General features: G+C 43.1%; 4 protein-coding genes and 1 pseudogene across 14 annotated transcripts; 1 reads left to right on the top strand and 4 right to left on the bottom strand.

Annotated features, from left to right (window-relative positions):
- Positions 1–13,783: 13,783 nt before the first annotated feature.
- LOC115170709 (beta-galactoside-binding lectin-like) lies at positions 13,784–14,687 on the bottom strand (the record flags this gene model as incomplete). Its single annotated transcript, XM_029726943.1, has 3 exons — positions 13,784–13,945; positions 14,162–14,333; positions 14,599–14,687. Coding segments are annotated over 3 exons (408 nt in total), but the record flags the coding sequence as incomplete, so codon positions are not given.
- Positions 14,688–41,684: 26,997 nt separating this feature from the next.
- LOC115171627 (beta-galactoside-binding lectin) lies at positions 41,685–46,355 on the bottom strand. Its single transcript, XM_029728616.1, has 4 exons — positions 46,234–46,355; positions 42,885–42,964; positions 42,448–42,619; positions 41,685–42,236 (listed from the first exon to the last, which is right to left on the bottom strand). Exons 1-4 carry the CDS (start codon positions 46,237–46,239, stop codon positions 42,090–42,092), a joined length of 405 nt encoding a protein of 134 aa, XP_029584476.1. The 5' UTR covers positions 46,240–46,355; the 3' UTR covers positions 41,685–42,089.
- Positions 46,356–55,873: 9,518 nt separating this feature from the next.
- Positions 55,874–66,021, top strand: LOC115171626 (GTP-binding protein 1). 5 transcript variants are annotated; one of them, XM_029728611.1, is made up of 15 exons: positions 55,874–56,381; positions 58,779–58,890; positions 59,043–59,223; positions 59,540–59,723; positions 59,937–60,101; positions 60,315–60,438; positions 60,672–60,786; positions 60,898–61,042; positions 61,153–61,335; positions 61,721–61,856; positions 61,959–62,137; positions 62,413–62,577; positions 63,095–63,145; positions 64,610–64,715; positions 65,808–66,021. In XM_029728611.1, exons 1-15 carry the CDS (start codon positions 56,184–56,186, stop codon positions 65,849–65,851), a joined length of 2,088 nt encoding a protein of 695 aa, XP_029584471.1. In that variant the 5' UTR covers positions 55,874–56,183; the 3' UTR covers positions 65,852–66,021. The 5 variants fall into 5 exon arrangements, with proteins under 5 accessions (XP_029584471.1, XP_029584475.1, XP_029584474.1 ...); XM_029728614.1 differs by lacking the exon at positions 63,095–63,145 and having other exon boundaries at positions 55,876–56,381; positions 64,610–64,658; XM_029728612.1 differs by lacking the exon at positions 63,095–63,145 and having other exon boundaries at positions 55,876–56,381.
- A 363-nt stretch (positions 66,022–66,384) lies between these two features.
- LOC115171625 (small G protein signaling modulator 3) lies at positions 66,385–101,009 on the bottom strand. Of its 7 annotated transcripts, none has more exons than XM_029728604.1 (22): positions 100,875–101,009; positions 95,806–95,885; positions 81,096–81,188; positions 80,629–80,714; positions 80,268–80,331; positions 75,589–75,782; positions 75,287–75,409; positions 74,786–74,929; positions 73,942–74,137; positions 73,434–73,579; positions 72,918–73,181; positions 72,671–72,853; positions 71,582–71,737; positions 71,163–71,217; positions 70,185–70,234; positions 69,844–69,996; positions 69,695–69,765; positions 69,530–69,578; positions 68,655–68,740; positions 68,444–68,566; positions 68,056–68,116; positions 66,385–67,601 (listed from the first exon to the last, which is right to left on the bottom strand). In XM_029728604.1, the coding sequence occupies exons 3-22, from the start codon at positions 81,100–81,102 to the stop codon at positions 67,518–67,520; spliced, it is 2,295 nt and encodes a 764-aa protein (XP_029584464.1). In that variant the 5' UTR covers positions 81,103–81,188; positions 95,806–95,885; positions 100,875–101,009; the 3' UTR covers positions 66,385–67,517. The 7 variants fall into 7 exon arrangements, with proteins under 7 accessions (XP_029584464.1, XP_029584465.1, XP_029584463.1 ...); XM_029728605.1 differs by lacking the exon at positions 100,875–101,009 and adding an exon at positions 96,388–96,404; XM_029728603.1 differs by lacking the exon at positions 95,806–95,885.
- An 18,842-nt stretch (positions 101,010–119,851) lies between these two features.
- Positions 119,852–121,529, bottom strand: LOC115170708 (polyadenylate-binding protein 1-like; annotated as a pseudogene).
- Positions 121,530–144,179: the final 22,650 nt, after the last annotated feature.

The following is a 144,179-nucleotide window of genomic DNA, read 5'->3' as shown; positions in this document are numbered from 1 at the left end:
GATGTTTTCAGCGGCAGGGACTTGGAGACTAGTCAGGATCGAGGGAAAGATGAACGGCGCAAAGTAAGGAGAGATCCTTGATGAAAACCTGCTCCACAGTACTCAGGGCCTCAGACTGGGGAAAGGTTCACCTTCCAACAGGACAATGACCCTAAGCACAACGACCCTAAGCACAATGCAGGAGTGCTTCGGGACAAGTCTCTGAATGTCCTTCAGTGGCCCAGCCAGAGCCCGGACTTGAACCCGATCTAATATCTCTGGAGAGACCTGAAAAAAAGCTGTGCAGCAACACTCCCCATCCAACCTGACAAGACTTGAGAGGATCTGCACAGAAGAATGGTAGAAACTCCCCAAATACAGGTGTTCCAAGCTTGTAGCGTGATACCCAAGAAGACTTGAGGCTGTAGTCACTGCCAAAGGTGCATCAACAAAGTACTGAATAAAAGGTCTGAATAATTAGGTAAATGTGATACTTCCGTTTTTCTCTTAAAAACCAGTTTTTTTCTCTCCTAAACTGTTTTCTTTCCGTAACGTAACATAACACAATGTGGAAAAAGTGAAGGGGTCTGAATACTTTCCGAAGGCACTGTCCATCAAACACATGGTATCCACATGGTATCCAAAGTATGTGGCCACATGCTCGTCGAACATCTCATTCCAAAATCATGGGCCTTGGTATGGATTTGATGTCGGGCATTGATGTTGGGCGATTAAGCCTGGCTTGCAGTCGGCGTTCAAATTCATCCCAAAGGTGTTCGATGGGATTGAGGTCAGAGCTCTGTGCTAGCCAGGCAAGTTCTTCCGCAACAACCTCGACAAACCATTTCTGTATGAACCTTGCTTTGTGCACAGCGGCATTTTCATGCTGAAACAAGAAAGGGCCTTTCCCAAACTGTTGCCACAAAGTTGGAAGCACAGAATAATATAGAATGTCATTGCATGCTGTAGCGTTAAGATTTCCCTTCACTGTACCTAAGGGGTCTAGTACGAACCATGAAAAACAGCCCCATACCATTATTTCTCCTCCACCAAACTTTACAGTTGGCACTATGCATTCGAGCAGGTAGCATTTTCCTGGTGATTCATTACTCCAGAGAACGCATTTCCCCTTCTCCAGAGTCCAATGGCGGTGAGCTTTACACCACTCCAGCCGACGCTTGGCATTGCGCCTAGTGATCTTAGGTTTGTATGCGGCTACTCGGCCATGGAAACCCATTTCATGAAGCTCCTGACGAACAGTTCTTGTGCTGACGTTGCTTCCAGAGGCAGTTTGGATCTCGGTAGTGAGCTTGTGTGGCCTACTACTTTGCGGCTGACCCGTTGTTGCTTATATAAGTTTCCACTTCACAATAACAGCACTTGCAGTTGAACGGGGCAGCACGAGCAGGGGAGAAATTTGACGAACTCACTTGTTGGAAAGGTGGCATCATATGGCGGTGCCACATTGAAAGTCACTGAGCGCTTCAGCACGGGCCATTCTACTGCCAATGTTTGTCTATGGAGATTGCATGGCGGTGTGCTCGATTTTATACACCTGTCAGCAACGGGTGGTGCTGAAATAGCCATATCCACTAATTTGAAGGGGTGTCCACATACCTTTGGCCATGTAGTATATCTTGAATCATGCATTCCTGCTTAGATAGATGAAACAACATTTATTGAATACCTCAGTAGTCCATTCATAACACTTCTTAATAAAGTACTATGAATGACATAAGATGATGACTCATGATTTGGTGGGGGGCGGGGGTGAGTTGGCAGCATGTGCAGTGATGTCGGCTAGTGTGGATAAAATGCCAGGGCCAAATCCTTGTCCCAGTCTGCCCCTACACACACACACACACACACACACACACACACACACACACACACATAAAAACACACTCACCAGTAATTGCCAATTAAAGCCAATTTAACAGCAGTTCCATCACCACTCTCCCAGAGACCTGGCAGCCCCCATCTTGTGGTTAAAGCCCCATTAAAAGGGCCCATTCAGATTCACTAGACTTGTTACCAGCGCAGGTCTCGTAAGTCACCAGCTATTCAAATGTTTCGTTTTTACATTAGTTACACTTACTGTGGCTTCGGCTACGTTACGTTCTCTCTGCACAATTCTAGTTGCATATATCTCACAGCAGACAGTTTGGAAGGATGCTATGAGAGCAGCTTCTCATCTTAACCATGACACACTTCAACAATACAACTAGATACTGATACACCAATTCACAAGAGTGTGCAGAGATTTTAAGATGGTTTATTCCATCAAGAAACTCCATGACAAGAAAGTCCTAACCCAACCAAGTTCCGCACGATAAAATACATTAAGAGAAAAAACACAATTCATCTTAAATGGTTGAACAATTGTCCATTCTCCCATTTGAAAGTGCAACCTGTGTCTGTGACTCACTGTAAGTCTCTAGGAAGAGAATGGACGTTTAACCTTTTTGGGGTGTCTTGTAAAGTGGAAAAGGCTACATCCATTTCTGTTGGTGAGACACTGGTATTAGTGTCTGATAATAACTATAGTGTGGCATTCACAGGCTGTTCTCTCAGAAACACACTGATCTAACACAGAGACCCAGTGTCTTCCCTCCCTCCCTCCCTCCCTCCCTCCCTCCCTCCCTCCCTCCCTCTCTGCAATCAGCTCAAAAGCAACTGAATCATTGATCAAAACACAGATAGCGTATCAGTAGAATAATGCTAAGCTTACACTAATTCTAGTACCCTTCTTGGATAAGGATGCCAGATGACGCTAAACTAAAGCTAATTTCTAGCTAAGGGAAAGCATTGGGATGATGAATGACTTAAGCTAAGCTAATGAATGCTAATGCTAGTGTCTCTACGTCACGTGTCAAACTAATTCCACAGAGGGCCGTGTGTCTGTGGGTTTTCGCTCCTCCCTTGTATTTGATTGATGAATTAAGGTCAGCTGATTAGTAAGGAACTCCCCTCACCTGGTTGTCTAGGTCTTAACTGAAAGGAGAAAATGAAACCAGCAGACACTAGGCCCTCCATGGAAAGAGTTTGACACCCCTGCTCTACATGATGTAAAGTGGGAGGATGATGCTAAGCTAACGTTAGCCTCTAGCTAAGGTATGGTGTGGGGAAGATGCTGGTTTAAGATAAACTAATGCTAGTGTCTCCAGCTGAGGTAAGCTAAGGGGATGGTGCAGTGTGTTAAGCCAGTGAGCCAGGAGAGCAGTCAGCTGTGTGGGGCCCACGCACATATCAATGTAGCCGATAGCCTTGGTGCAGAAATCTGGAGTCATGCATGCTGCCTGCTGCTATATTTAGAGATCAGCTTTATGTAAGGCTAGGTGAATCACACATTCCTCCTCTCTCACTCACACATACAGCATATTGTATACTGTATAGTGTACACACACACACACACACACACACACACACACACACACACACACACACACACACACACACACACACACACACTGAATGATGACATATGTGAGCATGCCAAAATAGCAACACTATGGGGAATCACATAACGGTATGAGCAAACACTCACATGATGAGATGAATTATTCATGTATTTCCACCAACAATGTATCACAGTTTGACTTCGAAATTTGACATTTGTCCGCATTTTTCCAAAAGTCTATCGGTGATGTCAAGGTAAACGTTGGTTTTTGATGTTTAAGTTTAGACACTCACCTAACCAAAAACACTTCTCATTAAGTTAAGGGTTAATGTTTGGGATAGGATTAAAATAGGGTTAAGTTTAGGAATTAATTCAGAGTGATTAAGTTAAGGGTTAAAGTTTAGGAAAGGCTTAAAACAGAAAAACCCAAAATTATATCCTAGCTCTGGGATTGAACACGCAACCCTTGGTGCCGGAGAGTGGCTTTTACACCTATCCACCATCCCCATCTACAACCCCCTTACAATCAGCCAGCCTACTTGAAAGTAATAACACTCACCGTTGCCCCTAGTGTCCGGTTTTGAAGGCAATTCTAGACATTCATGGGACCTGGATGGACATCTAACTTGGACTTCAATCTAGAGTAAACTCCCTGTATACACACCAGGCAGGACACAGACACGCACATATACACACACCTTATTCTCTGTTTTTTACTCAACTAAAATCACCAAAAGTTCCCACAAGGATAGTAAAGCAAGGAAAAAAACAAAGGCTATTTTAAACTTAGTGGTTAGGTTTAGGGTTAGGGTTACAATTAGGGTTAGAATTAGGGTTAGGGTAAGCATTAGGGAAAATAGGATTTTTTATGGAAATGACATATTAGGTCCCCACGAGGATAGAAGAACATAACAAGTGTGTGTTCGTGCGCATGTGTGTGTATTCCTCAGAGACCACTCTAATGAGGGTAATTCGAGGGTGTTAATCAAAGCCCTAACAAAATAGATTAGACAGGTGTGTGTGAGTGTGTGTGTGCTTTGCATGCTTAAACATCCTCACCACACACACTCCCACCCCCCAACACTCACTATGATTGTGTGAACTGCAATGGACTCAGACATCAGCCTCATCAGTCCATTTAAGGGGTGGTTTGTCTCTGAGAACCTATCATCCATTTCCCAGAGAGGGACCACTCACTGCGGTGGTCATCCCTCCCTCCCTCCCTCACTCAGTCTGTGTGTGGATAGCATCTATCTTCAGGTCATTTACAGCGCTCTTCCTCTAACTTGAGGGGGATGGTCAAGTGTCTTGCATTCTCTCTCTCTCTCTCACACTATTGCTTCTCCTCTCTAATCTTTGTTTCACCATCAAAGTGCATAGTGCATGGAAGCTAATTGAAGGAGAGAAACCAACTGAATAAGAGGGATATAGAGAGGGATCAATGAAGCTGAGGGGAGGGCATGTCTCCAGCCATGCTAAAAATATCCACATGGGTGCCGAACCATCAGACGCATTCACAAGACACAGACGCATAAAAACACATGTAAGCAAACATGCACACACAACACACACAAACATGGGCAGAAACATATAGAAAAACACACGCACACGCCAATTCCAATTAAAGATAAGAAGAGGAAGAGCAGAGAGAAATCAGAGAGAGAGAGAGAGAGAGATTGAGGGGGGAGAGACGGAGGGAGAGCCGAGACTGAGTCTGACATGAAACTGGTCGTCATGGTATCCAAATCTTTGCTCTCTCCTCTCCAGGGAAACAACCTCTGACAGCGCTGGTGCCGACTGAGAGCTGATTACCACACACACTCTCACACACAGACACACACCTGGGACTCTAGAGTAGAGGCGTAAACAACAGGTCGGGCAGAGCTTGTGTCCACCACAGAAATCTCTCACACACATACACTACAATCATATGCACATGCATGCATGAGCACACTCCCAAACAATACTGCCAATCAGCTAGAGAAGTAAATACACTCACGTACACCAGCCCTAAAATCCCAAACAATATATAATATATACCATTAATCAACTTCAGAAAACTCCCTCTCTGTCTCTTTCTTGCTCACACACACACACACACACACACACACACACACACACACACACACACACACACACACACACACACACACACACACACACACACACACACACAGGGCATGGAGGGTCTTCATATATCAACTACTGAGAACTCGCTCTTACACACACTATAAAACACACACGTACACACACTCTCAAACAATACGTCAATCAACTAGAGAAAACACACACAGACACACAGGATTTCTGTCAGGAAAGTGGCAGGTCACCTTAAATGATCCCATAGCCTGCTACAGTCTTGCCAAAGATGACATCTGAGAGACTAGGTTGCTTTTCCACTCCTCTCCTCATCTCTCCTCAGAACTCTTTCAGACCAATCACTTTATATTTGATCAGATCAAATGTGAATAACACACAACGCCATTCCATGTGACATTCCTGGGTGGTTAACCATATCCTATGTGTGTGTGTGTGTGTGTGTGTGTGTGTGTGTGTGTGTGTGTGAGTACACAGGAGGAGAGAGGGAAGAAGAAAGAGGGGACAAAGAGAGAGGGGAAGAAAATAAGTGAGAGATGCGCACACACACACACACGCACGCACGCACGCACGCACACACACACACACACACACACACACACACACACACACACACACGCTTGTCACAGTCTCTCCCTTCCTCTTACTGGAGTGGCAAAGAGAGGATTAGTGATCAGCACTACGGACAGCATACAGGAATGTGACGGTATGTGATAAGACCAAAACAGCCCTTTGCTACATGTTGACTTGTCTGTCGTACTGACAAAGCCACGAATCACATAGTGTAGTTACAGTACATAAAACAGTCACAATATAGATAGTATTAGTGTTGGGAAAAACATTTCTGAATTAGGCCTATAATAATATCCATTCCCAACCAGCCAGTCTGTATAATGTGTGGTCAGATGTGTTGATAACTCAAAGAAAAGCAAAAATATTAAGTAAATATTTTGTCCAAAATATTGGGTCACTGAAACTAAAACGGTTCATTTCCTGAATGAGGTAGCAAACAATGACCTAGCTGTGATTTACAACCTAATAGCAATATTTATTTGACTACCTTGATATTTAGACCGATATGATTATCTGTTCGTTTCATTTCTAGAAAGTAGTTCAAACATCCATTTTAAGAAATAGCTGATGGCACTGAACTATGAGAAAAACTATTTTTGGTGTATTTTTTTTTCATTATTGGTCGCTTGGCTCCTCCTAGTGGTTTTATCGACAATAGATGCATCACCAATACATCCATCATTTCAAATTCGGTGTTGAATGATTGCTCTAACCAATAGTGCAAAAAAGGTGTTAGGTGAACAATAGGTAAGTAAAGAAATAAAACAACAGTAAAAAGACAGGCTATGTACAGTAGCGAGGCTATAAAAGTAGCGAGGCTACATACAGACACCGGTTAGTCAGGCTGATTGAGGTAGTATGTACATGTAGATATGGTTAAAGTGACTATGCATATATGATAAACAGAGAGTAGCAGTAGCGTAAAAGAGGGGTTGGCGGGTGGTGGGACACAATGCAGATAGCCCGGTTAGCCAATGTGCGGGAGCACTGGTTGGTCGGCCCAATTGAGGTAATATGTAGGTAGTATGTACATGAATGCATAGTTAAAGTGACTATGCATATAAGATAAACAGAGAGTAGTGGGGGGGGGGGCACAATGCAGATAGCCCGGTTAGCCAATGTGCGGGAGCACTGGTTGGTCGGCCCAATTGAGGTAATATGTAGGTAGTATGTACATGAATGCATAGTTAAAGTGACTATGCATATATGATGAACAGAGAGTAGCAGCAGCGTAAAAGAGGGTTGTGAGGGGGGGGCACACAATGCTAATAGTCCGGGTAGCCATTTGATTACCTGTTCAGGAGTCTTATGGCTTGGGTGTAAAACTGTTGAGAAGCCTTTTTGTCCTAGACTTGGCACTCCGGTACCGCTTGCCATGCGGTAGTAGAGAGAACAGTCTATGACAGGGGTGGCTGTGGTCTTTTGATAATTTTTAGTGCCTTCCTCTGACACCGCCTGGTGTAGAGGTCCTGGATGGCAGGCAGCTTAGCCCCAGTGATGTACTGGACCGTACACACTACCCTCTGTAGTGCCTTGCGGTCGGAGGCTGAGCAGTTGCCGTACCAGGCAGTGATGCAACCAGTCAGGATGCTCTCGATGTTGCAGCTGTAGAGCCTTTTGAGGATCTCAGGACCCATTTTAAAACCTCTAATATAATCTATAAGATCAAATGGATACAACACTATTTAAGAAATAAGGGTTGAATTTGGAATATAATCCTAATTTAAATTTACAATAGATTGGTGGTCTAGAATTCTTACTCAAATGCAACTTTGATGTGGGTAAGATCCCTATTAAGCTTGCAAACTTTCATAAACAAGTTCTAACTTTGAACCTCATGTACAAACATAGTCTTTCCCCACATAGATATACAATCTGGAAAAATAAAGATATAAATAAGGTCTTTGTTTTTCCAGAACTGGTTTGAGAACAGCATTATCTGGGTAAAAATATTGATGATGGACAACTATGATTGTCCAGAATTTATGACAACACACAATGTTACATTCACTCCTGAGGAGTTTCTAATAGTTGTTAGAGCTGTCCCTAAAGGTGCTATTCTTCTTTTAGGAGAAAATAACATTACTCCAAGTGCAACTGCTGAGGATTTTGTAGCCTCAATACAGCTAGAAGGAATTGACATTTTCAACTATGAATGTAATGACATGTATGAAAACTATGTGAAGATGTTACTATTCCCTCTGCTATGCAGCCCTAAGACAAGTGAACTGGAACAGTCTCGTTGTTGTCTGGCAAATATTGTATCATACAAACTCATTCATAGACTCTACCTGGCGGCAGGTTGCTTAGCGGTTAGAGCGTTGGGCCAGTGACCGAAAGGTTGCTGGATCAAATCCATGAGCTGACATGGTACAAAAAAAATCTGTTGTTCTGCCACTGAATAATTCAGTTATCAAATACTGTATATCTAATAAGGTGAAAGAAGTATCATTCATAGAATCTACCCCATATTTTGTGGTTGTAACCCAGAGACTCTTGACCATTCGTTTTCACAATTTTTTTACATCCATATTTCTCCTCCTGCAGGCTGCTGATGAGCTGGTTGCTGACTGGCTGGTGCTGGGGCTGGCTGCTGATGGGCTGGTCCTGGGGCTGACTGCTGACGGGCTGGTCCTGGGGCTGACTGCTGACGGGCTGGTCCTGGGGCTGACTGCTGACGGGCTGGTCCTGGGGCTGACTGCTGACGGGCTGGTCCTGGGGCTGACTGCTGACGGGCTGGTCCTGGGGCTGACTGCTGACGGGCTGGTCCTGGGGCTGACTGCTGACGGGCTGGTCCTGGGGCTGACTGCTGACGGGCTGGTCCTGGGGCTGACTGCTGACGGGCTGGTCCTGGGGCTGGCTGAGGGTCAATCTCATCCTCTTATTCCAACTCGCTGTCAGATTACGAATTGACAGAGTGTGGATCCTCCTATTCAGAAAATTCTTAATTCTTAATTCTTAATTCTTAATCTTCCAAAGTAGAAGACGCTCCTTCCACACTAGCTTCTCTCTCTGCAAAAAGTATTTCTAAGGCCCTCTGAGCAGAGATTCTTTTTGCCTTACTGATTGATTGTGTTAAGGAGCAACACGCAAAGCTATTTATTTGTTGTGTCCCTCCCCCAATTTGCACCTGGCTGGAGTAGAGTGTGGGAAAATACGTTTTTTTTTTTTTACAATGTAATAAAATAATGTATTGTAATAGCAACGTGCAGGTTCCCACAAGACATTGTCTAGTTCCACACACTGCAAAGTGTAAAGAGTGTTAGAAAAGCGGGAGACAGGCAGAGAGACAGACAGGTTATTGATGCTATGTTGAAACAGCAGGCCCAGCAGGGGGTGCACAGTGTGCATGTTAAGCGGTGCGACACAGGGGAACCCAAGAGCAGACTCAGATGAGAAAACAGGGATGAATGAACCAAAATATTTGTTACACAGGGAGATATGGAGTGCAGATCCGGGGAAGCTCAGATGAGTTGCAGAAAAAACAGATGTGGAGACTGAGGTTGGAATTAGCTGAGTAGAACAGGGTAAACAGGTCCTGAGGGGAATCCAAGGTAGTGGTGGTGAGTGAAGTCCAGAGCAAGGTGGTTGGGTGGTGAGATGTGGAACAGGAGACAGGAGCCAGAGACAGAGCGGTAACTGCAATGAGAGGACAAAACAGAGTAAGGCAGGGAAACAAGCACAGCAGAGCAATAGGATCTTGAATAATCATAAATGGCTATAATCATGAACTGACTGAGCAGAAATTACGATCTGGCAGAGTGGAAGTGGCAGGACTGAGTATTTGTCGAGGTCTTGATTATGGAACGAGTTGCATCTGATAGGGATCTGCTCTGACTCCAGCACACCTGTCTCCAACCACACAGAGAAGGAGAGAGAGAGAGAGAGAGGGAGAGAGAGCGAGAGAGAGAGAGAGAGAGAGAGAGAGAGAGAGAGAGAGAGAGAGAGAGAGAGTGTACAAGGGGAGAAACTGCAGGTCAAGACACCTGGTGAACAACAGAGGGCGTAGCAGGAGCAGATGTGACAGTGCACTCAATAAAAATGTGTTACATGTCCTACGCAGAAAATGAATGAGTCTAAGGTTGAAAAAAGGGTTAAACAAAAATAAGGGTGACACTGCCATGGCTATCTGATTCATCATGTTGTGGAAATGCGCTGTAAGACAAAAAAACGGTGTCCTGATGCCCCATTCAAATGTATTTATATAGCCCTTCTTACATCAGCTGATATCTCAAAGTGCTGTACAGAAACCCAGCCTAAAACCCCAAATGCCCCATTCAAATGTATTTATATAGCCCTTCTTACATCAGCTGATATCTCAAAGTGCTGTACAGAAACCCAGCCTAAAACCCCAAACAGCAAGCAATGCGGGTGTAGAAGCACGGTGGCTAGGAAAAACTCCCTAGAAAGGCCAAAACCTAGAAAGAAACCTAGAGAGGAACCAGGCTATGAGGGGTGGCCAGTCCTCTTCTGGCTGTGCCGGGTGGAGATTATAACAGCACATGGCCAAGATGTTCAAATGTTCATAAATGACCAGCATGGTCAAATAATAATAATCATAGTAGTTGTCGAGGGTGCAACAAGTCAGAAACATAAGAGTAAGTGTCTATTGGCTTTTTCATAGCCGATCTTTGAGAGTATCTCTACCGCTCCTGCTGTCTCTAGAGAGTTGAAAACAGCAGGTCTGGGACAGGTAGCACGTCCGGTGAACAGGTCAGGGTTCCAGCAGGTCTGGGACAGCAGGTCTGGGACAGGTAGCACGTCCGGTGAACAGGTCAGGGTTCCATAGCTGCAGGCAGAACAGTTGGAACTGGAGCAGCAGCACGGCCAGGTGAACTGGGGACAGCAAGGAGTCATCAAGCCAGGTAGTCCTGAGGCATGATCCTAGGGCTCAGGTCCTCCGAGAGAGAGAAAGAAAGAAAGAGAGAAAGAGAGAATTAGAGAGCGCATATTTAAATTCACACAGGACACCGGAAAAGACAAGAGAAATACTCCAGATGTGACAGACTGACCCTAGCCCCCCGACACATAAACTACTGCAGCATAAATACTGGAGGCTGAGAAAGGAGGGGTCAGGAGACACTGTGGCCCCATCCGATGAAACCCCCGGACAGGGCCAAACAGGTAAGATATAACCCCACCCACTCTGCCAAAGCACAGCCTCCACACCACTGGAGGGATATCTCCAACCACCAACATACCATCCCGGGACAAGGAGTATAGCCCACAAAGATCTCTGCCACGGCACAACCCAAGGGGGGGGGGGCCAACCCAGACAGGAAGACCACGTCGGTGACTCAACCCACTCAAGTGACGCACCCCTCCCAGGGACGGCATGGAAGAACACCAGTAAGCCAGTAACTCAGCCCCCGTAATAGGGGTAGAGGCAGAGAATCCCAGTGGAAAGAGGGGAAACCGGCCAGGCAGAGACAGCAAGGGCGGTTCGTTGCTCCAGCCTTTCTGTTCACCTTCACACCCCTGGGCCAGACTGCACTTAATCATAGGACTTACTGAAGAGATGAGTCTTCAGTAAAGACTTAAAGGTTGAGACTGAGTCTACGTCTCTCACATGGGTAGGCAGACTATTCCATAAAAATGGAGCTCTATAGGAGAAAGCCCTGCCTCCAGCTGTTTGCTTAGAAATTCTAGGAACAATTAGGAGGCCCGCGTCTTGTGACCGTAGCGTACGTGTAGGTATGTACGGCAGGACCAAATCGGAAAGATAGGTAGGAGCAAGCCCATGTAATGCTTTGTAGGTTAGCAGTAAAACCTTGAAATCAGCCCTTGCCTTAACAGGAAGCCAGTGTAGGGAGGCTAGCACTGGAGTAATATGATAAATTTTTTTGGTTCTAGTCAGGATTCTAGCAGCCGTATTTAGCACTAACTGAAGTTTATTTAGTCAGATTCAACAGAAGATCTCTTTGTTTCTTGGGATCTAGAACAAGCATCTCTGTTTTGTCCTTATGTCTGAGACACAGGCTTCTAGCGAGGGCAATTTTGGGGCTTCACCATGTTTCATTGAAATGTACAGCTGCGTGTCATCCGCATAGCAGTGAAATTTAACATTATGTTTTCGAATGACATCCCCAAGAGGTAAAATATATAGTGAAAACAATGGTGGTCCTAAAACGGAACCTTGAGGAACACCAACATTTACAGTTGATTTGTCAGAGGACAAACCATTCACAGAGACAAACTGATATCTTTCCGACAGATAAGACCTAAACCAGGCCAGAACTTGTCCATGTAGACCAATTTGGGTTTCCAATCTCTCCAAAAGAATGTGGTGATCAATGGTATCAAAAGCAGCACTAAGATCTAGGAGCACGAGGACAGACGCAGAGCCTCGGTCTGACGTCATTAAAAGGTCATTTACCACCTTCACAAGTGCAGTCTCAGTGCTATGATGGGGTCTAAAACCAGACTGAAGCGTTTCGTATACATTGTTTGTCTTCAGGAAGGAACATTGTAGTTCCTATGTTAGCCATATGTGTGGAAAAGTGTATATAGTCCTGTATGCTGGCTATATCTTGTGCCTAAAACCAAAGTTAGTCTTTAGGAAAAAACGATGTGCTGGTGTGGTCAAATGGGTTAAAACCATAAGGCCAATAGGCCATGGGGTATAGTGCTCTTTGGAAAAGGGTAGTCTACAGACTGGCAGAAAAACTAAGGGGATAATGGCCACCACTTAGTAAACAAAAAAGCAACATTGATCTTTGGGCTTATTTTTCCCATCTAGGCACTCTGAGAACGGAAGGATGAATGTCTTGTTACTAAAGCTTTTATTTACTAGGCATTTCAGTAGAAATCTTTCAAAACTGCAGGTCAAACAAACAGCTTGGTACAGGCAGTGTTTTCACTCTGTAAGTGTTGCGATTTTCAAACTTTATTGACACAAACCGTGCTCGACCAATCAAATACAAGGGAACAAATTCGATGAATGTATATTCTAATGAACAGTGTAATTTGCGGTGGATTTCTTTCACGTATCTCACTGTATTTACATGCATTAAATGTGTGACATGTCTCAACTCCTCTTAAGCTAGGCATATGCTCATTGTCATAGGCTGAAGAGTGGTTGTGGTTTAATGTGGTTCAATTAACTGGCATAGAAAGGTAATGCTGCATTACTAACACATGGTTATTCTATAAGTATCATAATCAAATACAGCTGGGTGTTCAACCAGTAAATGTGTAGTGAGGACCAGGATGGGTTTGATAATTAGTTACAAATGACTATATAACCGCACAGGAGTTGAATCGCTGATTTAATGCATTTATAATGAGGCTACATTCATTAATCTGTAGCCTAACATCTTGTTATGCATGTAATAAAGTCACTGAAGAATACTAGCCTATCCAAAGCGCTATTATGCAGAAACGATATCTAACTACACAGACATTTACAAAAAGAAAACATGCTTATTAGAATCACACATTTACAGAAAGGAAGATACAATCTGAAATGGTTAAAAAATATATAATTTTAATTAGCAAATATTTTGCACTTTTCTTAAACCACTTCTGGAATGATCTGGAATGATTGTTCCACATTAATGAAAGACACATTTATCTTCAATAAAACAATTGATATTCATTTAACTACCAGGGAACTTTTCACATTTCAACACCTCCAAGCTTGTAATGTGCTGCTATGGTAAAATATATTTTTTACTTGTAGATTTCACTGTTAGTGGCTCCATCCATTGGTTAGGAATGGCAGCATTAAAACTAACTTAAAACTCATCTCTAAATGATCTCGATGCTCTGGATCCTGACTTCGCCCTCGAAGTCGATGCATTTATACTTTTCGTCTCTTTGGCGATTGGGGAAGTGGATCACCAAGCCGTCGGGAAGAGCTACCAGGAACTGCTCCTTGGTGAAGGTGATATTTATCTGAGAGAGAGAAGTAATTACACATTTTTATCTAAAGAGGTGCTTAGGTATTTGGGATGCAGTGATTGCAAGTTATTACCACCAGAGGTCCCAGGTAGAACTCCATTACACACATGGGGAGAGAGGAGGACATTCACATCAGCATGGGTTAAATTGAAAGCAAACACACACATCCACCTTTGTGCACACACACACACACACAGTGTAATTTCTCACCTTAAACTCCTCTCCCTGGTTGAAGGGGAATCCTCCCGCTCTGTGCTCCTCACACCACTTGCCTCCATGGTAGGAGTTACACACCACGGCCCGGGTGTCTCCGTGGGCGTCGAAGCGAGGGTTCATGTGCAAGGCGAGGTCATCCTCGCTGTTGCCCACATTGATGACAAAACTACAGTAAGGGAAGAGGAGCACACAGACACAGATAAGGGATAAGGAACATCCTTTAACCTACAGGGAAAGAGTCTGGATTGATAATTACACAGAAACAGTTTATAGCTATAATCTACTTTTCCGTTGTAGTTTGATAATGTATGTTGTGAATATGAACGGATCATTCTCGTGATACAGTGACTAGTTTCTCTATGATGTCTTTAGGCTGCTGACTGAGAAGTGGAGTGACAATGAATTGTGTCTGAAGGGGGTTAGCTACTCACTGTGTTGCTTCAGAGTTAGGGATCCCTGTGATGGTCAGGGTCTGGCCCAACTTGAAGGACATGTTCTTTACCACAACACCCTGCAGAGAGAGAAGGGAGAGACAGAGAGAGGGAGAGAAAGAATAGAGAGAGAGGGATAGAAAGAGAAGGGATAGAGAGAGAGGGATAGAAAAATGGAGAGAGAGAGAGAGAAGGGGGAGAGAGAGAGAGAGAGAGAAGGGGGAGAGAGAGAGAGAAATGCATCAACTGAAAAACATCAAATGTGCAATTAGCTGAGAGTTAGCTGATAGGAATTGACCCATAACTTCTGAAACAAAGATGGTTCTATCAAACCATTGTTATAGTAAGTACCCACAATGCACAGATGTCAATTCAATGTATATTCCACATTAAAATGATGTGGAACAACATTGATTCAACCAGTGTGTGTTCAGTGGGTATAGTGTTGACGTGAAGTCTTTACATGGCTCTGGTGACGAGAGCTATAGAGTATGGCTACACCTTGCTAAACCCTTTCCTGTACTTTTACCCTAGCCTCATCAGTCTAACAAATACAACATCTGTCTCCAATTAAAGTTTTTCCATCTATGGAATGGCCCAAAGATTGCTATAAATCCCAGTCCTGGACAGCGTTACTATTTTCCCTTCAGTGATTTGGAATTTGGAAGGGGAGGCTAAATCTGTCCATAAATGATGGGGGAAGGAAGGCTGGGTTACACTCAGTAAGGCTGAAGTGAAGTCACATTTTCCACAGGGCCCATATTATGGTGGGCAGCCAACATGGGACCAATGGAGGTTGGGCACGGCCCAGGATCAAAGTAATGAGTGATATTTATATGTGTCAGGGGAAATATTGTTTAGATGATTGCACATATACAGTTCTCTTAATTGAAATTACAGATAGCCTCTTATCCGCTTGTTGTTCCTTTATGCCATAGTTTGTACATCTCAATTGTCATTAGAAACCACATTTGTTTAAGCAAGTCAGCCAGTTCAGTTATGTTTTTTTTAAAGGCAGTAAATGAGGCTGAATGAATTGTTACGCTGCCAGACAAGGCTATGCTGATAGCCAGGTGTAGCAGTAGTAAGATGTTGGGACTGCTGTTTGGACAGCTTTATGTCGGCCCTTACAGTTTGTGGGCACAGATTGTCACCGTTATGGTGCAATTAATGTATTGGCTTTGCTGGCATGCATCCCATTTTATTTTATTTTTTGCCCCAACAAGATTTACCTGCTAAAATCGCCACTGGACCCCACACAATAAATCAAACACAGTATTAAAACCACTAATAAATATTCATAACAAGTGGGTTGTAGGTATGTGTGCTGGTAAAGCGTAGGGCAAAAACAAACAAAAATGGCCAGGCCTTATTTAATTTGGAAGCTCCCTTAAAATACATACTGTAGTGGACTTCCATCAGTCCTGGAAGAAAGAATCCTACGTAAGACACATCAGATAATACAGTGTCCCATTAAGTGGAATAGACACCTTCTATTCCACTTATTTGAAGTCATAGCTCATTTAATAATAGGAGATTAGGATTGTGTTGGATACATATCTTAGATTTTTATGTTAATAACTTTGTATGTGCTTAGTGCTGTGTTAAACAAACATGCTGCTATTGCTCATTTTGCTGTTGTCTACCCTTGGTTTTTACAATGTTGGCTATACTTTTAGAGCCCATTGCTCTGTGAATGAGGAAATAGATGACAGCTTCTCCCTCGTGTTTTGGGAGAAACCACACGCTTGCTCTGTAAATGCACACGAGAACTACGCACATTTTTCCCAAACAACATGGGAGTAATCAGACTCTTGCGCTTGCATGTCAGGACTATTCTCTTGGTACCTAACCATGTCTCTGGGCATTACACATCTCCTGAAATATGTGGCATTAAGGCTCTGGTGACTGTGGATTATCATTCAAGTGCTGTCTGTAAATCCAAATGTTGAAACCCTCGATCTAGCCTTTATCTTGCTGCTTCTACTGTCTGGAAATGTGCAATCTAACCCAGGTCCTGACATTTTTACCTCTGCCCAATTAAGTAGTCAGAGTGGCATGAAGTTTCTGCATATGAATGTAAGAAGTCTTCTGCCGAAGCTAGATTTTGTGAATATATGGATAAAAACTGTTGACCCTGACGTATTTATGCTTTCTTAAACCTGGCTCAAAAAATCTATTACAGACAAAAGTATTGGCATAAATGGTTACAATGTTTTTTGTGCAAACATGTTGCAAAATTTTTTTTTCATTGCTTTGTTTTCACTACTCTTCTGTAAAGCCCAGCTCTGTGGAGTGTATGGCTTAAAGTGGTTCTATGGATAGATACTCCAATCTCCAGAGTGGAGCTTTACAGCTCCTTCAAAGTTATCTTTGGTCTCTTTGTTTCCTCTCTAATTAATGCCCTCCTTGCCTGGTCCGTGAGTTTTGGTGGGCGCCCCTCTCTTTGCAGGTTTGTTGTGGTGCCATATTCTTTCAATTTCTTAAAAATGGATTTAATGGTGCTCCGTGGGATATTCAATGTTTCTGATAATATTTTATAACCCAACCCTGATCTGTACTTCTCCACAACTTTATCCCGGACCTGTTTGGAGAGCTCCTTGATCTTCATGGTGCCACTTGCTTGGTGGTGCCCCTTGCTTAGTGGTGTTGCAGTCTCTTGGGGCCTTTCAGAACAGGTGTATATATACTGAGATCATGTGACAGATCATGTGACACTTAGATTGCACACCGGTGTACTTTATTTAACTAATTATGTGACTTCATAAGGTAATTGGTTGCACCAGATCTTATTTAGGGGCTTCATAGCAAAGGGGGTGAAGACATATGCACGCACCACATTTCCGTTTTTAATTTTTTAGCATTTTTTGAAACAAGTTTATTTATTTATTTTTTCACTTCACCAATTTGGGCTATTTTGTCTATGTCCATTACATTAAATCTAAATAAAAATCCATTCAAATTACAGGTTGTAATGCAACAAAATAGGAAAAACGCCAAGGGGGATAAATACTTTTGCAAGGCACTGTATCAGCAAGAAAATGGAGTTAGTCACCCATAAACCTCGTCGCCAAATATTGTCATGGAATATTTCTGACTCAAAGGAGAGAGACTTTTAGATTTCTTCAAAACAATCAAACTTTATTATTAATTATTGCAATAATGGAGCTGGTCAACGACCCTCATAAGTGATCAGGGTTAAAGCTCTTTATAGCAAAGTACATCCTCCTGAATGTTCATGACAAAAACAGATGTTTAGAATTATACAAAGGTACATTGTGCTATCAAGCAACAGACCGCAAGATGTACAAGATTTCTGTCTCTAGGTCATTTAATGCTTGTTCATACAGGGTTATCGTCTCCATTTCGCACTCATTAAAACACAGATACTAATGCAACATGGGACAATGTGTCCTTATCAACATTTCTGAAGTCCAGTGTGCATATGCATGTGGGAGAGAAACTGGAGAGAGGGTTCACATGGCCCTGGAAGACAGGCCAGCATTTCACAGAGAATAATCATTCAATGGAATGCAGGCTGTAGGTTTTATCACCAAGCCATCAAAAATGAATTACCAGCGCCAAGCCCGAGAGGCCCAACTCAGTCCCACAGACACAGATGAGACAGTACTGAGAAACCTTATTCGATGCTTAAACAGTATTATAACAAAATCTTCTAATTTTCCACCATATTACAAAAACATATCTTCCATTCCATTGGAGGCTCCTCATAGGAGGAAGGGAGGACCATACTCCTCAGTGATAAAAGAAAAATTAATATATACAGGGAAACATTGAAAAAGTTATCCTTTTTAGATCAAACTATACAAAATATATTCATGTCACCAAATAATTGATTAAAATACACTGTTTTGCAATGAAGGTCTTCAGTAACTTCAACAGCACTGTCTGGCGTAGCACCATGGTGTAGCCGGAGGACTGCTAGCTTCCGTTCTCTTCTGGCTATATTGACTTCAATACAAAACCAAGGAGGTTCGAAAGAATCACCCCCATCCATAGACATACGTGGTAAGTATGACCACTTCCGGAGAATGTCCTCAAACCTATCAAAGCTTTTGTATGAACTGACATGTTGTCCATCCAATCATAGAATTAGGTCAGAGAATGAATCTAGTGTGTTGTATTGGGATTGTGCCAAAGAGCATTATGGTGGTTCTGTGTGTTGAGAAACTATGTGTTGAGAAACTTGGTGACATTGTTGGAGAGAGATTAAGACTGAAGAGTGATAGTTCAGCATTTTTTGGATATAAATAAATTCAAATTAGTTATTTCAAATTACGGGAGACAGAGGAGGTACAGTTAAAGTTGGAAGTTTACTTACACTTAGGTTGGAGTCATTAAAACTTGTTTTTCAATCACTCCACAAATGTCTTGTTAACAAACTATAGTTTTGGCAAGTCGGTTAGGACATCTACTTTGTGCATGACACAAGTAATTTTTCCAACAATTGTTTACAGATTATTTAACTTATAATTCACTGTATCACAATTCCAATGGGTCAGAAGTGTGCATACACTAAGTTGACTGCACCTTTAAACAGCTTGGAAATTTCCAGAAAATGATGTCATGGCTTTAGAAGCTTCTGATGGGCTAATTGACATCATTTGAGTCAATTGGAGGTGTACCTGTGGATGTATTTCAAGGCCTACCTTCATGGGAAAATCAAAAGAAATCAGCCAAGACCTCAGAAAAAATTGTAGACCTCCACAAGTCTAGTTCATCCATGGAAGCAGTTGTCATACCGCTCAGGAAGGAGACGTGTTCTGTCTCCAAGAGATGAATGTACTTTGGCTTCCATTGGCTGTCAAAGAATGCCCATCAGCATTCTCCTGTCACTGGGCAGAGTATAGTAGCTCAATCACTGAGTGGACTGCCTGGGGACAAAGGGATTGGATATGCGTGATCCCACGAGCGCGCCGTTCCTTCTTTTCTTCTTGAATGAATATGCTATTGTCCGGTTAGAATATTATCGCATTTTTACGTTAAAAATACCATAAAGATTGATTTTAAACAGTGTTTGACATGCTTCTAAGAACGGTAATGGAACATTTTGACTTTTCATCTCTGGTACCGCGCTCGCGCGTTATGCCTTTGGATAGTGCTCTGTACGCACGAACAAAACGGAGGTATTTGGACATAAATATGGATTATTTCGAACAAAAACAACATTTCTTGTGGAAGTAGCAGTCCTGGGAGTGCATTCTGACGAAGATCAGCAAAGGTAAGAGAATATTTATACGAATTCTGAGTTTAGGTTGCCCCGAACTTGGCGGGTGTCTGTATAGCTTGCTGTGATGGCGAGCTATGTACTCAGAATATTGATAAATGTGCTTTCTCTGTAAAGCTACTTTAAAATCTGACACAGCGATTGCATAAAGGAGTACTGTATCTATAATTCTTAAAATAATTGTTATGTATTTTGTCAATGTTTTTGATGAGTATTTTTGTAAATTTACCGGATGTTTTCACCAATACATTTTCTGAACATCACGCGCCAAAGTAAAATGCTGTTTTTGGATATAAATATGAACTTTATAGAGCAAAACATACATGTATTGTGTAACATGATGTCCTAGGAGTGCCATCTGATGAAGATCGTCAAAGGTTCCGCTAGCGGAACGCCTGTCCTCAACAGGTTTTAAGGGCTTGTAAGTAAGCATTTCACGGTAAAGTCTACACTTGTTGTATTCGGCGCATGTGACAAATAAAGTTTGATTTGATTTAACATAGGCTTGGGGCCTGCCCTTAGGGCTACAGGTCTTGTAATTACTCTGAAACTACACCCTTCAAAGCAGCTAAGAAGCCAGGCACCAAATACCAACCACAGAATTCAAAATGAAACCTGAATTAAAATAGCAACACATTGAAACATGGTAATCCAAGTAATTTTAGATTAAAGTATTAGATGATCAACGATCTAATTTATTGTAATAAACACTCCATAGAACACCATGAAGAAGTCCATCCATACCTTCATGATCCCATTCCAGTTGTCCCCAGTGGAGACCTAGAACAGAGTGAGGAACGCCATGCCAAAGTTCTTAAAGGTAGCATGGCGGCTCATCCCCTCACATGGGTAGTCCTCGTTACACACTGGGAGAGGAGAGTAGGGAGGGAGGGAGGAATGGGGGAGGGAGACATGGGGGAGGGAGGGATGGGGAGGTAAGAGAGAGTGAGAGATAAGGGGAGAGAGAAACAAATAGAGAAAGATAGATACAGAGAGGGGGGAGCAGGGGGAAAGACGAAGGGATAGAGGGAGAGATAAAGATGCACGAAGAGAAACCAGTTTATATAGAGAACATTTATCTGTTCAGTCCTCTTAGAAACCAGCAACCAACAACAGCAGACGTGGTTGTTTGCTCCTGGTCTTAAAGCTGTCTTGGCTGATTGTTTACACATCTCTCTCCTTACTACAGTTGCATTTGGCTCTAAGCCTTTGCTCAAGACTGATGGGATGAGAGATAACCTCCAGCAGACATGACTAGAGTCCATAGAGAGAGTGTGACAGTTTGAAGACAGGCCTAGCTGCTTGGTTATTGTTTCTCCTTTCTAGTCTCCATGATACTTCTTGGCTCTGGCTGCATCAAGATACTTTACTGCAATTCCCTTTCTATTTCTGTCTTGGCTCTGTAATCTAACAGGATTGGATATGTACAACTCTGAATGTGGTGCGCCATTGGGTATGCAGGGTTTTGTTCCAGCCCATCACTACCAACGCACCCAGTTCTCCAAACAGCTCAACCCCCAGTGCTGCATAGATGAAGAACAGGAGCATGAAGAGCAGACCCAGGTTCCCCACCTGAAACACACATAGGAACAGTATTAGGAACTGTTTCTGCTCTATATTCTCTTCGTATGGAACCGTTATTTTGACAGGGAGTCATGCTGAGTCCAAGGTCTCTTTTACAGATGAGCCCTGTAATGACAGAAATATACACATCAAACGCACTACAAAAGCAAAACAAAGATACAAAACACAATCATAGAAAACAAACACAAACGTCCTTAGTCAGCCATCTGAATTGATGGGAGAGCATTATGTACAAGGAAATTCTCAAAGCTGCTAATGAGAACCTTAACGACCTTGTACCTAGCCGGTGGGGATTCCACTGGGGTGTCCCCACCCAGGCAGTGGCAGTGGTGGCAACACTAGCTGCAGTAACCCATGGGGAGGAGGTCACACTCAGAGAATCAGAGAGGGGGCAAATTATTGTGGCCCTGGTGCCACAAAATAATCAAAAGTCTGACTGCACAGAGATGTTTGGGAAAATGGTCACAACGGGGGACCAGCGTTTGTGTGTTTCAGGGGAACAGGGTGGATCTGATCTCCATCACCTAGGACATGACAATGCATAATCAAATCTCACATTTTTGCCAATTTTTTCTCAATCTTGCATGCTTTCTCAAACAGCTGTAACTGTATATGCATTCATAAAGCAGGTCCTTTCTTAAGTTGGGCTCTGGGATGTAACAACCTTTGAGCATCTGAGCTCATGGTTGAGTGTGGGGGAAAGCGGTTGAGTGTGTAAGTGTGTGTGTGTGTGTGTGTGTGTGTGTGTGTGTGTGTGTGTGTGTGTGTGTGTGTGTGTGTGTGTGTGTGTGTGTATCCCACATCTGTTGCAAGGGGGTAAGGATGTTAGGGACAATATAGGAGGAATCACAATAATTGTTTTATAAAATAATAATTACTTGACAAAAATGTAATGTAATGCAATGGCAATCGTGGTTATAGGTAACAATCCTTTGCACAAACTGACAACATTATTACACATATTAATTGTAAATTATGTAAATTAAGATAAGTAGGATATTTGAATATGTATATATATACACTGCTCAAAAAAATAAAGGGAACACTTAAACAACACAATGTAACTCCAAGTCAATCACACTTCTGTGAAGTCAAACTGTCCACTTAGGAAGCAACACTGATTGACAATACATTTCACATGCTGTTGTGCAAATGGAATAGACAACAGGTGGAAATTATAGGCAATTAGCAAGACACCCCCAATAAAGGAGTGGTTCTGCAGGTGGGGACCACAGACCACTTCTCAGTTCCTATACTTCCTGGCTGATGTTTTGGTCACTTTTGAATGCTGGCGGTGCTTTCACTCTAGTGGTAGCATGAGACGGAGTCTACAACCCACACAAGTGGCTCAGGTAGTGCAGCTCATCCAGGATGGCACATCAATGCGAGCTGTGGCAAGAAGATTTGCTGTGTCTGTCAGCGTAGTGTCCAGAGCATGGAGGCGCTACCAGGAGACAGGCCAGTACATCAGGAAACGTAGAGGAGGCCGTAGGAGGGCAACAACCCAGCAGCAGGACCGCTACCTCCGCCTTTGTGCAAGGAGGAGCAGGAGGAGCACTGCCAGAGCCCTGCAAAATGACCTCCAGCAGGCCACAAATGTGCATGTGTCTGCTCAAACGGTCAGAAACAGACTCCATGAGGGTGGTATGAGGGCCCGACGTCCACAGGTGGGGGTTGTGCTTACAGCCCAACACCGTGCAGGACATTTGGCATTTGCCAGAGAACACCAAGATTGGCAAATTCGCCACTGGCGCCCTGTGCTCTTCACAGATGAAAGCCGGTTCACACTGAGCACGTGACAGACGTGACAGAGTCTGGAGACGCCGTGGAGAACGTTCTGCTGCCTGCAACATCCTCCAGCATGACCTGTTTGGCGGTGGGTCAGTCATGGTGTGGGGTGGCATTTCTTTGGGGGGCCGCACAGCCCTCCATGTGCTCGCCAGAGGTAGCCTGACTGCCATTAGGTACCGAGATGAGATCCTCAGACCCCTTGAGAGACCATATGCTGGTGCGGTTAGCCCTGGGTTCCTCCTAATGCAAGACAATGCATGACCTCATGTGGCTGGAGTGTGTCAGCAGTTCCTGCAAGAGGAAGGCATTGATGCTATGGACTGGCCCGCCCGTTCCCCAGACCTGAATCCAATTGAGCACATCTGAGACATCATGTCTCGCTCCATCCACCAACGCCACGTTGCACCACAGACTGTCCAGGAGTTGGCGGATGCTTTAGTCCAGGTCTGGGAGGAGATCCCTCAGGAGACCATCCGCCACCTTATCAGGAGCATGCCCAGGCGTTGTAGGGAGGTCATACAGGCACGTGGAGGCCACACACACTACTGAGCCTCATTTTGACTTGTTTTAAGGACATTACATAAAAGTTGGATCAGCCTGTAGTGTGGTTTTCCACTTTAATTTTGAGTGTGACTCCAAATCCAGACCTCCATGGGTTGATAAATTGGATTTCCATTGATTATTTTTGTGTGATTTTGTTGTCAGCACATTCAACTATGTAAAGAAAAAAGTATTTAATAAGATTATTTATTTCATTCTGATCTAGGATGTGTTGTTTAAGTGTTCCCTTTATTTTTTTGAGCAGTATATTTTAACAGCAATATATAAAGCAAATTGAGGTGAAAGCATTGGAAATACTTTTAGTGGTTGATCTGCTTCTGTTCTGTGGGTGGCACACAGCTCTTTTCGAAGGATGGGTCCTGGCCTTTCGGGGGCCCGGGGCTCCGGGGGGACGTTGGTGGTCTGCCAGTCACTGGGATGACAACCCAACTTGGGAGGGGCTTTGGCGGATGGAGTAGTGGAGAACAATTTGAGGGTCACTTAGTAGCAATGCAAATATCATGGTACAGCTATATGGACACTCAATCACCATGATACTTTTTAATGGTAAATTTACAAACATATATTATCATGAATAGATTTGAAACTTGTATCTCATTATGGTAAATGATTAAATAAATATAGCCAGTTATAATTGTAAGGGCTTAGCAGATAATAATACAAATATTTTCCTGGCTTAAAGAGAAGGAATATTATATATTTTGTTTACAGGAAACTCATTCAACAATTTTAGATGAAGTTGAGTGGAAAATGGACTGGGGGGCTGAAATATACTTCTCCCATGGGCAAAGAAACTCAAAAGGGGTGATGATATCAATTAACAGTAACTTTGATCAGTGCAAATTGTCCAAACAGATCTGCAAGGTAAATGGATGATTTTAAATATGTTATTGGACCATAAACAGATATGGCTTATTGACCTTTACGGACCAAATAATGATGATCCACGCTTCTTTGAAAATATATATAATAAATGATCAACCCTGCAAGCAATACAAGACTCTATTATTATGGTGGGAGATTATAGCACTGTTTTAAATACCTTAATAGACCGTAAAGGAAATCACTCTACAAACTATCCCTCTCATGCTCTTAAGGAAATCATGAATGTCATGGATATACTGGAACTAGTGGATATATGGAGGCTTAAATACCCTGACCTAGTGAGATATACATGGAGGAGGATTAATACCCTGACCTAGTGAGATATACATGGAGGAGGTTTAATATCCTGACCTAGTGAGATATACATGGAGGAGGTTTAATACCCTGACCTAGTGAGATATACATGGAGGAGGTTTAATATCCTGACCTAGTGAGATATACATGGAGGAGGTTTAATACTGTCACGTCCTGGCCAGTAGAAGGGTTAATTGTTATTGTAGTTTGGTCAGGACGTGGCAGAGGGTATTCGTTTTATGGTATTCGGGGTGGTGTGTTTGTTGTAGGGGATTTGATTTGTGTATTCCGGGGTTTTTGGGCACTGTTCCTTGTTAGGTATGTCTATGATTGATCTAGCTGTTGTATGTCTATGTGTGGTCAATTGGGGTTGGGACTCTCAATTGAAGGCAGGTGTTGTCCATTTGCCTTTGATTGAGAGTCCCATATATTAGGGTGTGTTTGTATGTGTCTTTTGTGGGAGATTGTTTGTGTGCACTGCGTTTGTTTGAGCCTGCCACACTGGTGCAGTTGTGAGTATTGTTTATTGTTTTGTTTCAAGTGGATACCTTACATGTTTTATCAGTAATAAACATGAGTGTCCACAATCCCGCTGCATTTTGGTCCTCCTTTCCTCAACACGACGAAATCCGTGACAAATACCCTGACCTAGTGAGATATACATGGAGGAGGTTTAATACCCTGACCTAGTGAGATATACATGGAGGAGGCTTAATATCCTGACCTAGTGAGATATACATGGAGGAGGTTTAATACCCTGACCTAGTGAGATATACATGGAGGAGGTTTAATACCCTGACATAGTGAGATATACATGGAGGAGGTTTAATATCCTGACCTAGTGAGATATACATGGAGGAGGTTTAATATCCTGACCTAGTGAGATATACATGGAGGTTTAATATCCTGACCTAGTGAGATATACATGGAAGTTTAATATCCTGACCTAGTGAGATATACATGGAGGAGGTTTAATACCCTGACCTAGTGAGATATACATGGCGAAGTCTCAATCAAGCTAGTCATCTTGACTTCTTTCTTATGTCATTCTCATTGACACCAAAAGTGGAAAGTGTTGATAGAGGATATAACGTGGTCAGACCATCATATAATTGGCATATACATTACTCTTACTGAATTTCCACATGGGCCAGGATATTGGAAATTTAATCAAAGCCTATTGGAGGATAACTTGTTTTTAACTAGGACAGAGGAATTTATAACTGAATTTTTCTGACATAACATAGCAATGTTATCAAGTGTAATATATTATAATAATAAAGCAAACTGGATGGAAAATGGGGGAAAATGCACCAAATTATTTTTTAATCTTCAACATAGAAATGCTACCAAAAAGAATGTACTGAAACTTGTTACAAATGACAGAGTGACCTATGATTCACCAAATAATATTTTGAAAGAGGAAGCAAAGTACTTTAAGCATATGTTTTTGTTTCAGTCTCCTCCATCTCCTCTAACCGAAGCTAATTGTATGGATATTTTTTCTATTAATAATGTAAAATTAACAGCCAAACAAAGACTCATGTGAAGGTGAAATTATAGAGGAGGAACTTCTTGATGCAATTAAAGCCTTTAAGTCCAGAAAAACTCCAGGGCTAGATGCCATACCAGTTTTTTGATATACTCAGAGGACCGTTATTAGCCTGTTTTAACCACTACTATGAAAGTGGTAGATTATCAGACACTCAACAAGAAGGTCTGATTTCATTATTACTGAAACAGGATACAAGTGGGAAATATAAAGATCCAGTCCATTTTTAAAATGGAGGCTGCTTACACTTGTGTTGTGTTATGATGCAAAATTCTAGCAAAATGTATAGCGCATAGAAATTAAAAAGGTATTGTCGGACATTATTCAATCTAATCAGACAGGTTTTTTTACATGGACAATACATTGGAAATAATATAAGGCAAGTATTGGAAACAATAGAACACTATGAAAAATCTGGGAAACCAGGCCTGCTATTCATAACGGACTTTGAAAAGGCTATTAATAAAGTACAGCTGGAGTTTATATATAAATGCCTGGAACATTTCAATTTTGAAGAATTTCTCATAAAATGGGTACAAATAATGTAAAGTAACCCTAGGTGTGAAATGGTAAATGTCAAGAGGAGTAGAACAAGGTTGTCCACTATCGGCATATCTATTTATTATGGCCATCGAAATGTTAGCTATTAAAATCAGATCCAACAATAATATTAAGGGATTAGAAATACAGGGCTTAAAAACAAAGGTGTCATTGTACACTGATGATTCATGTTTTCTTTTAAATCCACAACTTGGATCCCTCCACAGCCTCATAGAGGATCTAGATCATTTTTATAACCTCTCTGGATTACAACCAAATTGTAATACATTATGTATTGGATCACTAAAAAAATACTACTTTTACTTTACCATGCAGTTGTAATGTGTACGCTGGGAGTCAGGAGTAGACATTACAGTACCCCCTCACTGATGCGAGGCTCCAGCCACAGGACGCCAACCAGAGGGATGTCTCAAGGACCAGAAATGGGCCGGTCGCTCTGCTGAGGCGCTGGAACCTGTCGTGCCGGCTGAGGCACGGGAGCCTGACCAGCCGTCTGAAGCGCTGGAGCCTGACGAGCCGTCTGAATCACGGGAGCCTGACGAGTCATCTGAAGCGTGGGAGCCTGACAAGCCAGCTGAGGCACAGGAGCCTGACGAGCCGGCTGAGGCACGGGGAGCCTGCCGAGTCAACCAAGTCTTGAAAACCTGACGAGCCAGCGGAGGCATGAATGCCTGACGAGCCAGCGGAGGCATCCCCGGTTGCTTCGACAGCGGCATTTGGACCCGGCATTTGGACTCCCAGATGCTCCCATTTGGTGAGGTGTTATTCTGGAACGTGTACGCTGGGAGTCTGGAGTAGACGTGACAGTAGTTTACCAATAAAGTGGTCTGATGGTGATGTGGATATAGTACTCGGTATACATATCCCGAATTAAATAAATGATCTCACTCCAATACATTTTTATAGAAAATTAGCAAAAATAGATAAGATCTTGCTACCATGGAAAGGTAAATACCTTTCCATTTGTGGAAAAATCACCCTGATTGACTCTTTCGTCATATCCCAGTTTACCTATTTGCTTATTGTCTTGCCTACACCTAGCGAACAGTTTTTTTATTATATAAGAAAAAAATATTCAATTTTATTTGGAACGGCATTCCAGACAGAATTATATAATGAATATGAATTCGGAGGGCAGAAATTATTAAATATTATTGCATTAGACCTTTCACTAAAGGCTTCAGTCATACAAAAGTTATACTTAAATTCGAACTGGTTCTCTAGCAAATGAGTAAGAATGCCTCACACTATGTTCAAGAAAGGTCTTCTTCCCTTTATTCAGATTACAACCTCTCACTTTCAGTTATTGAAAAGGAAATAATCTCCCAAACATCGCTATTTATAAAACAAGCCATACAAAGTTGGTTGCAATTTCAATTTAATCCACCAGAAAAGACAGAACAAATAATACAACAAATATTGTTGTTAAACTCAAATAAATTAATTGATAAAAAAATCTTTATTTTTTGTATAAAAAATGTAAATGGTATAATCTTCGTAAATGATATCATAAATATAACTGATAGAGTTATGTCATACATACAGCTACCTAAAAGATATGGAAATGTCTGTATTTTCTGAAAAAACTTGTAATTTTTTTTTTTAAATCACAGGGATTAACAAAAATGTGCTAACTGCAGTAGCTTATAGAATCGTATAAGATGTCTCTGTGAGCACTCGTAATGAGCTTTTTGAAAGCAGAAATGGTGATATTCAAGCGGCGTTGCCTCCTGCCATAGGCTATATCTGAAGTTTATAACCCAGCCCCTGGTGGAGATAAAACAACTGGCTTTAGTGGTGATGTGATGTGACTGAACGACACCACTACCACCTAGTGAACAGCAGATGGAAGCCATTTTAGCTCAGTAGGGGAGAAATGGGATAATGGTCGATTGTAGTTGTGTCATGTGACTTTATTTTAGGCAGATTCTGTGATAAGAGATAGCGTCGGTCATAATGTGTTTGAGTGTTAGCTTCAGCTAGCTAGCTAACATCTGTCTGGGGCTTCTCCATGTAACACCATTACTCTCAGTCTTAACAGTGTGTAACACCACCCTGGCAGGGGATTTTTCACATCCTTCTCAAGAGTGTTTATTATGGCAGACTGATTGCCTCCTCTCATCCCACACACATGCACACACACACACTTAAGGATACAAACACACACACTCAAACTGACACACACCTCTTTAATCACCTTGGTGTTAATTACTGTATTAATGAGAGAGGGATCGATAGCAGTGGAGGAGAGGAGACCTGTTCTGCCTTACCTCCATCTTCCCTACACTCCTTCCTCCTCATCGCCTACACTCCTTCCTCCTCATCGCCTACACTCCTCTCTCTCTCTCTGGGAATGATGTGGTCTGGTCCAAACCTTATTAGGAAAAGGAGTCATGTAATTCCAGCCCAACCAGATCTAATAACCACACTTAATTTCTTAATGTAGTAGAGGTATTAATATCAGTGTACCCCAGCCAGAAACAACCCCTAGCCACTTGTAGAGATCAGAAAGGATATGAGAGGTGTATGCAATATGGTCAAACTCCATCCAAGCATATTAGAGTGAAAGGTTTAGCTACTTCCATATTGCATGATGTCAAATCCTTTCACATCTACATGAGGTGCCTAGGCAGTAGTTGTTATGGCCTAGGGGCTGTTTCTAGACCAGGGCGGTTTTAATAAAGTGTCTCAGAATATGAGTACTGATCTTGGATCAGTTTATCCTTTTAGATCCTAATGAATAAAACAGAGGGACATGATCCAAGATCAGCACTCTTTATGAATACAGTCTTTTCCCAGAGCACTCTCCGTGGTCCTGAAAGCCCACACTGTCCACATTATGTACAGAGATATAGCTACTGTTTGAAGATCATCATCTCGTTTGATTGTTTGCAGCTGCCATCATCTAGATAATAACCCTTGGTAGAACAGCTTGTTGAAAAACAGATAAAAATGCTTGTTCATTTTCTGTTCAGTTTCTCCCACTGAACATGTAAACAGTGCCTCTAATCCTAGCCATAATCATTCAATCAGCCCCTCTGCACTCATCATACATAGGAGCTATATATGTGTGTGTGTGTGTGTGTGTGTGTGTGTGTGTGTGTGTGTGTGTGTGTGTGTGTGTGTGTGTGTGTGTGTGTGTGTGTGTGTGTGTGTGTGTGTGTGTGTGTGTGTGGCAGTGTGGCCAGTCTTAGTCACAAATTAGCACTGCCCAGAAAGATAGAGAGAGGCCACACATTCCTGGTCATTGATCTGCCTGGCTTGGCTGCAGTTTGGGTCTCCCTTTTCTACTGCACCTCTCTCCATCAGGCCTCAAATATAGGATGGATTCCCATGGCAGTGTGTGGGGGAGGAGGGCTGCTTTGGATTGTGTTGACTAAGAACCGCTGGCAGTGTCAGAATAGGCTCATCTAACATTTGTTTGTGCGTGCATGAGTGTCTGTCTGTCTGTCTGTCTGTCTGTCTGTCTGTCTGTCTGTCTGTCTGTCTGTCTGTCTGTGTGTGTGTGTCGGTCTGTGTGTTCCAGAGTGCGACTAAACACGCACCTCTCTCCCTCTTTCTCCCTCCTCTTTCTCCCTCCTTCTCCCTCCTCTTTCTCCCTCCTCTTTCTCCCTCCCTCCCTCCCTCCCTCCCTCCTTCTCCCTCCTCTTTCTCCCTCCCTCCCTCCCTCCCCCTCCTCTTTCTCCCTCCCTCCCTCCTCTTTCTCCCTCCCTCCCTCCCTCCTTCTCCCTCCCTCCCTCCCTCCCTCCCTCCCTCCCTCCCTCCCTCCCTCCCTCCCTCCCTCCCTCCTCTTTCTCTCTCCTCTTTCTCTCTCCCTCCTCTTTCTCTCTCCTCTTTCTCCCTCCCTCCCTCCCTCCCCCCCTCCCTCCCTGCCTCCCTCCTTCTCCCTCCTCTTTCTCCCTCATCTTTCTCCCTCCCTCCCTCCCTCCCCGCATCAGCCACAATAAAACATCAGCCACAATCTATCTGCTTCATCACTAACCCATTATGTTGAATGGGAAAACAATTAGAGAAAGAGAATGAGTAGGAACGGCTCTAGTGATGCTCCATGTATCTGTGAGTGGGTTGATCAGGGTCCTGTTAACAGTAATGTGGGTGTAATTGAATTAATAACAGTAATAATAGAATGGGAGAAATCACTGCTCCACCATATTGCTCACAGTGTGGGTGAGATATTGGACTGTAGAAACTAGAGAAAACACACACAGACACACAGGATTTCTGTCAGGAAACTGTCAGGTCGCCTTAAATGATCCCATAGCCTGCTACAGTCTTGCCAAAGATGACATCTGCGAGACCGGGTTGCTTCGCTGTGTGTGTGTGTGTGTGTGTGTGTGTGTGTGTGTGTGTGTGTGTGTGTGAGTACACAGGAGGAGAGAGGGAAGAAGAAAGAGGGGACAAAGAGAGAAGGGAAGAAAATAAGTGAGAGATGCGCACACACACACACACACACACACGCACACGCACACGCACACACACACACACACACACACACACACACACACACACACACACACACACACACACACACACACACACCCGCTTGTCACAGTCTCTCCCTTCCTCTTACTGGAGTGGCAAAGAGAGGATTAGTGATCAGCACTACGGACAGCATACAGGAATGTGACGGTATGTGATAAGACCAAAACAGCCCTTTGCTACATGTTGACTTGTCTGTCGTACTGACAAAGCCACGAATCACATAGTGTAGTTACAGTACATAAAACAGTCACAATATAGATAGTATTAGTGTTGGGAAAAACATTTCTGAATTAGGCCTATAATAATATCCATTCCCAACCAGCCAGTCTGTATAATGTGTGGTCAGATGTGTTGATAACTCAAAGAAAAGCAAAAAGGTTGAGTAAATATTTTGTCCAAAATATTGGGTCACTGAAACTAAAACGGTTCATTTCCTGAATGAGGTAACAAACAATGACCTAGCTGTGATTTACAACCTAATAGCAATATTTATTTGACTACCTTGATATTTAGACCGATATGATTATCTGTTCTTCATTTCTAGAAAGTAGTTCAAACATCCATTTAAAAAAATAGCTGATGGCATCGAACTATGAGCAAAACTATTTTTGGTGTATTTTAAAAAAAAATATTATTGGTTGCTTGGCTCCTCCTAGTGGTTGTATCGACAATAGTTGATGAGTGACCAATAAATCCATCATTTCAAATTCGGTGTTGAGTGATGGCTCACCTGAGACACCTCGCCATCTTCTTACTACTTCACTATTTAATGTCGATGTGGACCTCCAGTTCCCACATTGTCCTGCATGAATTCCATTTTATGAGGCTCACGCTTTCCACAAAAGTAGCAAGTATGACCTGGGAGGTAGGCCTAACAAGTATGACCTGGGAGGTAGATACTGTAGGCCTAACAGTACATTACCACATGACATGATGGGGGCGATGAGACAACGGAGCCCCATTTATTTTCATCTGACATAAGCGAAGTGGGCGGGGAACCATTGGGCTATGCCAGCACGGGCCAGGGAATGTGAACATGGCTGGAACAAAGTTGGGGAAAGTTGAACTTTATGTAAATACTCTGCGACATCGCTGTGCTATTGACCAATCAAAGATCACTATAGTTTCCAGCCCCTACTGGATTGTAGATACCTAGCACTACTTAGCCTGCTAGCACCAACATGAGGGTGACGCTGGGCACGCGCAAGATGGCGGCCAGTGCAGATGCGCTTTTTTGATTGCTGAAGGTATTGTTGGATTTCCTGACCCCAAAATGACCATTTGGTCATTTCTAAGGTCATAAAACCCCATTGTTTGTTTACCAAAGTAATTGATTACCTTCTGCAAGTTATTCACCTCTTAAACTATTAAGTTAGCGACAACACTAGCTAGCTCAAAAACTAGCTTGTCTACATGGAAACGTCCACGACCAGAACTAAAAGAAATTGAGAAATCATCAGATTAACAGCAAAAGATGATATGGTTTTGGGTACTCCTCTTCAGAATGTATCTGTGGGGGGAAATACTGCTGTGGGTGATGAAAATTTGGTGAGCACGGGCAACAATGCTGACAATTTTCACCCATCCAGTCCCCAGCTCAGACCATTACCTTACGACCCCGACACTCCAGTCCAACCCCAGGGGAAGGAAAAATATGAGAGGACAAGAGGGTGTGTCACTTCTTGAGATGCAAAACAATATTGTGATGCTTTTGACAGCAAAGATAGATGAAAGGGAAAATGGCTTGGAGGTCATGGTGAGGGAGAATACGATGAGGCCATAAAAAATCTGTTGACTTTATCTCTGAAGTGAAAACCTTCAAAAGTGACATGAAGAAAATGGAAGTTATCTGACAGAAAAATGAAAAGAATGTGGCTGAAATCGAGCAAAAGGTGAATGAGGCGGAGATATACCAGGCCTGGTGGAACCTGAGGCTCCATGGAATTCCAGAACAGGTGGGTGAGGACATCAAATGCAGAGTTGTTGACATCTGTGAAGCTGTCATTCCCAAATCAAAAGCCAAACTTCAGGAAAATGTGGACATCGTTCATCATTTGGGAAGACCCAAGGATCAAGACAAGAGACCGAGGACAACCATCATCAGGTTCACCAACAGATCTACACGGGATCTTCTCTGGAGACGAGCGAAGAACTGTGAGTTCCTCATCAAGCAAAAAATGGAGGTTCACAGAGGATCTGACCTCAGTGGTGAAAGTGACATGGGAGGAACTGTGGTCGATGGCGGCTGCAGCTCGAAAGGCAGGGAAAACGTCATTTTTTGTCAGTGCAAGAGTGATCATCGATGGGAAAGAAATGTGGCCAAATCAGAACATTTGAGAGAGAGTCTAACTCAGACAGAACTGGTTGGCCTAAACACTGCCTAATTGCAGGTGAAAAACAGCCTTTTATTGTATAGAATTTACACAAACACTTGAATGAGAAAAGGCTGACCTGAGAACTGGTAAACCAAACACTAACTATGGGTGAATAACTGCTTATTGTAAGGTCTACACAATGTCTCCCTCTTGTGGGAGTAAGAATAATTTGGTAACTTTATGACCAGTATTTCTTAGTTTTTTGTTGGAGAGGTTAATAATGGGATGGAAATCCTTTTTAGTTACATATCCTTTGAAAAAGCTTACATTAGCATAACAAGGATGTTGGTTGAAGTTCATGTCTATCTCTTTGTTCAATTAATGTCAGGGGTATTCATAATTTACACAAACGTAAGGCTATTTTCATATATTGCAAATAGTTTAATTCTAACTTGCAACCTCATGTACAAACATATTTTTTCCCATCATAGGTATACAATCTGGAATAATAAAGACATAAAATACAACAAACCAGAACTGGTTTGAGAACAGCATTATTTGGGTTAAAAATGATTGATGATGGACAACAATATGATTATCCAGAATTTATGACAACACACAATGTTACATTCACTCCTGAGGAGTTTCTAATAGTTGTTAGAGCTGTCCCTAAAGGTGCTATTCTTCTTTTAGGAGAAAATAATCTTACTCCAAGTGCAACTGCTGAGGATTTTGTAGCCTCAATACAGCTAGAAGGAATTGACATTTTAAACTATGAATGTAATGACATGTATGAAAACTATGTGAAGATGTTACTATTCCCTCTGCTATGCAGCCCTAAGACAAGTGAACTGGAACAGTCTCGTTGTTGTCTGGCAAATATTGTATCATACAAACTCATTCATAGACTCTACCTGGCGGCAGGTTGCTTAGCGGTTAGAGCGTTGGGCCAGTGACCGAAAGGTTGCTGGATCAAATCCCTGAGCCGACAAGGTTCAAAAGAAATGTTGTTCTGCCGCTGAAAAGGCAGTTAACCCACTGTTCCCTGGTAGGCTGTCATTGTAATTAAAACTTTGTTCAAAACTGACTTGCCTGGTTAAATAAAAAAATACCTTTATTATACACAGATTCAAATTAGCTACTGAATGTGTATTTTGTGGTTGTGACCCAGAGACTCTTGACCATTTATTTTGGCACAGTTCTTATGTCAGAAGATTTTGGAGTGAGTAAGATTTTATTTGAAAAGAAACAACTATTAATGTTAATCTGAGAGACTCTGATATTATGTTTTATTTTGATCCAAATGATATGGACCCTGATTTAACTTTCATTGTTCATCTGTTTATCTTTCATGCAAGATTCTTTATCCATAAAATGAAGTGGGTGGAGAACAAACCCCTCTTCATATTGAATTGAAATATTATTTTGACATGATCAGTAAGGGTAATAACAACAAAAAAGCAATACGTACCAAAAAAAAAAAATCCATGCATATGATGAAGCAGCATCACAGGCAGCCCAGATCTTCATTCCACATTTTGCGTTTAGACGGTATGTACTACCTGAAGAGGCAGCAGCCCCTAAATAGCATAAGCTGCTCATTAACAGTACTGTTGGGCCCAGGGTTGTAAAACAGGGGAAGGCGGTCCACCTAATTGTTCCACACTGACCTGATTGCAGCTAGCTTGTCTCTCTGCCGCCGAGCTGGTCTGGTGTCTCGGTTATCGAAGCAGATAATCCTGGAAATAATGTGGAAGTTTTCCAGAGACATTGTTGCACGGAAAACTTCTCTGCCAATTTCTGCATCCCACAGGGATTCTGTGGATTCCCCATTGGATCTGAAAACACCAGCAAGGATAAAAATCCCAAAGTATGCATGTAAATGAGTTTGGTCCATCTCCTTCCATCTCTCTCCAAAAACATGCCTTCCCTCCAAATTAGTGCAGTCCAGAATGATTTCTGGATGGTGTCTGGGATGAACAGACTTTATGTCCTGAACATGAGTAACCGCCACCCGCCCTGGTTGCATCCTTATCACATTGGCAGCCATGCGGGGTGGCTCATTCCTTGGGCAAGAAGACCATTCAATTTCACAATTTTTTGACATCCATATTTCTCCTCCTGCAGGCTGTTGATGAGCTGGTTGCTGACTGGCTGGTCCTGGGGCTGACTGCTGATGGGCTGATCCTGGGGCTGACTGCTGATGGGCTGGTCATGGGGCTGGCTGATGGTCAATCTCATCCTCTTCCAACTCACTGTCAGAGTCCGAATTGACCGAGACATCATCCTCACATTCGGAAAATTCTTAATCTTCTAAAGTAGAAGACGCTCCTTCCACACTAGCTCCTCTCTCTGCAAAAGGTATTTCTAAAGCCCTCTAAGCAGAGATAATTTTTTGCCATACTGATTGACTGTGGTAAGTAGACACATGCATAGCTGTTTATTTGTTGTGTCCTTCCCCCAATTTGCACCTGGTTGGGGTAGAGTGTTGGAAAATACAGATTTGTTTTTACAATGTATCGAAATAATTTCTTGTAGTAACATTGTGCAGGCTCCCGCAAGACATTGTGTAGTTTCACACACTACGAAGGGTAAAAAGTGTGAGAAAAGCTGTAGACTAGTAGACAGGCAGGAAGACAGACAGGTTCTTGGTGCTATGTTGAAACAGCAGGCCCAGGGAGGAGGAAGACACAGTTGTCACCTACTCACACGCTTTTCCAAACTTTTATTACCCTGGGGTCCAGTGGACCCAAACACCACATTTAATAATAATGTGTAGGGGGGTGCACAGTGTGTACTCAATGAAAATGTGTTATTTTACATGTTCTTCACAGAAAATGAGTCAAGGCCAATGAGTCTCAGGTTGAAAAAATAATTAATTGTATCATTTTTTTTGGTAAACATTGAAAATGGGTTCCACAGAACCGAACACGAAACAAGGGTTAAACAAAAATAAGGGTAGCTATCCGATTCATCATTTTGTGGAAATGCACTGTAAGACAAAAAAATGGTGTTCCTGATGCCCCATTGTAGTTCCTATGTTAGCCATATGTGTGGAAAAGTGTATATAGTCCTGTATGCTGGCTATATCTTGTGCCTAAAACCAAAGTTAGTCTTTAGGAAAAAACGATGTGCTGGTGTGGTCAAATGGGTTAAAACCATAAGGCCAATAGGCCATGGGGTATAGTGCTCTTTGGAAAAGGGTAGTCTACAGACTGGCAGAAAAACTAAGGGGATAATGGCCACCACTTAGTAAACAAAAAAGCAACATTGATCTTTGGGCTTATTTTTCACATCTAGGAACTCTAAGAACGGAAGGATGAATGTCTTGTTACTAAAGCTTTTATTTACTAGGCATTTCAGTAGAAATCTTTCAAAACTGCAGGGCAAATAAACAGCTTGGTACAGGCAGTGTTTTCACTCTGTAAGTGTTTTCAAACTTTATTGACACGAACTGTGATTGGTTCATGAGCCAATTCACTCACCACTACTAGACCAATGAAATACAAGGGAACTAATTTGATTAATGTACATTTTTCTATTGAACAGTGCAATTTGCAGTGGATTTCTTTCACATATCTCACTGTATTTACATACATGCATTAAATGTGACATGACTCAACACCTCTTACGCTAGGCATATCCTCATCGTCATAGGCTGAAGAGGTCGATAATTCATCTACCATGTGGTTTAATTAACTAGCATAGAAAGGTAATGCTGCGTTACTAAGACATGGTTATTCTATAAGTATCATAATCACATACAGCTGGGTGTTTAACCAGTAAATGTGTAGTGAGGACCAGGATGGGTTTGATAATTAGTTACAAATGACTATATACAGTTGAAGTGGGAAGTTTACATACACTTAGGTTGGAGTCATTAAAACTAGTTTTTTAACCACTCCACAAATTTCATGTTAACAAACTATAGTTTTGGCAAGTCGGTTAGGACTTCTACTTTGTGCATGACACAAGTCATTTTTCCAACAATTGTTTACAGACAGATTATTTCACTTATAATTCACTGTATCACAATTCCGTGGGTCAGAAGTTTACATTTCCATAAGTTGACTGTGCCTTTAAACAGCTTGGAAAATTCCAGAAAAGTATGTCTTGGCTTTAGAAGCTTCTGATAGGCTAATTGACATCATTTGAGTCAATTGGAGGTGTACCTGTGGATGTATTCCAAGGCCTACCTTCAAACACAGTGCCTCTGCTTGACATCATGGAAAAATCTAAAGAAATCAGTCAAGACCTCAGAAAAAAATGTAACCTCCACAAGTCTGGTTCATCCTTGGGAGCAATTTCCAAACGCCTCAAGGTACCACGTTCATCTTTACAAACAATAGTACGCAAGTATAAACACAATGGCACCACGCAGCCGTCAAACCCCTCAGGAAGGAGACTCATTCTGTCTCCTAGAGATGAACGTGCTTTGGTGCGAAAAGTGCAAATCATTTCCAGAACAACAGCAAAGGACCTTTTTAATTTTTTAATTTCACCTTTATTTAACCAGGTAGGCTAATTGAGAACAAGTTCTCATTTACAACTGCGACCTGGCGAAGATAAAACAAAGCAGTGCGACACAAACAACAACACAGAGTTACACATGGAATAAACAAACATACAGTCAATAATACAATAGAGAAAGTCTATATACAGTGTGTGCAAATGAGGAAGGATAAGGGGGGTGAGGCAATAAATAGGCCATGGTGGCGAAATTATTACAGTATGGCAAATTAAATGTGCTGAAGATGAGTGTGCAAGTAGCGGTACTGGGGTGCAAAGGAGCAAAATAAATAAAATAAATAACAACATGGTGATGAGGTAGTTGGATGGGCTAATTACAGATCGGCTATGTACAGGTGCAGTGATCTGTGAGCTGCTCTGACAGCTGGTGCTTAAAGTTAATGAGGGAGATATGAGTCTCCAGCTTCAGTGATTTTTGCAGTTCGTTCCAGTCATTGGCAGCAGAGAACTGGAAGGAAAGGTTGCCGAAGAGGAATTGGCTTTGGGGGTGACCAGAGAGATATACCCGGTGGAGCACGTGCTACGGGTGGGTGCTGCTATGGTGACCAGTGAGATAAGGTAGGGCTTTACCTAGCAACGACTTATAGATGACCTGGAGCCAGTGGGTATGGCGACGGATATGAATCGAGGGCCAGCCAACGAGAGCATACAGGTCGCAGTGGTGGGTAGTATATGGGGCTTTGGTGACAAAACGGATGGCACTGTGATAGACTGAAAACAATTTGCTGAGTAGAGTGGAGGCTATTTTGTAAATGATATCGCCGAAGTCAAGGATCGGTAGGATAGTCAGTTTTACTAGGGTATGTTTGGCAGCATGAGTGAAGGATGCTTTGTTGCGAAATAGGAAGCCGATTCTAGAATTAATTTTGGATTGGTGATGCTTAATGTGAGTCTGGAAGGAGAGTTTACAGTCTAACCAGACACCTAGGTATTTGTAGTTGTCCACATATTCTAAGTCAGAACCGTTCAGAGTAGTGATGTTGGACAGGTGTGTAAGTGTGGGCAGCGATTGGTTGAAGAGCATGCATTTAGTTTTGCTTGCATTTAAGAGCAGTTGGAGGCCACGGACGGAGAGTTGTATGGCATTGAAGCTTGTCTGGAGGTTAGTTAACAGTGTCCAAAGAAGGCCCAGAAGTATACAGAATGGTGTCGTCTGCGTATAGGTGGATCAGAGAATCACCAGCAGCAAGAGCGACATCATTGATGTATACAGAGAAAAGAGTCGGCCCGAGGATTGAACCCTGTGGCACCCCCAAAGAGACTGCCAGAGGTCGGGACAACAGGCCCTCCGATTTGACACACTGAACTCTGTCAGAAAAGTAGTTGGTGAACCAGGCGAGGCAGTCATTTGAGAAACAAGGCTGTTGAGTCTGCCAATATGAATGTGGTGATTGACAGAGTCGAAAGCCTTGGCCAGGTCAATGAATACAGCTGCACAGTATTGTCTCTTATCGATAGTGGTTATGTTGTTTAGGACCTTGAGCGTGGCTGAGGTGCACCCGTGACCAGCTCCGAAACCAGATTGCATAGCGGAGAAGGTACGGTGGGATTCGAAATGATCTGTGATCTGTTTGTTAACTTGGCTTTCAAAGACCTTAGAAAGGCAGGGTAGGATAGATATAGGTCTGTAGCAGTTTGGGTCTAGTGTGTCTCCCCCTTTGAAGAGGGGGATGACCACGGTAGCTTTCCAATCTTTGGGGATCTCAGACGATACGAAAGAGAGGTTGAACAAGCTAGTAATAGGGGTTGCAACAATTTTGGCGGAAAATTTTAGGAAGAGAGGGTCCAGATTGTCTAGCCCTGCTGATTTGTAGGGGTCCAGATTTTGCAACTCTTTCAGAACATCAGCTATCTGGATTTGTATGAAGGAGAAATGGGGAGTCTTGGGCAAGTAGCAGTGAGGGGTTCAGGGCTGTTGACTGGGGTATGGGTAGCCAGGTGGAAAGCATGGCCAGCTGTAGAAAAATGCCTATTGAAATTCTCAATTATTGCAGATTTTATCGGTGGTGACAGTGTTTCCTAGCCTCAGTGCAGTAGGCAGCTGGGAGGAGGTGCTCTTATTCTCCATGGACTTTACAGTGTCCTTGTGAAGATGCTGGAGGAAACAGGTACAAAAGTATCTATATCCACAGTAAAACGAGTCCTATGTCGGCATAACCTGAAAGGCCGCTCAGCAAGAAAGAAGCCACTGCTCCAAAACCACCATAAAAAAGCCAGACAACGGTTTGCAACTGCACATGGGGACAAAGATCATACTTTTTGGAGAAATGTCCTCTGGTCTGATGAAACAAAAATAGAACTGTTTGGCCACAATGACTATCGTTATGTTTGGAGGAAAAAGGGGGAGGCTTGCAAGCCGAAGAACACTATCCCAACCGTGAAGCATGGGGGTGCATCATGTTATGGGGGTGCTTTGCTGCAGGAGGGACTGGTGCACTTTACAAAATAGATGGCATCATGAGGATGGAAAATGATGTGGATATATTGAAGCAACATCTCAAGACATCAGTCAGGAAGTTAAAGCTTGGTCACAAATAGGTCTTTCAAATGGACAATGACCCCAAGCAAACTTCCAAAGTTGTGGCAAAATGGCTTAAGGACAACAAAGTCAATGTATTGGAGAGGCAATCACAAAGCCCTGACCTCAGTCCTATAGAAAATGTGTGGGCAGAACTGAAAAAGCATGTGCGAGCAAGGCCTACAAACTTGACTCAGTTACACAAGCTCTGTCAGGAGGAATGGGCCAAAATTCACCCGACTTATTGTGGGAAGCTTGTGGAAGGCTACCCGAAACATTTGACCCAAGTTTAAATTGTTTAAGGCAATGCTACCAAATACTAACTAAGTGTATGTAAACTTCTGACCCACTGGGAAGGTGATGAAAGAAAAAAAGCTGAAATAAAGCTCTACTATTATTCTGACATTTCACATTCTTAAATTAAAGTGGTGATCCTAACTGACCTAAGACAGGGAATTTTTACAAGGATTACATTTCTGGAATTGTGAAAAACTGAGCTAAAATGTATTTGGCTAAGGTGTATGTAAACTTCAACTGCACAGGAGTTGCATCGCTGATTTAATTAATTAATAATTAGGCTGCATGAATGAATCTGTAGCCTAACATCTTGTAATGCATGTAATAAAGTCACTGAAGAATGCTAGCCTATCCAAAGCGCTATTATACAGAAACGATCTCTAACATTGATAGCTACACAGACATTTACAAAAAGAAAACATGCTGATTAAGAAATCACACATTTACAGAAAGGAAGATACAATCTGAAATGGTTCAAAAAAAGATAATTTTAATGAACAAATACTTTGCACTTTTCTTAAACCACTTCTGGAATGATTGTTCCACATTAATGAAAGACACATTTATCTTCAATAAAACAACTGATATTAATTTAACTACCAGGGAACTTTTCACATTTCAACACTTCCAAGCTTGTAATGGGCTGCCATTGTAAAATACATATTTTACTTGTAGGTTTCACTTGTTAGTGGCTCCATCCATTGGTTAGGAATGGCAGCATTAAAACTAACTTAAAACTATGGTGAGTGTGTAAAAAAGAATAAGGCTTGTGTGTGTGTGTGTGAACCTCTGGAAAGCCAATGAGCAGCCAGACAAGAAAGCTAAAGATCCAATTGAGTGCCTTATGGAGGATTCTTCTCCACTCTGACTGGTCTACTTGATCTCGACACCCTTGATCCTGACGTCGCCCTCGAAGTGCATGTATTTATACTTCTCGTCTCCTTGGCGATTGGGGAAGTGGATCTCAGAGCCGTCGGGAAGTGAAACTAGGAACTGCTCCTTGGTGAAGGTGATATTTATCTGAGACAGAGAAGTAATATCACATTTTTATCCAAAGAAGTGCTTAGGTATTTGGGATGCAGTGATTGCAAGTTATTACCACCAGAGGTCCCAGGTAGAACTCCATTACACACATGGGGAGAAGAGGAGGACATTCACATCAGCATGGGTTAAATTGGAAACATACACATATCCACCTGTGCTCACACACACACACAGTGTAATTTCTCACCTTAAACTCCTCTCCCTGGTTGAAGGGGAATCCTCCCTCTCTGTGCTCCTCACACCACTTGCCTCCATGGTAGGAGTTACACACCACGGCCCGGGTGTCTCCGTGGGCGTCGAAGCGAGGGTTCATGTGCAAGGCGAGGTCATCCTCGCTGTTGCCCACATTGATGACAAAACTACAGTAAGGGAAGAGGAGCACACAGACACAGATAAGGGATAAGGAACATCCTTTAACCTACAGGGAAAGAGTCTGGATTGATAATTACACAGAAACAGTTTATAGCTATAATCTACTTTTCCGTTGTAGTTTGATAATGTATGTTGTGAATATGAACGGATCATTCTCGTGATACAGTGACTAGTTTCTCTATGATGTCTTTAGGCTGCTGACTGAGAAGTGGAGTGACAATGAATTGTGTCTGAAGGGGGTTAGCTACTCACTGTGTTGCTTCAGAGTTAGGGATCCCTGTGATGGTCAGGGTCTGGCCCAACTTGAAGGACATGTTCTTTACCACAACACCCTGTAGAGAGAGAAGGGAGAGACAGAGAGAGGGAGAGAAAGAATAGAGAGAGAGGGATAGAAAGAGAAGGGATAGAGAGAGAGGGATAGAAAAATGGAGAGAGAGAGAGAGAAGGGGGAGAGAGAGAGAAGGGGGAGAGAGAGAGAGAGAGAGAGAGAAGGGGGAGAGAGAGAGAGAAATGCATCAACTGAAAAACATCAAATGTGCAATTAGCTGATAGTTAAGACGTAATTGGCCATAAGTTATGGCCTATAACTTCTGAAACAAAGATGGTTCTATAAAACCATTGTTATAGTAAGTACCCACAATGCAAAGACGTCAATTCAATGTATATTCTACATTAAAATGATGTGGAACAACGTTGATTCAACCAGTGTGTGTTCAGTGGGTATAATGTAGATGTGGAGTCTTTACGTGGCTCTGGTGACGAGAGCTATAGAGTATGGCTACACTTTGCTAAACCCTTTCCATCAGTCTAACAAATACAACATCTGTCTCCAATTAAAGGTTTTCCATCTATGGAACTGCCCAAAGATTTTTATAAATCCCAGTCCTGGACAGCGTTCCCATTTTCCCTGCAGTGATTTGGAATTTGGAAGGAGAGGCTAAATCTGTCCATAAATGATGGGGGAAGGAAGGCTGGGTTACACTCAGTAAGGCTGAAGTGAAGTCACATTTTCCGCAGGGCCCATATTATGGTGGGCAGCCAACATGGGACCAATGGAGGTTGGGCACGGCACAGGATCAAAGTAATGAGTGATCTTTACATGTGGCAGGGGAAATGGTGTTTAGATGATGTTTGTCTGCACATCTACAGTTCTCTTAATGATCTGCATATAGACCTCTTATTGTTGCCCTTCTTTCCACATGACATCTATTGGCTGTGGTGTGTAGTAAATGTTACCCATTTCTGTCACTTGGCAAAACCCTGTTCCTTCTCTGACAGAAGACATAGTTAGCCAGTTGAGCTAAAGACCAGGTTGATAATATACTGTATAACCCTGGGCAACAGCAGCTAATCAAACAGAAACCTCACCAAAGGGAAACGACATCAACACTTGTACTTCGGTTTTATTTCTGACAGCAACACAGTGGGCAGTGGACAAGAAAAACTGTCACACATTACCCCTGAACATGCGTTTTAACTTTCTTCCTTGAATGCACTTCTTGTAAGTCACTGGGGGATAGGAGTGTGAACGTAATGCTTACAGTGTAACTTTCAACGTACAGTAAGTGCCTAATCATTGCTTACAATACATATACAGTAGGACACAGTACTTGGCCTTTAACAGTGCAGAGCCAGACACAAACCCTTTGACACCCAATCCAGAAATAGAACAGGATAATATAACATTAGAGCTCTATTAGTGTTGCACAGACAGGAAGACTACATTCTGGCAAGAGAGAGAGAATGTAGAGGAGAGAGAAATAAAGAGAGGAGCAGAAAGGGAAAGGGAGGGGTAGAGGGTGGAAGAGAGGACCGACAGATAGAAAGAAGAGTTACAAAAATGAGAAATAGGAAAAGTAGTAATAAGTTCAAAGAGAGAGAGAGAGAGAGGGAGAGGAAAGAGAGAGGGGGGGCGATAGTGAAGTGTTGCATTCTTTCCGTGTTAGTCCTCCCTCCTTAATGTAAACTGTGTGTAGTTAGTGTAAACTGTCAAATCTATGGCGCTAGCTGGACTTGGCTACATGCAGCCCAGTGCTACTTCAGACTGCAGTTCCCATCCCAGTGTGACATACCTCCCCACACTGTTTAAGAGACACGGGACAGCTGGGCTGCAGCTGCAGGCAACGCAGAAATAGGATGGGTAGAATGGATATACATAGTTCGGAAATCCACATGATAACTCCTGGCTGTATACGTTACTTACTATAAAGCTTACCTGACTGACATTTACATTCTAGTCATTAAATAGCAGATGCTCTTATCCTGAGCAACTGCACACATTTTCACACTGGTCCCCTGTGGGAAACGAACCAACAACCTTGGAGTTGCAAGCACAATGCTCTACCAACTGAGCTCAGGACATGACAGCCAATCTAACCCTTGTTAACCTGACGTTTACTGTAGGTATATCCTATAGCTCCGCTCGGGGAAGATCATACTGGCTCACTGGATATAACATCACTCTGCTACTCTATCTATTCTGACCTCTGTTTACGGTAACTTTAATTCATTTAGATCTAAATAGAATTAACCCTGTTGCTCTCCCAACACATCTATGATTACCATGGTAACCACAAAACAGCCACGGTGAAACAAAGCCTTTATTATCACACACAGCCAGTTAACTCAGAGAGTGTATTACAAGACCAAGGAGAGTCATTGTTAGTCACGTCCAAGACAAAATGCTGCATCTTCAGCTCCTGTTAAAAGTGAGGTGAGTGGAGTAAGTAATACTATTGGCTAAATGTGGATTGTAATGTCCAGGAACAGCAGGGGTGGCCCAGGTTAAACCCACAGTTATGCTGTTCATGATCATACTCTGATCAGAGGCTGTCTGTCCCACACTGCCTACTGTACCCACATAACTCCCACTCAGCCAACTGTACTGTACCCACACAACTAAATACATGTGGGTTCAAATTACACACCCTAAAAACAGTGGTTTGGACCACAGTCGATCTTATCAACACTCCTGGGGGTGCAGACATTGATAGCCTATACTTATGCTTATGGTTTCCTGATTTGTTAATGGTGGACCAAGCACCCCAATAGTTCAACCCATTCAAACCCTACTAGTACATACTGATTAGATCATCGTATCACTGCTGTCGGTCTTCTACATGCCTGCCCCACCCTGCCCCATGTCCACAACCTCTGGCATCAGTAGTAGTTGCAATAAGTTTCAATCCTTCATTGTGAGAATAAAATTAACTTTAATTAATGATAGAACTACATATTATATTGCAATGAGACACCCTTCTCATCTGTAGTCACCGCAGAACAATAAAAAGTGCTATGTAATAAAACCTAAACAAGACAGTCAAGCCATCTACCAGGCCAAAAGTCTGATTCGTCTTCTTAGACGCATTGACAACAAGGTTGACTATAAAAGGGCATTGTTAGAGAGGACATTGCTCTATTATATTGGGCTACAGCACATAGGCTATTCAAATCGGGGCATTATTTTCCCAACAGCTGTTTAATAGCACCAACATGAACCGTTATGAATTTGCACTGCATGTTGGCTACTTTTCAGATAACAATCAAATGAACTAACATATCAGGCATTGTAAGCCAGTAAAATACAAAAAGTTGTACTTACACTCATCTTGACTGCACAAACCGCAAATGTTCACAGCGGGAAGAATGCTTAGCTGGCTTCGGACTGCAGTAGAACAGAGCAGGCGAGCTTATATGGTCAAGTGCACTAGCCAAATGTGAGTGACGCTATAATAAACCAATAGGAGTATAGGCGCTCAAAAAACGGACCAATCACAGATAAGTTTTAAAAAGCGCTATAAACTATTTAGCAGGCAAGAGAGGACGAAATTAACGTCCATAGTTGAAGGTGATTGAGAGTGATAAGATTATTAATGAAAGTTTATTTATGATCTACTTATAATAACATTATATTTGGGTGAGTCAGAGGACAGGATGTAAAATACCACAAGACCAGAGACACAAGTAGAGATCACTTTCTTGTTGCCTGGGAGACAGCAAAATATTTGGTGCCAGACAAACTTTTTTAGCTGTTGACTATGGGACATTAAATTGTAGCTTTTAATTGAAATTTGGTTTTAAAATCATTGATGAAGTTTGATGTAGGACGGTGTGGAAGAAAAAAGAGTAGTCACAAGCTGACATCAAGATAGTCTTACAGTAGTGAACTTTGGCAGCAGGCCCCCATCAAACAAGAAACGGACTCTTATGACTGCCTCGGCCTCTCTCTCCCAGGACGACATTTTAAGATCAGCAATAAAGCAGAAATGCTTATTTTCGTCAAAAGGTGGCATGATATTTCACCAACACAGAGTGCATTTCCTGGACTAGCTTGTTGGGGGTAAAGTGGTCTATTTGTGACTTTGGCCAGTGGTGGTGGGGCATCTGTGAGGTGTGTGTGAGAATGCTCTGGCGTGTGTGTAGGACGCAGGGGGAGAGAGGTGGGACCATTGGTTTGTTTATGTGAATATAGGTGGACTGAGCACTAGACCGATTAATTAGGCCGTATCTCAGCAATGGCTCTGTTTACACATCACTCATATAAATAATCAACAAGACTCTCTCTCTTGCATACACACTGACCTCATGCACGCGGGCTCACACAAATAATAAACCCAGATAAAAATCGAATCAAATAATACTCATATTCCCTACTCAACACACAATGATCACATATCATTTTGACAATGTTACCGTGAGTTCACAGTTATCAGAAAATAAGTACGTTTTTACATTCTGGAATGTTCAATTGAACGGAAACGGTGCTGTACTGAACGACCAGTTGAAAAATGGGGAGGGGTTTGGTTGGGGGTTGGGGAACGCTGTCAAGTTTCAAGCCACAATTCGCCACACCCGCGAAACGGGAGCAAACATACCTCTAAGTCTGTTCAAGAACTTACAAGAACGTTTTGGGGAAACGTGATGTTCAGTACAAACCAGTGGTTGGAACCGGTTCAGGGAACAGAACCGATAACCAGATTAGATTTTTTTGAGGAACAGAATCAGAACTGCAAACTAATGTGATCTATACAGTTCCAGAATAGAACCTTTATTTTAAAATCATGGGAACAGGTTAATAATCCAGGCATTTTTTTGTCACCCAAAAAACACCCCTATGCAAAGTCCTCACAGTATCTTTCAGCAACTTATTCCAGTGTCTGCCTGCCTGCCAGAAAATATTTGCCAGTTTTTTTCTTTTTTACTTTCCTAAAACAATAATTTTCCGTCTCATGGTTCAGCTGTCAAAGATTTGGCCACTAAATACATCAGGGCATTGCATGCATAGGCCTATAGGCTTACAGTGGGGGAAAAAAGTATTTGATCCCCTGCTGATTTTGTACGTTTGCCCACTTACAAAGAAATGATCAGTCTATAATTTTAATGGTAGGTTTATATGAACAGTGAGAGACAGAATAACAACAAAAAAATCCAGAAAAACGCATGTCAAAAATGTTATGAAATGATTTGCATTTTAATGAGGGAAATAAGTATTTGACCCCTCTGCAAAACATGACTTGGTGGCAAAACCCTTGTTGGCAATCACAGAGGTCAGACGTTTCTTGTAGTTGGCCACCAGGTTTGCACACATCTCAGGAGGGATTTTGTCCAACTCCTCTTTGCAGATCTTCTCCAAGTCATTAAGGTTTCAAGGCTGATGTTTGGCAACTTGAACCTTCAGCTCCCTCCACAGATTTTCTATGGGATTAAGGTCTGGAGACTGGCTAGGCCACTCCAGGACCTTAATGCACTTCTTCTTGAGCCACTCCTTTGTTGCCTTGGCCGTGTGTTTTGGGTCATTGTCATGCTGGAATACCCATCCACGACCCATTTTCAATGCCCTGGCTGAGGGAAGGAGGATCTCACCCAAGATTTGACGGTACATGGCCCCGTCCATCGTCCCTTTGATGCGGTGAAGTTGTCCTGTCCCCTTAGCAGAAAAACACCCCCAAAGAATAATGTTTCCACCTCCATGTTTGATGGTGGAGATGGTGTTCTTGGGGTCATAGGCAGCATTCCTCCTCCTCCAAACACGGCGAGTTGAGTTGATGCCAAAGAGCTCCATTTTGGTCTCATCTGACCACAACAATTTCACCAGTTGTCCTCTGAATCATTCAGATGTTCATTGGCAAACTTCAGATGGGCATGTATATGTATTCTTGAGCAGGGGGACATTGCGAGCACTGCAGGATTTCAGTCCTTCACAGCGTAGTGTGTTCCCAATTGTTTTCTTGGTGACTATGGTCCCAGCTGCCTTGTGATCATTGACAAGATCCTCCCGTGTAGTTCTGGGCTGATTCCTCACCGTTCTCATGATCATTGCAACTCCACGAGGTGAGATCTTGCATGGAGCCCCAGGCCGAGGGATATTGACAGTTCTTTTCTGTTTCTTCCATTTGCGAATAATCTCACCAAATGTTGTCACCTTCTCACCAAGCTGCTTGGCGATGGTCTTGTAGCCCATTCCAGCCTTGTGTAGGTCTACAATCTTGTCCCTGACATCCTTGGAGAGCTCTTTTGTCTTGGCCATGGTGGAGAGTTTGGAATCTGATTGATTGATTGCTTCTGTGGACAGGTGTCTTTTATACAGGTAACAAGCTGCGGTTAGGAGCAGTCCCTTTAAGAGTGTGCTCCTGATCTCAGCTCATTATCTGTATGAAAGACACCTGGGAGCCAGAAATCTTTCTGATTGAGAGGGGGTCAAATACGTATTTCCCTCATTAAAATGCAAATCAATGTATACAATTTTTAACATGCATTTTTCTGGATTTTTTTGTTGTTATTCTCTCACTGTTCAAATAAACCTAACATTAAAATTATAGACGGATCATTTCTTTGTCAGTGGGCAAACGTACAAAATCAGCAGGGGATCAAATACTTTTTTCCCCCACTGTCGATGTCCACTGTATGATATTACAACAACAAAAAATAACATTAAATATATATAAAGGAAGAGAAGCTTAGGACTAGCCCCGAGAGATAGCGAGATAGAAAGAGAGAGAGGTATGCCAGCGGCATGCTACAACACCAACCTGCATTTCTTTATGTCAGACGGCTACTGCATCTAATATACAGATACAGACCTACAGAAGGAGGCTACTTTGTTCATTTTCTATCCAAATATGTTGTATAAAGATAAGCATGATATTGTTAGATTATAGGAGTTACTCTGGTAGGCCTAAAACGTCTTCATCATCTCTAGTTCAAATGTTAGTCAGTTGGAGCACAGGTGCTCACTGCCTTCATATCATCGGCCTGCAGTAGCTAAAGCTTAATAATAGCCACACCACACCAAACCTTCAGAAATTATTCTAAACTTATTAGGGTAACATCAAAACTAAGTCAGGCCATTGTTTATAGGGAAAATATGAGCACGCTATTATGATATGAGCACGCAAACACAGAATTACAGTTAGAACTTAATTTGGCCAAAGAAAATGTCTCAACAGAATGAAACAAAACACTTACAAACTGGTTTAAACCACTGTCGTAACGTTTGCTGTCATTAAATGTGAAGACCGTTATATTATCAAATCAATTCTCTATGTGTAATTATTCAGTGATTAAACGAATCACGGAATAGTAATTAACTAGGAAGTTGGGGCACCACGGGAAAATGTTGTTTTTAGAGTTGCAATTTTCCGAATATAACTCTACAGATATTTTATTATCTTATCAATTACAGTCTTCTATTAATGTATTATTACCTCATCAGTCTCATTCCTGAATGTCACAAACCCTTGGATATCTGCACGAACCCTAGCATCAGAAATCATGAATCAGCAATATACAAATTGATTTAATTATTTATTTACTAACTAACTAATCAATCACTGAATTACATAAACACTCACAATACATTGATTACTGACATGATAAACTGAAAAGTCCCTAGTGGGCTATGTCGATATGACAGCTTGGTAGACAAAGGAAAGGGGTGGGGCCAGTTCAAGAGCGGGAAACTAAGAGTGGACCCATGTTGACAACACTACACTCATGGAAATGCTTATACTTTGAACATGATCGCACGATCGCCGGTCCGTCTGCTGGATAGTCAATCGACAGAAAGTCTCTGATTTGTCCACCAGAGATCAAGGTCTTTCGTAGTTGTAGTTTGTTATAATGGATACGTCAGAGTACCATTTGGTCATTCGACCGGTTGCATTTACCAGACTAAAGTATTTAAATAGCAGGAGCCTGAATAATTGGTCTTTAGTTTGTAGATTTCTTAACCATTTCAGCGTGGGGATGATCTCCACGTTCTCTGGTCTTGTCCTTTGGTAAAGTTGCCAACCATTTCAACATGTAGCGACAGCTCTATGTTTTCTGGTCTAATGTAATTTTGTCGGAAGTGGGTTTTATACTTAGTAGAAAAGGGGGCGTTCCATGACGTCATGTAATGTCTGTGCTCATGGGGGTGTGGCCACTGACTGATCCTAAGTTACTATGAAAACAATTCTCATTTAGAAGACTAAGATCACATTATTATCTTTCCAAAAGTATTCCTATATCAAATCAAATCAAATGTATTTATATAGCCCTTCTTACATCAGCTGATATCTCAAAGTGCTGTACAGTGCTGTATACTCAATCATTTATTTTATACAACATTCAGAAGCAAACCTCAAAATTGAGAAGTGTCTACAAACAAAGAAACAGTAATGTGTGTTTCCTGTCCTTCATGAGGTCACCAAAGGAAACAAACTCGACATGACTGTTCCTTAAGTGTCCACGGACCACTCCAACTGCTTGGAATACAGAAAACCTGTTTTATTATTCAACCTTTTGACGTCCGTGTCTCTGTGTTCCACAGACATTCCAATCTCGATACTACAGAGGCCAGAAGTAGAGTATTTTACGACCGCCATAAAGCGGCCCCTTCCACCTCTGTAGGGGGGAGAGGGTGTGGTAGAGCAGACCCACTGTAATCTGATCCTTCAGATCTTCACAGGAGAGTCATGACACCACAAATGTTTTGAACAGGCTATATTGCAGCAATTTCCCAAAAAGGATAGTGCCTACCATACCCAACAAATGACAGCAATAGCCTACTGTTATTTATTTTACAACAGGCCTACTTATAATCTATCTAAAACTAAACATGGATCACACAATTAAAAAGACAGATTCAACTAAATTTAGCCAATGAAAATGTCAAAATTTGGCATATTTAAAGAACTGATTTTGATTAATAAATAGGCTAACAATAATAGCCATGATATACAATAACAATAATGATAAAACAAATGATTACAAATACAAAAATAAATAAATGTAAGTTCCAAAATTGCAATCTACCTGAATAGCGAGTTTGACAGTAGCCCGCATTTGGCCGCTCCAAAGTTCTTCTCATCTTAGTCCAATACAATATTAAAACTTGTCTACACAGAGGACATTCCTCTTGTAGGCTTTTCACTGTAGGCATTGTACAAACTGTTCCACAATGTAGCAAACGTTCAAGCGAACTGAACGTACCTCTGAACTCACTCTGCTAATCACCATTCCTCTCCCTTCCTCTGGTACATAAGCAGCTTGTTTTACCTCAGTATTTGTTGAGTGTTTGTGGTGACATAGACCATTTAACTGACAATGTTACAAAAATGATGTGCAAGCTTCAATGGGGCAGAAGTCCATGTGTTGTTGTGATTCTGGATGGCCAGATAATTAGTGACAATGACAAGAAATTGCCATATGGGGAATCGTAGGCTAGCTTTATGTTGTTTTGAGTTTTTTTTGACTGATGTCATGTCTATGCTAATGTGGCAAAAAAATGGCTAGCTAGCTAACAACTGTAACAATGTATTTGAGAGAGAAAAATTGTTCAGTGTACAAATGTATTTGTTTTCAATAAACATTGGAGATTAAATATAGTTTACATGTTGTCAACAATCTAATCCAACCTTGTCTGTTTTGCCCCATATTTATGCACATAGCCATGGAAAGTAGGGGTGCTGAGGGTGCTGCAGCACCCCCTGAAAAATCTCATATTTTTTACAAAAGTAGTGCACTGGGCCTTTACTAGTATTATCGGACCAATATAGACGTCTGTAGTGGGGGCAAAACATTTTTGTTCAGCATCTCTGCTTTGAGCAAGAAAGGTAGTTGTATATTTACGAACAGTATCTTGCAGGTTTCAATAGTTGGAATTGTAAGAGTTGTTGCCCTGTCCCTTCCTCTTCTCTGCAATTGTCATTCTAATGAAATCCAGAAAGAGCAATACCCTGTTCTCAAACATTAACATCAAAAGGTGCAAAGTCAAATAAAATATTTTTCTTGATCAAATAACCACTTTTTGTGCAGTATTAATTTAACATCCTTACAAACCACTTAATGTAAATGTATATTACTGTATTGTACCAAGGCTGGTCATCTAGGTTTTTACTTGTAGACTTTCCATAAACATGAAGAAAAAAATGCACAATACAGTAATTGAGTACATTGAGACATCAAGTGGTTTGTGATGATGTGATATGATAATGTGCCTCAGTTGGTAGAGCATGGCCCTTGCATGCTAGGGTTCTGTGTTTGATTCCCACGGGGGGCCATTATGAAAATGTATGCGCTCACTACATCAAGCAACTATTTTCAGATTAACTGTTTTGTACAGATAATTATCAGACTCAAGATACAAATGCTGGTAAACTCTCAAATACTTTTGGTTTTTTCACAAAAGTAGTGCACTGGGCCCTTACTAGTTCTGTATTAGCGGACCGATATACTGGTCAAAAACTTGCAGCACCCCCACCCCAAACGACTTCCCGCGGCTATGATTGGCAACACGTCCATTTTGTTGCTAGAAATAACCAACCCGTCTATTGGGTGGCCCAATTATTTTGCATTTCCTTTTGTTGTGCGTGACCTGACTAAAAACCACAACTTGTATCACACAACCATACCTACCGGCCTTACAAGCTATTCCTTATCTCCATCCTATCCCCAATATGGTCCAGTGTCCTTGTGCTATGCTTTTTTAGTTAGTTAATAACTACTCTGAACTGGAAACCTTGTCTTCATCTCCTCCTCATTGCAATATCACTCCTCAACCTAGCCTAAGATACAGTCGACTCTAATCCTTATCTTTAACACCAAAGACACATTTTACTGCACCTTTGTTTTGCAAATTCTTTCACAGCCATGTGGGAGGTACAGTAAGGACGGACTTTGCAGTGGTTGACTCAAAGGAACTCCAAGATAAGCAGTGACAAACGACAGTAGGCTGTGGAACAGGATATGGCTTTTCTGTGAATCTGGAGATGGAGGTCGATAGATCAGCATCTCATCATCTGTAATCGAGGAGCTGTTCTTGAAGTGTTCTTCTGCTAAGGCCTAGCTGTCCCTGTTCTCTACGAACATGGGGCAAACGTACATGAGCCATGATGATTATGTAATAGAACACAATTAGTGGGGGATAACGAGGCGATGCACAGCTGTGGGAAGTGAGGATAGCCCACATTTAGTATACTTGAGACTGCATTGCTACTGTTTACAAAAATATATCCTTCATTCAGTAGCACACACACACCATCCAGAGAATTAAACGTTTACAATGATCATTCTATGGTTCTGTGGTTCAATGCACACATACCCACAGACCAGCACAGTATCAGGCCAAATTCAGATTACATTGTGTGTTGCTAAATGTAGTGTAAGAGTTCAATGTGTAGCACACTCAGGTCCCTTGGGCTGGTCTTGAGACAGTCATAAGACTCAATTACAACACAGAAACCAGAGCTGGATGGACAGAGGAAACAGCTGCATAACTAATAGTTCTACAGCAAACTGTACACTGGGTTAGATATAGAGGACAATGTTCCAGTCACGTAATGTAGTCCAACAGATCTTTACGCAACATAATTTTATTATAATCATTTGGTGGCTGCTTATATTTGTCGTGTACAAGTGTGTATTATACACATGTGGTTATTGGAAATGTGTTTTTTTTGCATATCCTTCTCTTCCTGAGAAACCCTTGGAGAGTGAGGTCACGGCCAGGGTCTGCCATTATCAGTGGAGACCATGGAGCAGTTACGGTTAAGTGCCTTGCTCATGGGCACATCGCCAAATGTTTCACCTTGTCGGTTGGGGGATTTGCCCACTATCATTAGTAATATCTATGTTGGTCACCAGCCCACTATTTCTCAGGCTTGGGCACACCCAGTTACTGTAAACTGTGCACATGGCATCTGAATAACGTTATCCACATAAACCATTCCTCCCTCATATATACTGCCCTCGTGTGTTGTCACTGGGTAATACACTTGCAATAGAAACCATAATAAAGGCCTACAATATATGCCAAGTTCATATCACATTTTATTTGCCACATGCGCCGAATACAACAGGTGCAGACTTTACCATGAAATGCTTACTTATGAGCCCTTTCCTAAAAATGTAGAATTAAAAAGTAAAAACAAATGTGCCGAATTAAAAAGGAAATCGTTGCCAACATACACATCATAGGCCATCATCCAGCCTACATATCAGTCAGTCAGACTGAGCGGTAAGGATCCTTACTAAATCATATTAAGTAGGTGGACTTGAGTAGGGAGAAAATTGTATTTACTTTCCATGGAAAAAATCCTTCTCTTTAGCCCCTGTACCTTCCTGTATGAAACTAACTCAATTCAATTCAATTCAATGGGCTTTATTGGCATGGGAAACATATGTTAACATTGCCAAAGCAAGTGAAGTAGAATACGGCCGCTGCCAAGGGGTCTAGGCCTTTGCGTTACAGTTGGTAGTGTGCCTGCTCCATGATTGCACACTGGCTGATAGCTTCGTGGTCTGTTTATACCAAAGTCCCATCAGAATCCTCAGCTGCGGTTGAAGCTAACTACATCACAGCTCTTGCTGTTTCCCCTTTATCATCATACTATCACATTGGCATCTCACGAGGAAGTGTTCCCTGTTTGCAGATTTCCCCTCAACGACTGGTTATTACTTGGTTACAATTGACCTATGGCTTGTTTGGATAATAACGTCAGGCATGTTTTGCACCTCTTTGCATCATTCGGTTTATGCGACTTTATCTTTTTTCAATGAATGAACCGATCCTGATATAATGAGTTGACGCATTGCTGATATCAACCACGCCTATATTTTAACCACGCTGGACGTTTTTTCTAATTATATGTGAAGGACTAACTTGCTCTGATTGGTTTATTCTGGAATATTATTTGGGTATTCGGCGCGCAATTGGTTAGATTTTTGATAAGAAGGTGTGTCAGGAAAGAAATAAAAAAATGAACCAACCCCCTTATGTTTTTTAATTTACGTCACCGCAATTTTCTGTTGCCACTTGGAGGATTGTAAACATATGTTTTATTGCTAGCTACACAGAAAGCAGACAGCCAAAACGTGAGAGAGAATTTTTGTATTCTGCCTGTATCATACAATTGCTTTGTTTCTCAGTTCTGTGTAATAACTGAACATATATCAGCTGTTTAGTGGTCTGAATTGTTTGCCAACGGTACTGAAGCTAGCTAGCTGTCATAATCATCAACACAAGAGACAGCAAGAAGACAATATAGCAATCGTTACTGCAAAGCTGACATAATGGCATCGTTGGCTGCACACGAGCCGAGTTTAAGCCCAAATGCGATACCAGTCCTCGCAGACGCTCTGATGCCCGCGAGTATTTTCGCTCCGGATGGAGGAGGTTGTGGAGATCATGACGCCGGGGAAGAGTGCTTCGAGGACGGCGACCTCTTCAACGGCGAGGCCGGGGATCTCGGCATTGACTTCACTAGCAAGGTAGTTAGTTAGGCCGCGCTAGTCGGGGCTGTGTTTATCATCTTCAAATTGGCGTTTATTATGCCTAAACTTGCTATCATTCTGGCTGCTGTATTGCAAGCTAAGTTAGCTAGTTAGAGGAACGATTGTGCTATATACTAATCAATCTAGCTGAATGCTCAGCTTGCTTAAAATGTTATGCAGAATTGCATATCTAAAAGTTCAGAACTATATTTTGTGGCAAAAGTTTGTGGTTTTAAATGTCCTACTGACTCTGTCATCTTGCACTTCGGTTGAGCTAACGTAGGCTAATGCAATTAGCATGAGGTTGTAAGTAACAAGAAAATGGAAAAAAAGGTGCGGATCCTTAAGAGGCTTTAGCTAGCCTACCAGATCAGATGTGGTTTGAATGGGTCTTGGAGGTGTTATGGCTGATGTAACTGCTGGCTAGAGAGAGGACACTCCAGCAGCAGTGTGACTCACAAACCACAGCCATGACTTTCTCTTTCTCTGGTTGATGAGTCCCAGTACATACTGTGCCACCACTTGGCCTGATGAAACACAGGGCAATAGGGAAATGGTGTGTGTGTCAGAAGGAAGTGTTTCTGACAAATGGGTCAGGCTCAACTTACAGTGCTGAACAATGATCAGTGTGTTGTTGACTGACAGGAAACTCATCTCCCTGCATCTTTGGCACCCATCCATATCAAGATCAGTATCAACAGAGAGAAATACACTAGAATAACTCTGGTGTCAGACCTGAGCTGCTCCGCCTGTACAGAAAGATGCAATACTTCTAGGACTTTTTGGTGTCAATACTACAGAACAAATAGACTAGGTGTGTGTGTATTTTTTTATTTAACCTTTATTTAACTAGGCAAATCAGTTAAGAACAAATTCTTATTTACAATGACGGCCTACCAAAAGCCCCTGTGCAGGGACGGGGGTTGGGCTAAAAAATAAATCAAATATAAATATAGGACAAAACACAGACAACACTACATAAAGAGAGACCTAAGACGACAACATAGCAAGGCAGCAACACATGACAACACCGCATGCTAGCAACATAACATAACAACAACATGGTAGTAGCACAAAATATGGTTCAAACATTATTGGGCACAGACAACAGCACAAAGGGCAAGAAGGTAGAGACAACAATACATCGCACAAGCAGCCACAACTGTCAGTAAGAGTGTCCATGATTGAGTCTTTGAATGAAGAGATTGAGATTAAACTGTCCAGTTTGAGTTTTTTTCCAGCTCGTTCCAGTCGCTAGCTGCAGCAAACAAAAGAGGAGCGACCCAGGGATGTGTGCGCTTTGGGGACCATTAACAGAATGTGACTGGCAGAACGAGTGTTGTATGTGGAGGATTAGAGCTTCAGTAGATATCTCAGATGGAGGGAGTGAGGCCTAAGAGGGTTTTATAAATAAGCATCAACCAGTGTGTCTTGCGACTGGTATACAGAGATGACCAGTTTACAGAGGAGTATAGAATGCAGTGATGTGTCCTATAAGGAGCATTGGTGGCAAATCTGATGGACGAATGGTGAAGCACATCTAGCCGATCAAGAGCACCCTTACCTGACGATCTATAAATTATGTCTCCGTAATTTATCATGGGAAGGATGGGCATCTGAGTCAGGGTTAGTTTGGCAGCTGGGGTGAAAGAGGAGCGATTATGATAGAGGAAACCAAGTCTAGATTTAACTTTAGCCTGCAGCTTTGAGTAATAATGACATTGAGTCATTATGAAACCACTGTGATGATTTACAAATCTGCCATCAATGTATGTCTCGAAAAAGCCAAATAAGTCTTCTTCTGATGCAACACTCGGTAACAGAAAGCTGTCAGGCAAGTTCACCTGCTTTTGATTGGGCGATTTCTTTTTCCGTGGCTGGGTGCTCTGGGTGGGTAGAGATTTCAGTTTAGGACCAATGGAATGGTCTTAAATGTGCAAACCCCGCCCACCGGGGCCCCGAGTGATGCAAAACGAACTCACTCACTGTTTGGATTAATCTATTTTCACATAAATAGTGGAGCATTCACAACTCTAAATGGTCTTTATCAGGCTTCCCTAAGCTGAGAACATTGTATAGAGATTGATTTGGACTTAAAGCAAGCTTGTAAGGTAAATCTACAGCCAAATCTGAGTACCCAGATAGTCAAATGTTTTTAGACGAGATGTATAATCTATTTTTCACAAAAATGGTGTAGCATTCACACCTCTACCCAGATAGAGGACAAGACGAATAGCCCTATCGCTTTTGATAAGGTACAATTAGGGCTATATCAATGGAAATATGTGTAGGCTTTCCACCATGGCCATGTTATAGGATACCCAGGCCTGCATCAACCAAGCAGGAATCGAGATTGTATACATTTTCTGTCTCTCTCCTCCCCTCCCTCGTCAGTTGGCCCTGGTCAGCCCAAATGGAGAGCAGTATGACTCGTTACTACGACAACTCCGGGAGAGGATGGACGAGGGTTGTGGGGAGACCATCTACGTTGTTGGGATGGGCTCAGGTAAGTCGGACTCACTCACTCACTTGAGGCTATACAGTATGCACTAATTTGCTCCTACATTCACTAACTCACAGAATCAGTCACTCACTGTAGCGAGCGACATTTTACACCGATAAACCCTCAACCCCTGACCCCTCATCCCTCTCTATCAGACGGAGGTGACTATGGTCTGGATGAGGGAGACATGGAGGCGTCTGTAGCCACAGTTCAGTCCCTGTGTGAGCAGACAGAGTCAGAGCTGATCCTGCTGAGGGAGCGTATCGAAGCTGGGGGGCAGGTACGCGACTACCTCATCCGCCGACGCGTGGGTGATCAAGACTTCCTGGAGGTCAGGTGAGTTGGGGGAAGGTCAGGGGTCAAAGGCTGACTTGATCAACAATTAGACGTGTTTTGACATTAGACCAGGGCTGACGAGGACAAGCATGTCTCTCAAATGCAATTTAAATTCAAAAAAGCTTTAGGGGATGTTGACATAAAGGGGGAAAATCCAGTGTTGTCAAAGCAACACACGAGCAGTACTCTGTTTTCATCCCTCTTCTCTTCATCTTGATCTGATCTTGTCTCCCAAATGTCAAACCTCTCCTCCCCCCCTCTCTCTTTCTCCCCCTCTCTCTTTCTCCCTCTCTCTCTCCCTCTTCCCCTCTCTCAGGGTAGCGGTGGTGGGTAACGTGGATGCAGGTAAGAGCACCCTGCTGGGGGTGTTGACCCACGGGGAACTGGACAACGGCAGGGGGTTCGCCCGCCAGAAACTCTTCAGACACAAACACGAAATGGAGAGTGGCAGGACCAGCAGTGTGGGGAACGACATCCTGGGCTTCGACCAGAAGGGACAGGTGAGGGAGATGACATAGGAGGGGCGTATAGGTGACTTAGTGGTGACTTAAGGGTGATGGAGACTACACTGGGATAACATTGACATGAGACTTGAGAGATGGCAATGTAAGGCCTGCTTCATTGATCATTTTGTTGATGAATTGGTTTTATAGATGGAGACATGAAGTTGTTGTTGTGTGTAACCCCTCTCTATCTCTGTCCCTGTATCCTAGGTGGTGAATAAGCCAGACAGCCATGGTGGCAGTCTAGACTGGACTAAGATCTGTGAGAGGTCCTCTAAGGTCATTACCTTCATAGACCTAGCTGGACATGAGAAGTATCTCAAGACCACGGTGTTTGGAATGACTGGACACCTGCCTGACTTCTGCATGCTCATGGTGAGTGAGGGGGTAGTGTGTGGGCTTTGGTGCTTTTTCTGACTTTACTATCCATCAACAGCACCACTGATGAATCTTTCACCATTTTCTTTTGCTCTCTCTCTCCCTCCTTCCACCCCCCCTCGCTCTCTCTACCCTCCCCCCTCGCTCTCTTTACCCCCCCTCACTCTCTTTACCCCCTCTCCCTGTCCATCTCTCCCGTCCTCTCTGTAGGTGGGCAGTAATGCAGGTATCGTAGGGATGACTAAGGAGCATCTAGGTCTGGCCCTGGCCCTCAATGTGCCTGTGTTCGTAGTGGTCACCAAGATAGACATGTGTCCTGCCAACATCCTACAAGGTCAGTTCCTTTCTTTCTCTTTCTGGGTGCATCTCGAGTCTAAATCTGCTTCCTTTCCTGGACTCCTTCCCCACATCTGCACTGATATGAAAGAATTATACAGGTGAAACCATATTCCCTCTACCCCACCATACTGCTTCTCATAGATTTAGTGATGAGATGAGAGGACCTTTTTGTTACAATATTGATAGTCATCACAAAACCTGACTTTACTGGTTGTGTTATTGTAACAGAGACGTTAAAGCTGCTCCAGAGGTTACTAAAGTCCCCAGGCTGCAGAAAGATCCCTGTTCTGGTCCAAAACAAAGATGACGTCATCGTCACAGCCTCCAACTTCAGCTCTGAGCGGTAACGTTAAGGCACACACTTTGTAGTCACAATCACACACTCTTTATAAACTGGATTTTGCTTAAATTATAGGGGACCATAATTCAGTGTGTGTGTGTTTTGTGTGTGTAGGATGTGTCCAATCTTCCAGATCTCCAATGTGACAGGAGAGAACATGGACCTGCTGAAGATGTTCCTCAACCTGCTGTCTTCTAAAACCTCCTTCAGAGAAGACGAACCTGCAGAGTTCCAGATAGATGACACCTACTCAGTACCGGTTAGTCACACACACAAAGCAGCTGCTACACATGCATATTGATGCCACTCTCTCTCTCTCTCACACACACACACACACACCTCTCTAACCATGTTTACCTTCTCCGTCAGGGTGTAGGCACAGTTGTTTCAGGGACTACTTTACGTGGATTGATACGTCTGAATGACACAATGCTGTTAGGCCCAGACCCACTGGGCAGTTTCCTCCCCATTGCAGTCAAATCTATCCACAGGAAGAGGATGCCAGTCAAGGAGGTGAGAGGTGGACAGACTGCCTCCTTCGCCCTCAAAAAGGTATGTTTTCTCTTTAGTGTCCCCTGCTGGAGTTGTTTGGTATTACAACACTTTTCTGATGCATTGATAGATAAATGTTTAGTTGAACTGAATGTTTTTTGCAGTGAATAGGAATCAACACCTCAAGTCTCTCCCCTACCTCTCTCCCCCTCCCCTACCTCTCTCCCCCTACCTTCCCGCTCTACTTCTCTCCCCCTCCCCTACCTCTCTCCCCCTCCCCTACCTTTCTCCCCCTACCTTCCCGCTCTACCTCTCTCCCCCTACCTTCCCGCTCTACCTCTCTCCCCCTACCTTCCCGCTCTACCTCTCTCCCCCTACCTTCCCGCTCTCTCTCCCCCTCCCTCCCTCCCTCCCTCCCTCCCTCCCTCTCTCTCTCCCTCCTTAGATCAAGCGTTCATCCATAAGGAAAGGCATGGTGATGGTGTCCCCCAGGTTAAACCCACAGGCATCATGGGAGTTTATGGCTGAGATTCTGGTTCTGCACCACCCAACTACGATATCACCCCGCTACCAGGCCATGGGTGAGAAACACACACACACACACACAGAAACACACACAGCTGTCTCATGTCTGACTATATGTCTCTCCTTCTCTCATCATTCCTCTTTCTCCCCCTCCGCAGTGCACTGTGGCAGCATCAGGCAGACAGCCACTATCCTGACCATGAACAGAGACTGTCTACGAACAGGGGACAAGGCATCGGTCCACTTCCGCTTCATCAAGACCCCCGAGTACCTCCACACAGACCAGAGACTGGTGTTCAGAGAGGGACGCACCAAGGCTGTGGGCACCATCACCAAGGTCAGGGGTTAGAAAGGCTTATGAAGGGTTTATGAATGGTTGGAAAGGGTTTATGAAGGATCATGCTCATGAAGACCCCAGAGTTCCTCCACATAGACCAGAGAGTAGACTGGTGTTCAGAGGGACACACCAAGGCTGTGGGTATCATCACCAAGGTCAGGACTTAAAGGCTTATAAATGGTTCTGAATGGTTTATGAAAGGTCATAAAGACACCAGAGTACCTGCATGCAGAGTACTTCCCTCATGCCTTACTCTTATTGGTGGGTGTTTACAGCTGCTGCAGTCAACCAATAATCTGCCGTCAAACTTCAAACCCCCGCAAATCAAAATGCAGTCTACAAAAAAGGCCCCGTACCGCAGAGAGGAAGGAGCCACGCCAGCCAATGAGGACGAAGCGAGCACAGACCGACCAGACAGTCCGCACCAATCGCAACAACCGGTGAGAGAGAGGAGGAAGTGAAGGAACGATGTGAACGGACTGAAAGGATGGATGGAGCGATTGATGAAGGGAGTGGAGGAGATAGTTAGATGGCGGGTCGAGTCGTGAAAGTAATAGTTTCAGGGCAGTTGAATAGGTGTAATTGTTTACCTTGTGTGTGTGTGTGGTGCGTAAGCTTTCCTCTTCACTTGCCTTACTGCTTCTAGAATGTTCTCTTCTGTAGCTGTGTCTGTCTGATCTGCCTAACACCTCTCCTTTCCTACTATTCTTCTCCTCTTCATGTTCACACACCCTACTGTTTCCTTCCTTTTCATTGCTATTCTCATTTACTGGTTACTCCACCTGCCACCCTGTCTCTTTTCCTCTCACCCTGTTTCACTCTCTGCTTTCTTTTCAATTTCCACGTTAATTTGCTCTTCATCCTCTTTGTGCATTACAACGTTACTACATCCTTGATTTGCCCTCCATTCCTCCTCTTTCTCCTCTCTCTGTGTTGGTGCTTTGCTTGCTTCCTCAGACAGAGGGGGAGGATGACCCTCAGAGTAATGAGGGAAACAAAGAGAGCAAGGTAAACAGAAACAAACAGAGCAAGATAAACAATGGGAACCAGGCAGGTAAACAAAAAAGAATTAGGTCAAATGAGTTGTATGTAACAATTGAGGCGTGGGAAATGAGTCTTGTCCAGTAATTTCTGTAAATATCCTGAGACAATGCATGCCTCAGCTGCTGTGAACCAATCATGAATCTTCTAGAGATGTGTACACGGCCTGTAGTTCAGTTTGATAACGTCAGTCTCAGCTGGGTGTGATTTTGAATGGTAACCTCATTGTTAACCCAGTTGTTTATATGTTCTCCATCTGTCTGATTGTGATCTGTTCTCTCTATGTTCTCCATCTGTCTGATTGTGATCTGTTCTCTCTATGTTCTCCATCTGTCTGATTGTGATCTGTTCTCTCTATGTTCTCCATCTGTCTGATTGTGATCTGTTCTCTCTATGTTCTCCATCTGTCTGATTGTGATCTGTTCTCTCTATGTTCTCCATCTGTCTGATTGTGATCTGTTCTCTCTATGTTCTCCATCTGTCTGATTGTGATCTGTTCTCTCTATGTTCTCCATCTGTCTGATTGTGATCTGTTCTCTCTATGTTCTCCATCTGTCTGATTGTGATCTGTTCTCTCTATGTTCTCCATCTGTCTGATTGTGATCTGTTCTCTCTATGTTCTCCATCTGTCTGATTGTGATCTGTTCTCTCTATGTTCTCCATCTGTCTGATTGTGATCTGTTCTCTCTATGTTCTCCATCTGTCTGATTGTGATCTGTTCTCTCTATGTTCTCCATCTGTCTGATTGTGATCTGTTCTCTCTATGTTCTCCATCTGTCTGATTGTGATCTGTTCTCTCTATGTTCTCCATCTGTCTGATTGTGATCTGTTCTCTCTATGTTCTCCATCTGTCTGATTGTGATCTGTTCTCTCTATGTTCTCCATCTGTCTGATTGTGATCTGTTCTCTCTATGTTCTCCATCTGTCTGATTGTGATCTGTTCTCTCTATGTTCTCCATCTGTCTGATTGTGATCTGTTCTCTCTATGTTCTCCATCTGTCTGATTGTGATCTGTTCTCTCTATGTTCTCCATCTGTCTGATTGTGATCTGTTCTCTCTATGTTCTCCATCTGTCTGATTGTGATCTGTTCTCTCTATGTTCTCCATCTGTCTGATTGTGATCTGTTCTCTCTATGTTCTCCATCTGTCTGATTGTGATCTGTTCTCTCTATGTTCTCCATCTGTCTGATTGTGATCTGTTCTCTCTATGTTCTCCATCTGTCTGATTGTGATCTGTTCTCTCTATGTTCTCCATCTGTCTGATTGTGATCTGTTCTCTCTATGTTCTCCATCTGTCTGATTGTGATCTGTTCTCTCTATGTTCTCCATCTGTCTGATTGTGATCTGTTCTCTCTATGTTCTCCATCTGTCTGATTGTGATCTGTTCTCTCTATGTTCTCCATCTGTCTGATTGTGATCTGTTCTCTACAGACAAAGTCAGGAGGAGGGAGCAGGAGACGAGGAGGACAGAGACATAAAGGCAAATCAAACCAGAGCAGCTCCACCACAGCAGCCCTGTCATCAGCAGGCACAGGAGGTTCCTAAACTACACCCCTCCTAGCCCCCAAACTACAGTACTTCCTCCATCCACCTGTTTCAGCAGACTACTACCCCCCCTTCCCAAAACTACTCCACCACTAACCCCCCTCGAAAAAAATGGGGTCGTAAATGGCCCTGTCCCCACCTCTCCCTCTATACCACTCTGCTATCTATCGCCTTATCAAGTGTCTTTATCACTCACACCAGAGAAAGTCTTAAGAGGGACTAGGTGAAAAGCAGCTCCCGAAGGGGAGACACACAGCTCTGTGCTTGTAGATGGTTACCTCTGCCTCCTCATCTTAACTCCGATTAGTTTAGAAAGCATCCTTATATTTACAGTATATGAACCTGATATGCCTTCTTTCATTGGGTCTATGGTGAGAATCACTGTAATACTGTGTAAATTTAATCATGGGCCCGAAGTCACATGAGCAGCTATTCCCTTACAGTAGAGTAACCCAGCTCCATGCACTATAGCTCATTGTTTCTCTGTTTAGCAGGCATACTAGTTTCTCTCATTTCCTATTTGCCACTAGAATCCCCCAATATGACATAGTGAAGCATGTTTTCTATTTTATTTTATACTAAAATGTGAAGATTAATGAAAGGAAGGTCACAACTGTCAAAGTGAATGGTACATTTTAGTGGGCCTTCATTATGAGTGTAATATTGTAGATAAGATGTTTTATTGGCTATTTATGGCCATCAGTGAAACCAAAAGGAAACCCAGGGTTTGTCTGACTCATCACACACTTGTCCTTTCTCATTTGGGAAAAAGTCCATGGCCCGGAAACCGATAAGCAGTTGAGTGTTTGTAGGCGAAATGGAAAAATATCCTCCGCTTCTCGATAGCCACCTTTCATGGAGGCCAGTGATGTGTATCCTCTTTGAAGAGTCTACAACTATACTACACCCCCTGTGAATCAGCTGTTGTTTTCTGACATGTACACATAGATCATGTCTAGCACAACTAAATGCATTTATCACTTTACACTGATTTTGGGATCACACCTGTAAATGTCATTTGCCTGAGCAGAGGAGTCATTTCATACAAGCGCATTGATCCACGTTCCCTCTCGTCATTTTTCAGGAGGCGAGAGGATGGAGGAGTTGAAGGCCACTTGTCCTGCCTAAAATAAATGATTCCATTTACACTGAAAATAAGGTTTATTTAAGAATATAATGTACACTTGATTAGCAACTGTTTAAACTACACATTGATTGTAATAATAGTTGCAGTACTGTTTGGACCATCACTGTTTGCTTCTGACATTCACCAATAAAAACAGGCTTTATTGATCTCTGATTGGGCAACTGTGGTGTACATTAAATTAATTTCTATTTAAACAGTGAAAACTATAAGGGTTGAAATTAGGGTTAAGGTTGTGTATAGTTTCAGTGAGGTTAGTTATTCTGAACTGATACCATTTCTCTGTGCACTATGAAAGAAGTCTACAGGTATGGTAGCATTGCTGAGGAGAAGGAATACAAGTTATTGGGTTTGTTTACCACCATATTCTGATGGTTACACCGCCTTTCATTTAATATCAGAGCACAACAGGGAGATTGGTTTATTTTCTTATGTGTGTGTGTGTTTTTATAGTGCAAGGTGATGTGTGAAAGTCGTGGCTTTTCTTCAGTAATTACACACCCATTAATATGAAGACTGAACTGAAAAGTTTACATTTCATAACTTCATTTTTGGACACAGTTCTTCCTAGTCAGCACAAAGTGACTACTACAGATACACTGTTTAGTAGCCCACACTTTACAAGGGACAAACCTGGTTTGAGAGTCATTTGGGTGCCATGTTGGCACCAAACATTTGGAGACAATAGTGGACGGAATGCAGAGTAGAATGGGATTGTTGGGTGCCAACACAGATCGACAGGGTGGTTGCGGAGTACGAAACACTTCTCAATCAGCACATCCTACTACAGTACTGGTAGCAGGACACACTTGTGAACACAGGTGCTACTAGGACATCAGATCAGTGCACACTAGCAAAACGTTTCACAACAAAAACTAGTTTCTATGGGACAAATTCAGGTACATTCCTCACAGTTTTGTTCTGTTTGGTTCCTAGTGATACACCCCAGTCCTTGAGTCTGAGGAAATACTTCATATGGCACAGTAGAGGTGACTACTCTGTACCTAAGGAATGCTACAATCAGCACTTTCTGTATGTTCCTAGTCTTCTGCATCAGAAACACTGGTGTGGACACAACATACACAGCAGCTTCACCCAAGAACTAAGAGCCATGGTGACAGCCAGGACTAATCAACCTTGATTACATGCTAATTGCTTCCTTAACAGACACCTCAAAAGACCTCTGATTGGTTAGCAAGCTCAGAGGGTAAATGTAATTAGTTGATAGACATGGAAAGTCTTTAGGTGTCTCAAATGATACCCTGGCCACGTTAAGTTGCCAAATATTGCAGATAGAAATGCCATGAATAGAGCTGATGTTATTCCTTATTCTACAATTTATAGAATTATAGCTTATTTCTATCTGAACATTCCAAAACGTTGCGTCGTGCTGAACACGCCCCCTATAGTGTACTATCCTCAGTAGAAAGGCTTCGGATGCAGTTTAGTTGAGACGAGGAGGGGAAACCACGATGCATATCAATGTGTTTATAGAATGATGATCAAATGTCTGAACAATACAATACTTCCTAGTGAGAGGTAGTGATGGAAACAGTAGTGGGTTCTGACATAGCAGTCAATATGAAAGACACAGAAAGATCACTCTGGTAGACACAGCAGGGGAGTTTTTTGCAGGCTTTGGGTGTGTGTTTAGCCATCGATGTCCCAGCTGAAGAGGTGATGCTTCACCAACATGTCTTGGACTCCTTCCTTCAGTGGCCTCTGATCTTTCTCCTGGAGGGAGGGGTGAAAGAAAGAGTGAAAGAAAGAGGCTGTTTGTTTAAAGGGAGTGTATAAGGAACAGCAGTTGCTGGGTGCAGTTTAAAATGCCCACAATGGAGGTCAAAGGGTCATGGGTGAGGTGTGCGCATTGGGATGGTTTTCACCAATGTTCACTATTCTACTATCACTAGCCACCACCAGCTACGTTCTCCAACAACTGAACCAGGAACAGCTTGTTGTTTAGATAACTCTAGTTTCCTATTCTAGTCCCTAAACCCATAGTTGAGTAACTAGACCAAATACATTGACCAGAGATCAGAGTTTACCTAGAGATCCCAACTAAAGAGATAATGGTCAACCAACATATCTGCAACCCCTTCTTTGAGAATGGCTGAATTCTGCAAGACCACACACAGGTATGAGTTCACAGGGTGGGTGTATGTGTGTGTTTCACATTCATACACACCTCTTTCTTGGCAGGCAGCTCGCAGTCCTGAGAGAGACTGAAGGCAAACTTTGAGAGAACCCTAAGGAAACATCACCTTTTTAAAACCACACCACCATCCTTTTCACACATACACCATTATATATCCATTTCACTTCATCCTGGCCTCTAAGTCTTTCAAAAATAATCTAGCTGTTAATACGTTTGAATCGCGTGATTTAATCTTGTAATATTCTGCTGCCACTGTCTTGTGTGCATCACTCTCTCATTCATTCTCACTTGTGATCTCACAGTTTCACTCAAATCTCTCGTTTGTTTTATTTCTCAATCATTTGCTCCAATCTCTTTTCATTCTCTCGTAATCTCTCCCACTCTGTCTCTCTCGTGGACATCTGTCTCCATTTGTTACCTGAGCTCACACTTGATCTGGACCCATCCTGGGCTGCGTAGGAAGGACCAGGGCTGGTACCACTTCTCTACTGCAGGCATACTGGAACACAACACCTCCAACCACAGGTGTAACACCTGCTCACTGTGGGGTGAGAGAGATGTGGTTAGGGAGTGTTCACTGATAAGAGGGACAGCCAGGATCTCTGAGTGAGAGAATCTGTGTGACTCACTTGAGGCCCACGCAGAGGAGCGAGCGGAACTTGACGTCCATCTGAGCGTGTGCAGAGTCGTGGCTCATATTTACAGACTGCACCGCCTGAAAGAGACAGACGGAGGGCGCTGAAGCATCACTGAAACAAATGCTTATGAACAAAACATTCATCTGTAGCCTAAGGCCTAAGTTTCTAACAGTCGACCTTTACAGCCCATCGGCCCCTACCACTAGGCACTTCCTCATTCCCCCTTTGAAAGCACCTGAAATGCAGATACTAAGTATTATAATTTTTGAAATTGTACTTTTTACCCCCTTTATCTCCCCAATTTCATGATATCTAATTGGTAGTTACAGTCTTGTCCCATCGCTGCAACTCCCGTACTCGGGAGAGTTGAAGCTCGAGAGCCATGCGTACTCTGAAACACGACCCTGCCAAGCCACACGGTGTGTTGACACACTGCTCTCTTAACCCAAAAGCCAGCCGCACCAATGTGTCGGAGGAAACACCGTACACCTGGCGACTGAAGTCAGTGTGCATACGCCTGGCCCGGGACATCCCGGCCAGCCAAACCCTCCCCTAACCTAGACGACGCTGGGTCAATTGTGCGCAGCCTCATGGGTCTCCCAGAGATTTGTCAGTGAATTATTGTATAGTCAGTCTAGCCCGGGATTGAACCCAGGTCTGGAGTGACACCTCTAGCACTCAGGAGGCCCAGATACTGTAAATTCAATAGAGAACTAGGTTCCATATTACACAGTTATTTCAGATCTTGGAGATGTAATGAGGAAGTCTTTAGAGGCAGGAAGTCTTTAGTGGCAGGAAGTCTTTAGTGGCAGGGTGTGAGGAAGTAAACAGGCTTGTTATAGGATAACATTTACAAGAGGACTCACTCTGTAGAGCAGCTCCTCTGGTGTGAGGACCTTGCCATCCTCGTCTAATCTGGGGGGGGGGGGGGGGGGGGGGAGAGAACTGATGGACTGCACCACAAATAAAGACAACTGTGTAGAAATCATAGCTGTTCATATGGTACAGAGGTCTGTGTGTGTCTAAGTTACCTGTATGTCTTACACAGCACCAGTCTGGAGTAGACTGAGTTAAAGTCCCTCTCCACCTCTCTACTGGCTGCCTGAGGAGAAAACAGACCAAAGAACAGTCAGGTATAGCACAGACAGACAAACACTGAACCCAGCCCTCTGTTTCCTACCTCCTCTATGAAGAGCCAGGGGTGGCAGGGTCCTCCTAGTATGGAGGGTTTCTTCAAACCGTGTTGGAAGATGGCCTTCAGGGCAGGACACAACGTCCCTCTGACCAGGTCTGTCACCGCCTCAGTCACCGAGTCATCACCCGCCAGAGAGTACTGGGGACAGCAGACCAGTTAATACTGACAGTAGTGGGGACAGCAGACCAGTTAATACTGACAGTAGTGGGGACAGCAGACCAGTTAATACTGACAAACCCATAGTCTGGATATATCCACTAAAAGAGCACTGACAAATTTAAAATCTGTTTTTACTAGACTGACTATACAATAATTCACTGACAAACCTCTTTGCTCCGCTCATCGAGGATTTCTACGAACTTGGCTGGAAACCAACCTTGAGTAAGAGAACAGATCATGAGATGGATGGTTCCCCAGAGTGTTAGGAAAACATGGACTACAACATTCTACAGGACGTGCGGAGGGGAGAGTGGGACAGACATTCTACAGGACGTGTGGAGGGGAGATTGGGACAGAGATGGACATTCTACAGGACGTGTGGAGGGGAGATTGGGACAGAGATGGACATTCTACAGGACGTGCGGAGGGGAGATTGGGACAGAGATGGACATTCTACAGGACGTGCGGAGGGGAGATTGGGACAGAGATGGACATTCTACAGGACGTGCGGAGGGGAGAGTGGGACAGAGATGGACATTCTACAGGACGTGCGGAGGGGAGAGTGGGACAGAGATGGACATTCTACAGGACGTGCGGAGGGGAGAGTGGGACAGAGATGGACATTCTACAGGACGTGTGGAGGAGAGATTGGGATAGAGATGGACATTCTACAGGACGTGCGGAGGGGAGATTGGGACAGAGATGGACATTCTACAGGACGTGTGGAGGGGAGATTGGGACAGAGATGGACATTCTACAGGACGTGCGGGGGGGAGATTGGGATAGAGATGGACATTCTACAGGACGTGTGGAGGGGAGATTGGGACAGAGATGGACATTCTACAGGACATGTGGAGGGGAGAGTGCGACAGACATTCTACAGGACGTGCGGAGGAGAGATTGGGATAGAGATGGACATTCTACAGGACGTGCGGAGGGGAGATTGGGACAGAGATGGACATTCTACAGGACGTGCGGAGGGGAGATTGGGACAGAGATGGACATTCTACAGGACGTGTGGAGGGGAGATTGGGATAGAGATGGACATTCTACAGGACGTGTGGAGGGGAGATTGGGACAGAGATGGACATTCTACAGGACGTGTGGAGGGGAGATTGGGATAGAGATGGGGTGTTTCCACTCACCTCTCAGCCCGTTGAGCTCTCCCACCCAACAGTGCTCATCTTTCTGGGAAAAAATCTAAAAAAAAAAAATTGAAAAACAGAGGGATGAGATGGAGGAGTGAGAGTTAGTCACTTATGTAAAACATTTTATTTTATTTTTTTAACACATACATCATAAACACATACATCATACATACATTTTTTCACGCTGTGTTTGCAAAAACAAAGTCAGTGTGTTGCTAACAGTATAGCTTTCCCACTGTCCATGTCCCATACCGGGCTCTAACTAGTGATACTCTGCTCGCAAACACACGTGACCAACTTCCTTGACAACGTACCAACGGATTGAGCTACACAAATACACGGCAACATTTAAAGAAAGCTGTGGAGAGAAACTACAGCACTTAACTCCATTACATGTATGTGCTCTGTCCACTCACTGTGATGATGTCATTCTTCCTGAAGCCCAGTTCGTCGTCGTCATGGCGCTCAAAGTCCAGCAGGGCTTTGGCCCGTCTCCGTCGGTTACGAGACACAACCAGGAAGTTCTCGTGGTCTCTCTGGTGGCTCTCCATGGAGTAGTCTGGAGTCAGGTCCTGAGAGGAGGAGGGACAGAGGGAGGGAGAAAGATGAAGAGAAGGAGAGAGGGACATAGATTAATCTAATTAGCTCAGAATGTGCTAGTGACTTGTGCATCAAACATGTCAATCAGAATGACTCTACTACATCCTAACTAACTGTGTCGCAGTGTGAAGCACCATTGATTCAATGATTTGATTTAATGACCGAGTGACTCATTGTTGGGTAACATGACTCACGGTGCTGCTGTGTCAGGGGAAGAATTCAATTATATGACTCATGCCACGATTACACCAGGCACTGCCTAAAGCCATCAAACTACTGGAGATCAGTCAAGGGAAAGGAGGATAACCTAGTCAGTTGTACAACAACGCATTCAACTGAAATGCGTCTCTGAATCAGAGAGGGGCAGAGGGCTGCCTTAAATTGACATCCATGTCTTCGGCACCCAGCATGGGGGAGGACAAGAGATGCATACATTCAGTGACTTAACGGCCAGCGACTATGAGCTCAAAGACCAGAAAGTCCCAGATTTCTGCAAATAAGCAGCAAGGCGACCACAAGATAACCAATTGAAGGAGGGAGGGACTTCCTAGCTAGCTGTGTCACCATGCCAGATAGGCTAAGGTGACATTGTGCATGGTGTTTAGGGAGATCTCAGCTACTTCTTACTACAAGGCAGCTTCTCTCAAACGCGGGGTCAGTGAAACTGAGTCGATTCAGTAAGCTGATTCAGTAGTGAGACTCACGGTGCTGGTGTGTCGGGGGTCTAGACAGCTATATGATTCAGTAATCTGATTCAGTAGTGAGACTCACGGTGCTGGTGTGTCGGGGGTCCAGACAGCTATATGATTTAGTAATCTGATTCAGTAGTGAGACTCACAGCGCTGGTGTGTTGTGGGTCCAGACAGCTATATGATTCAGTAATCTGATTCAGTAGTGAGACTCACAGTGCTGGTGTGTCGGGGGTCCAGACAGTGGAAGTGTTCAGCGGTGCGGGTGATGGCCTCTCGGAGCGCTGCTACCAGCTCTGTCTGCTTGATGTTCTTAGACTTGAGAGCCTCTGCCTCGTCCTCACCCCACAACAGAGAGCTCAGAGTGGACTTCCTACGTACCGACTGTCTCCTCACAACCTATAGACACACTCTGGTTAGACATGCCATCACACACACACACATCTACTATCAGACCACTCACTTTATTGAGGTTGTTGTTGAGTGTGTGGGAGTTGTTGGTGTTGAGCTGGGCTTGCTCATTGAGGATGTAGGCCAGGTGTTTGTTCCTCTGGGTCTCCAGCGTGTCCTGGGACAGCGCCCCCGCCAGCCTCATGGCCTCCCCCAGTACTGCAGCCCCGTCACCCAGCTGGCTGGGCAGATCGGACAGCGTGTTGAAGATGGACGCAGAGTTCTCAGAGGACACCAGCTCCTCCTCCTGTAGGGGAGAGAGGAGAAGGTCAACCTCCTGTAGGGGGGAGAGGAGAGGGTTAAACAGGGGAATGACCAATCCCAAATCCCCAAGACACTTGTAGGCTTCTAGATCTGAAAGGGTTGGATAGATGTAAGAAAAAAAGGTGGAGTTATTACCGTATGATTTTCAATAGCAATCCAATCCTTTCTGATCTACACAGGTCTAGGGAGTAGGGGTTGGTTTAAAATCAAACCAGCAACCAGCCAGCCAATCAACCAGCCAGCCAATGAGAAACAACTATCCCACCTTGATCTTGAGCATGCCCAGTGTGACCTGGAAGAGGACCACAGAGCCCTGGTAGAACAGCAGGTCCCAGATCCTCAGCAGGATGCGGATGTCCACCACACTGGCAAACGATGTCAGGAACCAGTGCAGCGTGATCAGAGACAACTCTGGGGGAGGGGAGGAGACGAAGGGAAAGGTTAGGACACACAGGCAGGTTGGTCTCCTACACTACACCTGGCATTCTTAGCAATGTTTGTGGCCTCTAAACACCAGACTTTAAAAGCCTTATTGCAGTTTCCCTGTAGGTCCCCTAGATCGCTATGCACATGTTTACATGAACATTTTAGTCATTTAGCAGACACTTTTATCCAGAGTGACTTACACTAGTGCATTCAATCTTAAGTTAGCTGGGTGAGACAACCACATTTCAGAGTCACAGTTCCTTTCTCCTCAATAAAGTAGTTACCAGCAAAGTAGGAAAAGACAAGTGAGAGTGTTAAAGTGTAAAGAACCCCCCCATTTCTCTCACCGATGTCGTGCTCCTGCAGAAGCCTGTCCAGGCTTGGTAGGTACTGGACTATGAGCTGTCTGAGGACCCTCTGGTCTGTCTGGACCCCCAGCAGGGTGGAGGAGAAGTAGGAGGGTGGCAGCAGGTCCTCAATCAGGGCACACATCATCCACAGCACGTCCTCCTCCTCCAGGAACAGCAGCAGACATGACACCACCTGGGGATGGGGAGAGGGTGGAGAAAAGGAACAGAATATATCTTTATTGTCCCCGTTGGGCAATTCGGTTGCACCAAAAATTACAGAGTCTGGGCAGATACAAACATATACAAATTACAGTAGAGGCATTACAAACTCCCTAGATTAAAGAGTTAATCAAGAACACAAGATCAAAGTTATATTTAAAATACTATTTAAAACATGCAGAAAGGGGAGGTGGTGAGAGAGTGGGAAGTTCTTAACCTTTTCTGAAAGGGACCTGGATGCTAATATGCCAGGTCTTTGCCAGCCAGAGGAAAGTTTATTAACCTGGATGCTAATATGCCAGGTCTTTGCCAGCCAGAGGAAAGTTTATTAACCTGGATGCTAATATGCCAGGTCTTTGCCAGCCAGAGGAAAGTTTATTAACCTGGATGCTAATATGCCAGGTCTTTGCCAGCCAGAGGAAAGTTTATTAACCTGGATGCTAATATGCCAGGTCTTTGCCAGCCAGAGGAAAGTTTATTAACCTGGATGCTAATATGCCAGGTCTTTGCCAGCCAGAGGAAAGTTTATTAACATGGATGCTAATATGCCAGGTCTTTGCCAGCCAGAGGAAAGTGTATAGACCGTAACAACACAATAGAGTACAGTGAAGATCCTCCTCACCATGCCTGTGCCCTGGCAGTAGCCGATGTCTGGGTAGAGCCATGCCAGGCCCCGCAGTACCCGCCTCAGCCTGGGAACACCCACACTCTGCAGGCTGCAGAAACACGCGTTGGAGGGCATGGTCCTCAGCAGGTCCTTCTCTATCTGAGAGAGGGGATGGACGGAGAGGGAAGAGAGGGGGTGGAGAGAGAGAGGGGAAGGGATGGCCAGAGAGGGAAGAGAGGGGGTGGAGAGAGAGGGGAAGAGGGGAGACAAAGAGAGAGGGGGGAAATATTGTTTTTCAACCAATGTGTTGTAAGAGTTTACAGATTTATTAGCATCTATAAATGAATAATCAAGCATTAATAAATCCCCTTGTAATCACTTATATTTTACATATATTTTTTAAACAGGTTAACAATGTTTGATCCTCCATCACAGATTTTCATCAAGGGAGACAAACATCTTACATCATCAGTACCATTCCACCCCTCCACCTGGAGTCATCTGGATGTACAGTACCTCAGCATCCAGTACCTGTTTGGCAGCAGTGGTCTCGTCATTGGTGCTGTTCTTAACGATCTCTTTGTAGGAGATCTCTGTAGTCCTCTTCTTCTGCAGAGCTCCAGACAGACGCATCCACAACTAGCACGACCAGAGAGGGGGGGGCAGTGAGACAGACATCTCTGAATCAGGTTATATACCGTAGTAGGAGTTGGCCCTTTGACCACTTTACCTCCCATTACTGGTCTGTGGTCTCATTCTGCCTTTTCCCTTTGTTAAAACCTCTACTGCTGTGCTTTCCCCCCTCTAGGCCCCCTTACCTGTGGTCTCATGCTGTGTGGTATGCCACCCAGCACCAGGGAGCGGAGGCGTTCAGAGCGGGGCAGGACGGGGGAGATGAGGTCCCAGGTCAGGTCTCCTACGGTGTGGTTGTGGGTGAACTCCAGGTGGGCCTGCCAGCGCAGCCTCTGCTGGGGGTCCTCTCTCTGGGGCTCTGGCCTCGGCTCTACACCATCTGGAGGAGGGGGAGAGGGGAAGATGGTGTTTAACTTCAGTTATCGTTGTTCAGTGTTAAACCCCTGCATTCCTGTTACTTTGGCACTCAGTCTGCTTCCCCTGTTTAATTGGTTTCTCCTCCTCCTCCACCAAGGTCTGCTTCCCCTGTTTGAATGGTTTCTCCTCCTCCACCACCAAGGTCTGCTTCCCCTGTTAGAATGGTTTCTCGTCCTCCTCCACCAAGGTCTGCTTCCCCTGTTTGAATGGTTTCTCCTCCTCCTCCACCAAGGTCTGCTTCCCCTGTTTGAATGGTTTCTCCTCCACCAAATGTCTGCTTCCACTGTCCTCCCGTTTTAATGGTTTCTCCCCCTCCACCAAAGATCTACTTCCACTGTCCTCCTGAATTGATCGGTCACACGTTGCATACTGTAACTGTACAGCTATGGCTGAAAAAAATCTGAAAGACGATGGCCAGAGCTTACCCATGATGTCGCGTGACGATTTTATTCAATAAGTCAGTTTTAGTCAATGTATAGAATATTTGGGCTTGAAATGACAAATCCGAAGTGCCCCTTTGTGCAAATTTGTGTGAATGCGGTGTCTTTTCCTATGATATATGACATACACATTATTTTCAGCCTAAATTACACTTCAGGGCTGGGTTTTATTTGAGTGTTACCACCAACCAGCATGCCATTGTTTATTCATCAGAAACAGGTGCAGTGTTATTCATTTTCATGATCATGAGATAAGTCATTGTGTTGCCCATCATTTCACTTCCCGTGAGAACCATGAGCACAGGCTGACTTGGCTTTGTTGTACCGCAGCCGAAGCCTGCCAGTAGCCTACCTCCCAAAGGTTGCACTGTGTCCATTACAATGTAGAAAAACACATCAGCTTTCTTTCAATAGTAATCCATATTACCGGAGCGTCATATTTTTCCTAACAATTTCAATGGCGGATTCGTGGACACAATTTAGGGAAGATGCCACAACTATGGAGATAAAAATAGACGGCGAAGTCAAAGATAGGCCAGTGGTTTCCATCTGTGGAGTAGTTTTCCCTAAATCAATGCTTATGACTTGCCGTGACCCAGATTGAATTAGTGTTGAACAACAAGGAAGAACTGAACTGTGTTTTGATCCAGGGAAAAGAAAGAGAGAGGGCTGAGCGCAACCCACCACAGTAGTCAACTCTTAATCTACTGAATGACTGCTAACATATTGCTGGGTGAGTCTAGACCGATATCATTTAAAAGAACCAAATCAGGTTAAAATGTATGCATGCAATGAGTGATACGTATCTGTGATGTAGAAGGTTAGAGTCCTTTGTTTGCTTTATTAAAAGGTTAGAGTCCTTGTTTGCTTTATTAATACTTATTTTCTATAACATTGTTAGAAATCTATTTCTTATTATAACAGCAAGTAAAATATGCCCTTTGTGTTTTATAGAAATGCAAGGTGTTTAATGTAAATAATTTTATGCTTACTTCTGTTTTTTTATACTGTGTCTATTTTTTGGTTTTCTAAAAATACATTTTAAGTATATTTCTTTAAAAAAAATTCTAGGGGGGAGTGTAAGAATATTTTAAGATAATATACAACGCAGAGGACTAAAAGTCAAGAGGACTAAAGGTCAAGAGGGAATTAACGATCAATGGAAATAGTGTTTTTTCTGTAATAGGGAATTAATGATCAACGGGTCAGAGACACGGGAGGAATTTGTCTAGGCATTGAGCCTGAAACAGGATACTTGTTATTTGGCCATTGGCCAAAGGAATTCTAATTGGTCAACCACAGGCTAGGGTTGGGTTATAAAAGTACATCCTGTCCCTTTGTTCTGTGGAAAGAATCACTGAGGATAGGTATGCCTGGTACGGCAACTGCTCGGCCTCCGACCACAAGGCACTACAGAGGGTAGTGCGAACGGCCCAGTGCATCACTGGGGCCAAGCTTCCTGCCATCCAGGACCTCTATACCAGGCCGTGTCAGAGGAAGGCCCTAAATTGTCAAAGACTCCAGCCACCCTAGTCATAGACTGTTCTCTCTGCTACCGCACGGCAAGCGGTACCGGAGCGCCAAGTCTAGGTCCAAGAGGCTTCTAAACAGCTTCTACCCCCAAGCCATAAGACTCCTCCTGAACAACTAATCAAATGGCTACCCAGACTGTTTGCATTGCTCCTCCTTCTTTTACACCGCTGCTACTCTGTTGTTATCATCTATGCATAGTGACTAATAACTCTACCTACATGTACATATTACCTCAACTAACCGGTGCCCCCGCACATTGACTCTGTACCGGTACCCCCCTGTATATAGTCTCACTATTGTTATTTTACTGCTGCTCTTTAATTACTTGCTACTTTTATTTCTTATTCTTATCCATATTTTTAAAACGGCATTGTTGGTTAGGGGCTCGTAAGTAAGAATTTCACTGTAAGGTCTACTACACCTGTTGTATTCGGCGCATGTGACTAATAAAATTTGATTTGAATGAAAATCTACCTCTCAGCATAACATCTATGATTTGTCCTCTTTGAATAAACCTATTTTCCTCCCCTGATTTGCTTTGGGGTCTGTGTTACTGAAGAGTAACATTGACTGCTAACACAGCCATAGACCCAGCTGGCTAATCTGTTGAATACGGTGTAGGTAAAAAATGAAACCAGCAACAGATAACATTAGCTAGCTAGATAAGGTTAGAAAGACAGCCAGCAAGCTAGATAAGGTTAGCATGCTAGCTAGCTAGCTAGCTAGCTATACTGACAGCTGACAGTGCCCTATTTGCTGATGTTTATCAACTCCACATGTAAATTCCCACTCCTAATTCATGAATAATTAAACTCAGCAAAAAAAGAAACGTCCCCTTTTCAGGATCCTGTCCTTCAAAGATAATTCGGAAAAATCCAAATAACTTCACAGATCTTCATTGAACAAGCATGTTTCCCATGCTTGTTCAATGAACCATAAACAATTAATGAACATGCACCTGCGGAACGGTCGTTAAGACACTAACAGCTTACAGATGATAGGCAATTAAGGTCACAGTTATGAAAACTTAGGACACTAAAGAGGCCTTTCTACTGACTCTGAAAAACACCAAAAGAAAGATGCCCAGGGTCCCTGCTCATCTGCATGAACATGCCTTAGGCATCCTGCAAGGAGGCATGAGGACTGCAGATGTGGCCAGGGCAATAAATTGCAATGTCCGTTCTGTGAGACGCCTAAGACAGCGCTACAGGGAGACAGGACGGACAGCTGATCATACTCGCAGTGGCAGACCACGTGTAACAACACCTGCACAGGATCAGTGCATCCGAACATCACACCTGCGGTACAGGATGGCAACAACAACTGCCCAAGTTACACCAGGAATGCACAATCTCTCCATCAGTGCTCAGACTGTCTGCAATAGGCTGAGAGAGCCTGGACTGTTGTAAGGCAGGTCCTCACCAAGCATCACCGGCAACAACGTCGCCTATGGGCACAAACCCACCGTGGACCAGATAGGACTGGCAAAAAGTGCTCTTCACTGACGAGTCGCAGTTTTGTCTCACCAGGTGTGATGGTCGGATTCGCGTTAATCGTCGAATTAATGAGCGTTACACCGAGGCCTGTACTCTGGAGCGGGATCGATTTGGAGGTGGAGGGTCCGTCATGGCCTGTGGCGGTGTGTCACAGCATCATCGGACTGAGCTTGTTGTCATTGCAGACATCCTCCTCCCTCATGTGGTACCCTTCCTGCAGGCTCATCCTGACATGACCCTCCAGCATGACAATGCCACCAGCCATACTGCTCGTTCTGTGTGTGATTTCCTGCAAGACAGGAATATCAGTGTTCTGCCATGGCCAGCGAAGAGACTGGATCTCAATCCCATTAAGCACGTCTGGGACCTGTTGGATCAGAGGGTGAGGGCTAGGGCCATTGCCCCCAGAAATGTCTGGGAACTTGTAGGTGCCTTGCTGGAAAAGTGGGGTAACATCTCACAGCAAGAACTGGCAAATCTGGTGCACTCCATGAGGAGGAGATGCACTGCAGTACTTAATGCAGCTGGTGGCCACGCCTGAGACCGACTGTTATTTTTGATTTTGACCCCCCTTTGTTCAGGGACACATTATTCAATTTCTATTTGTCACAAGTCTCTGGAACTTGTTCAGTTTATGTCTCAGTTGTTGAATCTTGTTAGGTTCATACAAATACTTACACATGTTAAGTTTGCTGAAAATAAACACAGTTGACAGTGAGAGGATGTTTCTTTTTTTGCTGAGTTTTTAAGTAGCCTTCGTTATTCTTTGGAGGTGGAACCGAAATGTGCATGTCCTATCTAGGACAGGAAATTACATTGAAATAATGGCGGCAACTTCCTCAGGGGGGCTCCTTTAACAGATATTCTCTGACGTTATTTTCTCCTCAGGTCTAATATTAGCTTAGCGAGAAATGCATTTGAGTGAAGTACAGGATAAATGAAAACAACTAAGTGGGTAACTAATATGACTGTTTTTACCGTCACTGTCCAGCCTGAAGCCAAACTCATCATACTGCAGTTCTGCCTCCTCTGTTGGGTCCTTCTGTAAACGGAGACAATAAGAGCATACAACGAGTTCCATGACATATTATATTAAAGCACGAGATAAATCACAGCAAACACTAAGGGTTAAGCAGTACCTTTATAGGTCAATGTGTGCAAACAAGACGCTACAAGAATGAATGGCAAAAAATATGAATACGGGCAGGTGTGGTAAAAACGTTCACATTCAATAAATCCAGAAATAGCCTAGACAACCACAGTATTAAGCTAGAGGCTCCCGCTCCTCAGTGCTAACCTAGCAATACCAAGGTATCGGTTCTGTCAGGTCAGTCCTTACCTGATAGTACTTGGCCAGGATGTCCTGGGGCCACATACTGGAGGTCAGGGCTGAGAAGGGGCCCCCAGGGGCTGGAGTGTAACCACCTGGAACACAGAGGGGGGAAGGAATGAGAGAAGAGGGAGGTAGAAGAGGTAAATGAGGTACTGTGAGGAGAAACAGATGGAGAGAGTCAAATAATGTGAGTGACAGGAAATAGAAGGACAAGAGAGGAAACATGAAGGGAAAGGGGCGAGGTGGGATGACAGAGGACTGAATGAGAATAGACTGACGGGGATAATCAAACCCTGACAGAGAAGTTTGAGAGAAAGACGGAATGGAAAATGAGAGGGGGGAGGGGGTGAGAGGAGAAACTGGCAGAAGGATAATCAAAAGCACTATCAGCAAGGGGAAGCGTAAGGGAAAGAAAAGGGAGAGGACAGAGGGATTGAGGGAGGGAGGAGGGGAAGCTGGATGGGAGCCCTTACCTGACATGCTGGAGGAGAGCAGAATGAATACAGTGTGTGTTGGTGTAGACAACAACTGTGTGAAAGGAGGGAGATCAGATACTAGCACCGACTCTGGAAGGAGAAAACACAAAACAGACAAATTACCCATCTGACCCAGTAACTCACTCACACTAATGTCCCAAAGATTAGTCCCCATTTAGTGAACTCCTTTTTGAATCCAAGAGTGGCATTAGAGCTCTTGCATGTTCAGTTTGGTCTTCAATTCCATGTAGCAAGGTAGCCAGCATTAGTACATTCTTTCGTAATCAGTCTTTCCCTCCCCTAGTAAGGAGGGGTCAGTTCAAACACATGAACAGACACTAGACAGAGCACACAATAAGAGCTTAACCCTTCTCCATGTGAAGCAGTAGAACTACTGGAGAAACAGCCTCGCGCTCATAAACACACCTCTTCCTTATAGAAAACAAACAAAACAGAAGAGACTCACATGACCTATTCTTGCACCATGCAGCCGGGATCAAAACTGATAGAACAAGAGAGGGGGGATGAGGAAAGAGAGATTGAAGCGAGAGATGAGGAAGAACAGATAATCAGTGCAAGAGAGAGAGAGCGAGTGGGAGAAAAATAAAACTGGGGGTGTGTGAAGGAGGAAGAGGGATAAAACTCCCTGAAGCACCAACTGTTCTCATGCAATAATCATGGCAGCGTGACCATGGCTGCTGTTCTACATACTGTAAATATCGCCCTTCCTTGACTTCTCTCACAAACACTATAAGAGTGTTATTGTCTTGAAAGTAAACCCATGACATGCCTAGCTCCTCAGGGAGTAGCATTTGAACTCAGTGTATTTGAATGAACAGCAGTTAATGTAAGTGTACCCATTAAGCCCACTTCCATCTTTGGATTCAAAGAAGAAAAAGAAAAATGTTCAGCAATTTAATGTTTCAACCAGTTATTCTAAGTCAATGAGATGTTTTATTATTAAGTTATGGACAGTTCCTACTAGTGGCCAATTTCAAAGCTGAAAAAAAAAAAAAAAAAAACCTTGGTGACTCTGATAATAACATTCCTGATTTTTTAGTACTACCTCAGATGTGATCATACCCAATGTAAAAATAGGAGATTAATGTGTTGATATATGCACATGATAGTAATTAATACACGTAGTATGCTATTTATTGCCAATTGAAAATAGGTTTTTCATGCTAGCAGTCGCACTATGTCAGTCAATACTGTAGCAACAGAACTCGGTGAACCACAACAATATAATCAAATCACATTTTATTGGTCACATACACGTTAGCAGATGTTAATGCAAGTGTAGCGAAATGCTTGTGCTTCTAGTTCAGACAATGTAGTAATATCTAACAAGTAATCTAACTAATTCACAATGACTACCTTGTACACACACAAATGTGAAGGGATGAATAAGAATATGTACATATAAATATATGGATGAGCGATGGCCGTGCGGCATAGGCAAGATGCAGTAGATGGTATAGAATACAGTATATACATATGAGATGAGTAATGTAGGATATGTAAACATTATTGAAGTGGCGTCATTTAAAGTGACTAGTGATACCATTATTAAGTACATTTATTAAAAGTGGCCAAAGATTTGAGTCTGTATGTTGGCAGCAGCCTCTCTATGTTAGTGATGGCTGTTTAACAGTCTGATGGCCTTGAGATAGAAAAACAGCTTCTGTCTCTCGGTCCCAGCTTTGATGCACCTGTACTGACCTAGTCTTCTGGATGATAGCAGGGTGAATAGGCAGTGGCTCGGGTGGTTGTTGTCCTTGATGATCTTTTTGGCCTTCCTGTGACACCAGGTGGTGTAGGTGTCCTGGAGGGAAGGTTGTTTGCCCCTGGTGATTCTTTGTGCAGAGCGCACCACCCTCTGGAGAACCTTGCGGTTGAGGGCGGTGCAGTTGCCGTACCAAGTGGTGATACAGTCCGACAGGATGCTCTCAATTGTGCATCTGTAAAAGTTTGTGAGGGTTTTAGTTGACAGGCAAAATTTCATCAGCCTCCTGAGGTTGAAGAGGCACTGTTGCGCCTTCTTCACCACACTGTGTGGGTGGACTATTTCAGTTTGTCCGTGATGTGTACGCTGAGGAACAATTTATTTTTTATTTTTTAAATAAAGACTTTCCACCTTCTCCATTACTGTCCTGTTGATGTGGATTGGGGGGGGGGGGGGGGGGGGGGTGCTCCCTCTGCAGTTTCCTGAAGTCCACAATCATCTCCTTTGTTTTGTTGACATTAAGTGAGAGGTTATTTCATTTTCCGGACACCACACTCCGAGGGCACTCACCTCCTCCCTGTAGGCCGTCTTGTTGTTGTTGGTAATCAAGACTACCACTGCAGTGTCGTCTGCAAACTTGATTGAGTTCACCCAGTCATGGGTGAACAGGGAGTACAGGAGAGGGCTGAGAACGCACCCTTGTGGGGCCCCAGTGTTGAGGATCAGCGGGGTGGAGATGTTTCCTACCCTCACCACCCTGGGGTGGCCCGTCAAAGTCCAGGACCCAATTGCACAGGGCGGGATCAAGACACAGGGTCTCGAGCTTAATGACGAGTTTGGAGGGATCTATGGTGTTAAATGCTGAGCTGTCGTCAATGAACATCATTCTTACATAGGTATTCCTCTTGTCCAGATAGGATAGAGCAGTGTGATGACGATTGCAGCGTCAGTGGACCTATTGGGGCAGTAAGCAAATTGGAGTGGGTCTAGGGTATCAGGTAGGGTGGAGGTGATATGTTCCTTGACTAGTCTCTCAAAGCACTTCCTGATGACAGCAGTGAGTGCAATGGGGCGATAGTCATTTAGTTCAGTTACCTTAGTTTTCTTAGGAACAGGAACAATGGTGGCCATCTTCAAGCATGTGGGGACAGCAGACTGGGATAGGGATTGATTGAATATGTCCGTAAACACACCAGCCAGCTGGTCTGCGCATGCTCTGAGGACACGGCTAAGGATACCGCCCTACCAAGCAAAAAGGCAGTAACTTCTCATTTGGTGGAAAATTTGTTAATGCCATTTTTGCTACATGAAATACATGGTTAATCAAGTGGGAAAGTATCCTGCCTTTATTGTATTGTTTTGGAGAAAAAGGGGGTCACGTTAACAGTAACTGCAAAAAGTTACTTTGCAACCCAGATAAAATAGCAGTAACTCAAGCCGTTTACCTTGGTTTCAACCTGCCCTTGGCTACAGTTACTGCCTTTTACCTTGGTATTATATCATTTTATTCTGATAGTGATACAATCGAACCTGTATTACACACACACAATCATGGCACTGCATTCCCGGGGGAAAATGATGGTTGAACTTGCTCTGAAACCCAGACACTGGTAAGAACTAAGCTAGCTAATGAGCATAGACTAACAATGCTACCTGCTCCTATAAGAGATGATCAGCAATTGATACTAACTTCAATCTATTAGCCCTATAATGAATTATATTCTGAAATTTCATCTGGTTTCTTTGACTCAGTACACACCACACACACGATTTCTAACCAGTGACAGCCATCTAGCTAGAACTGACGCGCCCCTACCAAAATGTCAAAACCTACTTAGCTAGCATTAGCGCTACCTGCTCACATAGACGATCAGCAATTTATACTAGCTTCTATATTCTGACATAAAAATACTGAATTGTCAAAAGTAGAGGTCGACCGATTGATTTTTCAACGCTGATACCAATTATTGGAGGACCAAAAAAGCCAGTACCGATTTTTTTTTAAATCGTCCAATTTATATATTATATATAAAATAATGACAATTACAACAATACTGAATGAACACTTATTTTAACTTAATATAATACATAAATAAAATCTATTTAGTCTCAAATAAATAAACTTGCTCAATTTGGTTTAAATAATGCAAAAACAGTGTTGGAGAAGCAAGTAAAAGTGCAATATGTGCCATGTAGAAAAGCTAACGTTTAAGTTCCTTGCACAGAACATATGAAAGCTGGTGGTTCAATATTCCCAATGAAGAAGTTTTAGGTTGTAGTTATTACAGTAAATATGACGCGTCGACTATTTCTCTCTATACCATTTGTATTTCATATACCTTTGACTATTAGATGTTCTAATAGGTACTTTAGTATTGCCTGCCTAATCTCAGGAGTAGATGGGCTTGAAGTCATAAACAGCTCTGTGAAGCAAGCCTTGCTAAGTGCTGCTGGCAAACGTAGTAAAGTTTGAATGAATGCTTACGAGCCTGCTGCCGCCTACCACCGACCGGTCAGTCAGACTGCTCTATCAAATCATAGACTTAATTATAATATAATAAATACAGAAATACAAGCCTTTGGACATTAATATAGTCAAATCCGGAAACTATCATTTCAAAAACAAAACGTTTATTCTTTCAGTGAATGGGTGGCAACCCTAAGTCTAAATATTGCTGTTACATTGCACAACCTTCAATGTTATGTCATAATTATGTAGAATTCTGGCAAATTAGTTCGCAACGAGCCAGGAGGCCCAAACTGTTGCATATACCCTGACTCTGTGTGCAATGAACGCAAGAGAAGTGCCACAATTTCCCTAGTTAATATTGCCTGCTAACATGAATTTCTTTTAAACCTGCATATTTAGTTTAAAAAATATATACTTCTGTGTATCGATTTTAAGAAAGGCATTGATGTTTATGGTTAGGTACATTCGTGCAACGATTGTGCTTTTTTCGCAAATGCGCTTTTGTTAAATCATCCCCCGTTTGGCGAAGTAGGCTGTGATTTGATAATAAATTAACAGGCACCACATTGATTATATGCAAGGACAAGCTAGTTAACCTAGTAATATCAACCATGTGTTGTTAACTAGTGATTATGTGAAGATTAATAGTTTTTTATAAGATACGTTTAATGCTAGCTAGCAACTTACCTTGGCTCCTTGCTGCACTCGCGTAAAAAGGTGGTCAGCCTGCCACGCAGTTTCCTCGTGGAATGCAATGTAATCGGCGTCCAAAAATGCAGATTACCGATTGTTATGAAAACTTGAAATCGGCCCTAATTAAATCTGTCGACCTCTAGTCAAAAGCCAAGCACGCTCATTTTCCGGTTGAGCACACACGAACAATTGCTACCTCATTAATAATATATCTAACACACATGTCCAGAGTTTTTGGTTCTTTTATATTCCAGTATTGAGTGACTGTCCTGGTCAGGAAAGTTAAAATCCAAAATTGTATCCGTCACTTTTGTTGGTAATTAGTACAACAACCTTTGCATGCCAAATGTGTGCTCAACATGTCTGCTTCAGTGTCATCATTACATGAGTGCAAGAAAAAAAACAGTTTTGCCAAAATGACTACCACCAATCCCTGTGGCCTAGATGATTATAGTATTTCTGGGAATCAAAGTTGCCATGTGGGGGTGCTTTAGGACTGTACAACCACATCAATACTAAGTGTTACTCCTGTCAATGTCCATCCATGCAATCTAAATAAGCATTAGAGCTATTAAGAGTGCTATTCTTATTAACTTAATATTAGAATAGTAAATAAAGATGCAAAATGTAAAGAGCCTTTTTTGGGAGGGAGCAGGTATGAAATTAACAGATGGACTTGACAATGAACATTTATTCTTAAAGTTATTTCTAAATTGTAAGTATCATTAATTCATTGTTTTAAATTTGCAATCTCATGGTATTTTTTTATAATTAGTATTACCCTACATCATACTTCTATCATGATCCAATACATCATTACAAGACAGGTAGTCATTTAATGTAATTCTAACAATTGCAGTGCTGCTTTTCACATTTATTCTTATAACAAGACATAGGCTACTTGAAATACACAGTACGTAACGTCACTGATGCAGAACCTACATCTCCATGTAAATGCAATTGGTATCTTAGGGGAAGACACACAAAGGATGCCGTTTCAATTATGTTACACTAGCAGTAATAAAATGAGAAGCATAGTAAACTAACACATGAAAATGGCAGATACGGCTCTTTGCTTTTGCATTACCCTACAATTTGTAACTTATCATGCCAAGGAAGAAGGCAGTAACTGATGTTTAAGGGTCAAAGGTCACAGAGGTCAGGGTCAAAATGAATAAAACATTTTACTTATAGTAAGACAACAGATCCCTACAGTACATCTCCAATGATCTCCCTACAATTAACTTAGCTGGAAAGTTAAAAAAATAAAAGTCAAGAAAAAGCTATATTTCTCAGCTCCAAGCTATGAGCAGTTACTGCCTTTTTGCTTGGTAGCGCAGAATAGATCTCACAGCTATTTTTACGCATTTTGTTTCACTGTTAAATGAACCTTGCATTGTTATACATAAACGCAATTCTTGTAAATTTGACATTTATCTCAGGTGGGCTTAAAGGGTACAGTATCACACCCCCCCCCCTCTAAACAGAATGTAAATGGATATAAATATTGTTCAACATAATCAATACTAACTTTGCATAATATTGTAGTATATTCATATCCCAGACAATTGGTTTCCAAATATTTTATGAGTAATGTGAACCAGCTTTCAGATAACACAACTTTTTTTAATGAGTTATGGTCTTTGTGCATGGAGTCTTGTCCACAGAGGGTCGGTGCGGGGGCAGGGTCTTAGTCTAACCAAGCAGTAACACACCTGATTCAACTAAATCAAGTCTTGATTGAAGTCTATGATTAGTTGAATCAGGTGTGTACTGGTTGGCAAGAACAAAAGCTTGGGACCAAATTAATCTCTGTGGTTACAATTAGACACCTAACTCCCTGTTATGAATGCTACTTTCATGATGAATAGAAATGGGGGAGATGATTATAATGCACATGACATAATGACATTTCTTAACATTCGGAAATTAATTATTTAAGAGGTGGCCTTATTTGGAACACCCATGGGCTTAAAGGGTACATTTGATACCCATTATACCCACTCCAGACTTTTCACATTTTATCAAATATTTTTTACCTCACATACAAAAATGTAATAAAAGGCCTAAAACTGCACGAGATATAAATATTTCATTTTATCTTCACTTTTTGAATTGAAAATTAGAGCTGTATACATTAGAAATGTCTAACCTTCGATTTTGTTGGGTACAAGGGATTCAAGCAAGGCAAAGAGTGGCTACTTTCAAGAATCTAATATATTTTGATTTGTTTAACACTTTGTCTTCACTATTATTCTACAATGTATAAAATAGTAAAACAAAAAGAAAAACCCTTGCATGAGTATGCCGAATACAATAGGTGTAGACCTTAGTGAAATGCTTACTTACAAGCCCTTAATCAATGCAGTTAAGAAAATACCTAAAGAAAAGGTAAGAGTTAAGAATAACAAATAATTAAAGAGCAGCAGTAAATAACAATAGCGGGGCTATATACAGGGGGCACCGGTACGGAGTCAATGTGCGAGGGCACCGGTGTCGAGGTAATCAGTACATGTAGGTAGTGTTTTTAGGTAGTGACTACGCATAAATAATAACAGAGTAGCAGCAGAGTATTAAGGGGGGGGGGGGGGGGGGGGGGGGGGTAATGCAAATAGTCTGGGCAGCCATTTGATAAGATGTTCATGAGTCTTATGGCTTGGGAGTAGAAGCTGTTTAGAAGTCTCTTGGACCTAGACTTGGCACTCCGGTATCGCTTGCCGTGTGGTAGCAGAGAGAACAGTCTATGACTAGGGTGGCTGGAGTCATTGACAATATTTAGGGCCTTCTTCTGACACCGCCTGGTATAGAGGTCCTGGATGGCAGGAAGCTTGGCCCCGGTGATGTACTGGGCCTTACTCATTACCATCTTTAGTGCCTTGCGGTTGGAGACCGAACAGTTGACAAACCAAGCAGTGATGCAACCAGCCAGCACGCTCTTGATGGTGCAGCTGTAAAACCTTTTGAGGATCCATGCCAAAACGTTTCAGTCTCCTAAGGGGGAATAGGTTTTGTCGTGCCCTATTCACGACTGTCTTGGTGTGCTTGGGCCATGTTTGTTGGTGATGTGGATGCCAACGCACTTGAAGCGCTCAACCTACTCCACTACAACCCCGTCGATGAGAATGGGGTCGTGCTCTGTCCTCCTTTTCCTGTAGACCACAATCTCCTGTGTCTTGGTCACATTGCGGGAGAGGTTGTTGTCCATGCACCACACATTCAGGTCTCTGACCTCCTCCCTATAGGCTGTCTCATCGTTCTCAGTTATCAGGCATACCACTGTTGTGTCATCGGCAAACTTAATGATGGTGTTGGAGTCATGCCTGGCCCTGCAGTCATGAGTGAACAGGCAGTACAGAAAGGGCCTGAGCACGTACCCCTGAGGAGCCTCCGTGTTAAGGACCAGCGTGGCGGATGTGTTGTTACCTACCCTTACCACCTGGGGGCAGCCCGTCAGGAAGTCCAGGATCCAGTTGCAGAGGGAGGTGTTTAGTGATGAGCTTTGAGGGCACTATGGTGTTGAACGCTGAGCTGTAGTCAATGAACAGCATTCTCACATAGGTGTTCCTTTTGTCCAGGTGTGAAAGGGCAGTGTGGAGTGCAATAGAGATTGCATCATCTGTGGATCTGTTGGTGAGGTTTGCAAATTGCAGTGGGTCTAAGGTTTCTGGGATAACAGTGTTGATGTGAGCCATGACCAACCTTTCAAAGCACTTCATGGCTACAGACGTGAGTGCTAGGGGTCGGTAGTCATTTAGGCATGTTACCTTAGTGTTCTTGGGCACAGGGACTATGGTGGTCTGCTTGAAATATGTTGGTATTACAGACTCTACAGATGCTCTCATGCATGTTTCAGTGTTACTTGCCTCGAAGCTAGCATATAAGTTATTTAGCTCGTCTGGTAGGCTTGTGTCACTGGGCTCTCGGCTGTGCTTCCCTTTGTGGTCTGTAATAGTTTGCAAGCCCTGCCACATCCGACGAGCATCGGAGCCGGTGAAATACGATTCAATCTTAGTCCTGTATTGACGCATTGCCTGTTTGATGGTTTGTCGGAGGCCATAGCAGGATTTCTTATAAGCTTCCGGGTTAGTGTCCCACTCCTTGAAAGCATTAGCTCTACACTTTAGCTCAGTGCGAATGTTGCCTGTAATCCATGGCTTTTGGTTAGTGTATGTACGTACAGTCACTGTGGGGACGACATTGTTGATGTACTTATTGATGAAGCCAGTGACTGATGTGGTGTACTCCCCAATGCCATCGGCAGAATCCTGGAACATATTCCAGTCTGTGCTAGCAAAACAGTCCTGTAGTTTAGCATCTATTCATCTAACCACTTTTATAGCAGGTGCTTCCTGCTTTAATTTTTGCTTGTAAGCAAGCATCAGGATGATAGAATTATGGTCAGATTTGCAAATGGAGGGCGAGGTAGAGCTTAGTTACAGCCAAATGTTAGTTAGCGAGATAAAGCTAACAAACTCTGTTCAATGTTAGGTACCTACAGATTCATACTACAGCTATGATAATTTGTTTGTATTGTTAGTAGTACGAGTTAGGATTATGAAGGTTTATTGTTTACCTAGCAAGATGTCTAAACAAAAGACTCGCCAGATGATTTGATGTCCCCTCATGTTAGCCAGGTGTCTCTGGGGGTGATTACATATGTACAGTTGAAATCGGAAGTTTACATACACTAAGGTTTGAGTCATTAAAACTCGTTTTTCAACCACTCCACAAATGTATTGTTAACAAACTATAGCTTTGCCAAGTCGGTTAGGACATCTACTTTGTGCATGACGTCATTTTTACAACAATTATTTACAGACAGATTATTTCACTGTATCACAATTCCTGTGGGTCAGAAGTTTACATACACTAAGTTGAATGTGCCTTTAAACAGCTTTGAAAATTTCAGAAAATTATGTTACGGCTTTAGAAGCTTCTGATAGGCTAATTGACATCATTTGAGTCAATTGGAGGTGGACCTGTGGATGTATTTCAAGGCCTACCTTCAAACTCATTGCCTCTTGGCTTGATATCATGGGAAAATCAAAAGAAATCAGCCAAGACCTCAGAAAAAACATTGTAGACCTCCACATGTCTGGTTCATCCTTGGGAGCAATTTCCAAATGCCTGAAGGTACCACGTTCATTTGGACAAACAATAGTACGCAAGTATAAACACCATGGGACCACGCAGCCGTCATTCCGCTCAGGAAGGAGACACGTTCTGTCTCCTAGAAATGAATGTATTTTGGTGCGAAAAGTGCAAATCAATCCCAGAACAACAGCAAAGGACCTTGTGAAGAAGCTGGAGGAAACAGGTACAAAAGATATATATATATATCCACAGTAAAACGAGTCCTATATCGACATAACCTGAAAGGCTGCTCAGCAAGGAAGAAGCCACTGCTCTAAAACCGCCATAAAAAAGCCAGACAATGGTTTGCAACTGCACATGGGGACAAAGATCATACTTTTCGGAAAAATGTCCTCTGGTCTGATGAAACAAAAATAGAACTGTTTGGACATAACGATGGTCATTATCATTGGAGGAAAAAGGGGGCGGCTTGCAAGCCGAAGAACACCATCCCAACCATGAAGCACGGGGGTGGCAGCATCATGTTGTGGGGGTGCTTTGCTGCAGGAGGGACTGGTGCACTTCACAAAATAGATGGCATCATGAGGATGGAAAATGATGTGGATATATTGAAGCAACATCAAGATATCAGTCAGGAAGTTAAAGCATGGTCGCAAATGGGTCTTCCAAATGGACAATGACCCCAAGCATACTTCCAAAGTTGTGGCAAAATGACTTAAGGACAACAAAGTCAAGGTATTGGAGTGGACATCACAAAGCCCTGACCTCAATCCCATAGAAAATGTGTGGGCTGAACTGAAAAAGCATGTGCGAGCAAGGAGGCCTACAAACCTGACTCAGTTACACAAGCTCTGTCAGGAGGAATGGGCCAAAATTCACCCAACTTATTGTGGGAAGTTTGTGGAAGGCTACCCAAAATGTTTGACCCAAGTTAAACAATTTAAAAGGCAATGCTACCAAATACTAAGTAAGTGTATGTAAACTTCTGACCCACTGGGAATGTGATACAAATTTTTTTTTAAAACCTGAAATAAATCTCTACTATTATTCTGACATTACACATACTTAAATTAAAGTGGTGATCCTAACTGACCTAAAACTGCATTTTTACTCTGATTAAATGAGTTTAAAAGGTATTTGGCTAAGGTGTATGTAAACTTCTGACTTAAACTGTACATGTCTAGACAATAGTGACCCATCCACTTACCTATATGTGGCTGGGGGTGGATAAAGCATTTCTTTCACATGACCCATCAATTTAGACAAGTGTGTCTGGGTTAGAGGTCGACCGATTAATCGAAATGGCCGATTAATTTGGGCCGATTTCAAGTTTTCATAACAATCGGTAATCTGCATTTTTGGATACCGATTACATTGCACTCCACGAGGAGACTGCGTGGCAGGCTGACTACCTGTTATGCGAGTGCAGCAAGGAGCCAAGGTATGGTGCTAGCTAGCATTAAACGTATCTTATAAAAAAAAAAAACTACACATGGTTGATGATATTACTAGGTTAACTAGCTTATCCTGCGTTGCATATAATTCGATGCGGTGCCTGTTAATTTATCATTGAATCACAGCCTTCTTCGCCAAACGGGTGATTTAACAAGCGCATTCGCAAAAAAAAAGCACTGTCGTTTCACCAACGTGTACCTAAACATCAACGCCTTTCTTAAAATCAATACACAAGTATATATTTTTAAACCTGCATATTCAGTTAATATTGCCTGCTAACATGAATTTCTTTTAACTAGGGAAATTGTGTCACTTCTCTTGCGTTCTCTGCAACAGAGTCAGGGTATATGCAGCAGTTTGGGCCGCCTGGCTCGTTGCGAACTGTGTGAAGACCATTTCTTCCTAACAAAGACAGCCAACTTTGCCAGACGGGGGATGCTTTAACAAAAGCGCATTTGCGAAAAAAGCACAATCGTTGCAAGAATGTACCTAACCATAAACATCAATGCCTTTCTTAAAATCAATACAGAGAACTATATTTTTTTAAACCTGCATATTTAGTTAAAATAAATTAATGTTAGCAGGCAATATTAAACTAGGAAAATTGTGTCACTTCTCTTGAGTTCATTGCAAGGAGAGTCAGGGTATATGCAACAGTTTTGGCCTCCTGGCTCGTTGCGAACTAATTTGCCAGAATTTTACGTAATTATGACATAACATTGAAGGTTGTGCAATGTAACAGCAATATTTAGACTTATGGATGCCACCCGTTTAGATAAAATACGGAACGGTTCCGTATTTCACTGAAAGAATAAACATTTTGTTTCCGGATTTGACCATATTAATGACCTAAGGCTCATATTTCTGTGTGTTATTATATTACAATTAAGTCTATGATTTGATAGAGCAGTCTGACTGAGCGGTGGTAGGCAGCAGCTTGCTCGTAAGCATTCATTCAAACAGCACTTTCCTGCGTTTGCCAGCAGCTCTTCGCAATGCTTCAAGCATTACGCTGTTTATGACTTCAAGCCTATCAACTCCCAAGATTAGGCTGGTGTAACTGATGTGAAATGGCTAGCTAGTTAGCGGGGTGCACGCTAATAGCATTTCAAACGTCACTCACTCTGAGACTGGAGTAGTTGTTCCCCTTGCTCTGCATGGGTAACGCTGCTTCGAGGGTGGCTGTTGTCGATGTGTTCCTGGTTCGAGCCCAGGTAGGAGCAAGGAGAGGGACGGAAGCTATACTGTTACACTGGCAATACTAAAGTGGCGGCCCAAACTGCTGCATATACCCCGACTCTGTTGCAAGAGAAGTGACACATTTTCCCTAGTTAAGAAATTCATGTTAGCAGGCAATATTAACTAAATTTGCAGGTTTAAAAATATATACTTGTGTATTGATTTTAAGAAAGGAGCAACGTGTACCTAAGCAATTATATGCAACGCAGGACAGGCTAGATAAACTAGTAATATCATCAACCATGTGTAACTAGTGATTAAGATTGATTGATTGTTTTTTTATAAGATAAGTTTAATGCTAGCTAGCAACTTACCTTGGCTTCTTACTGCATTCGTGTAACAGGCAGGCTCCTCGTGGAGTGCAATGTAAAGCAGGTGGTTAGAGCGTTGGACCAGTTAACCATAAGTTTGCAAGATTGAATCCCTGAGCTGACAAGGTAAAAATCTGTAATTCTGCCCCTGAACAAGGCAGTTAACCCACCGTTCCTAGGCCGTCATTGAAAATAAGAATGTGTTCTTAAGTGACTTGCCTAGTTAAATAAAAGGTGTTAAAAAAATATATAAAAATTAAATCTGCCAAATCAGTGTCCAAAAATACCGATTTCCGATTGTTATGAAAACTCGAAATCGGCCCTAATTAAATCGGCCATTCCGATTAATCGGTCGACCTCTACCTGTAACGTCACTTTGTTACTTTTAAGTCCGCTTTTGAAAATACATGCATACAATTACAGTACTTATACTTACTCTGAAATAAAGGGTATTTTAGTAAATTGCATTACGATCAGTGATTTTAGTATTATACAAGTAATTTGGGATTAACAAATAACACTGATGATTTGTTGAGTTACAGAATATCTGATAGAAATCAATACAGTTAAACTATTCACTACTCATTACCGAAACATGTAGTCTCATCTCCGTAACCTGCGCATCATTACCATAATGCACCGATATTGAGGAGATTAGGAAAAATAAAACGTATACTTTAAGCAATTTTGTCTTAATCTCCATCCAGATATATGTGCATAAATACAACTCGTAACACATACTGTATACATAAGTGATGACAAAAACCTTTTAAAAAAATGTTGTGTTACTGTAATGAGAAATTACAAAAAAGTTACATTTGTAATATTTTTATTTTCATTGTGATGTTTAACTCAGGCCTTGTCATTAGGGGAGCAATGTTACAAAATATAAAACAATTGATTTGCTTACAACTTTTTGGGACTTTGAAAACTGTTGCAATAATGAACATTTTTGCATTGGTAGTTGTGGAAATTGTGGTAAAATGCATATCTGATCAAAAAATTTATCCTAATAATATCTCAGTGATCCAAGAGGAAATGTCATGAAAAATAATCATTTTTTGGGTCAAATTTCAGTTGTGTGAGAATGACCCATGCTTGTGTATATTTCTGTGTGCGTTTGCAAGGACAAATCAACAGGCGTTAGCCTATCTGGTGAATGAATAACGAAACCTAAAATCATATGAGTGAGTGACCCTTCTGCAGCCATGACAGTCAGTAGAAAATCCCCACTCGATAACACACAACTCAGTTCATACCCAGACTCATATCACAGCGAGTCAAGATAGAGCTTACAGACAAACGCAGTTACCTCATCACAGGCCAAAAGAACACCTAGTTGGTTACCCATGGAGACCGTTTCCCCCGGAGACAGTGTCGACTTTTAATCTTGGGTTGGAAGGAAAACTCACTCAATTCTTATGAGCTGTGTAGCATAGATGATGTTTGTTTGCCATTCCTCTGAGCCAACAAGTCATGTTCTCTAATCACTATGACAAAAACACATTACAGCACCCCTGGGCCCTAGTAACACAGTGTTCATGGTAACTAACAGTACTTAGCCTATTGAAGTTGTAATCAGCGACAGTCAGAGACTTGTTGACCGGAAGTGATGTGGGGACAGGTCACAGAGAAAAATAAAAAAGCACACACGCTCGCACACACACACCTTTAAGTTAACCAGACACATTTTACGACACCAGGAGACCTTTTACAAACCTGTTTAGCTTGCTGAACTGTGACAATCACTCCCGGCAAGTATACCATGGTAACCGACGGCAGCTTCATGGAAACAGACACTGTCGGAAAACAAACGTTGTGACAACAACACGACACCTTGAAAACATTAAACAGCAGGAGGCTCGCTCTTCTGAGACAACTTCCTAGAGACCATTCATTCACAGTTAACAGCCCCACTACCACCTCCTCATAAACATAGACTACATTAGCATAATAGCTATAGCCAGCCAGCCAAGCATATCAGGCCAACCACCATGGCAACAAAGCAGTCATTCATCCAGACAGGGAGTATCAGCATATGAAGAGGATATTTGGGACTTGAGAAATCAATTGGTGGTTTGGAGGATAGCCAGAGCAGTCCTAGACTAGTCCTTGTGTGTTTCCTGTTTCGGGGGTACAGGGCAACAAGTAGCCTACACAGTCATTTGTTGGATTGGTATTACACATTTATAGCACAAATTTATCCCTTTTCTACATTCTTAAAGACAATTCTGGAAGAAAGCAAGATAAAGAGAGATGGCTGGACAGATTTTAAGGCGAGGCTATCCTGTGTTTACCTACACTTTACACAATGAAGATCCTGCTGTGTGGGCTGGGAGTGCCCTGTGTGTGTGAGCCCTCAGTCACCAGAGCAGGAGATCTGGCTTGCAGATTCAGTGCCTCTTTAAATCCCTGCTGAAGACACATTTTTATAATGATGTGTTTAATGTGTGATTTTAATTATCCACCTTGTTTCTTTCCCCTTCCTCCGCTCTTTGTTAGTACTTATATTTTATGTTGTTTTATGATGTGATGTTTTATGATGTGATGTTGTTTTATGATGTGATGTTTTATGATGTGAAGTTGTTTTATGATGTGAAGCACTGTTGCTTGTACTGAAAGGTGCTATACAAAACATTATTTTTGAATGTATTATTATTAAAATAGCAGCTAAATTTGACATTCACGTCATTTATCAGATGCTCTTATCCAGAGCAACTTACAGGAGCAATTAAGGTTAAGTGCCAAGCTCAAGGGTACAGAGAGATTTTTTTCCACCTAGTCGGCTCTGGGATTCGAACCAGCTGCCTTTCAGTTACTGGCCCAATGCTCTTAAAGGAAGTGCTATGATGGGCCCTCTCCCTCTCTCCTGATGCAGACTCTGGTGTGTGTGACCTGTTCTCTGCTCAAAATCCTTAATCCATCCCCTTACTCCCTGGCTCTCCCTTCAGCAGGTCCCCTCAGAGCCAGCCAGCCACGTCAGCAAATGGTGAGTCACAGCAGGCTAAATCATTGGACACACACACACACACACACACACGAGCACCACTATGATCAACAGCAGGCCCCATTCTCTTAGGCATGCTGGCGCCGTACCGCACACACGCCCCATCACAGGTTCCTACACCTATTCCAACACACAGACATGTGTGACACAGTAAGGAGAAATGGCACTTTCTCTGAAATCCCAAATACTATTCTGGGTAAAGCTCCATAAATCCACAGCCTTCCAAGGAACTTAGAGGGAACTTAAATGTCATCACATCACTCCCTACTGAGGAAACAGGCTCTGCCTCTGATCCAAACGAACACAGTATGCAACAGAATCAGTCACACTGTGGTCTTTAACCAACAGGTGTTAAAGACAGAGTGTGTGGTGGAGCCAGTAAGACGGTACCATTCATTTCAGTATTGAGACGTACAGATGTTTCCAACACACTGGAGCAACATACAGAAGTCTAAGACTTGTTATTTTTTTGTTGCTGCATTGTATAGGCTTAATACAACCATCCTAGGCACTCAGACCAGACGCCAATAACAAAACAGAGCCATACATGACAACCAAAATCAATACTTAACAGTGTCAGTAAAATAATGCACACCACTTTAAACATCTAATAAGGATGAAAATTACACACACACACCTGACCGAGGGATGGGCAACTTTGTTCATGGCTCAGGGGTCTGCATACCCTAGCCTTTTGGGGCCCTATGTGAAATTGTCTTGGGCCCTCCCCATCCACAGTGAAAGCATATTTTTGGTTGTATTACAAATTTCATGCAATTCTATTCATTTTGCCACGGGGGGATTTAAAAAAAAAAATCAGCGCACTACGCATTATGCGGGTTGAATGCTGTAACAGAATAAAACTATTTCTAAAAGTCCCACGATGGTAGTGACTGATCATGACTGCTTATTACTTATTAACCATCACTTATTCACATTGCTTTAATATTACTTCAGTTGTGTACATTACATTTGTTTTATTTGATTACTATCATTTCATTCCAAGTCATCATCTCTATAGAACTGCTGCCTACGCTGTCTGACAAAAATCCCTATTTAGTAGTTATTCAGAGTAAATAAGGCAGACTTATGATTGCTGAATACCAATACCTCGAAGCAACTGCTCTCCGTGTATCCCCTCTTGATCATGCATTCATCTGTAGCTTACGTAGCAGGCATAAAAGAAACAGAACGGACATGTAGCCGCGCAATGGATTACAGGTCAATGTAGTTAATTATCACATTTTCTGCACTAAACTATGTAGAACATTGGCCAGTTGGCAACTAAAACATCGTACATTTCAGACATGATCCGATTTCTCTACAGAAACTGCAGTGCATTGACAGAAAAAAAATGAATTTCAAATAATTAGCTAGTTGTTTAAAAACGAGAAAACAACCGACATTTCGGTTAAATCCCTAAGGACTAGTAGTGGTGCGCGACTCCTGTGGTGGGAGTCGGCTCTTGCGCGACTCCTGTGGTGGGAGTCGGCTCTTGCGCGACTCCTGTGGTGGGAGTCGGCTCTTGCGCGACTCCAAAATACGCTGAAACGGATGCACACACGTACACACCACCTCATTATTGCTGAGTCCTACTAGGAAGACTGCATTTGCATTCTTGAGGACTGACATGAGCATGATGCTGCCCCTTTGCTCATCAACTTAGCCTATAAAAGGACTAGGTGATGTGTAAGAACAAGAATATTTCTGTGATATTTCTGCTGTGTTCAGCCTTGATGGACCCCATGGAATGACAAGGCGCAATCTACGCTGATAAGGCTAGCAAGTTAGCAGATTTTAGGAAAATTAAATTAAACATTTGGTCATATTTAGAACATGCATTTCATAATCCACCGAAATATTTGGTCTGCATTAACATGGCCTAGAGGAGTGTCCCAGTTTGACAGTAGGTGATAGGGACACTGTCATAATGTCACTATTCTAAAAAGGTGGGGTCCACCATGGGGCCCATCAAGGCTGCGCACAGTCACTTAGATGTACATCCCATTACAAAATATGTAATAAATATCCATTCTCAGTGAAAAAAATAAAAAACAATAGAACCTTAACATCAATTACCTCAGAAACCCTATGTCATTTGACTTACCATTATGCCTCTAGAGACGTGTCATTACACGAGATGCCACGCCCACAATGATGCCCAATGAACCAATTTTTGTATCAGTCACATACTTTCTCAATAACACACAGGCATTGACTGTTATTGTACACATTTATAGGATAACCATTACAAAGCTTAAGTCTCCCTGGTGTCCCACTTAACAATACTCACCCTATACTTGTTTTTATTTATTTTACCTTTATTTTACCAGGTAAGTTGACTGAGAACACATTCTCATTTTCAGCAACGACCTGGGGAATAGTTTCAGTTTCACTTGAATATACGTTTGATGAATTTACGAGGCATTAATAGACAAGACATTGCTAGATACAGATTACCAAAATATAACCTATGCACATGGTTCTGACTGTCTGCCCCGATCCTCTCTTTCCCTTGCTGGCTTGCCTGTTACTCTTTCTCTTCGCTATGAAAAATGCTAGTGTGTGTTTGGTCTTCGGTATGTTGAGTGTAGAATAGTTCAGCCTACTCACTGATAGTCCCTACTTTAATGGATTTGCGCGAGACATTGCATGACAAGAAATGGCAAAATACAGCATTGCGATAGCCTACATCTTCTGATTACTGTTGCACGGTTCTGACTGTCAGCCTAGGGACCGACACACCTACCTATGTCTGGCTGTGCTCCCGCCCATCACTCTCTCCCTTGCTAGCTGGCTCTTTCTTTGCTGTGAAAGATGCAAAAGTTTGTGTTTTCGAAGTAGACTATGGCAAATAGTTTCCACCTTTGGAGTCGACTAAGCACTAGCAGTTTTTAATTTCCTGCAATTCTACACATGTTGCCATAGGATGCAGAGAAATGTTTGCAGTTAATATGATATCTGAGTGGTATCTGAATAAGGGTCCCCGGTCATTCATTTGACCGTGATTGCCACAAGTTTAGATAGCTGGGTAGACTAATTTACCAATCTAAAAATGTTTTGCTGACATGGGCTAATTGAGTGACCATCTGTGACAGCCATAAGAGAAAACTACTGATGCACAACCACATTTCGAAATTGCACCTTGTGTTTCTACTATTCTAACTCAGTAAGTTGAGACCAACTGAGTTCCTAAACATAATACAAAATAAAATATCCGCGGGTCTACAAAAGGTGTACAAGTGTACACTACGCATGTGTGGAAAAACGTAGTAAGCACCATCATCCATGGTACCGATCACAAATCCTCATCAACGAACTCCCCATACTAACGTTAGTTAACTTACATGTTTCGGTTATAAATAACATATTCCATTGTAGTAGCAACACATTAACGTTATATTGATGCCAACAGTCCAACCATATGTCACGACTTGGATGGATGGAAACCTTTATCGTTCGTCATCACTTGACATGAACATATTCTTTGATTCGTGATTGTATTGGCTACCTAACAAGGTACATTTCAGTTTACTAATATACTGTTCAGAACATGCTAGCTAGCTAGCTACATTGCCAATCGTGATAGATAGATTCAATGAGCATGCATGAAGCCTGGCTAGTAAGTTACAGTTCTAGCTTGCTTGATAACAACGCAAATGTTAACGTTACTTTAACTGGCGAACTAATAGCTAGCTAGGTAGCTATCCATATGTTAAATATGGATCTGACTACAACAAGTGCAGTGTCAGTGACTACATTACAATAGCTAGTGTCTTACCTTATTGTCATTCTGTACAATTACAAAAACTGTCCAGTGTTTTCCGACGGCGTTTCTTAGTTGTAAAAATAGCCAAATCTGCTACTACTAGGGTTCTCCGTTTTGCGTCATGCACCTGTTTGCGGTGCGTTTCTCTTTGGTATCATTGCGCTTCTCCAGTGTTTTCCAATGTGAAAAGTAGTCCCAGATCCCAGAACTACAGTACGTAGCGTAATCTGTCTTCATATCCTTCCGCATTGGACTCGATTAATGACGTGGAGTGTGGTTTGAAATGAATGAATATGTATCAATTGTTTTATTTAAATTATATAATGTCTACTTTGAAAGTGATTCAGTCCAAGAACAAATATGAATACATTTAAAGATGTGGAATATCGGTATTTGAGAGAAATAAAGTGAGTATCGAAAGAATAGGCATTGAATTTCCTGTTCAGACATGCTCTGACATCTGCTCAATGTAAACAGACGCATTAGCGGATTGCTCTTTGCCTGTCAGATATCAATCCACCGACCTTGCAATGGCAAATACAGACCATTACCAGTGAGTGATTAGCTAACTATTGGATGGATGATAGATAATGGCTGATTGATAAGGTTGTTCAGATATATATACTCCTCCCTCTTTCCTTTTCTCCAGCTCCACCACTCCCCCGTATTTCTCCCTCAAGCACTCTCCTATTCATCTATTGTTTGTGGAATTCGCAGCTGTGGTCAGACAGAGGGCCTGGCCCTTGACATAGAATAAACAATGGGAGCACAAGAGTGGGAAGAGAGAGGGAGTGTGTGTGTACTTACCTTGTGCACAGACATAGAACACTGATCACTTTAATGGAACACTAGTCACTTTAATAAGGTTTACATACTGTTTTACCCACTTCATATGTATATACTGTATTCTACTCAAGGCCTATCCTAATTTAACTATTGCTGTACATATACTATTCTGTCCTACGTATTCTTCAGATATACTACGTATTCTATCCATATATATATATACTGCTCAAAAAAATAAAGGGAACACTTAAACAACACATCCTAGATCTGAATGAAAGAAATAATCTTCTTAAATACTTTTTTCTTTACATAGTTGAATGTGCTGACAACAAAATCACACAAAAATTATCAATGGAAATCCAATTTATCAACCCATGGAGGTCTGGATTTGGAGTCACACTCAAAATTAAAGTGGAAAACCACACTACAGGCTGATCCAACTTTGATGTAATGTCCTTAAAACAAGTCAAAATGAGGCTCAGTAGTGTGTGTGGCCTCCACGTCTGTATGACCTCCCTACAACGCCTGGGCATGCTCCTGATGAGGTGGCGGATGGTCTCCTGAGGGATCTCCTCCCAGACCTGGACTAAAGCATCCGCCAACTCCTGGACAGTCTGTGGTGCAACGTGGCGTTGGTGGATGGAGCGAGACATGATGTCCCAGATGTGCTCAATTGGATTCATGTCTGGGGAACGGGCGGCCAGTCCATAGCATCAATGCCTTCCTCTTGCAGGAACTGCTGACACACTCCAGCCACATGAGGTCTAGCATTGTCTTGCATTAGGAGGAACCCAGGGCCAACCGCACCAGCATATGGTCTCACAAGGGGTCTGAGGATCTCATCTCGGTACCTAATGGCAGTCAGGCTACCTCTGGCGAGCACATGGAGGGCTGTGCGGCCCCCCCAAAGAAATGCCATCCCACACCATGACTGACCCACCGCCAAACCGGTCATGCTGGAGGATGTTGCAGGCAGCAGAACGTTCTCCACAGCGTCTCCAGACTCTGTCACGTCTGTCACATGTGCTCAGTGTGAACCTGCTTTCATCTGTGAAGAGCACAGGGCGCCAGTGGCGAATTTGCCAATCTTGGTGTTCTCTGGCAAATGCCAAACGTCCTGCACGGTGTTGGGCTGTAAGCACAACCCCCACCTGTGGACGTCGGGCCCTCATACCACCCTCATGGAGTCTGTTTCTGACCGTTTGAGCAGACACATGCACATTTGTGGCCTGCTGGAGGTCATTTTGCAGGACTCTGACAGTGCTCCTCCTGCTCCTCCTTGCACAAAGGCGGAGGTAGCGGTCCTGCTGCTGGGTTGTTGCCCTCCTACGGCCTCCTCCACGTCTCCTGATGTACTGGCCTGTCTCCTGGTAGCGCCTCCATGCTCTGGACACTACGCTGACAGACACAGCAAACCTTCTTGCCACAGCTCGCATTGATGTGCCATCCTGGATGAGCTGCACTACCTGAGCCACTTGTGTGGGTTGTAGACTCCGTCTCATGCTACCACTAGAGTGAAAGCACCGCCAGCATTCAAAAGTGACCAAAACATCAGCCAGGAAGCATAGGAACTGAGAAGTGGTCTGTGGTCCCCACCTGCAGAACCACTCCTTTATTGGGGGTGTCTTGCTAATTGCCTATAATTTCCACCTGTTGTCAGTTCCATTTGCACAACAGCATGTGAAATTTATTATCAATCAGTGTTGCTTCCTAAGTGGACAGTTTGATTTCACAGAAGTGTGATTGACTTGGAGTTACATTGTGTTGTTTAAGTGTTCCCTTTATTTTTTGGAGCAGTATATATATACATACATACTCCGGACTCTGACATTGCTCGTCGTAATATTTCTATATTTCTTAATTCCATTTTATTGCTTTTTTAGATTTGTGTGTATTGTTAGATATTACGGCACTGTTGGAGCTAGGAACACAAGCATTTCGTTACACGCGCAATAAAATCAGCTAAATATGTGTATTCGACCAATCAAATTAGATTTGATTTGCTTGAGATTTAGGAGAAGTGTAAACTGCTTCTATGGAAACTTTTCATCTCTGTATACTCGTCGCAAGACCCACTGGTTGATGCTTATTTATAAAACCCTCTTAGGCCTCACTCCCTCCATCTGAGATATCTACTGAAGCTCTAATCCTCCACATACAACACTCGTTCTGCCAGTCACATTCTGTTAATGGTCCCCAAAGCACACTCATCCCTGGGTCGCTCCTCTTTTGTTTTCTGCAGCTAGAGACTGGAACGAGCTGGAAAAAAACACTCAAACTGGACAGTTTAATCTCAATCTCTTCATTCAAAGACTCAATCATGGACACGCTTACCTACAGTTGTGGCTGCTTCGCGTGATGTATTGTTGTCTCTACCTTGCCCTTTGTGCTGTTGTCTGTGCCCAACAATGTTTGTTCCATGTTTTGTGCTACCATGTTGTGCTGCTGCCATGTTGTGTTGCTGCCATGCTATGTTGTTGTCTTAGGTTTCTCTTTATGTAGAGTTGTGGTGTCTTTCTTGTCTTGATGTGTGTTTTGTCCTATATTTTATGTTTTATTTTTAATCACAACCCCGTTCCTGCAGACTTTTGTCTTCTGGGAGAACGTCATTGTAACTACGAAGTTGTTCTTAACTGACTTGCCTAGTTAAATAAAGGTTACATGAAAATAAATAAAATAAAAATAAACCTGTGGCTAGAGCTGGATTTATAACATATTTCAATAATGCACTTATCTTCATCACCACACGGTGTCGCCCTTTGCCTATATTTGGCCCCCTGCATGTCAATGCCAGATCTGGCAGTCTGCCCTCAAACACGTAACTCTCTGGTTCATCACGGTAACGGACAGCCTCAGAATGGAACTTCAAAATGGGGAGGCAGGTATTAGAGCTGAGCAAGGTGAGCCTGGAGGCGAACAAGCCCTCCTTCAGATGTAAATATCGTGTAGAATAGACCTTGGGACCGGGGACGTCAGCCTGGTCTCATAGACTAGACGCAACATGCAAGATATAAAAATTAGTATAATATGCAGTGGTGGAAAAAGTACCCAATTGTCATACTTAGAGTAAAGATACCTTAAAAGAAAATGACTCAATAAAAAAGTAAAAGTCACGTAGTAAAAATACCCCTGGAGCAAAAGTCAAAAATTATTTGGTTTTAAATGTACTTAAGTATGAAAAGTATAAGTAATTTACAATTCCTTATGATAAGCAAACCGGACGACATGATGTTCTAGTTGTTTTAATTTACGGATAGCCAGGGGCACAGTTAAACACTCAGACATAATTTACAAACGAAGCATTTGTGTTTAGTGAGTCTGCCAGATCAGATGCAATAGAGATGACCAGGGATGTTCTCTTGATAAATGTGTGAATTAGACAATTTTCCTGTCCTGCTAAGTATTCAAAATGTAACGAGTACTTTTGGGTGTCAGGGGAAAATGTAAGGAGTAAAAAGTACATTATTTTCTTTAGGAATGTAGTGGAGTAAAAGTAAAAGTTGTCAAAAATATAAATAGTAAAGTACAGATACACACAAAAACTACTTAAGTAGTACTTAAGTGCTTTACAGCACTGATAATATGTTATGTTGGTATGGTTACATAAGACAGATGGTTACTTAAGGCAAAGCAAAAGTCTCAAATGTCTAGCAACCCAATGGTTGTGAGTTCAAATCTCACCATGGACAACTTTAGCATTTTAGCTAATTAGTACATTTACACCTACTTCCTACTTTTTTGCATTGTTGCAACTACTTAGCATGTTAGCTAACCCGTCCCCTAATCCTAACCTTAACCCTTATAGATAACCTTAACCCTTTCACCTAACTCCTAACTTAACACTTACCTTATCCCCTAATCCTAACCCATAGCCTAGCTAACGTTAGCCACGTAGCTAGAATTCATAACATACTGTATTATCAGTGTCAATTTTAGCATGTACAGTTGAAGTCGGAAGATTACAAACACTTGGTTTGGTGTCATTAATACTCGTTTTTTAACCACCACAAATTTCTTGTTAATTAACAAACTATAGTTTTGGCAAGTCGGTTAGGACATCTACTTTGTGCATGACACAAGTAATTCTTCCAACAATTGTTTACAGACAGATTATTTCACTTCACTGTATCACAATTCCATTGGGTCAGAAGTTTACATACACTAAGTTGACTGTGCCTTTAAACAGCTTGGAAAATTCCAGAAAATGATGTCATGGCTTTAGAAGCTTTTGATAGGCTAATTGACATCATTTGAGTCAATTGGAGGTGTACCTGTGGATGTATTTCAAGGCCTACCTTCAAACTCATTGCCTCTTGGCTTGACATCATGGGAAAATCAAAAGAAATCAGCCAAGATCTCAGAAAAATAATTGTAGACCTCCACAAGTCTGGTTCATCCACCTGAAGGTACCACGTTCATCTGTACAAACAATAGTATGCAAGTATAAACACCATGGGACCACACAGCGGTCATACCGCTCAGGAAGGAGACACGGTCTGTTGCCTAGAGATGAATGTACTTTGGTGTGAAAAGTGCAAATCCATCCCAGAACAACAGCAAAGGACCTTGTGAAGATGCTGGACGAAACAGGTACAAAGTATCTATATTCACAGTAAAACGAGTCCTATATCGACATAACCTGAAAGGCCGCTCAGTAAGGAAGATACCACTGCTCCAAAACCGCCATAAAAAAAGCCAGATTACGGTTTGCAACTGCACATGGGGACAAAGATCACACTTTTTGGAGAAATGTCCTCTGGTCTGATGAAACAAAAATAGAACTGTTTGGCCAAAATTACCATTGTTATGTTTGGAGCATAAAGGGGGCGGCTTGCAAGCCGAAGAACACCATTCCAACCGTGAAGCACGGGGGTGGCAGCATCATGTTGTGGGGGTGCTTTGCTGCTGGAGGGACTGGTGCACTTCACAAAATAGATGGCATCATGTGGATGGAAAATTGTGTGGATATATTGAAGCAACATTTCAAGACATCAGTCAGGAAGTTAAAGCTTGGTCGCAAATGAGTCTTCCAAATGGACAATGACCCCAAGTATACTTACAAAGTTGTGGCAAAATGGCTTAAGGACAACAAAGTCAAGGTATTGGAGTGGTCATCACAAAGCCCTGACCTCAATCTCATAGAACATTTGTGGGCAGAACTGAAAAAGCGTGTGCGAGCATGGAGGCCTACAAACCTGACTCAGTTACACCAGCTCTGTCAGGAGTAATGGGCCAAAATTCACCCAATTTATTGTGGGAAGCTTGTGGAAGGCTACCCGAAACATTTGACTCAAGTTAAACAATTTAAAGGCAATGCTACTAAATACTAATTGAGTGTATGTAAAATTCTGACACACTGGGACTGTGATAAAAGAAATAGAAGCTGAAATCATTCTCGATACTATTATTCTGACATTTCACATTCTTAAAATAAAGTGGTGATCCTAACTGACCTAAGACAGGGAATTTTTACTTGGATTAAATGTCAGGAATTGTGAAAAACTGAGTTTAAATGTATTTGGCTAAGGTGTATGTAAACTTCCGACTTCAACTGTAAATCTTGATGGGGCAAACAAAAACAATTTTCTTTAGATGCGTGCCAGCAAAGCCACTACACAACACTAAACAATACATTAATTGCACTATAACAGTGACAAATGGTGCCCACAAACTGTTAGGTCCTACATAAAGCTGCCCCAATAGCAGAGTCCAAACAGCAGTCCCAACATCTTACTACTGCTACACCTGGCTATCAGCGGAGCCTTGTCTGGCAGCGAATCATTTCATTCAGCCTCATTTACTGCCTTTAAAAAAAAACATAGCTGATATGGCTGACTTGCTTAAACAAATGTGGTTTCTACTGGAATTTGAGATGTACAAACTATGGCATAAGAAGATGATGAGCAGATAAGAGGCAATCCGTAATTTTGATTAAGACATTAATGAGCGAGCTAGGATGGACGTAGTCAGTATAACTATTCGTTCAGCACTTTAAAATGTACAGCGACAGAATTCAGAACATGGGCCGTTCTTACAGTATACTCCCTGTATATGAAGTCAGAACCATAGGATAAATAAAGAGGGCATATAAGCAGACAATGAAAGCTCTTACAATATTCAATGATTATACTTCTCTAAAACAGGCTATAGGCTACATGTGCACCACCAAGTCAGAGCTGCAGGGGAAATTAAGAGGGGGAAAAGGGACCAAATTATGACATTATTACATGGGCTACTACACAACATAAACTTAGTATTACTTTCTTAGCTACAGTATACATATCTCCCTTGTATATTACATCATTTATGCAGCAATATACAATACATTTTTGGACTCACCTTGTTGTGCCGTGTTTACTTGAATAGGAAGGTGGCGAGGCGATCCTTTGTTGGAAAATTTTGTCATCAAACTTTGTCATCAAAGTTGGTCATTTTCTGAATTTATGGTGCTTTCAAGACAACTGGGAACTCGGAAAAAAACAGGTTGAATCATGATAACGTCAATGATCTTCAGATCGGTGCTCTGGAAAGAGGCCCGAGTTCCCAACTTGCAATTCCGAGTTGGATAACCGCTCAAAACGTATTTTCCCAGTCAGAGCTAGTTTTTTTCTGAGTTCCCAGTTGTCTTGAGCTCCGATTTCCCAGTTCAAAGTTTCCAGTTGTTTTGAGCGTGGAAGAAGTCATGCCGGATTGACAGCATGGCCAATGTTGAATGTTTATCCTTTTAAACTTGGAAAAGAGACCCTTAAACATAGACTTGGAACCACACACCCACTCCACTGAATAGCAGGGTAGTAATTGCTTTGCAATGCTTGCAGTTTACCACTAATTCCTTCCTAACCACTCATTGTTGAATTTGCGATTTCCAACTTATTGTGTAATGTTTATGTCCAATGGCCGATGAGCCATTGGACTATACTTTCTCTTCATTATTTTATCTATACTTGGACTATACTTTCTCTTCATTATTTTATCTATACTTTCTCTTCATTATTTCTCTTCATATGACAAGGATTAGAAAGCATTTGCCAGTAGATTGTCGACTTGATTCATGATGATGACTGCTAGCTTGCTAGCTAAGATTTTGAAAGTATGATGTTGACATGATCAGTTCAATCAAAGCTAATGTAGATATAACGTGATTTGACATAATTTTATCTGTGGCCAATGACATTGAGCCTCATTGGATGGACACTTCTAATGTAATTCTATGGCAGCACCCAAGGGGCTTACATTTTCAAGCTCTACCCTTAGATTTGGCGGTGAAGTAGTGTCCCCGTGGGTGACAGAATACTGAGCCAATCACGGCGCAACTAGAGAACATTACCAACCCCTATGCTCTGTATTTTCTGCTGGCTGCCCCACCTCCACAGAAAGCACTGAGCTAGGCTGAAACACCAGCATTGTGGAGCTCCCTATTTCAAGAAAGTAAAAAAGAGACCAAGTTTGTATGGGGCTTTATTAACTCAATTATTATTAAATTTTTTGATATGTGACACGTATTAATGTCAAAATAACAGACTAAAAAAGTGGGGCTGAATGACGGGTCGCCACTGTGTATCATACATAGCACGCAAATTCGTGACATATTGTATGTTTTGCGAAGCCATAATATTTGGTACATTTTGCAAATTCATAACATATAATACGAATTGTAATTCGTCAACATATCATGCAAAATGGGAGAAGGACATCCACAGATTAATACATATCATACTAAACGTAACATATCTTACTCAATGGAGCATCTCGGATTTACATACAAAATAATACGAAATGCTCTAAGACCAGGTTGGGGATGTCCTCAGGACATTCTCAATGTTCCCTAGTGGTCCCTTGCTGGTCTTTATGGAAAGTTGACTTGCCTCTCGAAAATAATAATAATCATTTATTTAACTTGTGTCGAACTTTTCATTAGAGAAAATATTCTCAAAGCGTATATGTAGAGTAAGGAATCATGTAATCTCTATTCATTACATTTCTATCTGTATTTTCAGGATGTTTTTTTGGTGTTTTACATATCTGTCAGGAAATGGAAGGCCTCAAGAGGGGTTTTGAAGCCAAATGATCCTATCAGCAGTTTATTCTGTCATGGAAGTTCCAGGCACAACCTTTCTATATGTTTTAATGATACGGCTGGAAAATCTGCACAGTGGGAGGTCGTATTTCATCTCTGTACCTCCAGCTGAATATAGCATTGGTTATTTGTGTGTGTGTGTGTGAGAGAGAGAGAGTGCATTTCTGCATGTGTGAGGGATTGAGTGTGTGTGTGTGTGTGTGTGTGTGTGTGTGTGTGTGTGTGTGTGTGTGTGTGTGTGTGTGTGTGTGTGTGTGTGTGTGTGATTTTCATGTAGGTGTGTATGAATCTAGCAGTGGTTATCTGTGTGGGAGGGTGGGAGGGAGACTTGTAAATAAATGAAACAAAGTGATGAAGAGTGTCATTTGTAAAGGATTTGCAGGATTGTAAATGTGCAGGTCCATGTTTGTTTACACATTGTAATTGTTAATGTATATGGGCATGAGCATGGATAAGGATATGAATGTGTGTGCCTGCATGTGTGCCTGTGTGTGTGTGGCTGTGAAAGAGCAGCGTTGCACAGTCTCCTGAGTCAGCAGCCAATCCCTTTGGAATGCTAATCACTTAGCGTTTCTCTCCACCTGCACCTCCCTCCTTCTCTCTTTCTCTCTCTCTCGCTCCCTCCCTCTGGCGTCTCTCTCTCTTCCCTTCTTTCTCCATTCCTCCCCTCCCTTCTCCCTTTTCATTCCTTCTCTTCCTCTCTATGTCCAACCTTTCTTTCTCTCACTCTTCTTCCTCTTCCCCATATATCCTCTCTCCCCCTCTCTCCCTCTCTCTCCCTCTCTCTCTCTTTCTCTCCCTCTCTCTCTCTTTCTCTGACATGTTTATATGAAGTTGGTCTATCTATTAGCTGGCCCTGTTGCAGGTTCATGTTTGGTCCTCTGCTGCAGTGGTGGGGTGAGTCAGACATAGAAATGTGACTGATAACTTTACTTCTTCTCAGGGGAACTTATACAGAGCCTGGTAGCAGCCAGTCTGTTTAAAGACAGATTATAGGGAATATTATTCTAGCGTCTCTATGACGTGGTCTGTAGAGCCTGAGTTTAGTACACACCTCTCCTCCTCCTCCTCATTCCGTTCTCCGATCCCCCTTTGTCCATAACTAGCCCCCAGACAGATGGAGAGATGTATGATGTTCTGCTCGGCTCGATGTTCTATTTGACTGCAGTTGCTATGACGTCAGAGAGGGGAAGACAGCGGTGCTAGAGAGAGGAGAGAGGAGAGGAAGGGAAGAGTCAGGCTGACAGGGTTCACAGGGTTTGTTTTGGGATATTTTCCATTCTAATAGAACAAATCAAAATGTATTTGTCACATGCTTTGTAAACAAGAGGTGTAGACTAACAGTGAAAAAGCTTACCTGTTCCAACACTGCAGTTAAAGATATACTGTATATCTTTCTTTTTTTAAATTGAGAAATAAACAGGAGGAATAACAATAACGAGTAAAAAAGAACATGGTCTACCTGTACAGAGTCGATGTGCAGGGTACCATGTCAACTTGTGGACGTGAGAGGGCTGTGGGAACACGCACAGTGACACTGACCATGGTCATATTGATTACGGTCATATTGACCGGTCATAATAGATCACATTCATTAGAATGAATCGGCAGGTTGTTTTCACATGAAATAACAGAGGGGAGAAGAACATCTTAGTGTTCAGTTCTCTCACAGATTCAATTCTCTGCAGTCATGCAGTTATTTTATTGGACAGAAGAGAGCGCCTTTGGATAAATGAGGAAATGTGTGAAGAATCTGTTAGTCTGTGTGCTGTCGTTGAGAAAGAGAGATTATTAGGTGCTTGTGCGAGCAAGGAGGCTTACAAACCTGCCTCAGTTACACCAGCTCTGTCAGGAGGAATGGGCCAAAAATCACCAAACTTATTGTGGGAAGCTTGTGGAAGGCTACCCGGAACGTTTGACCCAAGTTAAACAATTTAAAGGCAATGCTACCAAATACTAATTGAGTGTATGTAAACTTCTGACCCACTGGGAATGTGATGAAAGAAATAAAAGCTGAAATAAATCATTCTTTCTACTATTATTCTGACATTTCACATTCTTAAAATAAAGTGGTGATCCTAACTGACCTAAGACAGGGAACTTTTACAAGGTTTAAATGTCAGGAATTGTGAAAAACTGAGTTTAAATGTATTTGGCTCAGTGTATGTAAACTTCCGACTTCAACTGTATGTATTTGAAAGTTCATTAACACTGTTCACTGTGTATATTTATCTTTGATCTTCACTCCACAGAAACCAGCACAGAACCATTGAAGATGTCCGTAGACAGGACATCATAAGCTAATGATTTCACATATCCACTGGACCCCCTCACCAAGCCCAGAGACCAGATCCCAGGAGGGACAAATAGTTCAGAGTTATGTAACATGCAGGATGAAGTCTTGCCTGGAGGCCACGTTACATCATTCACATGCAGGCAATGCTAGCTCCAGTCTCCAGGGGCCTTTAACGCTTCTGTTGCCCCACTCTGAAGACCCTCTTCTTTGGTATGAAGGCTGAATGCAAGGGGCTGCTGTAAGATGCTATGGTTCTATGATCCTGCTCAGTGGTTGATTTGGTGTTTGGACAAGGAAGGTCTGAGGCTGTTGGGTGTTTCTGTCTTGGACTCCATGTTTAGCAGGTTGCCCCCGGGGCTACACAAGGCTGGGCAAGTGGCTAGTATAACAGCATGTTTATTTCACCAAGTCTGTATTGTAAAAGAGGTAAAATGCTCAAGTAAAGCAGTGTTACAGTGTTTTAAATGGTGATGGCTTTTGATGTGGTTTGATCTCTGGGGGTGGGGAGGTATCTATTATACTTTAACAGGCTCATGTAAGTCAAATCCCTCTCTTTCCCTCTCTTTTTTCTTTCTTTCTCTCTCTCATTTCTCAGAGCTTGTTTTGTACTGGTGTGTAGAGACACTGAGCTATCTGTCATAGAGAGAGACGGAGGGAGAGAGAGGAGGAAATTAGAGAAAAAGGGAGAGAGAGAGAGTGGGATAAAGGAGAGCGAGGGGAGAGAGCGGGATGGAGGGGAGCAGGACAGAAGGGAAGGAGCATAAGAGAGGGTAGGGGGTGCACATGCAAGAGAGGGAGTTCAAGGAGTGACAGACAGGCACAAAACAAAAAGGGAGAGAGAAAATGATTGAGAGAAGGAGACAAGAGAGAAGGAAAGGGAGATGGTGTGGAGTGATATACAACTGGGGAGATTTACAGAGACAAAGAGAGTAATGTTCAGGAGAGAGACAGATATGCAGGTGGAGAATGATGTAGAGGGTGAGAGGAACCAAAAGAGAGAGAGTGAGACAGAGCAAGAGAGGTAAAGAGAAAGAGAGAGAGGGAGAGAGAGACCAACAGATAGACAGAGACACTCTCCAGTCCCGTTGCCACATCAGGTCACTATGGTAACAGCTGTAGCAACCGATCCGTCACCATTAATGATCCATCATATGTCTCTATAATTCATGTTTTTCATACCCTGTGCTGGGACTGTACTGTATTGCTGATATAATAGTAATGTGGATATTGAGGTGAGAAGCAGTTCAGTGCGATTCGGCCATATTGCTTCAACCCCCAGACCTTTAGATCTGTCAACACCACAGAGTTTTTCTTCAATCAATCTTGGTAACTGCGTTTCTATAGCCTGTGTATTTGTTTCTGCATGTGTGTATCTTGCCAAACAGTCTGGAATTATTCAATGCGGCAGTATGACTTTGTGCAGAAACAGTAGGGTTTCTAAGCTAAAAATGGGATACTAAATTAAATCAAAACATAATTCTTCTTTACCAGCATGAATGTATTTTTGAATTCATATTTTCATAAAAAGGGCTTACTGGTTAAAGCAAAAGGCAACTTAACGCCACAATAAATCAAAATATGTTTTGTTTTGTTGTAATATTTTTTCTCCAGACTTTGCTTAAATTGGGCCCTGGGTTAGCGGCTGGGTCAAGCTGAGTTACCTACATCTGAACCATCCCATTACCAAGTGATTATCATGGCCTTCAGGGAGCTTTACAGCTCAGTGCCTCCATTCCTTACATTATGTGTCTGTGGAGAACATAAATCATAGATGTGTGTGATGTAATTCTCTCTTCCCTTCACCCCTTTTCTCTGTGTCTAGTATGTGTGTTTGTGTGTGTGTGTGTGTGTGCACTCGCATTTATTCGTGTGTGTGGTGTATGTGTTCATTTATCTTTTGACGTGTGTGTATGTCATACAAGTGTGTTATCCAGTCTGCAGAACAACCACAAAATATGACCAAAATAACTTAATCCATCCTCTTCCTGTAGATTACAGCATTCACTGTTCAATCTGTTCAATTAGTTCAGTTTGGAGGGTTTTCGTCGTCTCAGCTGAACAAATGACTCAATAGTTGACTTCTGGGTTAACAGAGATTAGGCCTGGCTGGGACACACAATGAAACTGTAGACTAAACCACTCCTTTAGCCCTCCCAGATACAGCATTGTGCATGGTGTCCCAAATGGCACCCTATTCCCTGTTTAGTGCACTACCAGGGCCCATTTGGGACACAACCCATGTCACTATGAAGCTGGATGTTCACCCGCTATAGAGCTGTAGCTAGCTATGTAGCACGGCGACAGGGAAAAAGTTCAGGCCCTGGTTCTGTAAGCTGGTCTGACAGAACAGCCGGCAACGTCACTCTGACATCTCCTTTGATACGGACGGCTAATTAGATCTGCTGTAATAGAGAATAGTGCTGGAGGCTGGAGGTGGTTACATCTGTCCCAGGAACTGGAGGAGTGGATACAGGACCACAGGGCTGGCAGAGAAGGGCTATGGCACCATGCACACAATTTAAAGCAAACACACACACACACACACATTCGTATTCTGGCACCTACTACTCTTCAACCTTTTAAGCTAAACTTCAGCTTAACCTTATCTAGACAAGACAAAATCAATCATGTATTCACTTAAAATACATTATTTATTGTCCAATGCTTGTCATGTTTGCGGTCATTACTGCAAAATGAAATGCCATATTGAATGTTCAAGCCACTGGGGCAGGTGTTTTGGCTTGGGCCACGTGGGCTTCGTAGACAGCGGATGCATCCTCCACCTTCAATCAATCAAATGTATTTCTAAAGGCATTTTTACATCAGCAGATGCCACAAAGTGCTAAACAGAAACCCAGCCTAAAACTCCAAACAGCAAGCAATACAGATGTGGAAGCACGGTGGCTAGGAAAAACTCCCTAGAAAGGCAGGAACCTAGGAAGAATCCTAAAGATGAACCAGGCTCTGAGGGGTGGCCAGCCCTCTTCTGGCTGTGCCGGGTGAAGATTATAAGAGTACATTGCCATTTAAGTCCAGATTGTTCTTCAAGATGTTCAAACGTTCATAGTTGACCAGCGGGGTCAAATAATAATCACATGGGTTGTAGAGGGTGCAACAGGAGTAAATGTCAGTTTACTTTTTATAGCTGAGCATTCAGAGGTCAAGACAGCAGGTGAGAGAGAGAGAGACGTTAAATTCTACAACGACCTAAAAGGAAGCGATTCCCAAACCTTCCATAACGAAGCCATCACCTACAGAGAGATGAACCTGGAGAAGAGTCCCCTAAGCAAGCTGGTCCTGGGGCTCTGTTCACAAACACAAACAGACCCCACAGAGCCATAGGACAGCAACACAATTAGACCCAACCAAATCATGAGAAAACAAAAAGATAATTACTTGACACATTGGAAAGAATTAACAAAAAAACAGAGCAAGCTAGAATGCTATTTGGCCCTAAACAGAGAGTACGCAGTGGCAGAATACCTGACCACTGTGACTGACCCAAACTTAAGGAAAGCTTTGACTATGTAGAGGCTCAGTGAGCATAGCCTTGCTGTTGAGAAAGGCTGCCGTAGGCAGACCTGGCTCTCGAGAGAAGACAGGCTATGTGCACACTGCCCACAAAATGAGGTGGAAACTGAGCTGAACTTCCTAACCTCCTGCCAAATGTATGACCATAATAGAGACACATATTTCCGTCAGATTACACAGATCCACAAAAAAATTGAAATCAAACCCAATTTTGCTAAACTCCCTTATCTACTGGGTGAAATACTACAGTGTGTCAACACAGCAGCAAGATTTATGACCTGTTTCCACAAGAAAAGGGCAACCAGTGAAGAACAAACACCATTGTAAATACATCCCATATTTATGTTTATTTATTTTCCCATGCCAACAAAGCCCTTGAATTGAATTGAATTGAATTAGAGGGAGCATACTTAAATTCACACAGGACACCAGAAAAGACAGAAGAATTACACCAGATATAACAGACTGACCCTAGCCCCCCGGCACATAGACTGTTGCAGGACATATACTGGAGACTGAAACAGGGGTGGGTCAGGGGACACTGTGGCCCCATCCGATGATACCCCCGGACAGAACCAACAGGATATAACCCTACCCACTTTGCTAAAGCACAGCCCCACACCACTAGAGGGATATCAACAGACAGGAAGATCCCGTCAATGACTCAACCCACTCAAGTGACGCACCACTCCTAGGGATGGCATGGAAGAGCACTAGTAAGCCAGTGACTCAGCCCCATAATAGGGTCAAAGGCAGAGAATCCCAGTGGAGATAGGGGAGCCGGCCAGGCAGAGACAGTAAGGGCAGTTCGTCGCTCCAGTGCCTTGCCGTTCACCTTCGCACACCTGGGCCAGACTACAGTCAATCATAGGACCTCCTGAAGAGATGAGTCTTCAGTAAAGACTTAAAGGTTGAGACCGAGTCTGAGTCTCTCACATGGATAAGCAGACCATTCCATAAAAATGGAGCTCTATAGGAGAAAGCCCTGCCTCCAGCTGTTTGCTTAGAAATTCTAGGGACAATAAGGAGGCCTGCGTCTTGTGACCCTAGCGTACCTGTAGGTATATACGGCAGGACCAAATCGGAGAGATAGGTAGGAGCAAGCCCATGTAATTCTTTGTAGGTTAGCAGTAAAACCTTGAAATCAGCTCTTAACAGGAAGCCAACGTAGAGAGGCTGGAGTAAAATTATAAATTGTTCTAGTCAGGATTCTAGCGGCCGTGTTTAGCACTAACTGAAGTTTATCTAGTGCTTTATCCGGGTAGCCGGAAAGTAGAGCATTGCAGTAGTCTAATCTAGAAGTGGATTGGATTCGTTTTTCTGTATAATCTTGGTACAAAAAGTTTATGATTTTTGCAATGTTACGAAGATATTCTTGATATGTTCATCAAAAGAGAGATCAGGGTCCAGATTAAAGCCAAGACCCTTCACAGTTTTATTTGAGACGACTGTACAACCATCAAGATGAATTGCCAGATCCAACAGCAGATCTCTTTGTTTCTTGGGACCTAGAACTAGCATCTCTTTTTTGTCCAAGTTTAAAAGTAAAACATTTGCCGCCATCCACTTCCTTATGTCTGAAATACAGACTTCCAGGGTCAGCAATTTTGGGGCTTCAACCATGTTTCATCGAAATCTACAGCTGTGTGTCATCCGCATAGCAGTGAAAGTTGACATTGTGTTTCTGAATGACATCGCCAAGAAGTAAAATATATAGTGAAAACAATAGTGGTGCTAAAACGGAACCTTGAGGAACGCTGAAACTTACAATTGATTTGTCAGAGTACAAACCATCCACAGAGACAAACTGATATCTTTCTGACAGATATGATCTAAACCAAGCAAGAACATGTCCATGTAGACCAATTAGAGTTTCTAATCTCTACAAAAGAATGTGGTGATCGATGGTGTCAAAAGCAGCACTAAGGTCTAGGAGCACGAGGACAGATGCAGAGCCTTTGGTCTGACGCCATTATAAGGTAATTTACCACCTTCACAAGTTCAGTCTCCGTACTATGATGGGATCTAAAACCAGACTGAAGCATTTCATATACATTATTTGTCTTCAGGAAGGCAGTGAGTTGCTGCGCAATAGCTTTTTCATTTTTTTGAGGAATGGGAGATTCGATATAGCCTTTTTTGATTTTCCGAGTCAAGGTTTGGCCTTTTCAGGAAAGGCTTTATTGCTGCCACTTTTAGTGAGTTTGGTACACATCGTGGCTAGGGAACCATTTATTATGTTCAACATAGAAGAGCCAAGCACAGGAAGTAGCTCTTTCAGTAGCTTAGTAGGAATAGGGTCCAGTATGCAGCTTGACGGTTTAGAGGCCATGTCTATGTTCATGAATGTGTCAAAAGATACAGGATAAAAAAAACTCCATTGATCCTAGGTCCTGGCAGTTCTGTGCAGACTCAGGACAACTGAGATTTGGAGAAATACGCAGATTCAAAGTGGAGTCCGTAATTTGCTTTCTAATGATCATGATCTTTTCATCAAAGAAGTTCATGAATTTATCACTACTGAAGTGAAAGCTATCCTCTTTTGTTGAATGCTGCTTTTTATTTAGATTTGCGACAGTATCAAAAATACATTTTAGATTGTTCTTATTCTCCTCAATTAGGTCAGAAAAATAGGTTGATCGAGCAGCAGTGAAGGCTCTTTGATATTGCATGGTACTGTCTTTCCAAGATAGTCGGAAGATTTCTAGTTTGGTGGAGCGCCATTTCTGTTCCAATTTTCTGGAAGCTTGCTTCAGGGCTCAGGTATTTTCTGTATACCAGGGAGCAAATTTCTTGTAACAAATGTTTTTTCGTTTTTAGGGGTGCAACTGCATCTAGGGTATTACGCAAGGTTCAATTAAAATCCTCAGTTAGGTGGTGAACCGATTTTTGTACTCCAATGTCCTTGGGTAGGTGAAGGGAGTCTGGAAGGGCACCTAGGAATCTTTGGGTTGTCCGAGAATTCATAGCACGGCTTTTGATGATCCTTGTTTGGGGTCTGAGCTGATTATTTGTTGCTATTGCAAATGTAATAAAATGGTGGTCCGATAGTCCAGGATTATGAGGAAAAACATTTAGATCCACAACATTTAATCCACGGTACAAAACTAGATCCAGGGTATGACTGTGGCAATGAGTAGGTCCGGAGAAGTCGATAATTATCGACTCGGTCCCACCTAGTCGATAATGGCTCTGAAAGCCTTTTGTAGTGGCTGTGGACTTTTCCATGTGAATATTTAATGTCACCAAAAATGTGAATATTATCTGCCATGACTACAAGGTCGGATAGGAATACAGGGAACTCCGTGAGGAACGGTAGCTCTACAAAGTGATTGAGTAGACTGCATAGATTTCATGACTAGAAGCTCAAAATAAAAAGTAATTAAATTTTTGGTAAATTTAAATTTACTGTCATAAATGTTAGCCTCACCTCCGCCTTTGCGGGATGCCCGGGGGATATGGTCACTAGTGTAACCAGGAGAGGCCTCATTTAACACAGTGAATTCATCAGGCTTGAGCCATGTTTCTGTCAGGCCAATCACATCAAGATTATGATCAGGGATTAGTTCATTGACTATGACTGCCTTGGAAGTGAGGGATCTAACATTAAGTAACCCTATTTTGAGATGTGAGATATCACAATCTCTTTCAATAATGACAGGAATTGAGGAGGTCTTTATTCCAGTAAGATTGCTAAAGCGAACCATGCAATGTTTTGTTTTGCTCAACCTAGATCGAGGCACAGACATGGTCTCAATGGGGATAGCTGAGCTGACTATCCCCATTGACACCGTGTCTGTACCTCAGTCTAGGTTGGCATGCAGGGCCAGTGGGGACTCCAGCATGTGGGGGGGGGGGGGGGGGGGGGGGGGGTCAGGAGGTAAAGTGTCTGACTTGGAGGGAGGGAGAATAAAATAAACCATCAGAAAGGACCATGGAATGGATGGTCATAAGTTCTTGAATGAGGAAGTGAATTGAAAAGAGAGATGGATGCCAGACTCACACAGACTTTATTTTGGGTTCTCAAGGGATAAGGTTGACAGCATGGAAGCAGTCAGAGGCTCCTGGACATGGACAGCAGGCTATTGCATGTGGACCTGAAGCAGGGCATTCATTTCCTGCTGAGAGGTTTTCTGAGGCATGCTCACTATGGCTGCCTGGGAAGCTGGGGAGAATATATTTATGATCAGAGATGTGATGATGACAATAGCCAGTATTCGTCCAACTAAAGACATTCAAGATAAATGGTATGGGAGTAGTATCAACAATGACTCCATCATTTACATATATGTTGCATCATCAGATATACTCCCTCATCTGATGGGAGGATGAGGCACTCATGGTGCATTGATGCATAATGGCGGGTGCAGGCTGGTTGGGGTTGATGATGGTTGGGTTGGGGATGGCCATGACGCTAGCCATCCTCTGCAGGTAGCGGTTCTTCAGATACTCCTGCTGTAGGGTCTTGTACTGGGCCGGAGCCACAGATAGCGGCTTGTTGGTCACGATGCGGCTGTTCATCTCCGTCAAAGCCTTGGTGGCGTCAAAGCCTTTGCTTCAACCGTGCTCCATCATCACCTTGGTGCTAGTGATTGTTCCGAAGCGGCAAAGCTCTTCCTGGAGATGATGACTGTCCCAGCTATCATCCATATTATTCATATACAGATCGACTCAGTTAATGCGGCCTTCTTCCTCAGCTCAATCCTGCATTTTAGCACTGTCTGGCACTTGCATTTCCAGCCAGGTCACCGGTGGTACAAATCAGGATTAGATGTCGATCCATGTCTGAGGATGTCGGGAGATTACGTAAAAACTGGCCACTTTTTTGATTTTTGTTTTAAGCCTATCTCAAACCTTAACACTTACCTTAACCATTCACAGTTAATGTCTAACCTTAAAAATTCAGAGTTAATGCCTAAACTTAACCTTAAACACTTCTAAATGTTAAGTTTGGGACAACTTCGAAATCTGACGTTTGAGAAACATGGATAAACGTCTAATTCTGACATGACATTGTTAGAGCTTGTTGCGCATTTCTTCTGGGTGTGGCCCACATAGATCCACCTCCTGTTCACCTCCTCATTTATCTGATCCACAGCCTGAAGAAATCAGATACACTCCAATGACACACTGGTCTCCCAGACACTGAGCTACGTAACACATCTAGACAGTGACAATAATGGATGACATCTCTCACCTTCTGTGCATCCTCCTTCCTTTTCAAACTGAGGAAGCCAAATCCTCTGGATTTCATGCTGTGATCAACCATGACACTCCCTGGAGCTGAAAAGGACAGAATCGTCCTCAACTCAATAAAAAGGTCAACTAAACAGACACGAAACACAAGAGAATATACAACAGTAGGCTACACAAGACACATCTGCCAAACACTCACCATGTCAACCATGTCTCACAGCTTGTCATCGTCCATGTTGATGCCAAAGTTCTTGATGTACACATAGGTGAACTCCTTGGCCCTGGATCCAAATTCAACCTCTCGCCGTTTACATGATTTAAATGGTTCAATGTTCACTATTTCATCAGCCGACATCTTACCATTCAATCTCTTGGCTCGTTCAACAGCATCCTGGGTTGTGCAATCTACATAACCATACCCTCCGGATATGCCCTTAGTATCGCAAACAACCTTAGAGGACAGAATATAAAATGTGTCCCCTAATGCTTATCCAGATTCTTGACGATAATATTCACAACGATGCTCTTCTTCAGAGAAGGATCTTGTTGATTCCACAAGTCACATTCCATTTCATACTGTCCAAGGCAGACTCAACATCCTTTTTGTAAAAGTTTATATACCTACAGTATATCCCAATGATCGTTGGGTCTTCCTATCTCCGCAGACCTTAATTGAGTGGATTGTCCCTTTTGTACTGAATTTATGGAGTAAAGTATGTTCATTCGTAAGAATATGTAAATTACCTACATATAAGGAGACCAAAGGCACCCTCATGTCCATGACGACCATAGAAGGGTTAACAAATTTGACAGTCGAATATCTTCTCAGTATCTTCCAGCACATGAGACGTCAACAAGTATGATTCTGGAACCCCTATGTCACAGGCACTTTGTGATGTCATAAAGAGTGTGTATCAAGAATGTAATCTATAAAAACAACATTTTACATTTGTTTCTCCTTCCATTTATTAGTGTGCTTCCATCAGCAAGGTTAGGGTACAAAAAATACTAACATATAGCTTTTTGATACCATTTCTATACTTTCAAAACTGCACCGGTTTTTGTTCTCCCAAGAACCTCCCATCCTCTCCAATGTTATTCCTTCAACATTCTAAAACTTCCATTGTTAAGTCGGCTATGACATTACACATTCTAGCTACTGTAATCCTTTCAATCACATCCATATACGCAATAGAATAGGATAGAATAGAAATTAATAGAATATATTAAAATAGAATATAATTTTACAGAATCAAATAGAATAGAATAACTAGATGTTTCCCTTGAGGGAACTTCTCTCCATCCATCCCTTCACACATTTCATTATTGTAACGCCCTGGCCATAGAGAGGGGTTTTTTGTTCTTTATTTTGGTTAGGCCAGGGTGTTACATTGGGTGGGCGTTCTATGTTCCTTTCTCTATGTTTTTGTATTTCTTTGTTTGAGCCAGGGCGGATGGTGCCAGCTCAGCGCGTCTGGTCTCCAGTGCGCCTCCTCGGTCCAGGTTATCCTGCGCCGGCGTTGCGCACTGTGTCTCCAGAGCGCTGGGAGGATCCAGTTTGCCCAATGCCTGCTCTCCGCCCTTGCCGGTCCAAAGTGGGCATTCAGCCTGGAGTGTGGGTAAAGAGCGTCCGTACCAGAACTCCAGTGCTCCCCACAGCCCGGTTTATCCTGTGCCTCCTCCTCGGACCAGGCCTCCAGTGGGTTTCCCCATCCTGGTCCGTCCTGTGCCACCTCCCAGGACTAGGCCTCCAGTGGGTCTCCCCATCCTGGTCCGTCCTGTGCCACCTCCCAGGACTAGGCCTCCAGTGGGTCTCGCCAGTCCGGAGCCGCCAGAGCCGCCCGCCAGTCCGGAGCCGCCAGAGCTGCCTGCCAGTCCGGAGCCGCCAGAGCCGCCCGCCAGTCCGGAGCCGCCAGAGCCGCCCGCCAGTCCGGAGCCGCCAGAGCCGCCCGCCAGTCCGGAGCCGCCAGAGCCGCCTGCCTGTCCGGAGCCGCCCGCCTGTCCGGAGCCGCCAGAGCCGCCCGCCTGTCCAGAGCAGTCAGAGCCGCCCGCCAGCCCGGTGAGTGCTGTGCCTACGCCTAGGGCCAGGCCTCCATCATGTCTCCCCAGCCTGGTGAATCCTGGGCCAGAGTCGACAGACCCGCCCGCCAGCCTGGAGCCACCGGAGCCGCCAGAGCCGCCCGCCAGACTGGTGAGTCCTGTGCCTGCGCCCAGGGCCAGGCCTCCTTCATATCTCCCCAGCCTGGTGAATCCTGGGTCAGTGCCGCCGGAGCCGCCAGGGACGCCCCCCAGCCAGGCGCAGCAATCGCCGCCCGCCAGCCGGGCGCAGCCATCGCCGCCCGCCAGCCGGGCACATCCAGGGTCGCCCGCCAGCCGGGCGCAGCCATCGCCGCCCGCCTGCCGGGCGCAGTCAGGGTCGCCCACCAGACCTTCGGCAGGGCCAGGTGCGCCACCTAAGAGGGCGACGCCAAGGGTGGAGCAGAGGCCACGTCCCGCACCTGAGCCACCGCCGTAAGAAGGCCCACCCGGACCATCCCCTTCAGAGTCAGGTTTTGCGGCCGGAGTCCGCACCTTTGGGGGGGGGGGGTACTGTAACGCCCTGGCCATAGAGAGGGGTTTTTTGTTCTTTATTTTGGTTAGGCCAGGGTGTTACATTGGGTGGGCATTCTATGTTCCTTTCTCTATGTTTTTGTATTTCTTTGTTTTGGGCCGTGTGTGGCTCCCAATCAGGCACAGCTGAAGCTCGTTGTTGCTGATTGGGAGTCACACATAAGGAGCATGTTTTTCCTTTGGGTTTTGTGGGTAATTGTTTCTGTTTAGTGTTTGCACCTGACAGGACTGTTTGGCTGTCGGTTTCTTGTTTTTTGTCTAACGTGTTCTTTCTGTAATAAATTCCTGAAGATGAACACATCCTCCGCTGCACCTTGGTCTACTCTCTCTCACGACAGCCATTACAATTATGAATTATTGATTAGATTGTATATTGTCAGAAACGTACCCTGTATGGATTCAGAGAGGATGGAGTGTTCAGTTATTTAAACACTGTCACAGTCCAGTAGTTGCACTGTTACACACAGCACATCTGATTGAGTGGAGGCTTCTGAGGGGAGGACGAATTATAATAATGGCTGGAACGAAGCGAATGGAATGGCATCAGACACCTGAAAACCATGTGTTTGATACCATTCCACTTATTCCGCTCCAGCCATTACCCCGAGCCCTTCCTCCCCAATTAAAGTCCCACCAACCTCCTGTGGTCTGATTGTATTTTGTGTTTGTTTGATATCAGTTTATCTCATTTCTAATCTGCCCATGATGATGAACTGTTTGTTAGTTTTGAACGGGACACCCGGTTTACTCTTTCATTCTCCTATTCTGTCTACCTTCAATTTTCTCTGCCTTCTATTCTTGCTACCTTCTATTCTCTCTGCCTTCTATTCTCTCCCTTCTATTCCCTATCCCTTCTATTCTCTCTCCCTTCTATTCTCTCTCCCTTCTATTCTCTCTGCCTTCTATTCTCTCTGCCTTCTATTCTCTCTCCCTTCTATTCTCTCTGCCTTCTATTCTCTCTACCTTCTATTCTCTCTCCCTTCTATTCTCTCTCCCTTCTATTCTCTCTGCCTTCTATTCTCTCTACCTTCTATTCTCTCTGCCTTCTATTCTCTCTGCCTTCTATTCTCTCTCCCTTCTATTCTCTCTCCCTTCTATTCTCTCTGCCTTCTATTCTCTCTGCCTTCTATTCTCTCTACCTTCTATTCTCTCTCCCTTCTATTCTCTCTACCTTCTATTCTCTCTGCCTTCTATTCTCTCTGCCTTCTATTCTCTCTCCCTTCTATTCTCTCTCCCTTCTATTCTCTCTACCTTCTATTCTCTCTCCCTTCTATTCTCTCTGCCTTCTATTCTCTCTGCCTTCTATTCTCTCTACCTTCTATTCTCTCTGCCTTCTATTCTCTCTCCCTTCTATTCTCTCTGCCTTCTATTCTCTCTCCCTTCTATTTTCTCTGCTTTCTATTCAGTCTGCCTTCTGTTCTCTCTACCTTCTATTCTCTCTCCCTTCTATTTTCTCTGCCTTCTATTCTCTCTGCCTTCTATTCTCTCTACCTTCTATTCTCTCTCCCTTCTATTCTCTCTGCCTTCTATTCTCTCTCCCTTCTATTCTCTCTCCCTTCTATTCTCTCTTCCTTCTATTCTCTCTCCCTTCTATTCTCTCTCCCTTCTATTCTCTCTGCCTTCTATTCTCTCTACCTTCTATTCTCTCTGCCTTCTATTCTCTCTGCCTTCTATTCTCTCTCCCTTCTATTCTCTCTCCCTTCTATTCTCTCTGCCTTCTATTCTCTCTGCCTTCTATTCTCTCTCCCTTCTATTCTCTCTCCCTTCTATTCTCTCTACCTTCTATTCTCTCTCCCTTCTATTCTCTCTGCCTTCTATTCTCTCTGCCTTCTATTCTCTCTACCTTCTATTCTCTCTGCCTTCTATTCTCTCTCCCTTCTATTCTCTCTGCCTTCTATTCTCTCTCCCTTCTATTTTCTCTGCTTTCTATTCAGTCTGCCTTCTGTTCTCTCTACCTTCTATTCTCTCTCCCTTCTATTCTCTCTGCCTTCTATTCTCTCTCCCTTCTATTCTCTCTGCCTTCTATTCTCTCTGCCTTCTATTCTCTCTGCCTTCTATTCTCTCTGCCTTCTATTCTCTCTGCCTTCTATTCTCTCTGCCTTCTATTCTCTCTGCCTTCTATTCTCTCTGCCTTCTATTCTCTCTACCTTCTATTCTCTCTGCCTTCTATTCTCTCTGCCTTCTATTCTCTCTGCCTTCTATTCTCTCTGCCTTCTGTTCTCTCTGCCATTGTAATTCAGTCCAGTTGAGTTTCATATGAGGCCTGGTTGGTCCATACAGAACATCTGTAATTGTCAGTGATGTATCAGTCCTGCCAGGGTTCTTTGAGAAGGTCTAGATTCTACAGTCTAGACTCAGATGGTGACTCTTGGTTCATTTGTCAGTGTGTTGTACAGAAAGGACTGTGAGGCTATGAAAGATGAAAGGTAACATTCCCATGTATAGCACTTGTTGGTCACAATGTGTGTGTATTAGTATGTAGGTGCATGTGTGTGTGTGTGTGTGTGTGTGTGTGTGTGTGTGTGTGTGTGTGTGTGTGTGTGTGTGTGTGTGTGTGTGTGTGTGTGTCACTATAAGAATTTAATTGGTGAACACAGGTGTTTTCCACTACTCTTGCTGTTGATAATAACACAATTCCCCACTGGGACCTCTGGAAAGGTCAGTGTCATATGTGGCCATTATAGACCAAGATAAGCATTTACCCTGCTACTGTAAATCCTCCCCACAAACGCTCCTCTCCCCCACCTCTCTGCCTCACTCCCTCCGTCGCTCTCACCATCCCTCATCAACCTGCTCTCTAGCTCTTTCTTTTGCTCTCTGTCACTCTCACCATCCTTCATCTTTTCTCAGCAGAATTCACTCGGCCTTCCCCTTATTCACTCTCCTTCTCTCTCTCTCTCTCTCTCTCTTCCTCATTACCTCCTCTCTCCATTCTTAACATTTACTTCCTCACTCCCAGTTCCCTCTGCCCTTTTTCTTGTTCTCTTCTCTCTCTCTCATTCCCTTCACCTCCCTTTCTGTTCCTTGTTTTACACTGAGTGGACAAAACATTGCTCTTTCCATGACAGGCTGACCAGGTGAATCCAGGTGAAAGCTACGATCCCTCACTTATTAAATCCACTTCAAATCAGTGTAGATGAAGGGGAGGAGACAGGTTAAAGAAGGATTTTTAAGCCTTGAGACAATTGAAACATGGATTGTGTATGTGTGCCATTCAGAGGGTGAATGGCTAAGACAAAATATTTAATTGCCTTTGAGCGGGTTATGGTAGTAGGTGCCAGGTGCACTGGTTTGTGTCAAGAATTGCAACACTTCTGGGTTTTTCCACACTCAATAGTATCTCGTGTGTATCAAGAATGGTCCACCACCCAAAGGACATCCAGCCAACTGACACAACTGAGGAAAGCATTGGAGTCAACATGGGCCAGTATCCCTGTGGAACACTTTTGACACCTTGTAGAGTCCATGCCCGATGAATTAAGGCTGTTCTAAGGGCACAAGGGGGTGCAACTCAATATTATTAAGGTGTTCCTAATGTTTTGTACACTCAGTGTATATCCCTCCAGTGTCAGGTGCGTCGTAGAAAGTGGACCAAGGCGCAGCGGGTATCGTGCTCATCTTCTTTTATTTATATAAGTGAACACTTCAACAAATTAAATCAACGTCAACCAACAGTTCCGTAAGGACTATATGAAGGGAGAGAGCTACCATCACCGACGGCTACCGTGCTACACCCCCCCTCCAACTACGGAGGTGGCTCTGGCTCCGGCCTTAGTCCCCATTCAAACCTGTCCACCCCTGCTGAAGGCTCAGGGCTGTAGCCCACCGCTGAAGGCTCTGGACTGGCGGGCGATTCTGGCAGCGCCGGACTGGCGGGTGACTCTGCCAGCGCCGGACTGGCGGGCGACTCTGCCAGCGCCGGACTGGCGGGCGACTCTGCCAGCGCCGGACTGGCGGGCGACTCTGGAGACCAAGTGCTCACAGCAGGTACTGGCTGTACCGGGTTATGGAGGCGCACTGGAGGGTGAGTGCGGGGAGCAGGAACAGGACGTACTGGACTGGGCTGGCGCACTGGTGGCCTGATGCGTGGGACTAGCTTAGGAGATGCCAGACTAGTGACACGCACCACAGGGCTAGTGTGAGGAGCAGGAGCAGGACTTACTGGACTGGGCAGGCGCACTAAAGGCCTGGTGCGTGGGGCTGGCTTTGGAGGCACCAGACTAGTGATACGGACCTCAGGGCTAGTGCGAGGAGCAGGAGCAGGACTTACTGGACTGGGCAGGCGCACTAAAGGCCTGGTGCGTGGGGCTGGCTTTGGAGGCACCAGACTAGTGACACGCACCTCAGGGCTAGTGCGAGGAGCAGGAACAGGGTAAACTGGACCCTGGAGACGCACTGGAGGTCTGGAGCATAAAGCCTGCACAACCCTTCCTGGCTGAGTGCTCAACATAGCCTGGCCATACTGAGGAGCTTTTACTGATCGCACCGGCCTTTGAATGCGTCTGGGCAATACAGTGTGCATTTCCGCATAGCTCGGTGCTTTCTTGATCCTTCGCTCCCGGTAATAAGCACGGGGAGTTGGCTCAGGTCTCCATCCTGACTCTGCCCAACTCCCCGTGTGCCCCCCCCAAACATTTTTGGGGGATGCCTCTCGGTCTCCTCTAGCTCCTTTAGTTTGTCCTCCCAGAATCGTCATTCATCCTCCCACGTCCATCCTTTTTTTCGGTGCTCCAATCCCCGCTGCTTGGTCCTGGTTTGGTGGGTAGTTCTGTCAGGTGTGTCGTAGAAAGTGGACCAAGGCGCAGTGGGTATCGTGCTCACCTTCTTTTCTTTATATAAGTGAACACTTAAACAAAATAAATCAACGTCAACCAACAGTTCCGTAAGAACACAAGGACTATACGAAAAATAACTACCCACAAACACAAGAGAAAATAAACCCACTTAAATATGGCCTCCAATTAGAAGCAACGACAACTAGCTGCTTCTAATTGGAGGTCGTTCCCAAAACTAACATAGAAATAGAAAAACTAGAAAACCCACATAGAAATAGAAAACATAGAACATACACCAAAAACCCCGAGACACACAAAACAAACACCCCCTGCCACGCCCTGACCAAACTACAATAACAAATAACCTATTTTACTGGTCAGGACGTGACATCCAGTTTCACTCTAACACTCACACTGTTCTTTCCTTCTCTAGCTATATCCCCTGTTTCTACAGCACCCTGCTCTTCCTCTTTCTGTCCCTCCCACACTCCATATCTCTCCCTCTCATGTTTAATCAGTCTGTCAAGCTGCCTTCACTGCAGGGAGGTCTGAATTATTGATCTCAAGGCCGGCATTAAAACAAGGTGAAACTGCGGCATCAATAAGGAGCAGACAGATTACGAAAAGACAGATGGAGTAACATGAAATGGATTCTATTGGAGATTGCTACAGTAGACTACAGAGGTGTTTAAGATAGAGAGATATGCGAGAGACCAGGAGTAGAGGAGAGAAAAGAGGACAAGTCTGGAAGATATAGAGAGGTGCTGTAGCAGTAGCCGACAGACAGACAGACAGACAGACAGACAGACAGACAGACAGACAGACAGACAGACAGACAGACAGACAGACAGACAGACAGACAGACAGACAGACAGACAGACAGACAGACAGACAGACAGTGCTGTTTTCCTTCTCTGTTTTGTCAGGCAGCTGTCTGATGTAATTAGCCACAGCGCTAACGCTAGCCTAGTGTTAGCTTCCGATGGCTTGTTTCATCTCCATACCCCCTGCCTGCATCCCCTCCGGGTAGAGCTGTAACCGTAAGCCGACGTTGCTAACGACCCGTCATGGCATCAGCTAACGAACATTAAAAACAAAGGGATGGGGAGAGATAAGAGAGATTGAGAGAGAGGGAAGATGTTTCATGTCCCACATCTCCCGACTAATGACCATCAGCTACAGAAGGAGAAGGGGAAGACAAAGGAGATGTATCATGTCACACAATGAACTACAAAAATAAAGAAAGTCGCACACTCCATGTATAATCTCCAAGCAATTTAATGGTATTTACCAATGTTTCGGCATCACTGTGCCTTCTTCACCCTGCACAGTGATGCCGAAACGTTGGTAAATACCCATTAAATTGCTGGGAGATTATACATGGAGTGTGCGACTTTCTTTATGTCACGTCCTGACCCTAGTAAGAAGTTATTTTCTATGGTAGAGTTGGTCAGGGCATGACAGGGGGTGTTTTGTGCTTTTCTATGTTTTGTATATCTTTGTTTAGGTTCTGGTTTTTCTATGTCTATGTTTTTTGGGGGGATGATCTCCAATTAGAGGCAGCTGGTCCTCATTGTCTCTAATTGGAGATCATACTTAAGTAGGGTTTTTTCCCCACCTGTGTTTGTGGGTAGTTGTCTTCTGTTTAGTTTATGTACCTGACAGAACTGTGCGCTTTCGTTTTCTCTTTGTTATTTTTTCTTTAGTGTTCTGAGTTAAAATAAATATTCATCATGAGCACTCGACACGCTGCACCTTGGTCTACTTTCTACGACGTTACACTTCATTTTGATAGTTTATAGTTTATTCACCGTTACTCAGCACCTCCAAACAAACTATTATTCTGGGTGTGCGCCAGCTCATGCTTTTTAATGTCGCACAATGAAGACACAAACTCCCACTATCTGTCTGCTTCTATGGATACATAAAGATGTCATACTGCACTGATGGATGGGAAGAAGTCTTCCACCAAAGAGGCCTTCCTTCCTTCCTGTGATCAACAATGAGACATTACTGTAATATGACTACAGGGGAACCTTTTCTTTAACCTCTCCAGTCATGTTGGATAATGGACAAATGATTACTCTATGTATAGTAAACTCTATTTCCTTTTAAAATTATTGCTCCATTATTCCTTTTAAGAGTTGTGTTTGTGATGTCATCACTAGACTCTTGTAGAAGTCTGAAAAAAGCATTGCATGTTCAATCAGTTGTTTCTTATCAAGGTACTTCTGAGCTGTCTCAGATTATCCAATAAAAACAGGGACATGGGAGTGCTAGGATATCAAGCAATTTGTTGGAAATCTAGGACACACACACACACACACACACACACACACACACACACACACACACACACACACACACACACACACACACACACACACACACACACACACACACACACACACACACCAGCTATTACATTTCAGTAGAGGCAGAGAGAGATTAGCTGGTGTTTGACTGCATGCGTCAGTGCATTAACACCATAGCACGTCCTGAGAGTGGGTGACACAGAGGAAGACTAGTATACCAATATCATTGATCAGACATGATGCTAGAGGACAGAGTGAGAGAGAGAGAGAGAGAGAGAGAGAGAGAGAAAGAATGGGGAGAGAGGGAGAGAGAGAGAAATGAACAAGATAATGAGCAAATAAGGTGGACAGAGAGAGAGAATGGGAGAGAGAGAGAGAGAGAGAGAGAGAGAGAGAGAAAAAAATGAACAAAATAATGAGCAAATAAGGTGGACAGAGAGAGAGCGAGAATTGGGAGAGAGGGAGAGCCTGTAATGCCAAGAGCTGGTCTCGGGGCTGAGTTCACAAACCTGTTCTAATAACATACTGAAGCCTCAGGACCAGAACATCCAATCAATCAGAATAAACCAAATTACAACACAGTCAAAATAAAACTACATTGCTTATTGGAAAACACAAGCACAAGCCCAGAGCAAAATGCAGTGCTATCTGGCCCTAAATCGACAGTACACCGTGGCTAACTATTTGACCATGGTTACTGATCAAAACCTTAGAAAAACCTTGACAAGATAATGAGCAAATAAGGTGGACAGAAATAGAGTGAGAATGGGGAGAGAGGGAGAGAGAGAGAGAGAAATTAACAAGATAATGAGCAAATAATGTGAACAGAGAGAGAAATTAACAATATAACAAGCAAATAAAGTGGACAAAAATAGAGAGAGAGAATGGTGAGAGAGGGAAGATAAGGAGAGATAATGAAGAATTAAAATGTTAAGGTCGCCAAGCCATAATGAAAGGAATGAAACCTCTCCAGGCAAAAGGTACAACAGAGGTCCCAGACCGGGATATTGCTTCCTGATGAATGTGGTGATTTTGCAAGATGCAATGTAACATGGAGTATCCTGCACATGGAGTATCCTGTTCATGGAGTATCCTGCTCATGGAGTATCCTGCTCATGGAGTATCCTGCTCAATGAGTATCCTGCACATGGAGTATCCTGCTCATGGAGTATCCTGCTCATGGAGTATCCTGCTCATTGAGTACCCTGCTCATGGAGTATCCTGCTCAATGAGTATCCTGCACATGGAGTATCCTGCTCATGGAGTATCCTGCTCAATGAGTATCCTGCTCAATGAGTATCTTGCTCATGGAGTCTCCTGCTCATGGTGTGTCCTGCTCAATGAGTATCCTGCTCATGGAGTATCCTGCTCATGGAGTATCCTGCTCATGGAGTATCCTGCTCATGGAGTATCCTGCTCATTGAGTACCCTGCTCATGGAGTATCCTGCTCAATGAATATCCTGCACATGGAGTATCCTGCTCATGGAGTATCCTGCTCAATGAGTATCCTGCTCATGGAGTATCCTGCTCATGGAGTATCCTGCTCATTGAGTATCCTGCTCATGGAGTATCCTGCTCATGGAGTATCCTGCTCAATGAGTATCCTGCACATGGAGTATCCTGCTCATGGAGTATCCTGCTCAATGAGTATCCTGCTCATGGAGTATCCTGCTCATGGAGTATCCTGCTCATGGAGTATCCTGCTCAATGAGTATCCTGCTCAATGAGTATCCTGCTCATGGAGTATCCTGCTCATGGAGTATCCTGCTCATGGAGTACCCTGCTCATGGAGTACCTGTTAAGGGATTTATATGTTTGAATGTAATGATTAAATATTTCTACCCTGAAACTTAACTATTAGGGATATGGTCTATAGAGCATGTAGAATGAGTAACTAAAAGGTTAAGCATAAATCTAACGAGGTTGGACTGGGAAAGAGAAGAATGTGTGTCTGTGTGTTTAAGTAAACACCAATAACTGTTAAACTGTGGTTGACCTGACTTAGCTTGAACTCTGAGGGTTTATGATATGAGAGGGAGGACCCCTCAAGGTTTCCCTAATTTCAGAGGAATGAAACTGTCGGCTGGGTAATGATCTACAGTTTTAAGAGATCTGGGGCCTTAATGTTTGTGTGTATGTGTGTGTGCGTAAGTAAGGAGTGACCTATAAAAATGATGTCTCTGTTCAATGGACTTCAGAACGTTCTCGTGAATAAACATTCTGCCTCTTGTAAACTGGGACTCTGTCTATTTCATTCAACCAGAATCTTACCAATTCCGGGTTGCAGACTGAGTATTTTAATTGAAGTTAACATTGAGAACATAATTCTCGTAACAGTACCCTGCTCATTGAGTATCCTGCTCATGGAGTACCCTGCTCATGGAGTACCCTGCTCATGGAGTACCCTGCTCATTGAGTACCCTGCTCATGGAGTATACTGCTCATGGAGTACCCTGCTCATGGAGTACCCTGCTCATGGAGTACCCTGCTCATGGAGTATCCTGCTCATGGAGTATCCTGCTCATGGAGTATCCTGCTCATGGAGTACCCTGCTCATGGAGTACCCTGCTCATGGAGTACCCTGCTCATTGAGTATCCTGCCCATGGAGTATCCTGCTCATGGAGTACCCTGCTCATTGAATATCCTGCTCATTGAATATCCTGCTCATGGAATATGTTGTAGAATAAGAAAGACTCCTCCAGTCTTATTCAGAGCTCTGAGCACCTCATCACTGTAGCCCATACTGACAAGGTAGAAGCCTGAGAAGTAAAAAAATAATCTGTCTGTCTGTCTGTCTGTCTGTCTGTCTGTCTGTCTGTGTGATGCCCAGAACAAGTACTCATTTCTGGGTTCAGCGGCTTCTACCCCCTCAGCGCTATGGCCCCTGATCCAAGTTTTCATTTTAAATCTAGCATACTGACACTATTAAAGAACATGTCAATCATTTTCAGCCCTGTGAATGCCTGTATTGGCTGAAACCAGGCAATGTTCCTTTGAGACTTTCCTAATCCTTGGTTTTCAGTAAATAGTCTTGACAGCAGGCTCCATTGAATAGTAACAGGAACCTCTCCAACTTTCCAATAGCTCAATCTGTCAAGGGAACACACACTCATGCTTGAATAAACGCACACGAACGCACACACACATCACACCTCCGAACAGATACACTGATGCATGCCCATGATGCACACACACACACGCACACACACACACACACACACACACACACACACACACACACACACACACACACACACACACACACACACACCAGTCTAACAACAAAAAAACATGATGACGCGTTTCCATGTCTTCAAAGCCAGCAAGGCCCTTAGCGGCAAATTTGACCGACAGTCAATCATTTAATGGATTTCATGGATCCTCAAATGGTGGGAGATAGAGACCCTGGGAGATTGTCTGACTAACTTGAGGAGAAGACATGCTCTGGTATTAATGTCAGTGAAGTTCCCTGGCTGTCTGGGACAACCTCACCAAATATGGCTGTTATCATATATTCATGCTACTCACTTACATAATATCTCTTGACTCCAGAATTGATAAGACTTGTTACAGTACTGTACAGAGGGTGAATCTCAGCATTGTTATACTGCACATAATATAAGCAAGATGAATGAGAGCCAACAGGTTCCCTGTTTCAGGGCCTGACATACGGGTGTGTCTGTCCAAACACAAACATGGAGCTGCAGGGGAGAATGTGCTAGTCGTCGTTCTTCAGCTCCTCCTCCAATTCCTTCTTCTCTTCATTCAGGAGGCTCTCACTGTCACGACTTCTGCCGAAGTCGGTCCCTCTCCTTGTTCGGGCGGCGTTCAGCGGTCGACGTCACCGGCCTTCTAGCCATCGCCGATCCACTTTTCATTTTCCATTTGTTTTGTCTTGGTCTTACACACCTGGTTTCAATCCCCCAATTACCTGTTCATTATTTAACCCTCTGTTCCCCCATGTTTGTTTGTGAGTGATTGTTTCTTATTGTGGGCTCTGTTTTTGTATTTGCATTTATTATATATTGAGTAAAATACGTTTATTTACTCTTATCTGCTGTCCTGCGCCTGACTCCTATACACCAGCTACACATAGACTGTGAGTGTCAGGCAGTCTATGTTATTCACTATTAGACAGAGAGAGCGTGAGAGAGGTCGAGAGACGATGGGAGAAAGAGAGAGAGAGAGAGTGTGTATATTTGTGTGTGTTTCTGTGTGTGTTGCTGTGTGAATGTATGTATGCCACAGTACTTAACACCTGTGCTGTAAAAATATTGAATAAGACAACAGTTAGTCAGTTACTCATCTTTTTTGAACAACACAGAGAGCGCCCCAGCCTGTCTCCTTACGCATATTTATGGCAGTGAAATGGCCCAGTAAAATGTACGGCCACACCACTGCTTGACTGAGTGGGCGCAAATTGAAAAAGCAACATGAGGGTCTGCCACTTCAAAATCCCTCCCGCCTCGACAATATGAATCAAGATATGAGTGTGTGTGTGTGTGTGTGTGTGTGTGTGTGTGTGTGTGAGCATGCTTGCTCGTGTGCCTTCAAATCAAATGTCCAAAAGCAATTAGGGGATTAGTGCTGTAACGATCACAGTGCTGGTGAGTGTCTGTCCATCCATTCATCTTGCCATGCAGCATCACTAGCAGCAGTCGATACAGTCAGTCATTACATTTCAAGAGGGTTAGAGTCCCACAGGATAGCCAGCCTCATCCTGCCTGTTCGTTCACACCAGACCTGGGTTCAAATACTATTCGGAAATAATTTCAAACACTGTATATGTGCTTAATTTAGCTTGCCTGTTGTAATGTAACCAATAGAAATGCCTAAAAAGTGTGAACCCCACCCATCAGGCACTCCAGGCAGGCTAAAGCAAACGATCAAAGCATATCAAATAGTATTTGAACCCAGGTTTGCTTCACACTGGGATTGTTGATATGATTCTGCTCAGCAGGTATTGAGCTCATTATATTAAAGCCTTGTGTATGATCCGTACAGTCTGTAGATTTAATACAAAGACCGTTAAGATGCTGATTTGATTTCAAAGACATGCCACTCTTTGAGATCCAATCACTGTATATCAAATATCCCATTACAAATAAATGCAGTTAAAAGTGGATACACTTCTGTTTAGGTTAACTGTGTTATGCATTAGCTTAGGATAAATCAAGGGACAAATAGCTTGCATACTGTAAAGTTCAACACTCCTGTGGAGGGACGAGGGCCACTGCGTACTGGGACCCAAAAGGTTGGCATGTATTATGTTGTACATCAATTGCACCTGCAAGAGATTTGTCCCAGTTGTGAGAGTGAATCCCCTTTCAAGTCTCCCCAAACTTCCAATAGCAGCTTTCATCCACACTCAAAATCAATGACTTGTAGAAAAAGAGCATTCACTATTTCCCCCCACTCCCAAACCTGGAAGTCAAAACCTGCATGTGCTAACACCACACACTGAAAGCCTGTGTACTAAATCAAATCAAATCAAAGGTTATTTGTGACATGTGCCGAATACAACAGGTGTAGACCTTACAGTGAAATGCTTTCTTACAAGCCATTAACCAACAATGCAGTTTTAAGAAAAATAAGTGTTAAGTAAAAAATAGATAAGTAAAAAATAATTAAATAAATAATAAAAAATAATTAAAGAACAGCAGTCAATAACAGTAGCAAGGCTAAATACAGGGGAATGTAATAACCAGAGAGTGCCAGAAGCGTAAAAAGAGGGGGGGGGGGATAATGCAAATAGTCTGGGTAGCCATTTGATTAGATGTTCAGGAGTCTTGGGGGTAGAAGCTGGTAAGAAGCCTTTTGGACCTAGACTTGGTGCTCCGGTACCGCTTGCCGTGCGGTAGCAGAGAGACCGTCCATGACTAGGGTAGCTGGGCCTTCCTCTGACACCGCTTGGTATAGAGGTCCTGGATGGCAGGAAGCTTGGCCACAGTGATGTACTGGGCCGTACGGACTACCCTCTGTAGTGCCTTGCGGTCGGAGGCCGAGCAGTTGCCATACCAGGCAGTGATGCAACCAGTCAGCATTCTCTCGATGGTGCAGCTGTTTTGAGGATCTGGGGACCCATGCCAAATCTTTTCAGACTTCTGAGGGGAATAGGCTTTGTTGTGCCCTCATCATTCTCTTGGTGTGTTTGGACCATGATAGTTTGTTGGTGATGTGGACACCAAGGAACGTGAAGCTCTCAACCTGCTCCAATACAGCCCCATTGATGAGAATGGGGGTGTGCTCGGTCCCCCTTTTCCTGTAGTCCATAATCATCTCCTTTGTCTTGATCACATTGAGGGAGAGATTGTTATCCTGGCACCACACGACCAGGTCTCTGACCTCCTCCCTATAAGCTGTCTCATCGTTGTCTGTGATCAGGCCTACAACTTTTGTGTCATCAGCAAACTTATTGATGGTGTTGGAGTTGTGCCGGGCCATGCAGTCATAAGTGAACCGGGAGTACAGGAGGGGACTGAGCACGCACCCCTGAGGGGCCCCCGTGTTGAGGATCAGTGTGGCACATGTGTTGTTACCTACCCTTACAACCTTGGGGCGGCCCATCAGGAAGTCCAGGATCCAGCTGCAGAGGGAGGTGTTTAGTACCAGGGTTCTTAGCTTAGTGATGAGCTTTGAGGACACTATGGTGTTGAACGCTGAGCTGTAGTCAATGAATAGCATTCTCACATAGGTGTTCCTTTTGTCCAGGTGTGAAAGGGCAGTGTGGAGTGCAATAGAGATTGCATCATCTGTGGATGTGTTGGGGCGGTATGCAAATTGGAGTGTGTCTAGGGTTTCTGGGATAATGGTGTTGATGTGAACCATGACCAGCCTTTCAAAGTACTTCATGGATACAGACATGAGTGCTACGGGTCGATAGTCATTTAGGCAGGTTACCTTAGCGTTCTTGGGCACAGGGACTATTGTGGTCTGCTTGAAACATGTTGGTATTACAGACTTAGTCAGGGACAGGTTGAAAATGTCAGTGAAGACACTTGCCAGTTGGTCAGCGCATGCTCAGAGTACACCTCCTGGTAATCCGTCTGTCCCAGGGCCTCACATCGGCTACGGAGAGCGTGATCACATAGTCATTTGAACCGGTGTAGCACGATTCAATCTTAGTCCTGCTTTCCCTGTTTGAAGGTTTGTTGGAGGGATTCCTTGTAAGCAGACTACAATAGTTCCTGTGCCCAAGTACACTAAGGTAACCTGCCTAAATGACTACCGACCCGTAGCACTCACGTCTGTATCCATAAAGTACTTTGAAAGGCTGGTCATGGCTCACATCAACAACATTATCCCATCTTAAATAAGCATACCCTTTTCAAAAAATGTTGAACTAAGAACAGATATAGCCCTTTGTTCACTCCAGACTTGACTGCCCTTGACCAGCACAAAAACACCATGTGGCTTACTGCACTAGCATCGAATAGTCCCCGCGATATGCAACTTTTCAGGGAAGTCAGGAACCAATACACACAGTCAGTTAGGAAAGCAAAGGCTAGCCTTTTCAAACAGAAATTTGCATCTTGCAGCACTAATTCTGTCACGTTCGTAGAAATGGTTGGACCAAGACGCAGCGTGATTTGAGTTCCACATCTTTTATATCTGTGAAACTTAAACAAAACAATAAACAAACTACTACAAACGTGAAAGCCGTAGTGCACAAAACACAATATCCCACAACCCAGGTGGGAACAATGGAGAACTTAAGTATGATCCCCAATTAGAGACATCGAACATCAGCTGCCTCTAATTGGGAACCATACCAAGAGCACTAACATAGAAATGAAAAGACTAGAACACCCCCTAGTCACGCCCTGACCTACAACACCATAGAGAACCAAGGGCTCTCTATGGTCAGGGCGTGACAAATTCCAAAAAGTTTTGGGACACTGTAAAGTCCATGGAGAATAAGAGTACCTCCTCCCAGCTGCCCACTGCACTGAGACTAGGAAACACTGTCACCACTGATACATCCACGATAATCGAGAATTTCAATAAGCATTTCTCTACGGCTGGCCATGCTTTCCACCTGGCTACACCAACCCCGGCCAACAGCTCTGCACCCTCCACAGCAACTGGCCTAAGCCCCCCCTCCCCCCGCTTCTACTTCACCCAAATCCAGACAGCTTATGTTCTAAAAGAGCTGCAAAATCTGGATCCCTACAAATTTGCTGGGCTAGACAATGTGGACCCTCTCTTCTTAAAATTATCTGCCGCCATGGTTGCAACCCCTATTACTAGTCTGTTCAACCTCTGTTTCGTATCGTCTGAGATTCCTAAAGATTGGAAAGCGTCCGCAGTTGTCCCCCTCTTCAAAGGGGGAGACACTCTAGACCCAAACTGTTACAGACCTATATCCATCCTGTCCTGCCTTTCACCGACCATTTCGAATCCCACGTACCGTCTCCGCTATGCAATCTGGTTTCTGAGTTGGTCATGGGTGCACCTCAGCCACGCTCAAGGTCCTAAACAATATCTTAACCGCCATCGATAAAAGACTGTAGTGTGCAGCCGTTTTCATCGACCTGGCCAAGGCTTTCGACTCTGTCAATCACCGTATTCTTATCGACAGTATCAACAGCCTTGGATTCTCTAATGACTGCCTTGCCTGGTTCACTAACTACTTTTCAGATAGAGTTCAGTGTGTCAAATCGGAGGGCCTGTTGTCCAGACCTCTGGCAGTCTCTATGGGGGTGCCACAGGGTTAAATTCTCTGGCCGACTCTTTTCTCTGTATATATAATGATTTCACTCTTGCTGCGAGTGAATATTTGATCCACCTCTACGCAGATGACACCATTCTGTATACATCTGGCCCTTCTTTGGACACTGTGTTAACAAATCTATGTCATGACGTTGGCCTGTGGGTGAGGTTTATGACCCCCCATAAATACATTTCTCCCTTTTCTCTCCCTTTACTCTACAGAAGGATTCTTGAAAAGCCTTTGTTAAACATATAGAGTCTGGGAACATCAAAAGGTGGGGGGAAAGGAAGCATATTTCGGTAATCCAACCAGTTGAAAATATGTTTTGGTACTTAATGAATATGATGCCAGATCAGTTGGTGTCTGAGACATTCTTACTAATGATAGGATGACATAACTATAATGTGTAGACTTTCCAATATACAGTTTATCAGATTCACATGGAATTGTTGCACAATTTAAATGTTTAAATATGAAACTATTTGTGAAACGATTAAATGTAATTTTAGCTTCCAAATGAGAGAATTGGGTTTTCATAAGGTTAAAGCGCTGCTCACTCAGTGGCCCCGCCCATGTGAAGAGACAATGGTTATAAACTATGAAACACGTCCTTCTCTTCCCTCCTATATAAAGCCCTTGACGAAAATGTAACTTTCTGTTCCGAGGACGTTAGGGCGACAGTCCTACGTTAAAAGGGCTCAGATAATAAGCTGTTCCAAGGACGTGTGGACTTGAGGTCCCCACGTTGAAAGGGCAAAGACCACCTACCGAAATAAGCCAACCTTAGAGAACCTAACGAAATTAGCATCGAATTTCAATGTGAAGGTGACGACCTACACACCGGAAGGATGAATTTCGACTATACCAGCCAGAATATAGCATGAGCTTAAAAGTATGGCAACTTGGTATGAACTTTGAACTCTTATTCACTCCAGAAGTGATACCTCCTAGCCGTTGAGTTTGCAGCAGTTGCTAAACGTGGGCTAGGAGAGGACGGACAGAGTATCCATTCTACCATGCTCCAGTTCACCACTAGACATTCTTCAGCGGACCAGAGATCTATAAAGGACAAACCGGCCTTCCAACGACGACCAATTTACCGAAGTGCAGCTCAGAGTAAATATTTATTGCATTCTTCTTCAAATGGGCGGTTATTTAGAATGCATAAGATTCTGTATTTACGATAGCATAGCTTCTCCCTTTGTTACTCAATCTTCCCGCTCTTTCACTCAAACCCAACCCCATCTCTTTGTGTAACCAGCCGTCATATCTGTTCCGTCCACCGGGGACATTTTCTTTATGACATAATAGTTCCATCAATGTATGATTAATTCTGTGTATATGTAATTCTGTGTGATTAGTTAGGTGTTTAGTAAATAAATAATTATAACAAATTCTGTATTGCTGATTTAACTTGTTAGCCAGGGTTCGTGAAGATAACCAAGAATTCTACGATGTTCAGATGAGACTGAAATAAGGTGACGATTAAATATTGACTGCTATTTAGGTAAAAGATTACCAGGTCTTTAAGAGTTTATTCGGAAGATAACAGCTCTAGAAACATTCTTTCGTGGTGCCCTGACTTTCTAGTTAATTACACATATATGATTAGCTTAATCAGGTAATATTAATTACAGAGAAATTATTTTATAGAATAGCATGTCATATCACTTAATCCGGTATAGCCAAAGACACGACACCTCCAAACGAGCTTCAACGCCATACAACTCTCTTTCCGTGGCCTTCAGTTGCTCTTAAATACTAGTAAAACAAAATGCATGCTCTTCAACCGATCGCTGCCCGCACCCGCCTGCCCGGCTAGCATCACTACTCTGGACGGTTCTGACTTAAAATATGTGGACAACTATAAATACCTAGGTGTCTGGCTAGACTGTAAACTCTCCTTCCAGACTCACATTAAGCATCTCCAATCCAAAGTTAAATCTAGAATCGGCTTCCTATTTTGCAACAAAGACTCCTTCACTCATGCTGCCAAACTTACCCTCATAAATCTGACTATCCTACCGATCCTGGACTTCGGCGATGTCCTTTACAAATTAGCCTCCAACACTCTACTCAGCAAATTGGATGCAGTCTATCACAGTGCCATCCGTTTTGTCACCAAAGTCCCATATACTACCCACCTCTGTGACCTGTATGCTCTCGTTGGCTGGTCCTCGCTACATATTCGTCGCCAAACCCACTGGCGCCAGGTCATCTATAAGTCTTTGCTAGGTATAGCTCTGCCTTATCTCAGCTCACTGGTCACCATAGCAACACCCACCCGTAGCACGTGCTCCAGCAGGTACATTTTACTGGTCATCCCCAAAGCCAAAACCTGCTTTGGACGCCTTTTCTTCCAGTTCTCTGCTGCCAATAACTGGATTGAATTGCAAAAATCACTTAGGTTGGAGACTTATATCTCCCTCACTAACTTTAAGTGTCAGCTGTCAGAGCAGCTTACCGATTGCTGCACCTGTACACAGCACATCTGTAAATAGCCCATCCAACCAACTACCTACCTCATCCCCATATTTGTTTTTGTTTTTCTGCTCTTTGCACACCAGTATTTCTACTTGCACATCCTTACCTACGCATATATCACTCCAGTTTAAATTGCTAAATTAGTTATTACTTCGCCACTATTGGCCTATTTTTTACCTCCTTACTTCATTTGCACACACTGCATACAGATTTTTCTATTGTGTTATTGACTGTACGTTTGTTTATCCCATGTGTGTCACAGTCGTCGTAATGGATGGACCAAGGCGCAGCGGGTATGTGAATGGTCATTTTTATTAAACACGAAACAAAACAAGAAACCAAAGAACGGATGACAAACAGTCTTGTAGGCTCACACAGCAATACAAAGAACAATCTCCCACAATCCCCAAAACAAACAAACTCCTAATTATAGGACCTTCAATCAGAGGCAACGATAACCAGCTGCCTCCAATTGAAGGCCCCAATCCCAAATACTAAACATAGAAATAAACACCCTAGAAACAGACATAGAACTGTACAACATAGAACTAAACCAAAAACCCCGGAAACATAAATAAAACGCCCCTCTACATAAACACACACTCAAAACCATATAAAACAAATACCTCCTGCCACGTCCTGACCAAACTATAATAACAAATAACTCCTTTACTGGTCAGGACGTGACAATGTGTAACTCTGTGTTGTTGTTTTTGTCGCACTGCTTTGCTTTATCTTGGCCAGGTCGCAGTTGTAAATGAGAACTTGTTCTCAACTGGCCTACCTGGTTAAATAAAGGTGAAATTAAAAAATAATAATAAGCATCCGTGTTAGAATCCTGCTCCTTGAAAGCAGGCAGCTCTACTGTTTAGCTCAGTGTGGATGTTGCCTGTACTCCATGGCTTCTGGTTGGGGTATGTACGTACAGTCACTGTGGGGACTACGTCATCGATGCACTTATTGATGAAGCCAGTGACTGATGTGGTGTACTCCTCAATGTCATCGGAGGAATCCCGGAACATATTCCAGTCTGTGCTAGCAAAACAGTCTTGTAGCTTAGCATCTGCGTCATCTGACCACTTCTTCATTGACCGAGTCACTGGTACTTCCTGCTTTAGTTTTTGCTTGTAAGCAGGAATCAGGAAGATAGAATTATGGTTAGATTTGCCAAATGGAGGGTGAGGGAGAGCTTTGTATGCGTCTCTGTGTGTGGAGTAAAGGTGGTCTAGAGTTTTTTTTCCTCTGGTTGCACATTTAACATGCTGGTAGAAATTAGGGAAAATGGATTTAAGTTTCCCTGCGTTAAAGTCCCCGGCCACTAGGAGTGTCGCCTCTGGATGAGCATTTTCCTGTTTGCTTATGGCCATATACAGCTCATTGAGTGCCGTCTTAGTGCCAGCATCGGTTTGTGGTGGTAAATAGACAGCTACGAAAAATATACATGAAAACTCTCTTGGTAAATTTTGTGGTCTACAGCTTATCATGAGATACTCTTCCTCAGGCGAGCAACACCTAGAGACTTCCTTACTATTAGATTTAGTGCACCAGCTGTTGTTTACAAATATACACAGACCGCCACCCCTTGTCACTGGAGGCTGTTCTATCTTGCTGATGCAGCGTAAACCCCACCAGCTGTATGTTATTCATGTCTTTGTTCAGCCACGACTCGGTGAAACATAAGACATTACTGTTTTAATTGTCCCGTTGGTAGGATATACGTGATTGTAGTTCATCTATTTTGTTATCCAATGATTGTACATTGGCTAATAGGACTGATGGTAGAGGCAGATTACCCACTCGCCATCAGATCCTTACAAGGCACCCGACCTACCTCCCTGATATCTCTGTCTCTTTCTCATGCGAATCACAGGGATTTGGGCCTTGTCAGGTGTCTGGAGTAAATCCTTGGCGTCAGACTCGTTAATGAGAAAGTCTTCAACCAGTAAAGGTGAGTAATCTCTGTCCTGATATCTAGAAGCTCTTTTCGGTCATAAGAGAAGGTGGCAGAAACATTATGTACAAAATAAGTTACAAATAACGCGAAAAAACACATACAATAGCACAATTGGTTAGGAGATCGTAAAACGGCAGCCATCTCATTCGGCGCCATTATAGGAACAAACAAACATGCTTAGCATGCTAATGTCATTTTAAATAATTGATCTCCATCATCCATATTGATGTTTGAGCTTTCTCTGACTAGATTTACATACCCAGGAGGGTGTCACAATAGTTTTATCACTTGAATTTATGGGCATGTTAGGGGAACTAAAGGTTGGTACGTTTAGTGTGCTGTAGAATGGCCTTGATAACCACATGCTACCTCAGCACCTAGGCTCTAACAGCAGGCAACACACACATCGCTGCTTCACTAAAGGTTATTACTGATGTGCGTGTGTGTGTTGTATGCATGTTGACGGGGATGTGTATTTGTCTGTGTGCAGTGAGTGTGTATATGTGTGTGTGTGTGGGGGGGGGGTGTATTTGTGTGTGTAAGTGTGAAGATGAAGGGGAAGAGACAGGTTAAATAAG

Source organism: Salmo trutta, chromosome 32 (genome assembly GCF_901001165.1).
Source record: "Salmo trutta chromosome 32, fSalTru1.1, whole genome shotgun sequence".
In the NCBI taxonomy this organism is placed as follows: domain Eukaryota; kingdom Metazoa; phylum Chordata; class Actinopteri; order Salmoniformes; family Salmonidae; genus Salmo; species Salmo trutta.
The sequence above is the reverse complement of the archived record's forward strand: the minus strand, read 5'-3'. Positions and strand labels throughout refer to the sequence as shown.

Excerpts from the sequence above, each read along its gene's own strand:
- LOC115171627 (XM_029728616.1), bottom strand. Across the intron at positions 42,620-42,884 it reads CCTAACTCTGAAGCAACACA|TTTTGTCATCAATGTGGGCA; the intron begins GTGAGTAGCTAA and ends CCCTTACTGTAG. Across the intron at positions 42,237-42,447 it reads ACCAGGGAGAGGAGTTTAAG|ATAAATATCACCTTCACCAA; the intron begins GTGAGAAATTAC and ends TCTCTGTCTCAG.
- LOC115171626 (XM_029728611.1), top strand. The coding sequence starts at position 56,184 with ATGGCATCGTTGGCTGCACACGAGCCGAGTTTAAGCCCAAATGCGATA. Across the intron at positions 61,857-61,958 it reads ACCCCGCTACCAGGCCATGG|TGCACTGTGGCAGCATCAGG; the intron begins GTGAGAAACACA and ends CCCCCTCCGCAG. Across the intron at positions 62,578-63,094 it reads CGCACCAATCGCAACAACCG|ACAGAGGGGGAGGATGACCC; the intron begins GTGAGAGAGAGG and ends TTGCTTCCTCAG.
- LOC115171625 (XM_029728604.1), bottom strand. Across the intron at positions 75,783-80,267 it reads CTTCAGGCTGGACAGTGACG|ATGGTGTAGAGCCGAGGCCA; the intron begins GTAAAAACAGTC and ends CCCCTCCTCCAG. Across the intron at positions 69,579-69,694 it reads GTGCTGTGTAAGACATACAG|ATTAGACGAGGATGGCAAGG; the intron begins GTAACTTAGACA and ends CCCCCCCCCCAG.